This window comes from Oncorhynchus mykiss, chromosome 5 (genome assembly GCF_013265735.2).
Source record: "Oncorhynchus mykiss isolate Arlee chromosome 5, USDA_OmykA_1.1, whole genome shotgun sequence".
Taxonomy (NCBI): Eukaryota; Metazoa; Chordata; class Actinopteri; order Salmoniformes; family Salmonidae; genus Oncorhynchus; species Oncorhynchus mykiss.
The window spans coordinates 66,250,768-66,364,489 of NC_048569.1; the positions used below are offsets into that span (position 1 = coordinate 66,250,768).

Sequence of the window (113,722 nt, forward strand, 5' to 3'; positions counted from 1 at the left end):
CTGACACGCAAAGACAATTCAAGGAGAGGGGGTACAAAAATGGTCAGATTAATACTGCCATTGAGAAAACTCAATACAAATCGAGACATGATCTATTTCAAGGACAGTCTGGCAAAAATAAGCATTCTTGCGTTCTTAGGGTGCCGTCTTTCGGATGGGACGTTAAACGGGTGTCCTGACTCTGTGGTCACTAAAGATCCAATGGCATTTATTGTAAGAGTAGGGATGTTAACCCCAGTGTCCTGGCTAAATTCACAATCTGGCCCTCATACCATCATGGCCTTCTAATCATCCCCAGCACGACGCAACCTGGAGTGCCTGGATACAGCCCTTATCCGTGGTATATTGGCCATATACCACAAAACCCAGAGGTGCCTTATTGCTATTATAAACTGGTCCCAATGTAATCAGAGCAGTACAAATACGTTTTGTCATTCCCATGGTATATGGTCTGATTTAGTTGATTGGTTATCCACTGGTTATTCACTAGGTGCGGTGCATTCGGAAATGGATTAAATAAATAAAAATCCTCATCAATCTACACAATCTACCACATCAATCTACCCCATAATGACAAAGCAAAAACTGTTTTTTTTTTTTTTGCAGATTTATAACAAATAAAAAACAGAATTACCTTATTTACATAAGAATTCAGACCCTTTGCTATGAGACTCAAAATTGAGCTTAGATGCATCCTGTTTCCACTGATCATCCTTGAGATGTTTCTAAAAGTTGATTGGACTCCACCTGTGGTAAATTCAATTGATTGGACATGATTTGGAAAGGCACACACCTGTCTATATAAGGTCCCACATTTGACAGTGCATGTCAGAGCAAAAACCAAGCCATGAGGTTGAAGGAAATGTCTGTAGAGATCAGAGACAGGATTGTGTCGAGGCACAGATCTGGAGACAGGTACCAAAACATTCCTGCAGTATTGAAAGTCCCCAAGAACACAGTTACCTTCATCATTCTTAAATGGAAGAAGTTTGGAACCCCCAAGACTCTTCCTAGAGCTGGCCGCCCGGCCAAACTGAGCAATCAGGGTAGAAGGGCCTTGGTCAGGGAGGTGACCAAGAACCCGATGGTCACTCTGACAGAGCTCCATAGTTCCTCTGTGGAGATGGGAGAACCTTCCAGAAGGACAACCATCTCTGTAGCACTCCACCAATCAGGCCTTCATGGTAGACGGAAGCCACTTAGTAAAAGAGGTGCCTTTTACTGTCATGGGAGACTAGTCAAGACTGGGAGACTAGTCAAGACTGGGAGACTAGTCAAGATCGAGGGAAAGATGAACGGAGCAAAGTACAGAGAGATCATGGATGAAAACCTGCTCCAGATCACTCAGGACCTCAGACTGGGGCGAAGGTTCACATTCCAACAGGACAATGACCCTAAGCAGACAACCAAGACAACGCAGGAGGGGTTTTGGGTCTCTGAATGTCCTTGAGTGACCCAGCCAGAGCCCGGACTTGAACGCGGTCGAACATCTCTGGAGAGACCTGAAAATAGCTGTGCAGCGACACTCCCCATCCAACCTGACAGAGCTTGAGAGGATCTGCAGAGAAGAATGGGAGAAACCCCAAATACAGGTGTGCCAAGCTTGTAGCGTCATACCCAAGAAGACTCCAGGCTGTAATCACTGCCAAAGGTGCTTCAACAAAGTACTGAGTAAAAGGTCTGAATACTAATGTAAATGTGGATTTAAAAATATATATATATAAATCTGCAAAATCTTTAAAAAAAATGTTTTTGCTTTGTCCTTAGATTAATGAGGGGGGGAAACTATTTAATCCATTTTAGAATAAGGCTGTAATGTAACAACATGTGGAAATAGTCGAGGGGTCTGAATAATTTCTGAATACAACTGTATACACTTTTCTACTATGCATATTCAACACTTCATATTGTCAAGACATGTTTTTATACAACATAATTGGTCAAAGATGGAACCACCTGCTGCATGCTTCAGTAACTGTTCCAAAAACTACTGCAAACTGCATCCACACATTGAACATTGTAATGGATTAGCATTTCCATTCTTAACATGTAAAGCTCCCAGTTTCAGTCAGTGCTCACCTGCTGGACCAGTCCTCCCAGCTGAAGAAGAATCTGCTGCACCCTCTCCTGACAACACATCATTCATAGCCATAATGAAGACAGCATTCTTCAAGGGTTACGAGACTTTGAAAAACAAGGGTGCATTCCAGGGTTCATTGTTGATAGCTAAACATGATATAAGAATGTTGGATTAGCATTAGCCTTCAAGCATTCAGTTTCATTTAGTTACACATTGCGTCAAGGAGACCAAAAACAGTATATCAATCATTTCTGTATCTATAATAATTGTCTTTATTATGACCACTGCCACATGACAAAAATATAAATTCTCTGTTAATTTGTTAACTTCAAGGTGAAGTTATTTTACAATCCATAAACTAGTTTTGTAACGAATTCAACATAGCATAACTATTATTTGTAATTACAAGTTTATAACAAAATAACCATGTATATTATCATACATCAGTCAAGCGTTTATGCTCAGTGCACATTGACTTGCAAGAATTGAAGACAAGGAAATGGTGCAGTGGCGCCTCCCAGTGGTTGTATAAAGCAGCAATCATAAGTAGAAACAATATCAAAGCAGCCTCCACACCCCAGGTTCGGTAAAAAGCTGAGGGATCAGGCTGGGGAAATGTAATCACAAAAATTCATAGACAGAGCTATGGGTGCAAGGAATGACCATCCAAGATAGAAAAATGATAATTTGAACCATGTTTTGAGGCTGTATAGTGTTTGTTTACATTTTCTTTGTTTACAAACATTTATAAGTTATATTTTTCAGGACTCAATGGTGGCATATCATTAATGTATTAGTCAACAAAATGGATGTAGAAACTGTTGATTGCCCCTTTAAAGGTAGTATTTACTCAAAGACAAAATCAGAATTTCTGGGATGCTTTTTATTCTACACTTGAGGGCATTACATTTGTTACACGGGTTATCACAAAGCAATTTTTTAAATAATATGCATAAAATCATTGCGTCCTATTTTGAGTTAGCACCTCAAAGCTGTCCTCTTTTGTGAAACTGGAAAAAGAAAGTCACGGTTCTCTGTTTCAGCTAGCTTTCCAACATGCATCTTATTCTGTACTCATATTGTTGTGCAGATATTATAAAGAACTGGTGATGATTCTATTGATACGCTTATAAATCAGATATCTCTTGTAATTACTGTTAGGCTTATATGCAATTCACCATTGCTTTACAGTGGATAGTCATGTCTGTTGTATACATTGTTTGTTGGGCCACAGGACAGGCAGTAATCAGATCTTCTCCACATAGTTCCCAGGGAAGAGTCCTTCCTTGCCACAAAACCTGCCTCTCCACCAGCCTGATGCATCTGCAGGGGAACACAGAGATATGGACAGCTGTGGACTCCATACACAGTACAGTCTTAGAACTCATCCAATACAGGTCTGAGCATGAATTGATGCTGTGAGCTTATTTGGGATCAGCACTTAAAGCATAACAGCCCTGGTGTTGTAGTGCCAAGCATCCAACAAGTTCTCTAGTCTCTTCTGCCTCTTTCTTCTCACCCTTTTCCGTTGTTGAGATGGACACAGTTTCTTAACAAATAGAGAATTGAGTACTATTCTATTCCTTCCCTACGTGTTCCTCACCTTCATTGAGCAGGTCGATGATATCATTGGTGTCGAAGCTGAGCTCGTCTGTGTCCTGGCCAGCATACTGGTACAGCGCCCGGCAACGCGGGCCGGTGGGGCGTGGCTGGGCCTTGGGCCGGCTGGATGGGGCCGGGGGTGGCCGCTGGCTGCTGATACTCCTCTTCCTCTGCATTCTGGAGAGGGGGGGGGGGTGAGAGAGAGAGATGAGAGAGAGGGAGATAGTATATGTTGTGAATACCCACTGTGTGCTCAGTTTATTCAGCTCACCCAGACACGCCCTGGTCAGGCACGTTGAGGAAGTCCAGGTTCCCCTGCTGAGTCTGAGCCGAGCCTCGTCTTGTATTCAGGGAGCCCAGTTTGGGGAGGGCGGCGCTGGGGGGCCGGTTCTGTTTCTGGGGGATGGAGTAGGTTTGCTCTGGCTGCTGGGGCGGTTGAGCACCTCTACCTCTGGGTGCACCATTCTGGTGCCCTAGTCAAAGAAGAGGAACACAGATACCATCAAAACACAAGTATACCATTGTATACCATTCATACACTAAGACCTCTAAGATCTCAACATAATTATCACAGTGGTGGTACACAGTTCACAGTAAGCACTGCAAGTCCATGTTCATGAAGTGAGGCCTGCCAATGACGTAGGAACATATCTGGACCAAATAATGAGTTTACCTCTGCTAGGAGGCTGACTCCTGCCCCCTCCATGGTTCTGTGGAGATCCCTTCTTGGTGGGTTCTGACAAAATAAACATGTAGAGTTTTAAACTATGACATATTAGGATTAACAGGTTATATTATATACTTTACACTGTATTGAGTCAGACTTAGTATTATATACATTATCTACTATATCTATGTCTCTTTTCCACTTCGGTATGTGATTTTTTCTGTTCCTGACACTCACTGGAGGTCTTTGGCAGGCCATCTCCCACGTTGATGGTGAGGGTCTTTCCAGCTGGTTTGATCTCTGCCAGGTCTCCCTGTCCCCTCTGGAACACCACAACACGGGTGCCCCCTCCACCCCAGCCCTCCTTCTTCACCCGGAATTCCAGTCTGTAGAGAGCCACAACAGTGGACATGAATGATATGATCCTTTTTACCAGATGCTTTCATCCAAAGTTAACTCGATCAACTAAACTATGGAGACCACACATAGAGAGTCATATATCAAGGCTGTTCCTATCCAGTATGTGTGTAGTCATACCTGTCGTTGAAGGAGAGAGACAGCTTGTTCTTGGTCACCTCTTCATAGCGCTTACAGAGCAGGCTGAGGAACTCAGTCTTGAAGTTGGACTCTAGCAGACTGTCATACTGAGCCTCATGCACGATGAAGAAATCATCCTGTCTCATACTACAAAGAGAGGGAGAAAGGCAGAAATGGAAAGGTTTGAGGGATTGCCGTTGAGAGAAGACAAGAAGTGTCACACACAGTAGGCCGATATAGCAAAGTTCTTTTTTTTTTACATATCCTGTGTGATCAGTTCCTGTTTATTAATGACAACACTGACCACAAAAGTTCCCAATGGTACTGCCTGGAAATACATCATACTGGACTGTTATATGCTATTCTAAGTCGAGCAGGGAGAAAACCCCTTTACCTGAGAGAGACAGAGTGGATGCTCTCAAACTCCAGCTTCCTCTTTAACACCTCTTTTATCTGTCCCTTCTCTGGCCCCTTCTTCACCTTCTCTCTGCCTATCAGGTAGATGCCCTTGGGAGACAGAATCAGGTCCCTCTTGATGGACTGGAGAGAGAAAATGGGAGGGGGAGAGAAAGAATAAGAGTGAGAATGAGTGTGTGTAAATGGAAGATGGAAGAAGTTAACCCCATGTTGTGTTGTTAACCCCGGCATTGGCTCTCTTTTCCTCACCGCTCTGTAGGGGAGGGACAGGTAGACTCACATTGAACCTGCGGTCAAACTTGTTGACAGAGTCTGCAAAGTCGACTCGCTCCCTCTTGGCCAGGAACTGTCTGAGCTCAGGCCTCTGCTCCAGGCCCAGATAATCTCCTACAAAGTTCCTGTTGATGCTGTTCCTCCTCCGCTCCTTAGAGTTGTACAGGATGTCCGAGGCTGCGGATAACATGCGAGAGAGCGGAGTACATGGTCATTTTAAGTAAGAACCTTCAAGGACATATTCATTGCTGTATATTCATTTTCTGTATTTACATTGATTTATGTATATTCATATTTCTTCCTTGTTTCATCCCCACACACCCCTCTAGGATCATTGACACACTTACCCTCCTCCCTCATCTGTTCATATTTCCTCCTGGCGATATACCTTCTCCAGGCTTTCTGGATGGTCCTGGCGAACATGTCGAATTTCCTCTCCCGCATCTCTTCCAATAGGAAGAGCTAGGAGAGACGGAGGGGAGAGGGAATGCTTTGATCAAAGAAACCCTTTTACAGCATATTGATGAATACCTCACACCTTTTTTGTAATACATTTCATATATTCATTTAAACCGGGAAGACCCATTGAGATAAAAGAAATAACACTTTTCTCAGGGAGACCTATGTGGGCCCCTACCGACTCTGGGGCCTTGACAAAGACCTTGGAGCGCCCCATCTGGTACTGATCTGTGTCCATGTTGACAGAGCGGAGGAGATGCAGGACCCCCTGCTGCTCTCCCCCCCGCCAGCACGGCCACGTCTCTGCCGTCAGGATGGCATACCTGTAGGCCACACACAGAGGGTCAGGCACTGGGGGGGGGGACATACACTACAACCCCCCCCCCCACACACACACACACACACTGAGAAGAGGACACAAAGCAGACACTGAAGGACACCCAGCAGACACTGAAGGACACACACCTAAGAGTAAGTAAGACTCACCTCTGTAGGAACTTATTGAAGACTCTGCGGTAGGCGTAGCCGGCTCGACGTACACGGATGTTCTCCCGCAGCCCAAGGTACTCCACCTGGTGCTTGGCCCTAAACTCACACACATAGTTTCATCATCCCCTTTATTCTGATGTTCCATTTCTAATGTTCCAAACTATGCCGTCACAACTTCCTGCTGAATTCTCTGAATGTTCTGCTATTGGATATTTGGTGTCTGTTGGGGGGGTGTAATAGAGACAAACCGGCTCTCCTCCCAGTCCTTGGGTCTCTTAGTCTCGTTGGGTTTGATACATCGGATATAGTGGGGGGTGCACTTCATCAACGTGTTCACCAGATCATTGGCTTGTTTCTGCAGAGAGAACATAAGAAATGGATATACCACCATGTAGCTACTAATAATCTCAAACCTATGGGTGTACTGTTCCAGTCAGCCACTGAACCACAGTGCTGGCAGTAGAGTTGGGACTGTTACCTTGATCTTAGAGCTAGCAGTAGTGGGCCTGCTCTTCTTGTCCGTGTTGAGGTTTTCAGGGAAGAGGCTGCGGATGAAGTCACTGTGGGAACAAGATGGAGGACCACATTTCCCACATTATTTTCAAGCCTTGGTTGTTTTGAGACACGTGTCTGTTAAGGTAAAGATAGAGGCATACGTACTGTTCACTGCTCTGCATGAGTTCAATGAGGTCAGTAAAAAGCACGTCCCGGTTTCTCTCACAGAAGCCATTTATTTCGTAGGAGACCTGAGGTGACATGAGACATCATGTGTAAATATCAACATTCACACCGACCTTCACACTTCCTTCACCCACATGTCTACCTAACCCTAACCCTAACCCTAACCCTAACCCTAACCCATTGGTGGAACATTCCTTTCTACCTCAGCCTAGAAGTGTCTACATCTATGTGTTTTGAGCGTGAGAAGACTTGTCCTCTCCTGGTACCCACCTTGCCTGCATAGTGGTGGATGACAAAGCCAGAGTTCCAGCTGTTGAAGTGTTCGTGAGTGCCCACCGCCGCCGAGAGCTTCTGGAGCAGGGTGCCATCTGCCCCCTCACCCTTGGCATGCATGGTGGCACACACATCGTCCAGCACACTCATGATGCCTGGCGGGTTCTGGAGGGGATTGTTAGACATTTAGCGTGGTAGCCACAAGCAGAATAAAGACATTTGTGGAAATTCCATTGAGATATTGTCATTTTGGGCTCACCAACTTATTCTCGATGAGGTCACACACAACCTTGTTGTTGAAATACTCAATTGGTGTCCACTTGATGCCTTCCTGAACATACTCTTCCTGTGAGAAACACAGAGAGATAGACAATGCCAATATAATTTTCACAACATCCAAGACACCTCGTAAAGAAAATGAAGAGTGTTGATGTTTGAGAGTGGTTTGTACCTGTTCAGCCTTCAGTGTCAGCTCAATAAATATCTGCTGTAGCTTCTCATTGACAAAGTTGATGCAGAACTGCTCAAACCCATTCCTCTGTCAGAAAGCACACATCCAGATTGAAGACAATGTTATCACACAGCTATGTCTGATCTTGTTATCCCATCAGAGATCAGAGATGTACATGTCTATGTATTTAATATACCATTCACCTGAAATATCTCAAAGCCATATATGTCAAGTACTCCTATACTGTATTCTTCATGAGGTTTCTGTATGGCTTTGTTTATTGCCTGGTAATAGGAGAGGAAGAGAGAGGAGAGTTCATTAGTATGAAATGGACGTGTCACCATTACTGTATTTGTGTCTGTGTGTGTATCGTTGCAGTGTATAGTAAACTCAGCAAAAAAATAAACGTCCCATTTTCAGGACACTGTCTTCCAAAGATAATTCGTAAAAATCCAAATAACTTCACAGATCTTCACCGATCTTCATTGTAAAGGGTTTACAATTACAGTTCATAAACAATTAATGAACAACCACCTGTGGAACTGTCGTTAAGACACAACTAACAGACGGTAGGCAATTAAGGTCTACTGACTCTGATAAACACCAAAAGAAAGATGCCCAGGGTCCCTGCTCATTTGCGTGAACGTGCCTTAGGTATGCTGCAAGGAGGCATGAGGACTGCAGATGTGGCCAGGGCAATAAATTGCAATGTCCGTACTGTGAACGCTGAAGACAGCGCTACAGGGAGACAGGATAGACAGCTGATTGTCCTCGCAGTGGCAGACCACGTGTAACAACACCTGCACAGGATCAGTACATCCGAACATCACACCCGCGGGACAGGTACAGGATGGCAACAACAACTGCCTTAGTTACACCAGGAACACACAATCCCTCCATCAGTGCTCAGACTGTCCGCAATAGGCTGAGGGAGGCTGGACTGAGGGCATGTAAGCCTATTGTAAAGGCAGGTCCTCACCAGACATCATCGGCAACAACGTTGCCTATGGGCACAAACCCACCGTCGCTGAACCAGACAAGACAGCAAAAAGTGCTCTTCACTGACGAGTCGTGGTTTTGTCTCACCAGGGGTGATGGTCAGATTCACACTTATTGTCGAAGGAATGAGCGTTACACCGAGGCCTGTACTCTGGAGCGGGATCGATTTGGAGATGGAGGGTCCGTCATGGTCTGGGGCGGTGTGTCACAGCATCATCGGATTGAGCTGGTTGTCATTGCAGGCAATTTCAACGCTGTGCGTTACAGGGAAGACATCCTCCTCCCTCATGTGGTACCCTTCCTGCAGGCTCATCCTGACATGACCCTCCAGCATGACAATGCCACCAACCATACTGCTTGTTCTTTGCGTGATTTCCTGAAGGACAGGAATGTCAGTGTTCTGCCATGGCCAGCAAAGAGCCTGGATCTCAATCCCATTGAGCACGTCTGGGACCTGTTGAATCGGAAAGTGAGGGCTAGGGCCATTCCCCCCAGAAATGTCCGGGAACTTGCAGGTGCCTTGTCGGAAGAGTCGGGTAACATCTCACAGCAAGAACGGGCAAATCTGGTGCAGTCCATGAGGAGGAGATGCACTGCAGTACTTAATGCAGCTGGTGGCCACACCAGATACTGACTGTTACTTTTGACTTTGACCCCTCTGTTCAGGGACACATTATTCCATCTGTTAGTCACATGTTTGTGGAACTTGTTCAGTTTATGTCTCAGTTGTTGAATCTTGTTATGTTCACACAAATATTTACACATGTTAAGTTTGCTGAAAATAAACACAGTTGACAGTGAGGGGACGTTTATTTGTTTGCTGAGTTTAGTTGTCCCTGACCTCCACCAGGTAGTCAAAGAGTCGTGTGTAGAGGGCTTTAGCCAGGGCGTCTCGGGTATAGGTGGCTTGTTCTTGATTGAGTGTCACATCGATGGACTCAGACTTTCCACCCCACTTTGAGTCCATCTTTCTGCTGGTCAGTTTGTCTTGCAGACGCGTTGGGTCAACGCCCAGTAGATAGGCAGGAAAGGCAAGCACTGGGAGGGAGGAAAAACATACAGAACAAACAGAACACCTGAGCAAAATACATGAATTTCTGCTTTCATTATGGCAAAAGTGTGTTTTGGTGTCTATCCCTGTCTAATATTTTTTCACCTTATGGGGACAGTTGCATTGATGCTTACTTGTGCATGTGGGGCTCTGTGTGCATGTGTTCATGTGAACTCTGTGTGCATGTGTTCATGTGGAGCCCTGTGTGCATGTGTTCATGTGGAGATCTGTGTGCATGTGTTCATGTGAAGCTCTGTGTGCATGTGTTCATGTGGAGCTCTGTGTGCATGTGTTCATGTGGAGCTCTGTGTGCATGTGTTCATGTGGAGCTCTGTGTGCATGTGTTCATGTGGAGCTCTGTGTGCATGTGTTCATGTGGAGCTCTGTGTGCATGTGTTCATGTGGAGCTCTGTGTGCATGTGTTCATGTGGAGCTCTGTGTGCATGTGTTCATGTGGAGCTCTGTGTGCATGTGTTCATGTGGAGCTCTGTGTGCATGTGTTCATGTGAAGCTCTGTGTGCATGAGTTCATGTGGAGCTCTGTGTGCATGTGTTCATGTGGAGCTCTGTGTGCATGTGTTCATGTGAAGCTCTGTGTGCATGAGTTCATGTGGAGCTCTGTGTGCATGTGTTCATGTGGAGCTCTGTGTGCATGTGTTCATGTGGAGCTCTGTTCATGTGGAGCTCTGTGTGCATGTGTTCATGTGGAGCTCTGTGTGCATGTGTTCATGTGGAGCTCTGTGTGCATGTGTTCATGTGGAGCTCTGTCTGCATGTGTTCATGTGGAGCTCTGTGTGCATGTGTTCATGTGGAGCTCTGTGTGCATGTGTTCATGTGCATGTGTGTGTATTAGGCATGTTTGTCTTCTCCCACTCACAGTCAGTGCTCTCCACCTGCCCATAGTTGCCTGCCTCTATGAAGCTGATGTTTCCAAGGTGCAGGATTCCTGTTATGATCTGCAGCCCCTGAGCCTGGTAGGCCTCTGGGATCCCAATCACATTCATGGCTTCCTGTGGACAAAACTCAACACTGATGTCTATGGTCCTGTACAGAGCGCCATTACTGCTGGCCCTGACAACACACTAGGACTGGGAATACACAATAGAACAGTATATTTAACTAATATAAGCCTGTATTATGAATATAAATATGAGTGTCAATTTGTTCCCAGTGCTTCTGTGATGTCTCAATAAAGAAAAAAAATGTGTACTCTGTTTTAAGCCCTGATGGCGGAAGGTACCATTGTCTCCTGAAAGTCCTTGCTGTCGTTGGTTCCGTCCACTTTGTATGTCCCAGACTGGTTCAGGTAGTAGTAGTAGTCTGGAGTCATGATGCCCAGGGCTTCTTTCTGCTGGGGGTTGGCTCCTTCTATTAGCTAAATACAACAGTTCAGACAAAACACAACTGAAAGTTATAGCACATGAATTACATATCAACAATTCACATACAATTATGAAACCCTACAGAACCGTTAAATCTGTGCTGTCGGGTGAGAAAGTCAAACACATTGTCATTGTGGGTTGTTAAGTTACTGCTGGCCTAGCTCGGGGCCTGACTGACCTGGTAGTAGACGTGGAAGTTCCTCTCGTTCTCATTCTGGCTCACCACCCTCGACTTCTCAAGAAGGAAGTTGGAGATTTTACCACCGTCCGGCTCTCCTCCTCTGCTAAACTGGATCTCAAAGTACTTACCCTGTTAGATCAGAACACACACAAAAACCTATCACTCAAATTAGACATGGTTCATTATTCTGACTTTGTGGGCAGGTAGCCTAGTGGTTAAGAGCGTTGGGCCAGTAACCGAAAGAGCGCTGGTATCGAAGCCCTGAACGGACTAGGTGAAAAATCTGTCGATGTTCCCTTGATCAGGGCACTATACCCTAATTGCTCCTGTAAGTAGCTCTGGATAAGAGCGTCTGCTAAATGACTCGTATTTAAATGGGAATGGGTATGTGGCCCTATGCATTGGTAGAATGGAATTATCAGAGCAGTGACACGAGATGTACTACTGCTCTGTACCACAAGATGTACCACAAAATAATATATTTACATTACCACACAGCTGTTGACCCCACTCAGGATTTCACCTCAGCTCAGTCTTCTCAAGCTCTTTCATCTCATTGTGTTGTTCTTCTATAATAGAGGCCTACAGTACATACAGCTGGGCACCTCAGAGGCAGGAAACCCCAGAGGTGACATGCACTCAGCCACAAAGCCTGCACTGTTGCATGTGGATGTGGTTAGGAGTTGAGGCTAACATCTCAGGATCTCAGCAGTAGGGAAAGGGGAGAGAGTGAAAGGTGGCTGTTGCATACTGCTGCTGTGGGTATATAGTCTGCAGAATTCAGATCACCTCTGGTAGAGCACAGGAAAAACAACAGCATCTGTGCACAGTGTATTGTCTATAAGAATAGTTAGCACAGAACTAACAGAAATGATCAGTTTACAGTATCAGTCTTACTTTATTAGCCCACACACAGTGTCTAGAGAGGAGGAGAAAGATGAAGGGAGGCTGATTGCTGTACATATCACTCACAAAGCGACTGGAGTTGTTGTTGCGGACAGTCTTGGCATTGCCGAAGGCCTCTAATAGAGGATTGGACTGGAGGATGATGTCCTTCACATGCTGAGAGACACATACAGAGAAACATCACAATACAGCACATCAGTTTCCTTCACCGGCATTAGTAATGGTAATGCTAATAGTAGTAATAGTAATGCTAATAGTAGTAATAGTAATGGTAATAGAAGTAATAGTAATGGTAATGGTAATAGTAGTAATAGTAATGCTAATGGTAGTAGTAGTAATAGTAATAACAGAAGGTAATACCTGCACTTTATCACCTCCTCCTGATACTTTGGAGATGTAACCCATAATGTATTTTGCAGCCACAGTCTTCCCAGCTCCACTCTCCCCACTGGCACAACACACACAAAACATACAGCCATATTAATGATAACCCTCTAATTTACACTGTATCAAAAAACCTTTTTGGGAAACTTGTTGTGAAGGTGATATTTGGCTGCACATGAGTTTCTGTTTCTTTTATACTAAACAAAAATATAAACACAACATGTAAAGTGTTGGTCCCATGTTTCATGACCTGAACTAAAATATCCCAGAAATGTTCCATACGCATATAAAGCTTATTTCTTTCAAATTCTGTGCACAAATGTGTTTATATCCCTGTTTGTGAGCATTTCTCCTTTGCCAAGATAATCCATCCACCTGACAGTTGTGGAATATCAAGAAGCTAATTAAACAGCATGATCATTACACAGGTGCACCTTGTGCTGGGGACAATAAAAGGCCACTCTATAATGTGCAGTTTTGTCACACAACACAATGCCACAGATGTCTCAAGTTTTGAAGGAGCGTGCTTTGGCATGCTGACTACAGGAATGTCCACCAGAGCTGTTGCCGGAGAATTTAATGTTAATTTCTCTATCATAAGCCGCCTCCAACGTTGTTTTACAGAATTTGGCAGTATGTCCCACTGTTTAACGTATACTGTTTACAGGAAACTCACTCTACATCCTTAGATGAAGTTGAGTGGGAAAAGGAACGGGGTGGTGAAATAAATTTCTGTCACGGACAAAAGAATTCAAAGGGTGTGATGATATTAATTAACAAAAATTTTGAATATGAAAATGGACGAAAAAAAGATTTGGCTCATTAATTTATATGGTCCAAATCAGGATGATCCACAGTTCTTCGAAAATATTTATACCAATTTATTGAACTTTTGATCTAATCATTATGGTAGGAGACTATAACACAGTGTTAAGTACCTCAATGGACCGTAAAGGTAATCACTCTACAAACTATCCTCACAGTGCCCTTAAGGAAATCACAAATATTATGGACACATTAAAAATAGTGGATATTTGGAGGCTAAAAAACCCCGACCTAGTGAGACATACATGGAGGAGAATTAATCAAGCTAGTCGTCTGCAATGTCTCATTAAAGATCTAGATAACTTTTCTGTACTCTTTGGACTAAAACCTAATTATGATAAGTGTACAATATTACATATTGGAAGCGGGTGGCAGCGGGAGGAGGCAGGGAAATGGTCTGTCTGCCCAATATAAAGGATCTAAACTGGCAGAGGCAGGTGGCAGCGGGAGGAGGTAGGGAAATGGTCTGTCTGCCCAATATAAAGGATCTAAACTGGCAGAGGCAGGTGGCAGCAGGAGGAGGTAGGGAAATGGTCTGTCTGCCCAATATAAAGGATCTAAACTGGCAGAGGCAGGTGGCAGCGGGAGGAGGTAGGGAAATGGTCTGTCTGCCCAATATAAAGGATCTAAACTGGCAGAGGCAGGTGGCAGCGGGAGGAGGTAGGGAAATGGTCTGTCTGCCCAATATAAAGGATCTAAACTGGCAGAGGCAGGTGGCAGCGGGAGGAGGTAGGGAAATGGTCTGTCTGCCCAATATAAAGGATCTAAACTGGCAGAGGCAGGTGGCAGCGGGAGGAGGTAGGGAAATGGTCTGTCTGCCCAATATAAAGGATCTAAACTGGCAGAGGCAGGTGGCAGCGGGAGGAGGTAGGGAAATGGTCTGTCTGCCCAATATAAAGGATCTAAACTGGCAGAGGCAGGTGGCAGCGGGAGGAGGTAGGGAAATGGTCTGTCTGCCCAATATAAAGGATCTAAACTGGCAGAGGCAGGTGGCAGCGGGAGGAGGTAGGGAAATGGTCTGTCTGCCCAATATAAAGGATTTAAACTGGCAGAGGCAGGTGGCAGCGGGAGGAGGTAGGGAAATGGTCTGTCTGCCCAATATAAAGGATCAAAACTGGAGGAGGCAGGTGGCAGCGGGAGGAGGTAGGGAAATGGTCTGTCCAATATAAAGGTTCAAAACTGGAGGAGGCAGGTGGCAGCGGGAGGAGGTAGGGAAATGGTCTGTCCAATATAAAGGTTCAAAACTGGAGGAGGAATAAAAATAGCATAATTAGGAAAGTATACCAGTTTCATTTGAGGACCAGGATGTTGACAACTGTGCCATACAGATTGCAAAATAGTTGGGAAGAGATTTTTGATGTACTGATTCCATGGTACAGGGAGTATGAGTTGATATATAAAACAACGCAAGATTCAAGACTTCATGCTTTTCAGCTAAAATTATTATATAGAATTCTTCCCACCAACAAAATGTTGAATATTTGGGGCATAAAATCATCGAAGCTCTGCAGATTTTGTTGTGAGGATACAGAATCAATAGACCATTTATTTTGGTATTGCCTTCAGGTAGCCTGTTTCTGGTCTCAGGTTCAGGAATGGCTGAAAATGCATAGCATTGATCTAAAATTGGCCCTAGAAATAGTACTGTTGGGAGATCTAGAGAGACCGGGTCAGTCAATTACTAATACACCAATACTCTTAGTAAAAGTATTTATTTTCATCTCGCAATCTGTGGATTCTATTCGATTAGATAGATTGAAATTGTACATTAAACATCACAGTATAGTTGAAAGATATGAGTTGCATAGAAACCAGAAGTGGGTGGCCAGCAGAGATAGATGGGATGGGCTGAGGGAAGCTGAGGGTTGGGATTGCTGTGTGAGAGATAGAATGATGGTAAAAGATAAAAGTAAAACAAATTAATAAAATAAGTCAAAATAAAACATAATAAAAAGTACATTTGAATGACACTAAGTGGCAGTGTTTTTACAACTAATGCCGGTTTGCATGAGGCTGATGCTGTGTGGGTGTTTGTACACATGCATATACACACACTTATTCAAATGAACACCTACAAGAACACACACATACATGTAATAGTGCCAGACATGCACACAAACATATACAGTTGGCATTGCTGTTATGATTTCAGTTGTCCTTGATGTCCTTTGTTTTAAATGTATTATTATTTCACATTTTGTTGCATTGTTGTTTGCTGTTTTCTTCTGTCTTTTCCTTTTTTCTCTTTAGTTCATTCTCTTGGTTGTTGGTGCTTGGGGGGTTCTTGGGGGTGGGGAATGGAATTAATTGTAATTTTTATTTTGTTTTTTCTTCCTGGGGGGGACTGTGGGAAGAGTCTCGAATGGTTGAGGAACAGTTATTGGGGAACTGTGGAGGGATCGGGTTCGTTTTTTAACCTGGTGGTAGATCGGTCAACATGCCCTTGAGCAGGGCATTGACGCTGGATGCTTCTGTGTGTCGCTCTGAATGGGAGTCTGTTGGATGACTGGTATGATGTAGAGCGGCTTCACTGCAAGTAGTGTTTCGAATATTCAATAAATACAAATAAAAAATAAAAATAAATAATAATAAAGTATGTCCCACTGGCCTCATAACCAACGACCACGTGTAACCATGTCAGCCCGGGACCTCCACATCAGGCTTCTTCACCTGCTGAATAGTCTGAGATCAGCCACCCGGACAGCTGACGAAACTGTGGGTTTGCACAACCAAAGAATTTCTGCACAAACGGTCAGAAACCATCTCAGGGAAGTTTATTTGTGTGCTCGTCATCCTCACCAGGGTCTTTGCCTGACTTCAATTGGCAAATGCTCACCACGGATAGCCACTGTCACACTGAAGAAGTGTGTAGGTATGTATGGTGTCATGTGGGCGAGCGATTTGCTGATGTCAACGTTGTGAACAGAGAGCCCCATGGTGAAGGTGGGGTTATGGTATGGGCAGGCATACGCTACAGACAACAAACACAATTACATTTTATCAATGGCAATTTGAATACACAGAGATACCGTGACGAGATCCTGAGGCCCATTGTTGTGTCATTCATCCGCCGCCATCACCTCATGTTTCACCATGATAGTGCACAGCCCCATGTCTCAATGATCTACACAATTCCTGGAAGCTGAAAATGTCCCAGTTCTTCCATGGCTTGCATACTCACCAGACATGTCACCCATTGAAAATGTTTGGGATGCTCTGGATCGACGTGTGGGACAACATTCCACAGGCCACAATCAACAGCCTGATCAACTCTATGCGAAGGAGATGTGTCGCGCTGCATGAGACAAATAGTGGTTTTCTGATCCATGCCCCTACTTTCTTTTTTTAAAGGTATCTGTGAACAACAGATGCATATCTGTATTCCCAGTCATGTGAAGTCCATTGATCAGGGCCTAATGAATTTATTTTGATTGACTGATTTCCTTATATGAACTGTAACTGAGTAAAATCTTTTAAATTGTTGCATGTTGCATTTATATTTCTGTTCAGTGTAGTTAGAAAGGAAATGACACACTGATTGAGCTTTGGTTCTTTGTTAGTTCTGAGAAAAGTAGTGAGAGTAAATGTTTTTGGGTAGAATGACGCACATGAGAAGGCCTAAGGTGCGTTAGAGAGAGGCACAGAGATGAACTAGGACTACATACTGCCTGCCAGCAGAAAGAGATAGCAGTTATGACACTGGTATAATAACACACCTGATAATAACACACTGGTTCTCCTGATCAATCATCATGTTCCTGTACATGTTATCAGTCAGGGCGTAGATGTGGGGAGGGTTTTCATACTGGGCCTTTACATGGAGAAAGATGGACATAAAAACGAGAGAGAGAGAGAGAGAGAGAGAGAGAGAGAGAGAGAGAGAGAGAGAGAGAGAGAGAGAGAGAGAGAGGGGGGGGGGGGGGGGGGGGGGAGTTTAATATACAACTATGAAGGTAAACAAGGAAGTGAATGGGAACACAGTATAAAGACCAAAGTATGTGTTGAACAATAGGATGGTTTACTCACAGCCCCTTGGTAGAGTTCAATTTCCCGGTCAGTGAAGTAGGGCATCTGTTTGAAAGGGTTCACTGATATCAACACAGAGCCAATATAGGTCTGCACATGACGGTTAAGGGTGTTTCTGGTGAAATCACAGAATATGATATTGAAACAATCACAGCGAAATTGTTGATTATGTAAACTTTTCAAAAAGATAAATATCCCAAACCATACATTAGTTTCATCCGGACTGGATTACACACACACATATAATGCTTTTTTTCACACAAAGAATGAATTAAGTCCCGAATGTGCAGTAAAATATGTGCTAAAAACACGGAAGTGTGCTGTTGAGTCACAAAGTGGATCCAAAAGAGGAACAGTGCAGTCCTATTATTGCATACATTCATGTGTGTCTGCGCATGTGAAGAAGTTGAGTGAGTACATATGTGTGGTAGGGGGATGAGGCAAGGATGGTATGTATGTTTGTTATTGTGTTGTTGCTACTGTATGAGTGCAAACATCAGCTGTGCTCACGAATGATATAGAATGGAAGAACCTAATGCTATGGGCCAGTGGAATGACCTCAATGACCTCAATTCTCAAACGGTTTAAAAGCCATTTGTAACAGTTTTTTGTTTGTGTGTATGTGTGTATGTGTGTATGTGTGTATGCCTATAAATACATCCGTCTGAAAGTGTGTGAGGGGGCAGGTCTGCTCTATTTCTTCTGAAGAGACATTTGTGAGAAGTGATGAAGGTCCCTAACAGACAATGAAACAGGATACGAAGATGTAGTCATCCATGTATCTCTTCTTCAGGTTCTCCACGATGGCGTCTTCGCTGATCTTGGACAGTAGCACCATGTCGTCCACACCACTCTGCTTGACATTCTGACTCTGCCAGTGATACTTACTGCCCTGCAGGAGAGAATGGTCAGGGTTAGGGAATGCACACCCTTTGTATGTGTAATTGAGGCAGAGAGAAAAGCAGAGGTAGATCTATAGATGACCTAGTTCATACTGAATGTGAGCTACAGAACATTCTGAGTGGGAATCTACAAACAGGAGGGGTATAGAAAACCAGAGGAAGTATGGGCCAACTGTATTTGGAAGGCATGTGCACCAGCAGACAACAGAGAGAAGTTTCTCAGCAGCAGGGTCTCTCTGTGTGTAACTGTGTCATTAAGAATGTGACTAACTGTGGTTATCAGTACAGGAAGCTGAGGACAGTTACCAGGCAACGCTCTGTAGATGAGGTGAGCATATGCCAATTTGGCCATCTCTGTGAAGTACTGTTTCCCACTCTGATCTACGACAGTGATAACCAGTAGTTGTGGTATCTATTGAATATGCTTCCTATAGGAGTCTGTGGAATGGGAGGGGACTCAGTTTAAAGTATACCATTGGACCACAGATAGAGCAATGAGACAGATATTTCACAGGATGTATAAATGTGAAGCATCTGGTTCGCGTTTCCACTCACTCCCAAATATGGTGATGAGAGGAAGCCCAGTGGAAGGCAGTGGGAGAAGATGGAGCGAGATGGATTCTGGCCAACATTCTGCTAATTTTCTCATTGATAAAACATTTGATCTCGATACAGTTTTCTGTTTCCAAAACTAGAATCTGTTACGAACAGAGTAGGCTAAGTTTTGTAGGCTTTACCCGTTGCCAAAGTTTCAAACAACTGCATTGTTTAGAAGGAGTGCAAGGGCGAATTGAGTTATTGCACACACGCGCTTCACAGAGTAGGCGTTCCCTAAAATAAATATGCAAATACTTGCTAGAACACACCAATAGGCTGTCACTAGCTCTTGCTTATGCTGCCCACTAGGATGTATTTGCTCCCACTGGAACTGACGTCCTGTGGTCTATCTGGGGTTAGTTATACAAATCTGTGATTGGGCCTTCTTTGGTGATTTCTTTACCCAAAATGAACGTGGTGCATTTTAAAGTAACTGCCAAAAATAAGACCCTCTTTTCATTTTCTGCTCCCCTCCCATTCCTATGCCTTCAATATGATGATGACGTCCACCACATCGTGCAGAGAGTTTCCTGACTTCCCTATCACCACATAAAGAGATGAGTTGAACCCGGTTTGGCCAACGATGTTGTATGATATGATCTTAGCCTTGTTTGGGTTCCCAACGCTGTTTTGTTTTGTTTTGATGTGGATCCTGAAAATAGGTCTAACATGATTACTGTGGTCTGAGTCCCAACTCTCTCAACCTTCTAGTGATAGAGGAGAAGGTTCTAATACGAATGTATATTCCAACCCCAGTGAGTCAGTCAACTCTCTGGCCAATCAATCAATGATATTCAATTACAAATAAGCTACCATGAACATTAGATAGTGTAAGAAAACAAGCAGTACTTCAGTCCTTGAAGGCCGGTATTGCATCTCTGTTGTAAAGAATGATACCCACTTTTCATGTGAACAACCTGAGTAAGGCTGTTTGTTTGTCACACCTTTCAGACCACAATCCATACGTATTCTGCTCAGCACTCAGCACTACTCAGCACTACTGTGAGTGAGTCAGCCTGTTGTAGAAAAAAGTTGTGACAATGCATCCAAAATCAATCTATCAATGAAAATAGTCTTATTGTAAGCTTACTCAACTATCTTAGAAAATCTTTTGTGTGTTTGCGCATCCAGCAAGAGGCCGGATCTGTGCTTGGGAGTCTGTGTGGGGAGGAAGTATTGTGTTAGAAACTACAGGCCCCTCTGTCTCTCTGTCAGGGCTGCTGCACTTCCCTTCTCACGGCTCACCACTACATCTTGTGAAACCCTGTCCACTTTTCAACCCGTCACTGCTGCTCTTCCATTCCAGACAATACTACAGAACTTCTTTAAACAGTTCACCCTCACATTTACATTTGAATCCAGAGCGACTTGCTGTTAGTGCATTCATTTTAAGATACAGTGCCTTGCAAAAGTATTCGGCCCCCTTGAACTTTGCGACCTTTTGCCACATTTCAGGCTTCAAACATAAAGATATAAAACTGTATTTTTTTGTGAAGAATCAACAAGAAGTGGGACACAATCATGAAGTGGAACGACATTTATTGGATATTTCAAACTTTTTTAACAAATCAAAAACTGAAAAATTGGGCGTGCAAAATTATTCAGCCCCCTTAAATTAATACTTTGTAGCGCCACCTTTTGCTGCGATTACAGCTGTAAGTCGCTTGGGGTATGTCTCTATCAGTTTTGCACATCGAGAGACTGACATTTTTTCCCATTCCTCCTTGCAAAACAGCTCGAGCTCAGTGAGGTTGGATGGAGAGCATTTGTGAACAGCAGTTTTCAGTTCTTGCCACAGATTCTCGATTGGATTCAGGTCTGGACTTTGACTTGGCCATTCTAACACCTGGATATGTTTATTTTTGAACCATTCCATTGTAGATTTTGCTTTATGTTTTGGATCATTGTCTTGTTGGAAGACAAATCTCCGTCCCAGTCTCAGGTCTTTTGCAGACTCCATCAGATTTTCTTCCAGAATGGTCCTGTATTTGGCTCCATCTATCTTCCCATCAATTTTAACCATCTTCCCTGTCCCTGCTGAAGAAAAACAGGCCCAAACCATGATGCTGCCACCACCATGTTTGACAGTGGGGATGGTGTGTTCAGCTGTGTTGCTTTTACGCCAAACATAACATTTTGCATTGTTGCCAAAAATATCAATTTTGGTTTCATCTGGTTTCCTTCTTCCACATGTTTGGTGTGTCTCCCAGGTGGCTTGTGGCAAACTTTAACAACACTTTTTATGGATATCTTTAAGAAATGTCTTTCTTCTTGCCACTCTTCCATAAAGGCCAGATTTGTGCAATATACGACTGATTGTTGTCCTATGGACAGAGTCTCCCACCTCAGCTGTAGATCTCTGCAGTTCATCCAGAGTGATCATGGGCCTCTTGGCTGCATCTCTGATCAGTCTTCTCCTTGTATGAGCTGAAAGTTTAGAGGGACGGCCAGGTCTTGGTAGATTTGCAGTGGTCTGATACTCCTTCCATTTCAATATTATCGCTTGCACAGTGCTCTTTGGGATGTTTAAAGCTTGGGAAATCTTTTTGTATCCAAATCCGGCTTTAAACTTCTTCACAACAGTATCTCGGACCTGCCTGGTGTGTTCCTTGTTCTTCATGATGCTCTCTGCGCTTTTAACGGAACTCTGAGACTATCACAGTGCAGGTGCATTTATACGGAGACTTGATTACACACAGGTGGATTGTATTTATCATCATTAGTCATTTTGGTCAACATTGGATCATTCAGAGATCCTCACTGAACTTCTGGAGAGAGTTTGCTGCACTGAAAGTAAAGGGGCTGAATAATTTTGCATGCCCAATTTTTCAGTTTTTGATTTGTTAAAAAAGTTTGAAATATCCAATAAATGTCATTCCACTTCATGATTGTGTCCCACTTGTTGTTGATTCTTCACAAAAAAATACAGTTTTATATCTTTATGTTTGAAGCCTGAAATGTGGCAAAAGGTCGCAAAGTTCAAGGGGGCCGAATACTTTCGCAAGGCACTGTAGCTACAGTGCCTTGCGAAAGTATTCACCCCCTTGGCGATTTTCCTATTTTGTTGCATTACAACCTGTAAATTAAACTGATTTTTATTTGGATTTCATGTAATGGGCAGACACAAAATAGTCCAAATTGGGGAAGTGAAGTTACTTGTTTAAAAAAATGTAAAAGAAAAACAAACAGAAAAGTGGTGTGTACATATGTATTCACCCCATTTGCTATGAAGCCCCTAAATATGATCTGGTGCAACCAATTACCTTCAGAAGTCACATAATTAGTTAAATAAAGTCCACCTGTGTGCAATCTAAGTGTCACATGATCTGTCACATGATCTCAGTATATATGAATATATATTTATGAACATTTGAACATCTTGGCCATGTTCTGTTATAATCTCCAACCGGCACAGCCAGAAGAGGACTGGCCACCCCTCATAATCTGGTTCCTCTCTAGGTTTCTTCCTAGGTTTTGGCCTTTCTAGGGAGTTTTTCCTAGCCACCGTGCTTCTACACCTGTATTGCTTGCTGTTTGGGGTTTAAGGCTGGGTTTCTGTACAGCACTTTGAGATATCAGCTGATGTAAGAAGGGCTATATAAATACATTTGATTTGATTTGATTTGATATATACACCTGTTCTGAAAGGCCCCAGAGTCTGCAACACCATTAAGCAAGGGGCACCACCAAGCAAGTGGCACCATGAAGACCAAGGAGCTCTCCAAACAGGTCAGGGACAAAGTTGTGGAGAAGTACAGATCAGGGTTGGGTTATAAAAAAATATCAGAAACTTTGAACATCCCACGGTGCAACATTAATTCCCTTATTAAATAATTGAAAGAATATGGCACCACAACAAACCTGCCAAGAAAGGGCCACCCACCAAAACTCACAGACCAGGCAAGGAGGGCATTAATCAGAGAGGCAACAAAGAGACCAAAGATAACCCTGAAGGAGCTGCAAAGCTCCACACCAGAGATTTGAGTAACTGTCCATAGGACCACTTTAAGCCGTACACTCCACAGAGCCTGGCTTTATGAAAGAGTGTCCAGAGAAAAATAAGCAAACATGTTTGGTGTTTGCCAAAAGGCATGTGGGAGACTCCCCAAATATATGGAATTAGTCAGATGAGACTAAAATTGAGCTTTTTGGCCATCAAGGAAAACGCTATGTCTGGTGCAAACCCAACACCTCTCATCACCCTGAGAACAGCATCCCCACAGTGAAGCATGGTGGTGGCAGCATCATGTTGTGGCAATGTTTTTAATCGGCAGGGACTGGGAAACTAGTCAGAACTGAAGGAATGATGGATGGTGCTAAATACAGGGAAATTCCTGAGGGAAACCTGTTTCAGGCTTCCAGAGATGTGAGACTGGGACAGAGGTTCACCTTCCAGCAAGACAATGACCCTAAGCATACTGCTAAAGCAACACTCGAGTGGTTTAAGGGGATACATTTAAATGTCTTGGAATGGCCTAGTCAAAGCCCAGACCTCAGTATAATTGAGAATCTGTGGTAGGACTTAAAGATTGCTGTACACCAGCGGAACCCATCCAACTTGAAGGAGCTGGAGCAGTTTTCCCTTGAAGAATGGGCAAAAATCCCAGTGGCTAGATGTGCCAAGCTTATAGAGGTATACCCCAAGAGACTTGTTGTTATTTCTTGTTTGTTTCACAATAAAACATATTTTGCATCTTCAAAGTGGTAGGCATGTTGTGTAAATAAAATTATACAAACCCCTCAAAAATCTATTTTAATTCCAGGTTGTAAGGCAACAAAATAGGAAAAATGCCAAGGGGGGTGAATACTTTCGTAAGCCACTGTAGGTGAGACAACAACATATCACATATCGTAGTACATTTTTCCTCAATAAAGAAGTTGTCAGCAAACTCAGTGCTAGTAGGAAAAGAAAGAGCCAGGGTTAGACCTTACCCAGCTCCTCAGGAACAATAGTCCCCTCTACTGCTGGTTTTCACATTTGATAGGACTCTTTTTAATGCTTTTGATCAGTATTGTCATACCTACATGCACTTTCTCTCTCATGTCTTGTTAACGTCATGAGAATACAATCTCTGGTTAGGAGAAAAACAGGTTGTAGCAGCAACAGATACGTTTTATTAACGACTCCATAGTGTACATCACATTCTTACACAAATGTGAGGACATAGGATTCAATCAATGCTTCTTTCCCTCTTGACTAGAAACACTCACCATAACCGGAGTGGATGCTAGCAGGGCTTGTCAGTCAAAAGAGGAAAGGACAGCATGTTCTCCATTTAAGGAGTTAGAGTCTCTACTACTTGATGTCCACTGCCTCCTGTTCTGCAGCACTTTGTTGTATGATTGTTGTTGACAAGAGTGATAGAACACAACAGTTATCCATTTTCCTTTCATCATCTGGACATAAAATGAACACACACTGAACATCACTGTGCTTCCCTGTTGGTTCTAAGTCAGCTGTTGCCAGGCTCCAGAGTGTGATAGGTGCCAGCATCCGGGCATAATGTGAGAGCCCACTGTACAGCTGAGTCAAGTGACCTCAACCTAACATATAAGGCCATGTTCTTCAGAAAGTCTGTGAGATAGAGGAGACCATCACAGGAGGCTGTTGAGGGGAGGATGGCTCATAAGGGCTCATAATAATGACTGGAATTAAATTAATGGAATGGTTTTAAACACAATGAAATCATTTGCTTGATGTGTCAAAGCTATTCCATGAATTCTATTCCAGACATTACTATGAACTCGTCCTCCCCAATTGAGGTGGCACCAGCTGCCTGTGCTCAGCATATACAGTAGATGGAGAGGATAGACGAGTCCTAGTGAGGAGAGTCTTCAATAGTCTAGGTATGTGTGTGGTGTGTTACCATCGTGCCGGCGGTGCGTGTGCCCCTCTTCTCCCACGGTCCTGGACCAGGTGTTCAAAGTCCAGACTGTGTGTGTCGGTAATCCCACACTAGCCCCTTCACAGCACGACCATCACAGTCAGGAAGTCTCCAGCACACACAGTCACACAGACAGAACAGCCACCGAGAAGACTTTAACATTCAAAGCGTTCAAACGTACTTCCTCATACTCCCACAGACCCAGAGCGAAACAAGAACTGCTCTGCCACAGACTTAAGAGGACACACACACATAGATACAGACACACACACACAGACACACAGGTACAGACACACACACACAGAGGCACACACACACACACTCATCCTATATCTATAGGTACCACTTCTACTCTGTTGCATTTTCAATTCTTCATTTAGCCATGGTCTAAATGTTTAGACCTAATTAACAGTCAATGTTGATACTGCTAGGGGCTGTTATATCATACATTGTTAAAGTCCATAACAAACTCAATCTTTGATACAGACAGTATTTTTATATCATGAATAACCCCTCTATAACATACCAATAATTTAACTGATGGCACTTCTGTGTTTAATTTCACTTTACATGACGCTTCAGTTGTTTACTAACTACTCCACCTAGACTGTGGTTAGTCTCTCATCTTTCAAATCTGAAAGGCTTGCAGTGAATGGCACTACACCCATAACGAACTTTAAAACGTTTAATTAAAGAGACATTTTAAAAAGGGGTTTTACATGACATGTTCACCTCTGATTTAGACACTGTCTCCTGTATTCCTGACCCTGAGTTGGCTCTAGAACATGTATCCTCCATGTTAATTCCTCTAGCATATTAACATGCCCATTTTAAACAATACAGCATCAAAGATAGATCTAACTCTTGGTTTTCTTCTGTACTATCTGAGCCCATTTAGATGAGAAATCAGGCCTTGGCCAAGGCAAGAAAAACTGACTCTGCAGTGGACAGTGGTCTGCTAGTACTTCTAAATTTTGGACAACAGTAAATGCACTGATGCATGCAAATTCCTCTTCTTCCCTGCCTTAGGAAGTTCTGTCTGACTCTGGCATCAAACTGAGGAGAAAGTGATAAGTGATGCTTTTAATAAACATTTTACTTCGGCAAGCTTTTTATTTGAAAGAAACTGTGGCTTAATTGACCCTGGTCAGTCAATCGACTGCTCTTCCCTCTGTTCGCCTCTAGCTGAATCGACGGTTAATTGTCAACTTCTAGTGAATCTTTGTTTTCATTTCAACAATTTACTATCTGTGGTGCTAGATGGCTTGCTAAAGATTGATGTAAAAAAAAATCCAATGGGGCTGATATGCTTTTGTCACATTCTGACCTTAGTTCCTTTGTTATGTCTTTGTTTTAGTATGGTCAGGGCGTGAGTCGGGTGGGTTGTCTATGTTCCGTTTTCTATGTTGTGTTTTGCGTTTGGCCTGGTATGGTTCTCAATCAGAGGCAAGTGTCGTTAGTTGTCTCTGATTGAGAAACATACTTAGGTAGCCTTTTCCAACTTGTGTTCCGTGGGTGTTTATTTTCTGTCTTTGTGTATGTCACCAGACAGGACTGTTTCGGTTCGTATCATTCTCGTTGTTATTTTTGTTTTAGCGTTCTGAGTTGAATGAATATCGTCATGAACACGTACCACGCTGCGCTTTGGTCCGATCCTTGCGACTCCTCGTCAGAAGAAGAGGACGAGCGTTACAGCTTTTTCAATTTTTGCTGCAGCTCTCTGCCCCCCTGATTGCTGAATCATTAACCCATATTTTTTTACCTGATGATTATATCTGGTACTATCTCCAAGGTTTGGAAGGCGGCCCATTGTACTCCCCCTTCACAAAGCCGGTGACCCTTGTGACCTAAATAATTATAGCTCTATTTCTAAACTTTCTGCCTAGCTAAAATATTAGAATCCTTGATTAATTCTCAGCTAAGATCTTTCTTATCTTTGAAATGTATCCTAAATTTACATCAGTCAGGGTTTAGACCAGGTCACAGCACTAGCTCTGCTAGATCCCTAGCTATAAATTATGTGGTTAACTGTATGGATAAAAGACAACATTGTGCTGCCCTCTTCATTAACCTGCCAAAAGTTCTCGACTGTTCATCACGCAGAGAATTTCCTCAATTGGCCTAGACCAGGCTGCATGTATTACAAAAAAATGTATTGACCTGAAATTAGTATTGAATGCAGGTAGAACTAAGTACAGCGCATTCAGAAAGTATTAAGACCCCTTCACTTTTTCCACATTTTGTTACGTTACAGCCTCACTCAAATGTATTAAATTTAAAAAATCCTTGTCAATCTACACACAATACTCCATAATGACAAACCGAAAACAGTTTTTTTTTTTATAGAAATACAGAAATACCTTATTTACATAAGTATTCAGACCCTTTGCTATGAGCCTCGAAATTGAGATCAGGTGCATCCTGTTTCCATTGATCATCCTTGAGATGTTTCTACAACTTGATTGGAGTCCACCTGTGGTAAATTCAATTGATTGGACATGATTTGGAAAGGCACACACCTGTCTATATAAGGTCCCACAGTTGACAGTGCATGTCAGAGCAAAAATCAAGCCATGAGGTCGAAGGAATTGTTCGTAGAATGGCGCCGGAGAAGAAGGCAGACGTTTTACGTGTCCCCAACCAATTGTGTTTTTTTGTTTGTAACTTATTTTTTTACTTATTTTGTACATAATGTTGCCACTACCGTCTCGTATGACCAAAAATAACCTCTGGACATCAGGACTGTGATTACTCACCATGGACTGGCAGAATTTTTTTTTTCCTTTAACAAGTCTGATGAGCCCGACGCGAACGATATACTGCTTTCTCGGGAACAAGCCCAGATCCCCGTGATTTGCATGAAGAGGAGGCGGAGAAAAAGAGGCCAGAGGGTGGGTTGCCTTCTGAGAATTCGTAGGCGATCGAATAAACCCCCACTTCCTTCCACTCTGCTAGCAAACGTGCAATCTTTGGAGAATAAAATCAATGACCTATGCGCAAGATTAAACTACCAACGGGACAACTGTAATATCTTATGCTTCACGGAGTCGTGGCTGAACGACGACACCATTAACATACTGGTTATAAGCTGGTTATATGCTGTACCGGCATACTGGCAGGATAGAACAGTGGCGTCTGGTAAGACAAGGGGCGGAGGACTATGTATTTTTGTTAATAACAGCTGGTGCACGATATCTAAGGAAGTCTCGAGCTATTGCCCGCCTGAGGTAGATTATCTCATGATTAGCTGTAGACCACACTATCAACCTAGAGAGTTTTTATCTGTATTTTTCATAGCTGTTTACATACCACCACAGTCAGAGGCTGGCACTAAGACAGCATTGAATGAGCTGTTTTCCACCATAAGCAAACAAGAAAACGTTCACCTAGAGGTGGCGCTCCTAGTGGCCGGGGACTTTAATGCAGGGAAACTTAAATACATTTTACCACATTTCTATCAGCATGTTAAATGTGCAACCAGAGGGAAAAAACTCTGGACCACCTTTACTCCCCACACAGACACACATATGAAGCTCGCTCTCCATTTGGCAAATCTGACCATAATTCTATCTTCCTGATTCCTGCTTACAAGCAAAAATTAAAGCAGGAAGCACCAGTGACTAGATCAATAAAAAAAAGTGGTCAGATGAAGCAGATGCTAAACTACAGGACTGTTTTCTAGCACAGAATGGAATATGTTTTGGGATTCCTCCGGTAGCATTGAGGAGTACACCACATCAGTCATTGGCTTCTCCACAGTGACAGTATGTACATACCCCTACCAGAAGCCATGGATTACAGGCAACATCCACACTGAGCTAAAGGGTAGAGCTGCCGCTTTCAAGGAGCGGGACTCTAACCCGGAAGCTTGTAAGAAATCCCGCTATGCCCTGTGATGAACCATCAAACAGGCAAAGCGTCAATACAGGACAAAGATCGAATCGTACTACACCGGCTCTGACGCTCGACGGATGTGTCAGGGCTTGCAAACCATTACAGACTACAAAGGGAAGCACAGCCGAGAGCTGCCCAGTGACAAGAGCCTACCAGACAAGCTAAACTACTTCTATAATCGCTTCGAGGCAAATAACACTGAAACATGCCTGAGAGCACCAGCTGTTCCGGAAGACTCTGTAATCACGCTCTCCACTGCCGATATGAGTAAGACCTTTAAACAGGTCAACATTCACAAGGATGAAGGGCCAGACGGATTACCAGGACGTGTACTGAGAGCTATGCGCTGACCAACAGGCAAGTGTCTTCACTGACATTTTCAACCTCTCCCTGTCCGAGTCTGTGATACCAACATGTTTTAAGCAGACCACCATAGTGCCTGTGCCCAAGAACACTAAGGTAACCTGCCTAAATGACTACCGACCCGTAGCACACGTCTGTAGCCATGAAGTGCTTTGAAAGGCTGGTCATGGCTCACATCAACAGCATTATCCCAGAAACCCTAGACCCACTCCAATTTGCATACCGCCCCAACAGATCCACAGATGACGCAATCTCTATTGCACTCCACACGGCCCTTTCCCACCTGGACAAAAGGAACACCTACGTGAGAATGCTATTCATTGACTACAGCTCAGCGTTCAACACCATAGTGCCCTCAAAGCTCATCAATAAGCTAAGGACTCTGGGACTAAACACCTCCCTCTGCAACTGGATCCTGGACTTCCTGATGGTCCGTCCTCAGGAGGTAAGGATATGTAACAACACATCCACCACGCTGATCCTCAACACAGGGGCATCTCAGGGGTGCATGCTCATTCCCCTCCTGTACTCCCTATTCACTCATGACTGCATGGCCAGGCAGACTCCAACACCCTCATTAAGTTTGCCGATGACACAACAGTAGGCCTGATCACCGACAACGATGAGACAGCCTATAGGGAGGTCAGAGACCATGACAAAATCCTATTCCCGCTCAGGAAACTAAAAATATACTAAAAATATACTTTGTTTAAAAAATGTTTGGTTACTACATGATTCCATGTGTTATTTCATAGTTTTGATGTCTTCACTATTATTCTATAATGTAGAAAATAGTAAAAATAAAGAAAAACCCTTGAATGAGTAGGTGTGCCCGAACTTTTGACTGGTACTGTACGCATTACCACAACCGTTCTCAGGGATGGCTAACTCTGGAAATTAATTTGGTCTCTCCTGAGTTAACTAAAAGCTGATTTACCTTTCTTGCACCTTACTTGTGGAACAAACTGTTCTTAAATTTGGTGCCTCTAAGCAAATTCAGAAAGCTGATTGAGGACCCTGTTACTGATGAATGTGTTTTTCATAACTGTTTTTCTTTCTGCTTGCGTTTTGTATGTATATTTTGATGTGTCTTCTCTGTCATTTAGGTAATTCAGTGCTCATCTGTAAAAGAGACCGTGGTCTCAGTATGACTCCTGATAAAAAAAACGTTGAATTAAACTAAGCTCTTCGGCTCTTCACTGACAAGTAGAGATTCACAGTGTTACTGCAAGTGCAGTGGGCCTCAGATCAGCACAGTTTAATCATGAGTATAGAGTATATTGCTGAGAGATGGGGCTCCTTGCCTTCAATAGCCTCCTCATTCTGGGTGAACATCAGCATACCCCAGAAGGCCCCAAGTTAAGCTCTGCTATGATGCAGGGCCTGAAACGTAACATGTCAGTGGTGAGGATGACTCATGCCAGGCCTCGGTAACCATCTGCAGATTTCCCCCAATCAGGAAGAGCCTAAAGCAGACATATCACAACCTCAGTGAGGAAACACTAGCGTCATTATTTTCCATGACATCTATGAGATACAGAAATAGATGGATGATCATTTGATGATCTAGCTTTCTGTCTGGGCCAGGGGTTTCCAGAGGGAGAGAGGCTAAAGCACACAATGCTCAATGCATTTATTAACAATGCACCATATTTATTCACTTTAATATGTTCATTTCAATGGTTGTACATGGGGAACGGGGGAATGTTTCTGTAGTAATTAAAACAGTACATATCTGTAACAATAAGCATCTGAAAACAAAACAATATTGTCCCTAATATTTGATAAAATGGTTTGCCTCTGAGGTCACACCATGACCATAGACAGATGGTTCAAAATAGAAAATGTAGCTTACATATTTAGACAGTCAAATAAGACAGTATGTTTTATTAAAACAGTATTGTTATGGTTTTTGTGAGATAGTAAAGTATCAGTCAGTGTGCTGACACCCAGTTTTATAAGAGACTGAATGTTTGGTAACTTATGTCTGTCCCATACTGAGTTACTGTAGGTAAGGAAATAAAGGGTTAACTTCTCCTCTTCTCACAAACTTATGTAGCACCTCAACAAAAGCACTTTATATTCACCAGAATGACAACAAATAATGACAATAATTAGCTAAGAAATAGCACCATTCCAAAGCACCATCAGGAGAGTAATAACAACCTAGTTACTCCAACAGAAACCAGAGCGGTCATATTGCAAGGGCTGGTTCTTGGTGTGAGCTCAGTAGATGGATGGATGTGGAAAAAGGCCTTCGCTGTACATGCAGCATATTAAAAACCGAAGTTAACTGGCTGACCATTAAAGGCGCAGCAGGGCCCTGCTATCAGACAGAAGGACCACTTAAGACCAGAGGACATGTGAGGGTCTCTGTTCCCATCTAATCGGTTGTTGGAAGTGTTTCACTCAGTGATGGACACTTTTTCACTCACTGTATACGTGACTAGTACAGAGAACCATGTACCATTTTTCACATTGATGAGGCCACGGTACATTTGCCTGTATCTAAATGTGTACAGTAAGGGCTACAGTATAAGAGATGTGTTGAGGTTAGCTGCTAGATGTGAACTGAACCGACCATTGACCAGCCCTTGCTGGGTCCCATGACAAGACAGTGGTGAGTAAACGGTTATGAGCATAGACCGGACCGTGGATGGAGAACCTTAGTATTCAGTAGAGTCGTCGAGACAAGTCCCAAATAACTAAACATACAGTATCCTTATGAGTAGCCATACTTTGTGCAAATCAAACCCTTTTCAAAAAGCATAATATTAATAAGAATTCATAAAGATTTAGTTCTGAGACAAAGCATTGACAAGATAACAAAGAAGACCACGTGAGTTGACACCAGCCACCAGATAACTAACATTAACATTTGGTAAGTGATAAAGTATCAGGTAAATTTCATTTGTACAGTGTAGATTGTGTACACATAGAGCAACGTCTGTAAATATACAAGTAAAGGTCCGTATGGACAGTGTCTCAGGGTAAGATTGGGCCACTTAATAAACAGCAGAGAAACGTAACTAAGCTGAACAGAGTACTTTGGCCAGTCCTGTGGCCAGCATGGCAATGGTAGTAGCACCAAACGCTAATAAGGATATAAGGACATAGAAACAGCGGTATCCCAGCAGCCCATCTGGTCTTCACAGCAATGCCCCCACAGCTGGTATCAGTTAGGGCAATTTCAGAGTGGGGGATAAAAGCACAGTTCTCTCTCTCACCCTCCCCTGATGTCAGAGAGGCTGCTCTGTGGTGCGATGGCTTGTCAGTCCCTCCCCCTGTGGAATGTTCAGCTCAGGCGGTCTGGTCTGGTCCCGCTGGGGATGACTCCGAGTATGGGTCTGGTTCTCACTCTGGATCAGGGGTCAATGTCCTTGGCAGGTCTTACAGCACATCTGTCTGAAGTAGGGGCGGCTGCAGAACTTAAACCTGAGCACTAGGGGGCAGTACGCCACTGTGTTCACATCTTTACACTCTGGAAGGGAAAAAAATATTAAAACATCTTAAATGGATATTAAGCTAGCAGGAAAATATAATGAGAAGGTCATTAATACAGAGTTGAACTTTGACCTTCAGGGTCACCCTCAGGGATGTCCATGGGTAGGCTGCTGAGGTCACATTTGCTCTTGCACTGCTGCATGGCTGCCGGGCGCAGGAGGTCTGGGCACTCATTGGACGGCTGGCCGGTGTGTACAAGACACTGCACAGAGCGCATCTCCTGACCCAGACCACAATTGGCTGAGCACTAACATAGAACGGATAGAGAGCGAGAGAGAGAGATAGAGAGAGACAGGTCACAAAACTATGAGGACATAGTAAAGACGGACAATAGAGCACTTTATAAATGTATTAGTAATTTCATTATTTTTTTATTTTTCTCCCCAATTTCACAGTATCCAATTGGTAGTTACAGTCTTGTCCCATCGCTGCAACTCCCGTACAGACCCGGAAGAGGTGAAGGTCGAGAGCCATGTGTCCCCCGAAACACAACCCAGCCAAGCCACACTGCTTCTTGACATAATGCCTGCTTAACCCAGCCACACCAACGTGTGTGATGGGACAAGTACATCCCAGCCGTCCAAACCCTCCCCTAACCCGGATGACACTGGGCCAATTGTGTGTCGCCCCATGGGTCTCCCGGTCGCGAACCAGGATCTCTAGTGGCACAGCTAGCACTGTGATGCAGTGCCTTAGACCACTGCGACACTCAGGAGGCCTACTATACAAATCTAAACAGGAAAGATTAACATTGATGTATTGAAGTGAAGAGGAAATACTAGACAATCAGTCAAGGACCTACATACACTAAATGACCAAAAGTATGTGGACACCTGCATTTCGAACATCTCATTCCAAAATCATGGGCATTAATATGGAGTCGGTCCCCCCTTTGCTGCTATATCAGCCTCCACTCACATAAGGCTTTCCACTAGATGTTGGAACATTGCGGCGGGGACTTGCTTCCATTCAGCCACAAGAGTGTTAGTGAGGTCGAGCACTGATGTTGGCAATTAGGCCTAGGTCACAGTCGGCGTTCCAATTCATCCAAAGGTGTTCAATGAGGTTGAGGTCAGGGCTCTGTGCAGGCCAGTCAAGTTCTACACCAATCTCAACAAACCATTTCCGTATGGATCTCACTTTGTGCACAGGGGCATTGTCATGCTGAAACAGGAAAGGGCCTTTCCCAAATCTGTTGCCACAAAGTTAGAAGCACAGAATCGTATAGAATGTCATTGTATGCTGTCGCATTAAGATTTCTCTTCCCTGGAACTAAGGGGCCTAGCTCGAACCATGAAAAACAGCCCCAGACCATTATTCCTCCTCCAAACATTAGTTGGCACTATTCATTCAGGCAGGTAGCATTCTCCTGGCATCCACCAAATCCAGATTAGTCCAGTCGGACTTACCAGATGGTGAAGCGTGATTCATCACTCCAGAGAACACGTTTCCACTGCTCCAGAGTCCAATAGTGGCAAGCTTTACACCACTTCAACCGACGTTTATCAATGCGCATGGTGATTTTAGGCTTGTGTGTGGCTGCTTGGCCATGGAAACCCGTTTCATGGAGCTCCCGACAATTATTGTGCTGACGTTGCTTTCAAAAGGAAGTTTGGAACTCAGAAGTGAGTGTTCCAACCGAGGACAGACAATTTTTATACGCTGTGCGCTTCAGCACTCGGTGGTCCCAATCTGTGAGCTTGTGTGGCCTACCACTTTGTGGCTGAGACGTTTTTGCTCATAGACGTTCCCACTTCACAATAACAGTACTTACAGTTGACCGGGCAGCTCTAGCAGGGAAGAAATATGACGAACTGACTTGTTGAAAAGGTAGCATCCTATGACGGCGCCACTTTGAATGTCACTGAGCTCTTCTGTAAGGCCACGCTACTGCCAATGTCTGTCTATGGAGATTGCATGGCTGTGAGCTCAATTTTATACACCTGTCAGGAACAGGTGTGGCTGAAATAGCCGAGTCCACAGTTATCTTTCTCTCTCGCTCAAACGTTAAAGCACCAGACAGAATACATTTCCTACTACAGTCGGTCCTACTACTGCGACATTCAAATGTTACATTTTTTTATCTGAAATGCAGCCATACACATCAACATCGTTGTTTTATATACAGTTGAAGTCTAAAGTTTACATACACTTAGGTCATGAAAACTCGTTTTTCAACCACTCCACAAAATTCTGTGTCATTTTTTCAACAATTGTTTACAGACAGATTATTTCACTTATAATTCACTGTATCACAATTCCAGTGGGTCAGAAGTTTACATACACTAAGTTGACTGTGCCTTTACACAGCTTGGAAAATTCCAGAAAATTATGTCATGGCTTTAGAAGCTTCCGATAGGCTAATTGACATCATTTGAGTCAATTGTGGATGCATTTCAAGGCCTACCTTCAGACTCAGTGCCTCTTTGCATGACATCATGGGAAAATCTAAAGAAATCAGCCAAGACCTCAGCAAAAAAATTGTAGACCTCCACAAGTCTGGTTTATCCTTGGGAGCAATTTCCAAGCACCTGAAGGTACCACGTTCATCTGTACAAACAATAGTATGCAAGTATAAACACCATGGGACCACGCAGCCATCATACCGCTCAGGAAGGAGACGCGTTCTGTCTCCTAGAGATTAGAGGTCGACCGATTATGATTTTTCAACGCCGATACCGATTATTGGATGACCAAAAAAGCAGATACCGATTAAAAATGCATTTGTAATAATGACAATTACAACAATACTGAATGGACACTTATTTTAACTTAATATAATACAATAAAATCTATTTAGCCTCAAATAAATAATGAAACATGTTCAATTTGGTTTAAATAATGCAAAAACAAAAAGTGTTGGAGAAGAAAGTAAAAGTGCAATATGTGCTATGTAAGAAAGCTAACGTTTAAGTTCCTTGCTCAGAACATGAGAACATATGAAAGCTGTTGGTTCCTTTTAACATGAGTCTTCAATATTCCCAGGTAAGAAGTTTTAGGTTGTAGTTATTATAGGAATTATAGGACTATTTCCCTCTATACCATTTGTATTTCAGTAACCTTTGACTATTAGATGTTCTTATAGGCACTTTAGTATTGCCAGTGTAACAGTATAGCTTCCGTCCCTCTCCTCGCTCCTCCCTGGGCTCGAACCAGGAACACAACGACAACAGCCACCCTCGAAGCAGCGTTACCCATGCAGAGCAAGGGAAACAACCACTCCAAGTTTCAGAGCGAGTGATGTTTGAAACGCTATTAGCGCGCACCCCGCTAACTAGCTAGCCATTTCACGTCGGTTACACCAGCCTCATCTCGGGAGTTGATATGCTTGAAATCATAAACAGCGCAATGCTTGATGCACAACGAAGAGCTGCTGGCAAAATGCACGAAAGTGCTGTTTGAATGAATGCTTACTAGCCTGCTGCTGCCTACCACCACTCAGTCAGATACTTGTACGCTTGTATGCTCAGTCAGATTATATGCAACGCAGGACACGCTAGATAATATCTAGTAATATCAACCATGTGTAGTTAACTGGTGATTATGATTGATTGTTTTTTATAAGATAAGTTTAATGCTAGCTAGCAACTTACTTTGGCTTACTGCATTCGCGTAACAGGCAGTCTCCTTGTGGAGTGCAACGAGAGGTAGTTGGTTATAGTGTTGGACTAGTTAACTGTAAGGTTGCAAGATTGGATCCCCGAGCTGACAAGGTGAAAATCTGTCCTTCTGCCCCTGAACGAGGCAGTTAACCCACTGTTCCTAGGCCGTCATTGAAAATAAGAATGTGTTCTTAACTGACTTGCCTAGTTAAATAAAGATTAAATAAAGGTGAAAAAATAATAATTCTAAATCGGCCAAATCGGTGTCCAAAAATACCGATTTCCGATTGTTATGAAAACTTGAAATCGGCCCCAATTAAATCGGACATTCTGATTAATTGGTCGACCTCTACTAGAGATAGACACTTGTGTGAAAAGTGCTGAATAAAATAATAAAAAAGACATAAGAAAAATAATTGTAGGCCTCCACAAGTGTGGTTCATCCTTGGGAGCAATTTCCAAACGCCTGAAGGTACCACGTTCATCTGTACGAACAATAGTACGCAAGAATAAACACTATGGGACCACGCATCCGTCATACCTCTCAGAAAGGAGACGCGTTCTGTCTCCTAGAAATGAACGTACTTTGGTGTGAAAAGTGCAAATCAATCCCAAAACAACAGCAAAGGACCTTGTGAAGATGCTGGAGGAAATAGGTACAAAAGTATCTATATCCACAGTAAAACGAGTCCTATATCGACATAACCTGATAGGCCACTCAGCAAGGAAGAAGCCATTGCTCCAAAACCGCCATAAAAAAGCCAGACTACGGTTTGCAACTAACTGCACATGGGGACAAAAGGTCGTACTTTTTGGAGAAATGTCCTCTGATCTGATGAAACAAAAATAGAACTGTTTGGCCATAATGACCATTATCTGAATAGGTCTATCGGACAATTTTCTTGGGTCACTATAACTATATCTATTTTGACAATTGGATTGGTCCCCTCTACCACACGGAACCCCACTAATCTACCGACGGAAACGCATGAGGTGGCTAAAAACAGACCATCCTCTGCTAGCTTGCTACCGATGGCCCGGCTAGCTGTCGGAATCGCTGTGACCCCAACCAACCTCACTACTCACTGGACCCTTATGATCACTCGTATAAGCATGCCTCTCCTCAATGTCAATATGCCTTGTCCATTGCTGTTCTGGTTGGTGTTTATTGGCTTATTTCACTGTAGAGCCTCTAGCCCTGCTCCTATACCTTATCCAACCTTTCAGTTCCACCACCCACACATGCGATGACATCACCTGGTTTCAATGATGTTTCTAGAGACAGTATCTCTCTCATCATCACTCATTGCCTAGGTTTACCTCCACTGTATTCACATCCTACCATATCTTTGTCTGTACATTATACCTTGAAGCTATTTTACCGCCCCCAGAAACCTCCTTTTACTCTCTGTTCCGGACGTCCTAGACGACCAATTCTCATAGCTTTTAGTCGTACCCTTATCCTACTCCTCCTCTGGTGGTATAGAGGTGAATCCAGGACCTGAAGTGCCTAGCTCCACTCCCATTCCCCAGGCACTCTTTTGATGACTTCTGTAACCGTAATAGCCTTGGCTTCATGCATGTTAACAATAGAAGCCTCCTCCCTAAGTTTGTTTTATTCACTGCTTTAGCACACTCTGCCAACCCTGATGTCCTAGCCGTGTCTGAATCCTGGCTTAGGAAGACCACCAAAAACTCTGAAATCTCCATCCCTAACTACAACATTTTCAGACAAGATAGAACGGCCAAAGGGGGCGGTGTTGCAATCTACTACAGAGATAGCCTGCAGAGTTCTGTCCTACTATCCAGGTCTGTACCCAAACAATTTGAACTACTACTTTTAAAAATCCAACTCTAAAAACACGCCTCTCACCGTTGCCACCTGTTATAGACCACCCTCTGCCCCAAGCTGTGCTCTGGACACCATATGTGAACTGATTGCCCCCCATCTATCTTCAGAGCTCGTGCTGCTAGGTGGCCTAAACTGGAACATGCTTAACACCCCAGCCATCCTACAATCTAAGCTTGATGCCCTCAATCTCACACAAATGATCAATGAACCTACCAGCTACCACCCCAAAGCCGTAAACACAGCACCCTCATAGATATCATCCTAACCAACTTGCCCTCTAAATAAACCTCTGCTGTTTTCAACCTAGATCTCAGCGATCACTGCCTCGTTGCCTGCATCCGTAATGGGTCAGCGGTCAAGCGACCTCCACTCATCACTGTCAAACGCTCCCTGAAACACTTCAGCGAGCAGGCCTTTCTAGTCGACCTGGCCCGGGTATTCTGGAAGGATATTGACCTCATTCCGTCAGTAGAGGATGCCTGGTTATTTTTTTAAATGCCTTCCTCACCATCTTAAATAAGCATGCCCCATTCAAGAAATTTAGAACCAGGATATAGCACTTGGTTCTCTCCAGACCTGACTACCCTTAACCAACACAAAAACATCCTATGGTGTTCTGCATTAGCATCGAACAGCCCCCGTGATATGCAACTTTTCAGGGAAGTTAGAAACCAATATACACAGGCAGTTAGAAAAGCCAAGGCTAGCTTTTTCAAGCAGAAATTTGCTTCCTGCAACAAACTCAAAAAAGTTCTGGGACACTGTAAAGTCCTTGGAGAATAAGAACACCTCCTCCCAGCTGCCCACTGCACTGAGGATAGGAAACTCTGTCACCACCGATAAATCCACTAAAATTGAGAATTTCAATAAGCATTTTTCTACGGCTGGCCATGCTTTCCACCTGGCTACCCCTACCCCAGTCAACAGCACTGTACCCCCCACAGCGGCTCGCCCAAGCCTTCCCCACTTCTCCTTCTCCCAAATCCAGTCAGCTGATGTTCTGAAAGAGCTGTAAAATCTGGACCCCTGTAAATCAGCCGAGCTAGACCATTTGGACCCTTTCTTTCTAAAATTATCTGCCGAAATTGTTGCAACCCTTATTACTAGCCTGTTTAACCTCTCCTTCGTGTTGTCTGAAATTCCCAAAGATTGGAAATCAGCTGCGGTCATCCCCCTCTTCAAAGGGGGAACAGTCTTGACCCACACTGCTACAGACCTATATCTTTCCTACCCTGCCTTTCTAAGGTCTTCGAAAGCCAAGTCAACAAACAGATTACCCACCATTTAGAATCCCACTGCACCTTCTCCGCTATGCAATCTGGTTTCAGAGCTGGTCATGGGTGCACCTCAGCCACGCTCAAGGTCCTAAACGATATCATAACCGGCATCGATAAGAGACATTACTGTGCTGCCATACTCATTGACCTGGCCAACGCTTTCGACTCTGTCAATCACCACATTCTTATTGGCAGACTCAACAGCCTTGGTTTCTCAAACGATTGCCTCCCCTGGTTCACCAACTACTTCTCTGATAGAGTTCAGTGTGTCAAATCAGAGGGCCTGTTGTCCGGGCCTCTTGCAGTCTCTATGGGGGTACCACAGGGTTCAATTCTTGCGCCGACTCTTCTCTGTATACGTCAATGATGTCGCTCTTGCTGCTGGTGAGTCTCTGATCCACCGCTATGCAGACGACACCATTCTGTATACTTCTGGCCCTTCTTTGGACACTGCGTTAACAACCCTCCAGACGAGCTTCAATGCCATACAACTCTCCTTCCGTGGCCTCCAACTGCTCTTAAATACAAGTAAAACTAAATGCATGCTCTTCAACCGATCACTGCCTGCATCTCCCCGCCCGTCCAGCATCACTACTCTGGACGGAATACGTGGACAATTACAAATACCTAGGTGTCTGGTTAGACTGTAAACTCTCCTTCCAGACTCACATCAAACATCTCCAATCCAAAGTTAAATCTAGAATTGGCTTCCTATATCGCAAACAAAGCATCCTTCACTCCAGCTGCCAAACATACCCTCGTAAAACTGACTATCTTACCGATCCTCGACTTTGGCGATGTCATTTACAAAATAGCCTCCAATACCCTACTCAATAAATTGGATGCAGTCTATCACAGTGCCATCCGTTTTGTCACCAAAGCCCCATATACTACCCACCACTGCGACCTGTACGTTCTCGTTGGCTGGCCCTTGCTTCATACTTGTCGCCAAACCCACTGGCTCCAGGTCATCTACAAGACCCTGCTAGGTAAAGTCCCCCTTATCTCAGTTCGCTGGTCACCATAGCAGCACCCACCTGTAACACGCGCTCCAGCAGGTATATCTCTCTGGTCACCCCCAAAACCAATTCTTCCTTTGGCCGCCTCTCCTTCCAGTTCTCTGCTGCCAATGACTGGAACAAACTACAAAAATCTCTGAAACTGGAAACACTTATCTCCCTCACTAGCTTTAAGCACCAGCTGTCAGAGCAGCTCACAGATTACTGCACCTGTACATAGCCCATCTAAAATTTAGCCCAAACTACTACCTTCCCCTACTGTATTTATTTATTTAGCTCCTTTGCACCCCATTATTTATATTTCTACTTTGCACATTCTTCCACTGCAAATCTACCATTCCAGTGTTTTACTAGCTATATTGTATTTACTTCGCCACCATGGCCTTTTTTTGCCTTTACCTCCCTTATCTCACCTCCTTTGCTCACATCGTATATAGACTTATTTTTCTACTGTATGTTTGTTTTACTCCATGTGTAACTCTGTTGTTGTATGTGTCGAACTGCTTTGCTTTATCTTGGACAGGTCGCAATTGTAAATGAGAACTTGTTCAACTTGCCTACCTGGTTAAATAAAGGTGAAATAAAAAAATAATAAAAAATTATGTTTGGAGGAAAAGTGGGAGGCTTGCAAGTCGAAGAACACCATCCCAACCGTGAAGCACGGGTGTGGCAGCATCATGTTGTGAAGGTGCTTTGCTGCAGGAGGGCCAGGGGGACATCAAAAAATAGATGGCATCATGGAGGAAAATTGTGGATATATTGAAGCAACATCTCAAGACATCAGTCAGGAAGTTAAAGCTTGGTCGCAAATGGGTCTTCCAAATGGACAATGACCCCAAGCATACTTCCAAAGTTGTGGCAAAATGGCTTAAGGACAACAAAGTCAAGGAATTGGAGTGGCCATCATAAAGCCATGACCTCAATCCTATAGAAAATGTGTTGGTAGAACTGAAAAAGCGTGTGCGAGCAAGAAAGCCTACATACCTGACTCAGTTACACTAGCTATGTCAGGAGGAATGGGCCAAAACTTCACCTAACTTATTGTGGGAAGCTTGTGGAAGGCTACCCGAAAAGTTTGACCCAAGTTAAACAATTTTAAAGGCAATGCTACCAAATACTAATTGAGTGTATGTAAACCTCTGACCCACTGGGAATGTGATGAAAGAAATAAAATCTGAAAGAAATCTCTACTATTATTCTGACATTTCACATTCTTAAAATAAAGTGGTGATCCTAAGACAGGGAATTTTTACTTGGATTAAATGTCAGGAATTGTGAAAAACTGAGTTTAAATGTATTTGGCTAAGGTGTATGTAAACTTCCGACTTCAACTGTAGCTTAATAACACAAGATAGATATTGGTCTCCGCTACGACATACAAGTGTTTCCGAAATGCAGCCTCAGGCTACACCTAAACTATAGCCTACTGTCGTCTAACAAAACTAATTTTGATTATTTTACTCCTGAGGCAAAACTGGTCAAATTAATATCCTACACCTGTAGGAGGTCTAGTTAAATGAGAGCATAGTTCAATACAGAGCAGAGCCCATGTTAACCCCAGCCTTACCTCTCCCCAGGGCCCTGTGACCCACAAGGGGGGTGGGCAGCGCTGCAGGTTACAGCGCACCCTGGTGGTGGGACGCCCATACTTGGGACACTGGGACTCTGGCAGTGTGCCTCCACTCTCCCCCCTCTTACACAGAAGGACACGGTGCCTGAACCCTGGACCACAGCTGGGATTACACTGGGGGAGAGAGAGGGATGAGAGTGAGAGAGATGAGGGAGAGATTATTCAAATCAGAGCTCCAGCCTCTATAGCCCCAGAGCACACCAGAGACCAGTACATAATCCAACCAGCAGGTGGCATTGGTTACACACAGAAATGTTGAATAGTTACAGAAAGTATCGAGGTAAGCAACTTCTCTCTATTTCAAGAAATCTCTAGATTCTGCTTGTTAGTTTAAAAAAAGTTAGATAGGCTTCTGGGGGTATTTTGGGTGTACCTCTGACCAGTTCAGGGCCATCCACTCTGGGGGGCAGGTGTGGTTGTTGCAGGGCTCAGTGAGGGGTGGTCCTGGGGGGGTACAGGCGCCGTCGTCCTGCACCTTCTCCTCTGTAGGAGAGATCTTCCTCTTACACAGCACCTCTCTGGTCCTCAGGCCCCCGTTACAGCTGCGACTGCACTCAGACCACTCCCCAGACCCCCAGCTGTGGGAGACACACAGACAGACAGGGAGGGCTTGTTCAGCAGGATCTCACACACATGTACATACACACATGATAGGTAAAAACTTATTCTGCGTATATAGTCATAAGGGCCCAATCAGAGGAGCTCCAAACACGCAGTGGGACAGATACATTGACACTCACCTTGGGGAGCATGGCTCAGAGTTGCAGCCTCGCTTCTTGTCTTTGGGTTTGCTCTTCTTGTCACAGAAGTGGTTGTAGACCACGGAGTGATCAGCTTGCTTCTTACACACGACCTGCTGGATCTGAGCACCTGACAGAGAGAAGGAGAGAAAAACACATTATAAAACAGCGACAACTCTTTTGATCATTCCTCTGATGCAGCTCACACTGTGTGGCTCAGTTGGTAGAACACGGTGCTTGCAACGCCAAGGTTGTGGGTTCAAATCCCAGTGGACCAGTATGAAAATGTATACCCTCTACTGGATAAGAGTGTGTGCTGAATGATGTAAAAGTGTAGAACTTGTACAAGCACTTTTCCTCTTGCTTGTTTTGCTGACATTAGGGTCAAGGAAATGTGCTTTTAAACAAAGTCAATGAGTTTATATCAAGCTAGTTACTTTGGATCATTTACCCGCAACAGAAAGAAAGCAAAAGAAAGTGTGTGTAACTTCAAAGTTGGCTTCAGCACGAACTCCTGCGGTTTCACCAACCCCACAGTACCTCTGTTCATAAACATTCCATTCCCATGTTTCCCCAGGGTCAGTGTTACGTTAGGAAAACTCTCAAAAACTATTTTATGTACCAGCATGTGTTTGTGTGTGTGAGAGAGGGAATATGAGAAAGCCGTGGAGAAAGTGAGGGTATGCACTGTGCATGTATGTGCCTGAGTGAGTCAGTGAGTTTACTAGAGCGGTCAATAGACTGTCTATATGGAGGACCCAGCCCTGCCCAGCAGATAAATGGATCATTAGTAAAACACAATGGGTGTGTCATGACGACCATGATGGTATTTTTAGCCTCAATAATATGAAATGAACATGGGATAAGAGATTGAACTGCATGAATAAAAGTCTCTGTGCATTTCTGAATCAAATAATATCAATCAAATCAATCAATGAGCAATGATAGAGCCAGAGAAGAGTACAGTACAGAGTTATAGAGCCAGTAGTGGTGGTACCCCCAGCGCAGAGTGCGGAGCAGCGGGACCAGGATGTGTAGTGCCAGGCGTATCCAGTCAGAGGGTCTCTGTTGACTGGAGGGTTGAAGCGGTAGTGGATCCCTGGGTTCTCGTCCCTCACCAGCACCTACACACACACACCAACACATACACACACGCATGTCACGTATGGTATTCCATAGAATAATTACCGTTACACACACAATAACACACACAGCTAGGCCAATACCATGACGATGAGGGTCATGTTGGTGGGCCCCAGGGCCTCCAGGGTCTCAGGCTCATCAGTGGGTCGGCGGTAGTGGAAGGTGGTCCCTGTGATGTCGAACCTACGAGGGGTGTCGATGGTCAGCTTCCCATTGATGAAGTACTGGTCCCCTTTACTCTTCAGCACTATAGCAGAGAAGGAACGAGAGGATGTCTGACTGCAAACGTGTTATATGTTCTAATAGTTCTAATAACAGCGATACTGATGTGCCGATGCACTTACATTTTCATTTCAGTTTGAGTGTGAATGCACACTATAGAATCCAGCATGACAGAATAACACATTGTGTGACACAGAAGAGACATGAACTCTCACCTAGGTAGTTGAGGGAGATGTTGAGCTCCTGAATATGAATGAAGGTAGATCCTTTGGGGATTCTGACCACCTCTTCATAACCTGGGATCACACACACACACACACACACACACAGACAGAGGAGAAAGGCAATGTGGAAGTTTTATTCACTGACATACTGGAGGGAGAATGATGTATAAATAGTGTTTTACTCTGTGGGACTTCAATGGAATAAACAGAGCCTTCGGATTCCAACCAAATTCCTGGGCAGCGTTCAGTAACCATGTTTGAAGCCAGGCTGTGCTGTCCAGCCAGCCACCACAGCCCTGTAAATAACTTCAGTCTCACAAAAAAAAATGTTTTTTAAATAATCCATTCCAATGGTGCGACCGCTGAGGAAAGAAGAGGCTTGACTTTTGACCCCTCTCTGGTGCAGCAGTCAGTGCAGTGAGTAAATTCAGTAACCCGGCTCTGTACTTGCGGTTCCTGGCAGCTGGAGAGGGAGAGGTTTTTCTGTTAACAATCAGGGGCCTATGTGGTAAAGAGAGCCAAAGAGCAATAAACCCCTGGCCCTCAACCCCTGAGTAACCCTCCACCACAACCAAAGTTACAGACTAGACAGACTAGACAGAATGAAAGAGAGAGAGGATAGACTCGACAGATGAAGAGAGGAGAAAAAGAGAGAACCTAGAAAGATAGATGAGAGAGAGAGCGTCTCAGACCTCAGATGGAACTAGTAAGGTTTCAGAGGCAGGGGAGAAAATGGCACCATCGTCACTCTTAGGTGTGAATCTCTAGATAGAACATGCTCAAAACACCAGCCCATCTGCTGTACTGCTTGGTTAGTGAATGACAACAAACACCATTTAAACCCTCCTGGAAGTGAGGATTGGTCTGCACCTCAGAGACTTAAAAAACCCTGTAGACATGACTGCTCTGTGGCTCGTAAATCAGCCAGGAACCAGAGTGTAGGCCCAGGCTAAGGCTGTTGCTGAGCCCAGGCTAAGGCTGTTGTTGAGTGTGGTCCCAGCCACCGAGCTGTGGCCACCCCAGGAGGGTGTGTTCACTCTGAGGGTTGCAGAAGGGATACCACTCCTGCAACCCACACCTAAAACTGCCTGCCACATGCCCCCAAACGGGCACAAGAGAAACCCCACACTCCTTCCTCCCCCGCAGCCTTCCTCCCCCACAGCCTTCCTCCCCCACAGCCTTCCTCCCCCACAGCCTTCCTCCCCCACAGCCTTCCTCGCCAGTGGAAAAGAAAGCCCAAGGTCTCCATATTGTGGTGGCAGAATTTGGAGTGAGCTGTTGTAACTTCACAAGGCATATGTTCAGTGTTGGACTGTGATGTTATGCCTTCCATAGACTCTTGGTATGTCTGCACCCTGACACAGGGCAACTGTTCTGGAACTGTTGCTGTGTTGAAAGAAATGTTGTGTAAACAATATGATAGTATGATCACCTCCCACCATATAAGGGTGGACATGTAAATATTTATTCATTTCAGGTCTTCCTTGTGAAATCAGAGGTGGATCTCCCCTGCAGCTGCTTGTATTAAATGGGTTTCTATAATATCATGAAATAGTCTCTGCCTTAATCTTTGGATGGGGTTTTCCACAACATTTGGTGCTGTGACCCGGATGAGAGCGACCTGACTTTTGATCCGTTTTGCTCGGCTTGGACTCTAGACTTCCCTCTGGCCACAACAAAAATAATTAAGAGACCTTATTTAAACATCTGAGGGATTTTCCAGCAGAGACTTCATGGTAAAAGATCTCGTCCTCCTCATCCACAAAATGTAGGAGTTCAATTTGGCAGAACTATTTTCCTATAATAATGAATCTCACCGGTGGTAGGTAGAACCTAAGGAAACTGGTTCAGGGATCTAAGGAAACTGGTTCAGGGATCTAAGGAAACTGGTTCAGGGATCTAAGGAAACTGGTTCAGGGATCTAAGGAAACTGGTTCAGGGATCTAAGGAAACTGGTTCAGGGATCTAAGGAAACTGGTTCAGGGATCTAAGGAAATTGATACAGAATTGTATTACAATCACATGTAGAACCTAAGGAAATGGGTTCAGAGGATCTAAGGAAACTTATCCATGGTTAATATTGATCAATAGTGGGTATTTGGAGTTTAACCGCACTTTAAAGTATTCTGAGTTTGACTATGCTTTAAAGCCCACATAATCACACGATAGCCTACAGAAAAAGTATTCGGAGTTTGACCGTACTTAAAAATAAACAATATTATTCAAGTGTTTGAGAAGGCATTAGGGTTAGTGCAGTATCATGTACCTGCAGGGTGACGTTAGGCATTATGGTTAGTGCAGTATCATGTACCTGCAGGGTGACGTTAGGCATTAGGGTTAGTGCAGTATCATGTACCTGCAGGGTGACGTTAGGCATTAGGGTTAGTGCAGTATCATGTACCTGCAGGGTGACGTTAGGCATTAGGGTTAGTGCAGTATCATGTACCTTCAGGGTGACGTTAGGCATTAGGGTTAGTGCAGTATCATGTACCTGCAGGGTGACGTTAGGCATTAGGGTTAGTGCAGTATCATGTACCTGCAGGGTGACGTTAGGCATTAGGGTTAGTGCAGTATCATGTACCTTCAGGGTGACGTTAGGCATTAGGGTTAGTGCAGTATCATGTACCTTCAGGGTGACGTTAGGCATTAGGGTTAGTGCAGTATCATGTACCTGCAGGGTGACGTTAGGCATTAGGGTTAGTGCAGTATCATGTACCTGCAGGGTGACGTTAGGCATTAGGGTTAGTGCAGTATCATGTACCTGCAGGGTGACGTTAGGCATTAGGGTTAGTGCAGTATCATGTACCTTCAGGGTGACGTTAGGCATTAGGGTTAGTGCAGTATCATGTACCTTCAGGGTGACGTTAGGCATTAGGGTTAGTGCAGTATCATGTACCTGCAGGGTGACGTTAGGCATTAGGGTTAGTGCAGTATCATGTACCTTCAGGGTGACGTTAGGCATTAGGGTTAGTGCAGTATCATGTACCTTCAGGGTGACGTTAGGCATTAGGGTTAGTGCAGTATCATGTACCTGCAGGGTGACGTTAGGCATTAGGGTTAGTGCAGTATCATGTACCTTCAGGGTGACGTTAGGCATTAGGGTTAGTGCAGTATCATGTACCTGCAGGGTGGCGTTAGGCATTAGGGTTAGTGCAGTATCATGTACCTGCAGGGTGACGTTAGGCATTAGGGTTAGTGCAGTATCATGTACCTTCAGGGTGACGTTAGGCATTAGGGTTAGTGCAGTATCATGTACCTGCAGGGTGACGTTAGGCATTAGGGTTAGTGCAGTATCATGTACCTTCAGGGTGACGTTAGGCATTAGGGTTAGTGCAGTATCATGTACCTTCAGGGTGACGTTAGGCATTAGGGTTAGTGCAGTATCATGTACCTGCAGGGTGACGTTAGGCATTAGGGTTAGTGCAGTATCATGTACCTTCAGGGTGACGTTAGGCATTAGGGTTAGTGCAGTATCATGTACCTGCAGGGTGACGTTAGGCATTAGGGTTAGTGCAGTATCATGTACCTGCAGGGTGACGTTAGGCATTAGGGTTAGTGCAGTATCATGTACCTTCAGGGTGACGTTAGGCATTAGGGTTAGTGCAGTATCATGTACCTGCAGGGTGATGTTACCCACTGCTCTCTAATAGGACCACAAGCCTTCCAACTGTCACTATGATGGAATCGAGACCTCTGGAGTGTCTATAGGCTGAGCCTACCACAATCCCTCGACAACGGCTTGGTTTTCTTGGAGATGGTGATGGCTAATTCTTGTGCCTGGCATCATCTGTAAGCCTGGCTGGGCTGTATCAGTTCCCCTGACATGTTTCCACAGAATTAATCACAGACCATTAATCAGGGCCAAAGTGTTTAGACTGAAATAGGTACTGAAATAAAAGGTCATTATGCACCTACAGGAGGGAGAGAGGGAGGGAAAGGGGTTGGCAGGGCAAGATATTCACCAGTAACTCTATATGATTAACTGGTACAGTATGCAGATCATGCAACTAGAAAGCTTGCATGTGAACAGATAATTATACATTACTTTCAAAATGTCTGAGGTCCACTAACTCACATTGCAAGGCAGTAGTCCAACACATATTTAGCTCATGTCAGAATCCAAATGCATGCACACATTGTTTGAATTTCCATAAAACTATTTGGTTGCATAATCCTTCGATGGATCTCTCGAACTTAACTAAATCTCATTCTCAGAAAGTTGCTGGAGCTCCCTGGTCCAAAACACAGGCCCTTTCTTCTTTGACATTTTATTTGTGTTTTTCAGTTTTATTCCCAAGTCTAATTGAGAGGTATGTGTTATTGGCCTGTTCTAGAAGTGGTGTTGGAGGGAGCAGAGAGTTTGAGGACAGAGAAACGCAGCAATCAGGGTCTTTTAAAGAGAGAGACGTGTCCTGTTGCCAAGTCTTGGAACAGAACAGTCCCCCCAGTGTCTGTCTGTTCACGCCTGCCCAGCCTGAGAGAGAGGCACACTACCACCCTAACTGTAGAGACCATCATTGTGCAGTAAGCATCAAAGAACAGGGTTAAGATTCCTTCCTAGCAGTATTGTGGTGAATAGACTTCTGTTCTGTATACTAAACTGTACCTCCTTCAGGCAAGGAGTCATTGAAGATGCCCTCTATGGCCTCACAGTTGCTCCCGTCACCCCCGCAGATACGGCAGCGGTCCTCCCGCACATCCGAGCCCAGGATCCGGTCACAGCCCACGTGCTGCTGGGAGACAAGGGCCATAGATCAGAGGGTGCAGGCAGAGGCACACAGACACAGACACTAGCCCCTATAGAGAGCAAAGCAGAACGCACACTGTCCTTTCAGCAACAGAAGTGAGGCTGATTGAAATGTTTCCCAGGTGCCTAATGAAAATACTGACACCACAGGATGTCAACAACACACCCTCTCTACCTACAGGAAACATTCCTAAGACACAACCTGTACTAAGCTGTGACATACACACGTACCCCACCAGACATGCCACCAGGGGTCTTTTCACAGTTGCCAAATCCAGAACAAATTGTACAGTATTATATAGAGCCATTATTGTATGGAACTACGTTCCATCTCATATTGCTCAAATGAACAGCAAACCTGGTTTTAAAAAAACAGATGAAGCAACACCTCATGGCACAATACCTCTCCCCTATTTGACCTAGAGAGTTTGTGTGTATGTATTCATATGTAGGCTGCGTGTGCCTTTTTTAAATTGATATAGTTTTGACCTTGAGCTGTTCAGGAAGAGTAGCTCCTGCTTCGGTAACAGCTAATGGGGATCCTAATAAAATACAAAAAAAGACCAAATAGCAACAGAAGGTTCAAGCCAACACAAATGTTGGTCTAAATTAACTCCTGCCCTGTACAGTAACTCTAACATGTGACTGGATGGATGGAGCAACCCTGGGGCACTTTAAACCCTGTTGACCCAGGCAAGTCTAGGTTCCATTAACTATCAATGTGGAAGCTATTTCCCCTTAGTAATAGCAGGACTTGTTCCAGGCCGGGCCCTGGCCCTTCAGTTCAGACTGGGCTCTGGGCCGTGTCCCCTGGTGAGCCTGGGCCAGGCCAGGCAGCCAGCCTGCTGCAGCCTGCGCATGTGTTTCCAAGCACACACACCTCTCTCTCCACTAACTCTCCCTCGCTCGCTTCAAATAAATCTCTTACTCTCTGGATCCTAACCACCATGAGGCTGCAAACAATACTTACATTTTTCTCCTCACTGTTTTCTCCTTTTTATATGCACCATAAATATAAGAGAGAGACAGGGGGATGGGACAGAACCTGGGAGATAGAAACTGAGAAATAATGAGAGAAGGAGAGTATGATAGGGAAAGAAACAGAGTTCTAGAAATCAAGAGATAAAGAGGGATGAGAAGGAAGAATGCCAGAATATGATAGACCCAGAGAGAAAGAGAGAGTGAATAAGAAACAGCGAGTGGGAGAGAGGGGCTGAAGTGAATATATTTAGCAGCCAGCCGTGCAGCCAGCTGAGCTGGAGGGTCACTGAGTTCCTGCTACACAGAACAGAACCAAGTAAGAGAGGAGAGGAGAATAGTTGATAAACAGGCTCCTCTCTCAGTCTGGACAAGCCCAGAGACTTCCACTCACACCCACTTCATGTGCCCAGGCCCTGAGACAACTCCAAACAAAGCCCAAGAGAGGAGAGAGGGATGGCCGTTCAATTGCCTAATGAAATCTAGCTCTGCTCCACATAGCTGCAGGAAACCACAAAACAACAATTCAGATGTTTTGTGGTTTGGTGTCATTCAGCAAGAGTATTTCATTTTTCCCTCCTCCCCTCCCAGTCCAAAGCCACTCTGCTTCTTGACAGGCTCTGAAGCCATCCAAAAACAACAGAATGGGGGAACAATCGGCATTGTTTGTGTGAGCAGTGAGCAACACCATCTGAAAGGCAATACTACTTTAAGAAGACAACCAAGAGGAGAGTTAAATGAGAGGAGAGGACAGAAAGGACGGAGCAGTCTCACCTTGCACTCTCCATTCACACAGACATCGAGAGAGTCGTCCCGACATGGGGTCCCGTCCACCACAGCCGGAGCACGCTCTGTGTAGAAGTTATATCCCTCCGCCAGGCAGTTCAGAGAGCAGGACTTCACTCCACCTGGACAACAGAGCAGCACAGAGAAGAGGAACATGAGACAATAGTTCAATACAAACACAAATAGATCCCGGATTAGATTCTGTAGCAAATTTGGGGTGGGGGGGGGGGGGGGTGGGGGGGGGGGTAACCTAGAAGTACTTAAACCCACAATCCTACATCTCTTGGTCTACACGTCTCTTGGTCTACACGTCTCTAGGTCTACACGTCAGCCATTATAGAAATAGGTCTTGACTAGATCGCTGGTGTTTTGGCAAGGATGTGACAATATCATCTTGTCAGTTAAGGCTGGGTTTACACAGGCAGAACAATTCTGATATTTTCCACTAATTGGTCTTTTGACCAATCAGATCAGCTCTTTTTCCAATAACAGGGCAAAAGATCAGAATTGGGCTGCCTGTGTAAACGCAGGCTAAGAGCTGTTGGTTTCATAAGTTGTTACGTAATACTCTTGGGTAAACAACAAATACCCAGACTTGACAATACCATCATGTCAGAGGTTTAGAAGAGCTGTGCATTGTTATTTTCATTCATTGTTTGTGATACTCTTGGGTAAACAACAATATACACTCACCGGACAGGTACACCACCACCCCGTTCACGAAAATGGATCGCTCCTACAGACAGTGAGTCACGTGGCTTGTTATATAAAGCAGACGGCCATCAAGGTATTTAGTTACTGTTCGATTGAACATTAGAATGGGCAAAACGAGTGACCTAAGCAACTTGTGCGTGGTATGATCGTCGTTGCCAGGCGTGTCGGATCCAGTATCTCAAAAACAGCCACCCTCCTAGGATTTTCACACACACACGACAGTGTCTATGATTTACCGAGAATGGTGTGACAAACAGAAAACATCCAGTCAGCGGCAGTCCTGTGGGCAAAAACAGCTTTTTGATGAGAGAGGTTGAAGGAGAATGGAAAGAATTGTGCAAGCGGGCCGCAAACAGGCAAATAACTACGCAGTACAAGGCACAGTACAACAATGGTGTGCAGAACGGCATCTCGGAAAGCACAACTCGTCTGTCCTTGTCACGGATGGTCTATTACAGCCGGACAACCACACCAGGTACCACTTCTATCAGCTAAAAACATTGAAGAAGTAGCTCCAGTGGACATGTGATCACCAACACTGCACAATTTAGGAGTGGAAAAACATTGCCTGGTCTGACAAATCCTTGTTCCTGTTGCGTCATGCTGATCGCAGAGTTAGGATTTGGCGTAAGAAGCATGAGTCCATGGACCCATCCTGCCTGTTGTCATCAGTACAGGCTGGTGGTGAGAGGAGCAACTGTGAAGGTCCTATCTAGGATCCCATAGATGGTTGGTGTTTTGGGAAGGACATGAAAATACCATCAGAAATAAGTCAGAGGTTATTGAGAGCTGTATGTTTCATTAGGTGTCAGGTAATACTTTTGGTAAACAACACATACAGTAACATGATTAAGAGCTAGATTGAGTTGACCAGAGAAGCAGCTGGTCCTCTATAGCAGGGGTGGGCAATTCCAGTCCTCGAGGGCCTGATTGGCGTCACAGTTTTGCCCCAGCTAACACACCTGACTCCAATAGTCACCTAATTATGATCTTCAGTTTAGAATGCAATTTCAAATCAAATCAAAGTTTATTTGTCACGTGCGCCGAATACAACAGGTGTAAACCTTACAGTGAAATGCTTACTTACAAGCCCTAACCAACAGTGCAAAAAAGGTATTAGGTGAACAATAGGTAAGTAAAGAAATAAAAACAGTAAAAAGACAGTGAAAAATAACAGTAGCGAGGCTACATACAGTAGTGAGGATATAACAGTAGCGAGGCTACATACAGTAGTGAGGATATAACAGTAGCGAGGCTACATACAGTAGTGAGGATATAACAGTAGCGAGGCTACATACAGTAGTGAGGCCACAACAGTAGCGAGGCTACATACAGTAGCGAGGCTACATACAGTAGCGAGGCTATATACAGTAGCGAGGCTATATACAGTAGCGAGGCTATATACAGTAGCGAGGCTATATACAGTAGCGAGGCTACATACAGTAGCGAGGCTATATACAGTAGCGAGGATATATACAGTAGCGAGGATAAATACAGTAGCGAGGATAAATACAGTAGCGAGGATAAATACAGTAGCGAGGATAAATACAGTAGCGAGGATAAATACAGTAGCGAGGATAAAAGAGTAGCGAGGCTACATACAGTAGCGAGGCTATAACAGTAGCGAGGCTATAACAGTAGCGAGGCTATATACAGTAGCGAGGGTATAACAGTAGTGAGGGTATAACAGTAGCGAGGGTATATCAGTAGCGAGGGTATATCAGTAGCGAGGGTATATCAGTAGCGAGGCTATATACAGTAGCGAGGGTATATACAGTAGCGAGGGTATATACAGTAGCGAGGCTAAATACAGTAGCGAGGATATAACAGTAGCGAGGATATAACAGTAGCGAGGATATAACAGTAGCGAGGATATAACAGTAGCGAGGATATAACAGTAGCGAGGGTATATACAGTAGCGAGGGTATTTACAGTAGCGAGGCTAAAACAGTAGCGAGGATATAACAGTAGCGAGGATATAACAGTAGCGAGGATATAACAGTAGCGAGGCTACATACAGTAGCGAGGATATAACAGTAGTGAGGCTATATACAGTAGCGAGGCTAAATACAGTAGCGAGGATATAACAGTAGCGAGGCTATAACAGTAGCGAGGCTACATACAGTAGCGAGGATATAACAGTAGCGAGGATATAACAGTAGCGAGGATATAACAGTAGCGAGGCTAAATACAGTAGCGAGGCTAAATACAGTAGCGAGGATATAACAGTAGCGAGGATATAACAGTAGCGAGGATATAACAGTAGCGAGGCTATATACAGTAGCGAGGCTATAACAGTAGCGAGGCTAAAACAGTAGCGAGGCTACATACAGTAGCGAGGATATAACAGTAGCGAGGCTATATACAGTAGCGAGGCTATATAGAGTAGCGAGGCTATATAGAGTAGCGAGGCTATATAGAGTAGCGAGGCTATATAGAGTAGCGAGGCTATAACAGTAGCGAGGCTATATAGAGTAGCGAGGCTATAACAGTAGCGAGGCTATATAGAGTAGCGAGGCTAAAACAGTAGCGAGGATAAAACAGTAGCGAGGATATAACAGTAGCGAGGATATAACAGTAGCGAGGCTATATAGAGTAGCGAGGCTAAAACAGTAGCGAGGCTAAAACAGTAGCGAGGATATAACAGTAGCGAGGATATAACAGTAGCGAGGCTACATACAGTAGCGAGGATATAACAGTAGTGAGGCTATATAGAGTAGCGAGGCTATAACAGTAGCGAGGCTATATAGAGTAGCGAGGCTATAACAGTAGCGAGGCTATATAGAGTAGCGAGGCTATAACAGTAGCGAGGGTATAACAGTAGCGAGGGTATATACAGTAGCGAGGGTACATACAGACACTGGTTAGTCAGGCTGATTGAGGTAGTGTTGTAACGGTTTTCGTCCTCCTCTTCTGAGGAGGAGTAGGAAGGATCGGACCAATATGCAGCGTGGTAAGTTTTCATCATTACTTTAATAAACTGAACACTAAATACAACAAGGAACAAAATGTAGATGTAGATATGGTTAAAGTGACTATGCATATATGATAAACAGAGAGTAGCAGTATCGTGTAGCCGTGGCGTAAAAGAGGGGTTGGTGGGCGGCTGGACACAATGCAGATAGCCCGGTTAGCCAATGTGCGGGGGCACTGGTTGGTCGGGACAATTGAGGTAGTATGTACATGAATGTATAGTTAAAGTGACTATGCATATATGATAAACAGAGAAGCAGAATTTGATTAATCAGCTGTGTTTGCTAGGGATGGAGAAAAGTGTGAGACCTGGAGGACTGGAGTTTCCCACCCCTGGTCTATAGGATCCCATCTGCAGCAGCAAGCAGAGACAACACCACCAGACTCAGCATTTTAAATGGCATACACTCTGACTCTCACACCATTTCATTGCTCAAACACATTTACGCATTGCGATTTTGAGCTGCACTGCTGCTGTGTCGAGTTTACAACATTACACAACGTTATCACAAACACGAAAACAAATCGCTTCCACTTCGCTCTTTATTAGCACTTTCAGCCGTGAGGCCTCTTGTTGGGTGAAGACAACACAATTACTCCAGCCATTCCCCTCCATTACTGAGAAAACCCCGGGCTGCTCTAATGTGTCTGCATGGTATTTTAATGGGATTTTGAGTTTTAGGTTCGACACAGTTAGTTTGTTCTCCCACAGCTGTAAGGACTCAGGTGCCAAAGACAGAGAGGAGAGTGGGGAGGTGGAGGGGCTATAGAGGGGAGAGAGCACAGTTTGGATTGCTAACATCAAGAGAACAAGCAGCTGATTGTGATTAAGTCCCCCCTTCACTCCCTCTATCCACACAGACACACAACCCTTTTGTCCCCTCTGCCCCCTCTTTGTCTGTGCCACCCCTCTACCACCTAAGGTCTGGGACTGATCAGGGCTGTGGGTTCTGAGGCTCTTGGTTTCGCTAACAGCACGGTGGGGTCAAACACTCACAACAACAAAAAGGAGAGGGCGCTAACAGCACGGTGGGGTCAAATGCTCACAACAACAAAAAGGAGAGGGCGCTAACAGCACGGTGGGGTCAAATGCTCACAACAACAAAAAGGAGAGGGCGCTAAGAGCACGGTGGGGTCAAACGCTCACAACAACAAAAAGGAGAGGGCGCTAACAGCACGGTGGGGTCAAATGCTCACAACAACAAAAAGGAGAGGGCGCTAACAGCACGGTGGGGTCAAATGCTCACAACAACAAAAAGGAGAGGGCGCTAACAGCACGGTGGGGTCAAATGCTCACAACAACAAAAAGGAGAGGGCGCTAAGAGCACGGTGGGGTCAAACGCTCACAACAACAAAAAGGAGAGGGCGCTAACAGCACGGTGGGGTCAAACACTCACAACAACAAAAAGGAGAGGGCGCTAACAGCACGGTGGGGTCAAACGCTCACAACAACAAAAAGGAGAGGGCGCTAACAGCACGGTGGGGTCAAACGCTCACAACAACAAAAAGGAGAGGGCGCTAACAGCACGGTGGGGTCAAATGCTCACAACAACAAAAAGGAGAGGGCGCTAACAGCACGGTGGGGTCAAACGCTCACAACAACAAAAAGGAGAGGGCGCTAACAGCACGGTGGGGTCAAATGCTCACAACAACAAAAAGGAGAGGGCGCTAACAGCACGGTGGGGTCAAACACTCACAACAACAAAAAGGAGAGGGCGCTAACAGCACGGTGGGGTCAAACGCTCACAACAACAAAAAGGAGAGGGCGCTAAGAGCACGGTGGGGTCAAACGCTCACAACAACAAAAAGGAGAGGGCGCTAACAGCACGGTGGGGTCAAACGCTCACAACAACAAAAAGGAGAGGGCGCTAACAGCACGGTGGGGTCAAACACTCACAACAACAAAAAGGAGAGGGCGCTAACAGAAACAGTGCAACTCTCAGCAAATTCCCTGGGAAACTGGAATGTGGAAATCCTGCAGACTTGCAGAAAAACGGACAGGGGGAGAGGAAAGAGAGGGAGAGAGGGGGGGGGGGGGGGGAGGGACAGAGGAAAGAGAGGGACGAGAGGAAAGAGAGGGACGAGAGGAAAGAGAGGGACGAGAGGAAAGAGAGGGACAGAGGAAAGAGAGGGAGAGAGAGAGAGGAAAGAGAGGAAAGAGAGGGACAGAGGAAATAGAGGAAAGAGGGAGAGAGAGAGAGGAAAGAGAGGAAAGAGAGGGGGGGAGGGTGTTATTTGTGCACTGACAGGTGCTCTCATTTATTCCATATTCCAGAGCATGCCAGCGACCACACTGAGCTCTCTTACTGGCTGACAAGGCCAATCAATGTCTCAGCACAGAAACGCCAGCACATCTGCACTATGGGCCGACCCAACACATAGCACAAACACGTACACAATGCAACACACATACATCACAACACAGCCATTGTCTCACTTTACTTACCACCACCCTTTAGTCAACACAGTTTCCATGCTTTATAACCTGGCCAGGCTCTGGTCATGTGAGAGTAGAAATAAGTGTTAATTGGGCAAAATTCAGGACCAGGCAGGCAGCACAGTGGAACCAGCTGACAAGTCAGGACCAGCAGTCAAGACAGTGGAACCAGCTGACAGTCAGGACCAGGTAGGCAGCACAGTGGAACCAGCTGACAAGTCAGGACCAGCAGGCAAGACAGTGGAACCAGCTGACAGTCAGGACCAGGTAGGCAGCACAGTGGAACCAGCTGACAAGTCAGGACCAGGTAGGCAGCACAGTGGAACCAGCTGACAAGTCAGGACCAGATAGGCAGCACCGTGGAACCAGCCGACAAGTCAGGACCAGTAGGCAGCACAGTGGAACCAGCCGACAGTCAGGACCAGCAGGCAGCACAGTGGAACCAGCTGACAGTCAGGACCAGGTAGGCAGCACAGTGGAACCAGCTGACAAGTCAGGACCAGCAGGCAAGACAGTGGAACCAGCTGACAGTCAGGACCAGGTAGGCAGCACAGTGGAACCAGCTGACAAGTCAGGACCAGCAGGCAAGACAGTGGAACCAGCTGACAGTCAGGACCAGGTAGGCAGCACAGTGGAACCAGCTGACAGTCAGGACCAGCAGGCAAGACAGTGGAACCAGCTGACAGTCAGGACCAGGTAGGCAGCAGTGGAACCAGCTGACAAGTCAGGACCAGGTAGGCAGCACAGTGGAACCAGCTGACAAGTCAGGACCAGATAGGCAGCACAGTGGAACCAGCCGACAAGTCAGGACCAGTAGGCAGCACAGTGGAACCAGCCGACAGTCAGGACCAGCAGGCAGCACAGTGGAACCAGCTGACAGTCAGGACCAGGTAGGCAGCACAGTGGAACCAGCTGACAAGTCAGGACCAGCAGGCAAGACAGTGGAACCAGCTGACAGTCAGGACCAGGTAGGCAGCACAGTGGAACCAGCTGACAAGTCAGAACCAGGCAGGCAGCACAGTGTAACCAGCTGACAGTCAGGACCAGGCAGGCAGCACAGTGGAACCAGCTGACAAGTCAGGACCAGCAGGCAAGACAGTAGAACCAGCTGACAAGTCAGGACCAGGTAGGCAGCACAGTGGAACCAGCTGACAGTCAGGACCAGCAGGCAAGACAGTGGAACCAGCTGACAAGTCAGGACCAGGTAGGCAGCACAGTGGAACCAGCTGACAGTCAGGACCAGCAGGCAAGACAGTGGAACCAGCTGACAGTCAGGACCAGGCAGGCAGCACAGTGGAACCAGCTGACAAGTCAGGACCAGGCAGGCAGCAGAGTGCCTTTCCACTGGCCTCCCATGAAGCCTCTCGCTTAGCCAGGGTGCTCTGGCATCACAGCCCACAACCCCCCTGTGAGCTGGGAGAGCAGCCCATAGTCTAACATATCACTTTATAGGCACATAGCACAAACACGTACACACAATGCAACACACATACATCACAACACAGCCATTGTCTCACTTTACTTACCACCACCCTTTAGTCAACACAGTTTCCATGCTTTATAACCTGGCCAGGCTCTGGTCATGTGAGAGTAGAAATAAGTGTTAATTATTTGGGCAAAATTCAGGACCAGGCAGGCAGCACAGTGGAACCAGCTGACAAGTCAGGACCAGCAGGCAAGACAGTGGAACCAGCTGACAAGTCAGGACCAGGTAGGCAGCACAGTGGAACCAGCTGACAAGTCAGGACCAGCAGGAAAGACAGTGGAACCAGCTGACAAGTCAGGACCAGGTAGGCAGCACAGTGGAACCAGCTGACAGTCAGGACCAGGTAGGCAGCACAGTGGAACCAGCTGACAGTCAGGACCAGGTAGGCAGCACAGTGGAACCAGCTGACAAGTCCAGACCAGGTAGGCAGCACAGTGGAACCAGCTGGCAGTCAGGACCAGGTAGGCAGCACAGTGGAACCAGCTGACAGTCAGGACCAGGTAGGCAGCACAGTGGAACCAGCTGACAAGTCAGGACCAGGTAGGCAGCACAGTGGAACCAGCTGGCAGTCAGGACCAGGTAGGCAGCACAGTGGAACCAGCTGGCAGTCAGGACCAGGCAGGCAGCACAGGGTAATCAGCTGGCAGTCAGGACCAGGCAGGCAGCACAGTGGAACCAGCTGGCAGTCAGGACCAGGCAGGCAGCACAGGGTAACCAGCTGACAGTCAGGACCAGGTAGGCAGCACAGGGTAACCAGCTGACAGTCAGGACCAGGCAGGCAGCACAGGGTAATCAGCTGGCAGTCAGGACCAGCAGGCAAGACAGTGGAACCAGCTGACAGTCAGGACCAGGCAGGCAGCACAGTGGAACCAGCTGACAAGTCAGGACCAGGCAGGCAGCAGAGTGCCTTTCCACTGGCCTCCCATGAAGCCTCTCGCTTAGCCAGGGTGCTCTGGCATCACAGCCCACAACCCCCCTGTGAGCTGGGAGAGCAGCCCATAGTCTAACATATCACTTTATAGGCTGTGACAAATCATCTAATACTGCCACGGCTGTGTACAAGCCAAGTATACCCATTTCCAGCTAGTTCCACTGTTTGAAAAGTTGTTGAAATCTCTTTTGGGCTCTGTTTGTGCTGGCACCGCTGAAACAGGTACAGTATGTGCTGCCTGTGAGGCTTGCGGATAACAAAGCTGTGGGATGATGGAAAACTCAAACTCCCATGGTACTGTGCTTTGGCAGGCTTGCCTCCAGTCTGAAGCTAAGCAGGTTTGTAGGCTGGATGGCTGACTGACTTGGGGGGCCTGCTGAAGGAAGGCAGCCTGCGAAAGTTGTTGGACCAAGCGCAACAATGTGGATGGCTTATGCCTCAGAAAAAAAATGTATGTGACTGCTAAAACGCTGCACGCTTTTTTTAATGAACTATCCTTGGCTGTCTGAGCCGAGCCCGATGGTCTGCTAGAGGTGTCCAACTACAGGACAGACGGAAAGAGAGAGGCAGCAGAGAGGAGAGAGGAAAGAGCAAGAGAGAGGGGGAAAGAAAGCAGAATAGAGGGAGAAATAGGGAGGAATGTAGAAAGAGAGTGAGTGAGTAGAGAGAAGGGGGCTGGGATGTGTGATATGGCCCTAACGCAGGGCAGACTGTGGCACAACTCGTATTTTAACAGCTGCAAGGGATTTCCATTGTAAAATCAGCTGACTTGATGAAAGGAGCACTTGTTGCCTGGAGTTGGAGAGGGCCCCTCTGTAAGCCATTATGTTATTGGACTGGTAGATTAAAAGCAGCTATGTCGTCGAAAGTATTTATCTTTCGCATCCAGAGCAGCGCTCATCAAGCACAGGAATTCTAGCCAGACAGGAGATTGTCTGCAGCTTTCCCCTCTCCTCGTCTCTCCCCTTCTCCTCTCTTCTTTTCAGCTCTCCCCTCTTCCCTTTCTGGGCCCACGGTCTGGCAGCACTCTCCCCTCTTCCCTTTCTGGGCCCACGGTCTGGCAGCACTCTCCTGCTCAGCTCTCCCCTCTTCCCTTTCTGGGCCCATGGTCTGGCAGCACTCTCCTGCTCAGCTCTCCCCTCTTCCCTTTCTGGGCCCACGGTCTGGCAGCACTCTCCTGCTCAGCTCTCCCCTCTTCCCTTTCTGGGCCCATGGTCTGGCAGCACTCTCCTGCTCAGCTCTCCCCATGTGCTGCTGCACTATTCACTCTCTGTGAACTCCCAGGCAGATGTGTCAGCTTTCTCCATATCTGCAGACTGTCTACAGACGTTTTCAACCTGAAATGACCACCGAGCAGACAGTGTAGTTACCTCTGTAATGATGTATCCCAGTCTGCTGTGGAGGAGGGTGGGACACACACTTACTGTACGCACCTCCTCTGTAGGGTTGCCAGGTGTAGAATTTCCCCCGGAAAGGAACGTTGTCGAAATCGGCGCACTGAATCTCCCGGAAATCCTGAGAGCCTGCAGGACACTCCTGATGACAGACACACAGAGGGGCAGTCAAATCTCAGGCCTCTCAACATCAGACATCCACTTTATCCCCTCCCCTGTCTCTTTTGCTCCCAGCAGTCATTTAAAGTAAGCCTCTACACTCCACCAAACACACACATCCACACACACACACACACTGAGGGAATTAGTTCTGGGCTGGGCAGGCTGCTGTTAATTAGGTCAGTCTGAGAGCTGTAGAGTTGGACCGGGCCAGGATGAGTATGGTGATGGTACTGTAGGCCTCTAAGAGGGAGCTACTTCTCCACTCTGCTCTGCTCCCCCACTCACATCAATATTGCACGATCTGAAGCGCTTCCTCTCTCCCAGACAATACTTTCCACCAATCGTTGGCCTGGAACCAGAAAAGCAGAGGCAAAACACATCTGAGTACAATTGAACAATAACTCCCCAATCACACTGGGCTCTATTCTCCTCCCGCCTGGCTAGCCTCGCTCTACCACCCTGCTTCAATCTCTGACAGTCTGTATTTTTATTACTCAGCTATCCAAGTCAATTAGACTAACTCCTCAGTAAAAACAGAAAAAAGTCAGTTTGCCACGGTCTATGTTGATATCCTTTAATACGGCTGTCATTGTTGCACGTGGGTGATTATAGTGGGATGTTAAAATTATTGGTGGTAGACTGGCATCTATCATCCTCCACAAACAAGTTAGGAAGAGCCAGCCAGACACAACCCAATGGCTTTACAGTTCTACAGTGGCTGTGAATTCACTGCCTACTGTCCGTCCTATGGCCAGAGTTGAGATCCACATCCCCATCCATCTGCAGCACCACTCACCTGGGGCTGTCACAGTGGCGGATGGAGGAGGACACTCCTCCCCCACAGGTACGGCTGCACTCCTCCCAGGGGGTCCAGAGACCCCACCCGCCGTCCACGCCCTCTGGCCGGGTCCCGTAGGCCACACACACCCTCTTATAGCACCACTGTAACACACAGAAGACTAATGAAATAAAAACCAAACACCACCCCCCCCTCATTTCTGCTGATCATGGAACATTCCAGTGCTTACCCCTTTCTCTATGGTATTGGTTTGACAGATGGTTCCTTCTGCAGCGGGTATGCTGCTGGTGATGCAGCGGTTGCTCTTGCTCATGCACCACAGCTCACTGCAGACTTCCTGCAGACACAGGGAGAGCTGTCAGAGTGTGTCCATTTCAGACCATATAGAGACAACAGGCCCTGATGAGCCCAGCCAAGAGGGCCCACTGACCCGGAGCAGACGGCACCAGTGGTTGGTTCAACTACTTCTGGGCTCTGTGGTGCTAATGTATTTAAGGCTTTTACAACGGTAATAACTTATGGCACTGTATTTTATTGTACTGACTGCATAGTATCAATGATAATGACACTATAAAGTACTATTTTGTGCCAGATGTCTGTTCACTCAGCTGTCGGGCCAATAAAATAGACCATCTAATAAAAAGATGTCATACAATAAAGATAGCACAAGACTTCTTCATAAACTCTTCAACATGGGGCCAAAAACCAATGGGACTGGTTAAAAAGAACATGTCAACTCTAGCTAGGAGACAAATAAATAGCAGTATATCCAGTGGCTACTCTGTCTGCCTTCATGCTGCACTGATCACAGTGGGCAGAGAGCCAGAGATATGCCAGAGAGGAGAGGAGAGCTGGCCTACAAACGGAGGAGAGGAGAAACGCATGTCTGCTCTGGAGTAGGGGAAGGCGGGAGAGGACATACGGTGCATGTGGTACTGATGGATCAGAAGATTTGGGTCAGTATAATTTCTACATGGTCATACACATAGTACTGAATGGATCTGTCCATTCTGTCCATTAAAATGACCATACAGCCTTATCAGGCGAGTTAGAAGAGGAAGGTGAGTAGGTACCCCGTATTTACACTGCCGAGACTTCACTCCGTACTGGAAGCGGCACTGCTCGTCTGCATCGTAGGCCTGGCCGGGGGCCGTGGTGGGGTACACAAACTCCTGCTTCGGTGGGACGTTGTTGAGGCATGAACCCATACCTGAGCTGTAGGGAAACAAACAGGAGACTAGAATGAAAACAGGCCCAACAAACATTGACCTCACCCACAATGTACTTAGCTAGTTAATCTATCCCACTGTCCACACAAACCCAGCAACTCCCTTTAATATCCTGTGTATTGGAGGTGAGTGTCAGACTCACTCCAGGAAGTTGGTGATGTAGTCTCGGCTGCAGGCGGACCAGACGAAGGGGTTGGTCTTCATGGTGATGTGTGCAGCCATCAGCTTGGCTGTCTCCTGACTGCGGGAGCCACAGGCGTTGCCCACTCCGTCGTGGTTCATCCCAAACCTGCAGGGAGACAGATGGTACTGCGTTGATATATCTCCTGGGTGACTGAGCATGAGTGCAAAAGTTATTGTGGGTATTGGTGATGTATCGAGTAAAAGGAAATGTTTTGCTCAAACATCCTCTCCCTGTTAAAATCATATTAACACCATGAGTGCGGAACTGGGCCTGTGCAGATTTTAACAGGCAGCAAAGTGTCTCTGTGCTCTGCTCTCTCTGTCTGACACAGACTTCCATATGCACTGTAAAAGACAAGGCCCACCGTCTAGACAGCCCCAGGGTACAAGCACCCCATCCAGTTCAAAGGTACCTGGACTAGCCATTAGGGGGGAGCACCAATGGGTTTGCCACCTGTGAAAATACCTCAGAGGCCTGTGTCCACACGTAGGTAAATGGCACACTCAATTACTTAGTGGACCTTCAAAAATGATACCAAGTCATGGCTTTTGAAAGTAAAATATCAGAGCAAATCTAACAGAATCCTCTTTCATGGCAGGGTATGAAGAGGTTTGGAAATGACAAGCATGTCTAGTGGAGCATGTCCGTTGTTACTCAGGCATACGCCTAGATAAATATGTATGCATGACTAAGTGAGGCAGATCGGCTGGTACGCCAGGCCAGCAAGTAAAACAAAGTGTATTGGAGGGAAGGCACAAAAGCCATGCCTACTGCCAGGCCCGGAGGTAGGCCCAGAATGATAAACGGTACCAGCCACACTCGTAACTTGTTCCACTTGTTATAAATATGACAAAAACAAAGCTATTAACAAGATGTGTATTGATGGAAATAACTCATAGTTATGTAGGTTCTCCCTCTGGTACAGCTCTAATCTAATAGCAAGCTCACACTGAGGCTGGGCCAGTTTAGCCCAGGTCAGCGCAGGGGTGGGGGGTATGGGTGAGAGGCTGGGCCAGTTTAGCCCAGGTCAGCGCAGGGGTGGGGGGAATGGGTGAGAGTCTGGGCCAGTTTAGCCCAGGTCAGCGCAGGGGTGGGGGGAATGGGTGAGAGGCTGGGCCAGTTTAGCCCAGGTCAGCGCAGGGGTGGGGGGTATGGGTGAGTTGGGTGAGAGGCTGGGCCAGTTTAGCCCAGGTCAGCGCAGGGGTGGGGGGAATGGGTGAGTTGGGTGAGAGGCTGGCCCAGTTTAGTCCAGGTCAGCGCAGGGGTGGGGGGAATGGGTGAGTTGGGTGAGAGGCAGGGGCAGAAGCCAGGATAGGGGCAGGGTTTCCTATGATGGGTCACAGGTAACACCAATGAAAGAGTGGTTTATTGAAACAGCCAAGGTCCATAAAGCAGAAGCTGAGCCTAAAGACCAAAGGGTTTGTCAAAGGTGATGAAGACTATAACTGTTACTGGGGCCCTGAATGTGTTCCTGGTCAGGGACAAGTCAGGGCCCCAGTGGTGAGGGACATTAGGGTGATATAGGTGACGTGGGTGAGCGTCTTACGTGTGTCCTATCTCGTGGGCGATGGTGAAAGCTGTGGCCAGCCCGATATCTTCGTTGATACTGCAGCTCCTCTCTGGCTCACACATCCCCCCCACTGGAGCTAGACCTGGGAAAGAGCGACACACAATACGGTCTCTAACATACATGTCAATTCCAATTCATGCATTCTGAAGCACATACAGGGGTGATACAAGTAAAAAATACATACATTTACATGCTTAACTAAAACCTACAATTCTGCATCTACATGTCATTTGAAGACTGTGCTAGTCAGTCATGCAGGTCAGTCATGCTGGTCAGTCATGCTGGTCAGTCATGCTGGTCAGTCATGCTGGTCAGTCATGCTGCAGCAGAGATATGGTAGGTAGGTACTTAATAGGGAGGGAGTGCAAAGTCCAAATGAGGGCAGTTTCCTGAGTCACATCCCCTCCCCTGGCATCGCTAGATTATATACAGTCTGACACTGAAGCCCAGTGCTTCCCAACAAGCAGCCTGTGTGTGTGCAGTGTGTGCCCAGGGTTAGCCCTCTCCTGGGCTGTGCGGGCAGGTTTAACCAAAGGTCCTACCTAGGGTTCCACATGGCTTGTTCTTGTAGATGCAGATGTCGTACCTGGGAACAGGAAGGAAAATAAACCGTTTACTAAAATGAATACTCTGGCAGTCGGTGCGTCCACACCCTGACACGCACTCACACTAAAACATACAGTGGGGAGAACAAGTATTTGAAAACCTGCAAAATCGGCAGTGTTTCCTAAGGTTTGCACACACTGCAGCATGGATTTTGGCCCACTCCTCCATACAGACCTTCTCCAGATCCTTCAGGTTTCCGGGCTGTCGCTGGGCAATACAGACTATAAGTTCCCTCCAAAGATTTTCTATTGGGTTCAGGTCTGGAGACTGGCTAGGCCACTCCAGGACCTTGAGATGCTTCTTACAGAGCCACTCCTTAGTTGCCCTGGCTGTGTGTTTCGGGTCGTCGTCATGCTGGAAGACCCAGCCACAACCGATCTTCAATGCTCTTACTGAGGGAAGGAGGTTGTTGGTCAAGATCTCGCGATACATGGCCCCATCCATCCTCCCCTCAATACGGTGCAGTCGTCCTGTCCCCTTTGCAGAAAAGCATCCCCAAAGAATGATGTTTCCACCTCCATACTTCATGGTTGGGATGGTGTTCTTGGGGTTGTACTCCTTCTTCCTCCAAACACAGCGAGTGGAGTTCAGACCAAAAAGCTCTATTTTTGTCTCATCAGACCACATGACCTACTCCCCTTCCTCCTCTGGATCATCCAGATGGTCATTGGCAAACTTCAGACGGGCCTGGACATGCACTGGCTTGAGCAGGGGGACCTTGCGTGCGCTGCAGGATTTTAATCCATGACCGCATAGTGTGTTACTAATTGTTTTCTTTGAGACTGTGGTCCCAGCTCTCTTCAGGTCATTGACCAGGTCCTGCCGTGTAGTTCTGGGCTGATCCCTCACCTTCCTCATGATCATTGATGCCCCACGAGGTGAGATCTTGCATGGAGCCCCAGACCGAGGGTGATTGACCGTCATCTTGAACTTAATTGCGCCAACAGTTGTTGCCCTCTCACCAAGCTGCTTGCCTATTGTCCTGTAGCCCATCCCATCCTTGTGCAGGTCTACAATTTTATTCCTGATGTTGGCCATTGTGGAGAGGTTGGAGTCTGTTTGATTGAGTGTGTGGACAGGTGTCTTTTATACAGGTAACGAGTTCAAACAGGTGCAGTTAATACAGGTAATGAGTGGAGAACAGGAGGGCTTCTTAAAGAAAACCTAACAGGTCTGTGAGAGCTGGAATTCTTTCTGGTTGGTAGGTGATCAAATACTTATGTCATGCAATAAAATGCAAATTAATTACTTTAAAATCATACAATGTGATTTTCTGGATTTTTGTTTTAGATTCCGTCTCTCATAGTTGAAGTGTACCTATGATAAAAGGAGGGAAACCTGCAAAATCGGCAGTGTATCAAATACCTGTTCTCCCCACTGTACATTCAGCAAAATGCACTCAAACATGTCATCACAAACACGAAGACTCTCACACATACACACTCTCCTCTCTCACTGTCGCTTTCTCCCTCCCCCCACTCTCTCTCTCTCTGGCACTAAGCCCTATGGACACATAGCAGACCTGATAAGTAACTGATACGGTCTGAACAATGGCAGGAAATAAAAGGACGGTCACTAAAAGGATGGTTACTTAATTTTCCATCCCTCTTTGATAAAAGTCTTCATATAAAGAACCTGTTCTCACAGACCAAACATCCCAAGATACTCCAAGCTACTAGGAACAGGGGCCCATGCATGGGCAGAGGAGTGTTTTTCAGTGAGTAGTGCTCTGTTGTATCTCTCTGCATGCAGTATTGTGTTTCCACTGCTGTTTCCCCCCTAAATAGAGTGCCTCACTAAACTGCACTTTGCTTCCTTGGCCCAGCTCTTGACTGTCAGATTCAAGGCAGCTGTGCTCTCTCTCTCTCTCTCTCTCTCTCTCTATTCCATCTCCAGATGCTCAGTTGAACATAACAGCCTAGGTTTTGTCACTCCAGGACCAGACACTAACGCACACTTGGCGAAAATGACAGGCCATGAGGCAAGGAAGGTGTCAGTGAACTTAGAGGCATCTCGAGGGCAGAATATTGAGTCAGTTCTTACTAAAACCGTAAATAAGGATTTGAGCACAATATATTTTGTTTGTCCAATAGACACAGTGGTGGATCATTAAGGAATTAGGCTAGAGAGGTTTCATTATGTGCATCGTTAACCTACACATTCAACACCCGTTCCGCCAATCACATTCTGTTAAAGGGACCCAAAGCACACACATCCCTGGGTCGCTACTCTTTTCAATTCACTGCAGCTCGTGACTGGAACGAGCTGCAACAAACTCTCAAACTGGACAATCTACTCATTCAAAGACTCATGAACACTTACTGACATTTGTGGCTGCTTTGTGTGATGTATTGTGGTCTCTACCTTCTTGCCCTTTGTGCTGTTGTCTGTGCCCAATAATGTTTGTACCCTGTTTTGTGCTGCTACCATGTTGTGCTGCTGCCATGTTGTTGTCATGTTGTGTTGCTGCCATGCAGTGTTGTCATGTGTTGCTGCCATGCTATGTTGTGGTCTTAGGTCTCTCTTTATGTAGCATTGTGTTGTCTCTTGTTGTGATGTGTGTTTTGTCCTATATTTTTATTGAATTTATTTTTAATCCCAGCCCCTGTCCCTGCAGGAGGCCTTTTGCATTTTGGTTGGCCATCATTGCGTATAAGAATTTGTTCCTAACTGACTTGCCTCGTTAAATACAAATGTAAAAAGTCAATTGACAATGCTAGAGGGTGCCTTTCAGTACTTAGATCAGTATTCTGTCTTGAGATCTGTGCACTTCTCTTCAAATTTTCACAACATTTTCCCATTGGCCTCAATTAATGCTTTACGCGAAAGTCAAGAGTTGTGAACACTGAATCACTAAGAATGTTCCGGTGCTGTAAGTGCTGACCTGGTGATGAGCACGGCAGTGTCGTGGTGAGCGATGCCGTTGTCTGGGATGGCGTTCCCATTGCCATTCCGGTTCTGGATGGATTTCTGCCACTTACAGAAGCTGTCCAGGGACTTCCCTGCATGGTGGTTGATCTCTAGAGTCGGCTGACAGAGACAGAGAGGGAATACTGAAATCAACATATTCAGGAACAGAGTACAGTGAAATAATCAAATTACAGTATGACCACTTTTACTATCTGCCACCACCTGACAATCATTTATAAGCCAGAGGGAGTAATGAGACAGACATTCCCCAGGTGGTACAATAATTAATTTCCCCTACATAAACAGAATTGATCAGTACAACCATAGCTGTGCAATGAGCCTAGTATTGGGCAGCCCAGCCCTCTGCCACGAGGCTATTGAACTGGACTGATGAGGACAGGAGCTTCTACTGCTTTGCTGTCCCTCTGCCATTAGCCGCCCTGGCAGGGGGAGGGAATACTCTCCTGGCTGCAGCTGAGTATGCTCGTAACACAGGAATGCACATGGTGATGACATAACTAGTAATTGTCATATCCCACAATCCATCTCTGGGCTCAGTGGGCTGGCTGGCCTGTTTTGTTTTCCAAGGGCAGTTTTCAGCTGGAAGTCTCTGCTCTGGGAGACAACTTTTGGTGTTACCCCAACTTCAACAGACCGAACGGCAAGAATAATACTAATACTACTGCTAATGATCATGACACTTGTTTATTTGTCAGATGACATACTGTATACTCGGGGCAAATGTCAGGGGCTTATTTGCAGCTATCTGGTATGAATCAAACAGGTTGTTAGCCCCTTAAACTCGTGGAAATGGCCCATATGAATAGGGCCAAAATGAAATGTTTCTTACAGAAGAAATATTAAAACCATATGCATGACCATGGTAGCAATTGGTGAAATTATCAGACCAAAAGGTGAGGACACAACAGTTCACCTGACAAGACTGAGTCCAAACATTACACTGTTGATTTTATGTGCATTTGACATTTACTGTACTTTTCACAGCATTTGTCAATAATGAAATCTTAAATACCCTGGATACATTCAGCAAACGTAATAAGAATTGAATATACAGTTTGTACTAGGTAAGAAAAAACAATTACAAGGGTTTGAGTGAGAGGTCTCACTGGTGTCTCCAAGTGGCCACACACCTCTCCAAACTGCACAGTTCCTAAGTCATTGCATTGCACTTTTATGGCTCAAGGAAAGAACCTTCCACTCTAAGGCTCTTTATTTGTAGCTCTCCTAGCTTTACTATTGAGGAACTGAAGCAAGAACACTTATAGATTTTTGTTTGGAACACAGACCTGCGTCCCCACCATCACACGATTACTGTTGTTTACACAATCCAAACATTTTCATTATACTATAAATCACAGTCTGGGTCAAGTGGGCATCATTTGAAAGCTTACCCTATTGTCAACATGGCTATCTGAGTAATAAAATGCAATCTTACAGTGTTAGGCTTTCAAAAGGCACTTTAGACAAGCAGATTGTAATTTTGGTGTGCATAGAAAGGAGTCAGGAGTTCATTCAGGTGCGTGTTCCACCTCAAACTTTCTTCACAATAGGACAAAACAAACTTTTATACAACGGCTGGGTCTAATGCTGAATGCTGATTGGTTAAATGCGCATTCCAGCCGGTGTCTATTCCACAAGTTACCACCACTATGACATTAAAATGCCTATTTACTCTGTTCCATCTGACTGCGCAATCCACTGTCTCATCAGCCCAGCCAGGCACTTTATAAACTTGATCTCCACTATAAAAAGCATCTAGACATTATCTCACATGTCTTTTAGAGTAACATTTAGTTTTCAACAACGGAGATTTGTAAAAACCTTGCAGTCTGTCTCTCCGACATTCGCAACATTGTTTCAATATTTAAATTCGATCTCCTCTCCCGTAGTAATGAACATGTAGGGGTCAGGGTTCGGGAAGAGACAGATAGGCAGGCAGCGTTTCTCAGCCAGTTGAAATCCTGAATCAGCTGGCATCATTTTTATTGGTTATATACAAAGAAATGTCAATTGAGAAAATGTACAATGAAACAAAGTGCAGCTAGTTTGCAGTCTTCCCAGCTTCAGTTTGAAAAGATGTTGTTAGATGTGTTGTTGGCTAGCTCCTCTGAACAACAGTATGACGAGAGAACACATTTTCTTTGCCAGGCGAAATCGTGCCTCATTACCTCATTGTTATGGATGTGTCAGCTTAAACAAATGCAGCTACTGTGGCAATGGAACGGTTTGCCAGCCCTCGACCTTGTCTCGGGGCTAACAACACCCGTACCAGCAGTTCCAAAAGAATATTTACTAAATAAACTAAAGTAAAAATATATATAAAATACATCTCTGTGAAGCGGAGAAATTGAGCTCTGATGTCATGTGTAGCATGTACAGCCATTGTCTTCCAATTAAGGCGCTAATCAATGACTAAATCTATCAATTTCAACCTGGGCATATACAGGATGACAGGGGCTGTCAACCGGAGCATATACGAGATGACAAGGGCTGTCAACCTGAGCATATACGGGATGACAGGGGCTGTCAACCTGAGCATATACGGGATGACAAGGGCTGTCAACCTGAGCATATACGGGATGACGTGGGCTGTCAACCGGAGCATAAACGGGATGACAAGGGCTGTCAACCTGAGCATATACGGGATGACGTGGGCTGTCAACCGGAGCATATACGGGATGACAAGGGCTGTCAACCTGAGCATATACGGGATGACAGGGTCTGTCAACCTGAGCATATACAGGATGACAGGGGCTGTCAACCGGAGCATATACAGGATGACAGGGGCTGTCAACCGGAGCATATACGGGATGACAAGGGCTGTCAACCTGAGCATATACGGGATGACAAGGGCTGTCAACCTGAGCATATACGGGATGACGTGGGCTGTCAACCGGAGCATATACGGGATGACAAGGGCTGTCAACCTGAGCATATACGGGATGACGTGGGCTGTCAACCGGAGCATATACGGGATGACAAGGGCTGTCAACCTGAGCATATACGGGATGACAGGGTCTGTCAACCTGAGCATATACAGGATGACAGGGGCTGTCAACCGGAGCATATACAGGATGACAGGGGCTGTCAACCGGAGCATATACGGGATGACAAGGGCTGTCAACCTGAGCATATACGGGATGACAGGGGCTGTCAACCTGAGCATATACGGGATGACAAGGACTGTCAACCGGAGCATATACGGGATGACAGGGGCTGTCAACCTGAGCATATACAGGATGACAGGGGCTGTCAACCTGAGCATATACGGGATGACAAGGGCTGTCAACCTGAGCATATACAGGATGACAGGGGCTGTCAACCGGAGCATATACGGGATGACAAGGGCTGTCAACCTGAGCATATACGGGATGACAAGGGCTGTCAACCTGAGCATATACAGGATGACAGGGGCTGTCAACCTGAGCATATACGGGATGACAAGGGCTGTCAACCTGAGCATATACAGGATGACAGGGGCTGTCAACCTGAGCATATACGGGATGACAGGGTCTGTCAACCTGAGCATATACGGGATGACGTGGGCTGTCAACCGGAGCATATACGGGATGACAGGGGGTGTCAACCTGAGCATATACGGGATGACAGGGGCTGTCAACCTGAGCATATACGGGATGACAGGTCCTGTCAACCTGAGCATATACGGGATGACGTGGGCTGTCAACCGGAGCATATACGGGATGACAGGGACTGTCAATCGGAGCATATACGGGATGACAGGGGCTGTCAACCTGAGCATATACGGGATGACAGGTGCTGTAAACCGGAGCAAATACGGGATGACAGGGTCTGTCAACCTGAGCATATACGGGATGACAGGGTCTGTCAACCTGAGCATATACGGGATGACAGGGACTGTCAACCTGAGCATATACGGGATGACAGAGCTGTCAACCTGAGCATATACGGGATGACAGGGTCTGTCAACCTGAGCATATACGGGATGACGTGGGCTGTCAACCGGAGCATATACGGGATGACAGGGGCTGTCAACCTGAACATATACGGGATGACAGGTGCTGTCAACCGGAGCATATACGGGATGACAGGGGCTGTCAACCTGAACATATACGGGATGACAGGTGCTGTCAACCGGAGCATATACGGGATGACAGGTGCTGTCAACCTGAACATATACGGGATGACAGGTGCTGTCAACCTGAACATATACGGGATGACAGGGGCTGTCAACCTGAGCATATACGGGATGACAGAGAAGGTGAGTTGGAAAGGTTATTAGACTGCCACAGTACCTTCACTGCAAACGCACTAGTAATACCCTTTCTAATGCCCTTTGAAGCTTATAATGTTCACATTAGGCCAGAGAGTGTAACCCTGTCCTGACCGCATGCCGTTAGCAGCACAGTGCCGTGGCCTGGCTGACCTGCTGGACTGGACAGGGATCAAGAACATGACGTGACATTCATGTCAACCACCAGGCAGCAGGTGGACAGAACACTAGACCACAGTGACGCCCGCCTGCACCGGCTTCATATTTAGCTTTTTATTTGCACTTTTCTAGGGCACTAATGTACGTCATAGCAACAGCCCGAGAGGTCACCAGCAACAACAAGTGCAGTCATGGCTGGGCCGCCTGGCAGGTCACTCTCTCTCCACCACCGCAAATGGCTCCACTTACAAGACATTTTCTGCTGGGAGCAGGGGAGGAAGGACACTTAAGCCAATAATTTGACACAAACAAGGAGCTCATAGATGCTGGCCTAGACAACAGGCTGGACTGAACTAGGAGTGAGATGCAGAGGGGAGGCAGGGTGGATGGATGCAGACCCCATTGAAAGGCAGAGGTTTCTCCGGGATGGGTCTAGAAGAGAATACCTGGTCCTCCATGAGCAGGATGAGACGGGTCACCACGATGTTCACTGCGTTCCCCAGGCTAGAATCCTGGAACAGTTTGGCAACCTGACCTCCAGGGAAACAAGAAAAGACCAGTCTTAAAAAGAGCTGACATCATTCATCACTACCACTTACAACCTAGAAACTTTAATTTCTTCTGTTTGGGATTTTGTGACAGGATGGATGCATCCTGGTGTGGAACAGTAAAATAAGGCCAACCATTTATGAGTGTGTGCTTAGCCATCTGATGGACAGGGTGTGAAGTGATACCCTGTGAAGCAATACTACTACACATTATGACCTCGACTACACTATCTGTAGAACCATTCAATAAAGTAACAACAATCCTAGACTCAATCCTAAACACAGACAAAGTGGACAGGACAAGTATTTTCCAGGTTTTCCACCCTGCCAGTTGTAGTGATCTGGCTCGATGTGAAACTTACAATATTCATGACAGCCAGGATGTACTGCTCGATGTCCCGGCGGCCGTGGTACCCCACCATCATCTTGTCGGCCACCACCAGTGTTTCTACGTAGCGCTCTCTGCTCACAGACCTCTTCAGAGGCAGCTGGCCTCGGCCGATGGGGTTGGGAGGTGTCTTCAGAGTCCTCTGCCACCAGGCCATACCTTTCCCTGGCTTCTCATCTGAAGAACAGTCATAAAGAGGGGTTAATGACATTGAGAGAAGAGAGGATACACCACCTGAGAAGAGTGACATTAATGTGCATGTATTAAAACCAGGTTATTATGTCCTGTAAACTGAGACTGCTGTACAGCCGATATCATAAACGACTGTTTGCTGATCTAATCGGTAACCCGTGAAACATGAGAGTTTGAAGGGGCATGTTGTACCCAGGACCCAGACAGCTCTACCTACCGATGACCCCACAGGATTGGTCCATGTACTGGTGGCGAAGAGATGACCTCTTGTAGACCACATGGGGGCGGCTCTCCCCCCTCGTGAGGTTTTCGGGCGGGGTCAGAGGCTCGATGATATACTCCTCACCCCCTGCCACGATCACCCCCTGCTGGAAAAGTCAGGGAAGCAGAGGTGAGCCAGGGGCCCTCTGAAGGCTGGTGGTGACAGGACAAAAATTGACATCTCTGGTAACTGTCAGGCCTATTACAGTAGCACACTGGAGGTCTCTGTCTGTCTACAGCCAGTCTCTAACATCTCACCTCCCCTCAATGGATACAGTACAGTACTTAACTATCCCTGGCCTGGGATGATAATCATATCAGTTTCTCATCAACCTGGGCCTAAACAAGCACAGGCCCTCACCTCTCCCAGACATGTCTGTAGGTCAGATACATAGGGAGAATGATCCTATCTGAGTCTTTCCACAGAGAGGAGACAGGGAGACACTTCCCCTGATTAGATATCTTGGCTGCAGCCTCTGAGGTCACAGTGAGTGTTTCCCCCCTGGCCCTCTCTAGTCGCTACAATAGCAGCACACTTTCACAGTGCACCTAATCCTGTAATGTGTTTAGTGATGCTCTCGTGGACACACAGCGGATTCCCTGCTGAATTAAGTTATGCTAGTCTGACCACAAGTAATTACGCGTAGGGCTTATTAACACTTTGTGAGCAGATTTAATCATTGGTTGCATTTAGCCCTGTTATTATGGGCCCAATTAGTTATTAGCTGTAAAGGGATCACAAGAATAGATTGATAAGAAGAATGCTTTCATGTGTCAAAAGGCAGATTGGAATTGTGTCATTTGACTGATTTTATTATTTCAAAAGGGTCTGCTGTGGGCGGAGGTGCTAGCTGGCTACTGGATGGTCTGGACGTCCAGCTGTGAACATGCCTTAGTGACATTATGAGTTGTGACCAGCAGGGGAAGTCTGGTGATAACAATGGGCTTTGGTAATCCCTTGTTTACACAAGTGCATTACTGCTCCAGAATAGCATGTGGTCCAGACAGGTGCCCTGGTCTAGTCCAGGATCCAGGGTCAGAGCTATCCTAGTACACAGAATCATAATGTTACACTCAGAGGGAGAGGATTCCTCTGGAGCTCCATTAGCCCTGGGTCCCCTGAGGCCAAGGACAGCAGAACATGACAACAGAGCAACAAGACAACAGGCCAATTAGTACAACAGGCCAATAGGACAATAGGCCAATAGGACAACAGGCCAGTGGTGCTAGCAGTACTAGATGGGTCAGGTTCTTACCAGGCCATTACAGTTGCTGAGAGCCACCTTGCTAGAGTGGGGCTGATCCTGCAGATGGCCTACATAGAGACACTGAAGGGCGTAAGGGTGGCTCCAGGCCAGACGCCCCCTCCTCCAGTACTCTACACGGAACTGACGGGACAGCAGGCCCCCCTGGAGGGTCAGGTTGAGGAGAAAGTTGGTTGTGGGGGTAGAGAGCTGGTAGTACAGCTGGGACAGGTCCTGTTGCTGGTCCTCAGCACTGCGGCGGCTCCGCCGGTGGTGGTTGGGGCTGTCTGCACCCCCATCCCCTGTGTCCAGGGTCTCGCCCTGCGGCCCCACGCGAACCGGGATGGCAATCTCATACTGGCCCAGGCTAGACAGGAACGTAGCTGTAGAGAGACAGAGAGAGGAGACAGAGCACAAACACTCAGTCAATGATATTTCAAATAAACTTTGGTAGAATATACAGTATGTGCATTATCATCACGGCTTAAAGCTTATGAGGACAGGCCTCAGTCAGTAGTGACTAGTGGGATTCTTGAGGACTTCTCAGTCCACGCTATTCCTCCCAAGGCTGTCTCCATAGCAACCCTGAAATCCTATACTTCCTATCTCTGGCTGCGGGCCCGGAGATTTATTGTCCAAACACGGTGCTCCAAACACTGCACTAACAGGGGAAAGGTCAACAGAAATTAGCCCAGTTTTCATCAAGGCCTTTTGCCTTGTTTTGTGGAAAAACAGCCCTCCCCACTGAGAGTAAACAGGCAGGGATTAGTGTCTGTACCGTGAGTCCGGACCCAGGCTCTCTGTTTATGTGGCCAGGCCAGCTTAAATAAACAGCAAGCACCATTAGAGGCCCCCTCCAAACCCCTCCTACCCCATTTCACATCCTTCAGCACATTCTGCAACAGTCAGTTATATGAGCTTTGAATTCCTCTACAACAACATTTCAGACAATTGCCCCACATAAAAAGTGGTATTTTCATGGTATTTTCACAGGGTCAAAAGTATCTGGCCCAGGAAAGCCTCCTGGAGGACTGGAGGGGACTCGGAGGGCAGCGGTCAGATAAAGTAGACCAGTCAAATATTTGGAAGGACTTAATGAGGCATATTTTCAAAAGTGTACTGTACCCCTACTCTCCTCTCCTCTATTGTTCTACAGCTATACAGCTGCTCCTCGTGCCCTCCCTGCTCTGTGCAATAGCTCTCTCTCTGCAGCGCAGCAGTAATCTGTCCAGCAACCTGATAAACCTGTCTAATTAATGAGTGAGGCAGCTAGTGGCCTGACTGGGCTTCACCACTGCTTCCATAAGGCTACCATTCTGCTGCCAGCCCCCTCCCAACGCACTGTGCCCACATGTACAGGGTACTTCAAAGGGGAAATATGGCTGGTACAATGGAAAATAGGGGAGCGAAGTTGGCTAACTACAGTATAAGTGTACAGTAGGTCCTAGTCTGGTCTGAAGGGTCGCGTGGCGTCTGATCCTCTCCCAGGTCCCCTACAACTGATGGAAAGCTGCTCCCAGCTCTCTAGCACCACAGGACGAACCACTTCTCTAATTCTTTTGATCTATTATCTAATCACTAGGATGTTGAGGAAACTATTATTCCTCACCAATAAACCCAACCGGTAACAGAGAGAGGCCCATAAAATAATAGAGGTCTGCAGAGTGTTCACCTTTTGTAAAATAAACTGTCATAAAGCACTACCCAGGGTTCAGTTTATTTTAGCTTTCAGAAGAAAATAACCTTAATTAGCCTTTTTTTTAAAAGAGAAGGAAATGAGAACAGTGGCCTTTTTACTGTAGCGTTCCCAGAGAGGAGCTTCTCTCTCTCATCCATGCCTGGCTGAAAAAGTCAATCTCTGCCTCCGTTACCATAGGGCCCTGTCAGCAGTTCCTCTGCTCATAACGCTGCTCTCAGCTCTGCCTGCCTGTCTTGCTCTCTCCCTGTCTCCCTGTCTGTCTGTCTCCCTTCCTGTCTCTCACCCTGTCTCGCTCCCTGTCGGCCTGTCTGTCTGTCTCCCTTCCTGTCTCCCTCCATGTCTTTCTCCCTGTCTCCCTGTCGGCCTGTCTGTCTGTCTCCCTCCATGTCTCTCTCCCTGTCTCCCTCTCTATCGCCATGTCTGTCTCCGTGTCTGTCTCCCAGTCTGTCTCCCACTATGTCTACCTTACTGTCTGTCTGTCTGTCTGTCTGTCTGTCTGTCTGTCTGTCTGTCTGTCTGTCTGTCTGTCTGTCTGTCTGTCTGTCTGTCTGTCTGTCTGTCTGTCTGTCTGTCTGTCTGTCTGTCTGTCTGTCTGTCTGTCTGTCTCCCACTATGTCTACCTTACTGTCTGTCTGTCTGCATGTCTGTCTGTCTGTCTATATGCCTGTCGGTCATGCCTCTGCCTGGGACAGTTGACTGGCTGAGTTATGAGGCCACGTTGCGGAGCCTCAGTCTCAGTCTGAGAGAAAGGTTATATATACACTCCATGCAATGGTTTAATAACACTAAACTAAATGACTTAATGCCACTACCACGATGGCTTACCTCATTATTCGCTTATTTCAAAGAAATAGGGAAATAAAAAGTTTTCCGAAAAAGCCCAACTCTCCAACTACGCCATGTCTACATATTTGTCCTCTCCTTCTTTTAAATAAACACAAAGCATAGCCAAATAAACTCTGCAGCTTGTCATGAAGTGCAGCAGCAAATATAGACAGATAGCCCCCCATTTTCAAATGTTCTGTTTTTGTTGAAAGGTTTTAATCTAGAATGACTGAAAGGGGTGACCATTCTCAGTTAGATAACAACTGACGCTTGACCAGAAGTCAATATCCATTGTAGGAGACTAGCATGTAGGAATCTAACAGTGGTGCTGAAATGTATAACACCAGACGTACTGTACTAAACAGCCTGCCCTGCATGAATTTCACAGCCTTAACAAATTAAGCATTGACCTACTTGTTGCATTTTCTAGTGAATACTTGTGACAAAAGATAACTCATAAAAATGATTACCGTCCATCATCAACGGAGCTGGTTTCAGTTTTGGGTTAGAAAGGTGTTCTTCTAGAGCGTGTTTAAACAGAGGAGATGAATGAATGGTCCTGTGGTGGTTTTCAAGGAAGCAGTGTAGCAAACTATTGGAAACAGATGACTTGCAGGGTGCAGAGGTTAAGCATAAGAAATGCACAATCAGTGCCTTGTTCTGTAATGGACACTCTGGGTATTTATGTCCGAGCCTAAAGGGGATTGGTCTAGCTGAGGAGAGGTGAGGGGGGCGCGTGGCTCTGCGTCTCTGGAGTTGATTTGTGAGAGCAGGGTTCAAGTTCAGCAGGGCTACTGCCCTGGAGAGTTGCTCAGCTCAGAGGAGGCCCTCAACACTGTATGGAAGAGTTCAATGAACAGGTCCGTTACCTCTGTTCAACTGTCTAAGTGACTGGAAATGTTGAACCACTTTCACAGTCCAGAAGAGGGGATAATACCAATTCCCCAATGAATATGACAGTAATAATAACATAATCATAGTGTGTATTCATGACAAACATTGACACAGTTAAACATTTCCATGTATGTCAAACAAAAGAGAAGAAAGTAGTCGGCTCACCGTGTGACTGGGTGAACTTTTCAGCAGTCTGACTTTCTGCGACCTCGGTGGCAACCATGACGATGATGACAACAATGCAGGCCAAGATCCTCCATACCGTTTCCATGGTTACTACAGCAAGCTTCAGTGCAGTCCCCAGGCCTCTGTCCCAACATGTCTTCTGCCCTCTGATGCCCCTCGTTCACCAGTGGGACGCAGCGAACTCACGGGCCATAGCAGCAGGATAGACCTCTAGAGACTGGACTGGAGCACTCTGGACACACAGCCTCTCTGCTTCTCTCTCTGGTAGGACCAAAGTCAAAGGAAGATGGAGAGACTGCCTCCGAGTATAGCGGAGTCTATAATGTACTGTGGCCTCCCTGTGGAAGAGAAACAGGTTAGTGTGAGGGGAGATTGGGGGAGGGAGAGAGAGAGCATGAGATCTCCCTGACCCAAATGGTCCCCATCTGACAACACAAACATATCTAGTCTGTAGTCAGTGACTCACGAACAGCCACCTCCCGCTGCGTCTTCAGTTGATCAATCACTCCAGGAAAACACTGGCTGACAATCAAGGGACCAGGGTAAGCAAGTCTCGACCTGGGTGCCCTGTGTCTCTTTTAGTCTTCTGCTCACAGGAAAGAGAAAGGAAGGCATTGATCTTTTAAAACGCTGTGCTTAGGCTGAGAGGAGCTGGAAGTGGGTGTTATGTCAGTGGCTGTGGGGGAAAATTACCCAATTTGAGACAAGCAGTGGGTTACTTCCACACTCACTGTTGGCCTCATGTGACCTGGCCACATCACAGGGAAGAGGCAGTCACACACAGCGAGAATAGGCCATTAGCCATAGATCAGGCTTTTTGGGGAGATTAAAAATAGCCTTTAAAAAAGCAACATTGGTTCTTATTACATCACAACACTAAAGATGTCCCATCCCCCATCACACGTTGAAGTGTACAGAGGAGTTAAAAGCCTGGATGATGAGTCCTATTTACAGTAACATTGTGACATTTGTTCCTAAGCCTTTTTGGCAATGTCATTGAGAGGCCCAAACTTAATCTTTGATAACCTTCCCTCAAGCTACACTGCCTACCCTGCTCCCTGCCTCTATCATTCTTTCAGTGTGTCTGGGTAGAGAACAGAGAAGAAGCCACACTGGCCCAGATGGCTGGCGATAAACCAACTGCAGGCAAAGGTAACCGGAAGCAGATGGGAAACGGTTTGGCGACGAAAGTGAGGAAACAAGTAGCCTCCTGACAAAACAAATATGAAAAAGGGAGTGCAAAGCTCAAGGGGCTGTAAGAGAGACAGAGAGAGAGAGATGGGATAGCCATTCTTAAATACTACGTGTGCGTGGAGAGAAGGAGAGAGAGAGAGAGAGAGAGAGAGATGGGATAGCCATTCTTAAATACTACGTGCGTGTGGAGAGAAGGAGAGAGCGAGAGAGAGATGGGATAGCCATTCTTAAATACTACGTGTGTGTGGAGAGAAGGAGAGAGCGAGAGAGAGATGGGATAGCCATTCTTAAATACTACGTGTGTGTGGAGAGAAGGAGAGAGCGAGAGAGAGATGGGATAGCCATTCTTAAATACTACGTGTGTGTGGAGAGAAGGAGAGAGAGAGAGAGAGAGAGAGAGAGAGAGAGAGAGAGAGAGAGAGGGAGAGAAGCAGAAATAAACAAGAATCTTTGCACCTTCTGAAAAAAATGTAAGCTTTCTCAGTGCCTGGATTAAGGTTCACCTCTCTGACTGCTTTCTGAGTTCTGTAGATCACTGCACATATCCAGCTCCAGAGACAGCCTGGCCTGAAGCTTTGCCATGTTGTGTACACCATATATTATATTCATTCATCTAGCTAATGAACAATGATTCATTTGTTCAAGCACAAGTAAGACACAACTGACCCGGCCCATTTGAAAATGAGCAGCTGAAGCTTTTCACACTTATAGTCTGCTCATAATCAGACAATGCTGACTACCATACAATCTACAGACGTAGCTGACATAGTGGGATAGAAGGACGCTTAATGTGCCTCTGGTTTCCCTGCAGTGTAGTGGTTCACAGTACAGTACCGTACAGAATGGGGTCCTAAAACAGTGAGGCGGCTTTGTGTTCCCACTTCCCTTAAATGTGGAGCAACTGTAAGCCCCTCTCCTCTCCATCTCCACAGCCCTCACACTTTTTGCCCTTTCCGCCCCCTTCCTCAAGGCTTTTTTCAGTCATTTCCTGCTTGGCCAAACTCTCCTATATTTTCATTACTTCTTGTTGGAGTCTCATTTTATTGTGGGGTTATTAGACTTGCAGCAAGATATCAAATGTTTTCATTAAAACTCTTCTTCATCTTGTTTACTTAAACAAAGCCCACATAATCAGCCCTCCTATCATTGCCTTTGTGTCTTTAAACAAAGCTGCTTAAAAGCTTTACTGACTGTCTTCAAGTTCTCTCTACACTCACTAAATCATTGTACACTCACTAAATCATTGTACATTCACTAAATCATTGTACACTCACTAAATCATTGTACACTCACTAAATCATTGTACACTCACTAAATCATTGTACATTCACTAAATCATTGTACACTCACTAAATCATTGCTCAATTAAGAAACATGACAAAAATCAGGTAATTTGTGAATTTGTACTATCTCTTGAAAGGGATTTTGTCATTTGTCTTTGTGGGTCTGTTTTGTAGCAGTTTTCCTTTGGGAAAAAAACTCAATGTGTTTGTCATTCGGCCAATACAACCATAATCCTGTAAGTACTGTTGGCATTTTATAATATACATGTAATATATTCAACTTAGCAGACGTTTTTATCATTTCCTTAGATGAGTACCTCTGATCATTTTGAATGCCTAATTGTGGCAATGGCGAGTTCAGAAATTGGAATGGGCTGTATACAGCTCAATTACAATGGGTCAGAGTGCTTTTTAAAAGCAAGACAAGGAGGTATTTGTGGACAACAGTAGAAGAGACATTAGACAGGGAGTTGTAAATTGCAATTTCAGGGTGGGCCAAAGTCATAATGTAGTCTGGACCATAAGCTTTTCAACATATCTACTGGATTGGAGAAGGCAGTGAAGAGTATGTTTTTGCAGACTATGTATAGTGACCCTGCCAGGAACTGTACAGACAGGCAGAATAGACCACACTAATCAAACCCATATGACTTGCTCAATGTAAAGGCTCTCTCTAGGAAATGCTGCTCCCCTGCTCAGCTCCTAACACCACCCTCTGTGTGCTCCTCTGAAGAAACCACTATGATTGTCTACTCTTCCTGTCACTCCTCTCTGATATTAGACTTACTCTTTCGATGTCTCATTTGTCATTCCTATTCGAGTAGGGGAGTGTGGCATCTTTATTGTACTGTAAACACGTCAACACTAAGTGAAAGATGGGAGCTCATGCAGCACATGGCCTAGATACTTGTTTCACCCTGACAGCAGTCACTACCTCAGAAGTGGTGTAGAAAAGCAAGCTCAATTGACATGACTCCCCCATGTTAAGCCTTGCACAAGAAACAACAGATGAGGTGATACAAATAATATGGAGAATAAAGGGAGGGATCTCAGTCTAAAACACTGTCCTGAAAAAAAAAAAAAAAAGTGGGAACATAAACAACTTGGCTTGTCAGACAGCCAAGGATGCGCACTCTGAAAATGAGCTTAAGTCGAAGACAATATTTTGTGAGAGCTGGCTTGGACTCGCTGAGTCAGCCAACAACTCTTAAGAGTGTACAAAAGAACATAGGCAGTTTAAGTCTTGAGTTTCACATTTCTCATACTACACACACCCAGAAGACAACAACAGACCACAGATTTGTCCATTTGCCTCAGCCAGTTGAGAGACCTAGGAACCTCACATGCTGATTAAACACTGCCCAGCCCTACCATGGTGAAAATATTGGATATGAAGGGAATTCACAATATGAACAAAACATCAATCATTTTAGTGACAGATTCTTACCATAAGTTTTTTTAATTAACCCAGCAATAGCAACATTTGAGTTTTGTTACAAAAGAGATCACTAGCCTAATCAGCAACAGGTCACTTCTGGGTCAGTGTCATAAATCTGTTTATTGCTTGAGGAAGAGGAAGTGGTGGGCACTGATCTGCAAGGGAAAAGTACAGTATGGACTACTGTACCAGATATACAGGAAACACCAACATTAAGTGTCTTAATAGGGCAATGGGCCACAAACCAGAACAGCTTCAATGCACCTTGGCATAGATTCTACAAGTGTCTGGAACTCTACTGGAGGGATGCGTCATTCTTCCATGAGAAATTCCATCATTGGTGTTTTGTTGATGGTGGTGGAAAACGCTGTCTCAGTCACTGATCCAGAATCTCCTATAAGTGTTAAATTGGGTTGAGGTCCAGTGACTGAGATGGCCGTGGGCATATGGTTGACATTGTTTTCATGCTCATCAAACCATTCAGTGACCACTCGTGCCCTGTGAGAGCATAGTCATGGTAGCCAAAATAATGGCCTGCCCAGCATTTTTATACATGACCCTAAGCATGATGTTAATTGCTTAATTAACTCAGGAATATGTTACATCACTGTGTTCTCCGTGCAATGCAACTCCTTCAAGGTACTTTTTAGTAAAAATATTTGTTTGATGTGTGTGTGTGAGAGAGAGAGAGAGAGAGAGAGAGAGAGAGAGAGAGAGAGAGAGAGAGAGAGAGAGAGAGAGAGAGGGAGAGAGAGAGATCACCCAATCACACAAATATTATTCAAACACTGAGAGTGCAGTGGTCCTGAAGACTCCCCTTCTGCCTATTCATTGCCCAACTTTTGCTGGAGCAATGCTTTCTCCCCACCCGGCAGAAACCCTCAGAACTATGTGGATTAACTGCTGCTGCTGCTGCCTGGAATCAACCAAGCAAGATCCCTCATCGCCCACATGGGTTCAGCTTTATAAATAAATAACGGTCCTCACTTCACTTAACTGAATCTAACAAATGGGGGAAAATGTCTGGATCCTTGACAGTTTCTTCATTATAACCTCAATGCAATTAAACAAGGAAATATCCCCCAATAATATTGTTAATTCAAAAGATTTTACTTTACTGAGAAATCAACACCATGACAAAATGCCACGTTCTGACTACCTGATAATTCCATGCAAATGTTCGAGTTGTGCAAAATTACTTTAAATAGCTGGAAAATCGATATGTAAGACTTCGAATGAAGTCGTCAACCATTTTTACGGAATCGACTGTAATCTCATAACATAGACAAAAGTGAACACTAGGTTTATGAAATGTGAGTTTAAAAGAAGTTTCAAATTAGGGTCCAGTACCTTTTCCTTCTCCCTGTCCAAGTTCACTATGGTCACCTTTCAGGGTTTCTGGTGTCTTTCTCTTGGTTTACTTCAAGACGTGTCAGTTCCCTTGAAAAGTTATGTCTGTATTGAGCGGATGATCGTACAGTGAGTGGACCTCTCTTGCTCCCAGGGTCTCACTGCCACAGATACGCGCTGGATGCCTGCGCGCTCGCTCTCACTGTACTAAACCAGGAAGTAAAAATGGTAATGGCCGCGTCTGTACACTACGCACAGAGGAGCTACACCAAAGATTTTTGCCGATACCGTGCTTCAGAAAACGAAGGGCCCCAAGAAGGGGATGTTTTAAAACACAACTGTAACCAAAATTCTGCAATAACATATGCATACATTAATTTTATTCTTCATGGTCGACTTATTTTATAATATACTAGTTCAATTAAAACATTTAGGCTACATGCTTTCTTTGAAAGAAATGCGACTTCCCTAATAGTAATAGCCTAATAACGCAGTTTACAGCTGTCTCTTAGATTGGACTCTAATCAAAATAAACGTTCTATAACAGTGACCATGTTATTTTTTGGGGATGCCCAATTGATTCGGAGTTTGGAAATGAAAAAGTTTGTAAAACCTAAATAGTATTTCAAATATGCATAGCTAGCATACTGTTGAAGTCAGAAGTTTACATACACCTTAGCCAAATATATTTAAACTCAGTTTTATCACAATTCCTGACATGTAATCCTAGTAAAAATTCCCTGTCTTAGGTCAGCTGGGATCACCACTTTATTTTAAGAATGTGAAATGTCAGAATAATAGTAGAGAGAATGATTTATTTGAGCTTTTATTTATTTCATTCCCAGTGGGACAGAGGTTTACATACACTCAATTAGTATTTGGTAGCATTGCCTTTAAATTGTTTAACTTGGGTCAAACGTTTTGGGTAGCCTTCCACAAGCTACCCACAATAAGTTGGGTGAATTTTGCCCATTCCTCCTGACAGAGCTGGTGTAACTGAGTCAGGTTTGTAGGCCTCCTTGCTCACGCACGCTTTTTCAGTTCTGCCCACAAATGTTCTATGGGATTGAGGTCAGGGCTTTGTGATGGCCACTCCAATACCCTGACTTTGTTGTCCTTAAGCCATTTTGCCACAACTTTGGAAGTATGCTTGGGGTCATTGTCCATTTGGAAGACCCATTTGCGACCAAGCTTTAACTTCCTGACTGATGTCTAGAGATGTTGCTTCAATATATCCACATAATTTTCCTACTTCATGATGCCATCTATTTTGTGAAGTGCACCAGTCCCTCCTGCAGCAAAGCACCCCCACAACATGATGCTGCCACCCCCGTGCTTCACGGTTGGGATGGTGTTCTTCGGCTTGCAAGCCTCCCCTTTTTCCTCCTATCATAACGATGGTCATTATAGCCAAACAGTTCTATTTTTGTTTCATCCGACAAGAGGACATTTCTCCAAAAACTACGATCTTTGTCCCCATGTGCAGTTCAAAACGTAGTCTGGCTTTTTATGGCGGTTTTGGAACAGTGGCTTCTTCCTTACTGAGTGGCCTTTCCTGTTTATGTCAATATAGTTTACTGTGGATATAGATACTTTTGTACCTGTTTCCTCCAGCATCTTCACAAGGTCCTTTGCTGTTGTTCTGGGATTGATTTGCACTTTTCGCACCAAAGTACGTTCATCTCTAGGAGACAGAACGCGTCTCCTTCCTGAGCGGTATGACCGCTGCGTGGTCCCATGGTGTTTATACCTGCATAATATTGTTTGTACAGATGAACGTGGTACCTTCAGGCATTTGGAAATTGCTCCCAAAGATGAACCAGACTTGTGGAGGTCCACAATTTTCTGAGATTTCTCTTGATTTTCCCATGATGTCAAGCAAAGAGGCACTGAGTTTGAATGTAGGCCTTGAAATAGATCCACAGGTACACCTCCAATTGACTCAAATTATGTCAATTAGCCTATCAGAAGCTTCTAAAGCCATTACATCATTTTCTGGAATTTTCCAAGCTGTTTAAAGGCACAGTCAACTTAGTGTATGCAAACCTCTGACCCACTGGAATTGTGATAGTGAATTACAAGTGAAATAATCTGTCTGTAAACAATTGTTGGAAGAATTACTTGTGTCATGCACAAAGTAGATGTCCTAACCGACTTGCCAAAACTATAGTTTGTTAACAAGAAATTTGTGGAGTGGTTGAAAAACAAGTTTTAATGACTCCAACCTAAGTGTATGTAAACTTCCGACTTCAACTGTATGCGTCTGAAAGTGGGCTTTGTGAAATAGGTGGGTGTATGGAAATCTATAACAGCTAATTGGGCAGATTGGTTGCCACTCAAGACCGTTTTAGAAGTGGCTGCTTGCTGCTTCCTTGTAGCATTTTACCTAACCCTAACTAACCCTTTTCCTAACCTTAACTGCATTGTCCTAACCTGCTAGGTTAGTTCTCCTAACCTGCCATGTTAATTATCTTAACCGGCTATGCTAACCTGCTACGTTAGTCCTAACCTCATTTTGAATGCCCTGACTTCTGCAGAGGCCGTATCACTATAAATGCTGCACAGCCAATGCAGACAACGGATTGACCATGCAGCGCCTTTAAGATGTTAAGCAGTACTCCCTAAAAACACCCCACTTCGATACAGCTATGACTTTTCGTAGCAGGTTAAGCATATGGTTAGGGTTAGCGAAAATGTTCTCCTAACCTTCTAGGAAAAGACACTTGTATCGAAGTGGCCTGTTTTTAGGGAGTCCTGATGTTAAAGCAGCATGTCCTATTAATTTGAAAGATAAAAAATAAATAGGTATTTTAATCAGAGTATTAATTGATCATGACCTTACCCGATTAAGATAATCAGAGTAAGGCATTTACATTACTAATACCATACATGTAAACCCTGAATGTGGTTGAAACACACTGCCTAGGTTAGGCTGCCTAATGTTGGCCTGGTGGGGATATTCTTATTCTTCAGATTAGATGCTGTCTGGTGGTGATAGTTGCTGTAGGTGCTAATATGGCCTAATAGTAACAAATAAAATAACATTTTATTTTTCCCATGCTTCATAAACAACAGGTGTAGATTAACAGTGAAATGCTGATTTACGGGCCCTTCCCAGCAACACAGAGAGAAATAATAGAAAAGTAAAACACGTAATAATCTATACCTGGTGTACCAGCACAGAGTCGATATGCAGGGGTACGAGGTAATTGAGGTAGAAATGTACATATAACTATAAATAAAGTGATAATGAACAGTAGCATCAGCGTATGTGATGAGTCAAAAAGTTAGTCCAAAGAGGGTTAATGCAGATAGTCCGGGTAGCAATTTGGTTAACTATTTAACTAACTATTTAGCAGTCTTGTAAAGGGCCGTATGCATTACCCTTTGTAGCGCCTCGCGGTCAGATGCCAAGCAGTTATCATACCAAAGCCGGGACGCAGCAAGTCAAGAGGCTCTCAATAGTGCAGCTGTAGAACCTTTTGAGGATCTGAGGTCCATGACAAATCTTTTCAGCCTCCTGAGAGGGAAGAGGCATTGTCGTGCCCTGTTTATGACTGTGTTGGTTTGTTTGGACCATGATAGATTCATGTGGACACCGAGGAACCCGCTCCACTACAGCCCTGTTGATGTGAATGGGGACATGCTCGGCCCTCCGTTTCCTGTAATCCACTATCAGCTCCGATGTCTTGCTGATGTTGAAGGAGAGGTTGTTGTCCTGGCACCGTACTGCAAGGTCTCTGACCTCCTCCCTATAGGCTGTCTCATCGTCGTAGGTGATCAGGCTTACCACCGTTGTGTCGTCGGCACGCAGTCGTGGGTGAAGAGGGAGTACAGGAGGGGCTTAAGCATGCACCCCTGAGGGGCCCCTGTGTCGATGATCAGCGTGGTGGGTGGCCCATCAAGAAGTACAGGAACAAGTTGAAGAGGGAGGGAGGTGTTCAGTCCCAGGGTCCTTAGCTTAGTGATTAGCTAGCTTGGAGGGCACTATGGTGTTGAAAGCTGAGCTGTAGTAAATTAGCAGCATTCTCACATAAGTGTTTGTCTTGTCCAGGTGGGAAAGGGCCATGAGGGGTACAATAGAACTTGCGTCATCTTTGGATCTGTTAGGGAGGTATGTGAATTGGAGTGGGCTGTCTCATTGGTACTGTAGTAAGATGGCACCGACAGATTTGGCAGTTCTGCTTCTAGCTCCTAAGCAACTTTGCAGTATTTATTTTGTTGTTGTATAATTTCTTACATTATTAGTCCAGAACATTTTTCGTGTTTTACACACAGCAGGAAATAATTTTGGGATATCAGAGCGGCACAAGCATTTCGCTACACCCTCAATAACATCTGCTAAATATGTATATGTGACCAATTCAATCTTATTTTATTTGGTGTGAGCCATGACCAGCCTTTCAAAGCATTTCATGGCTACAGTTGTGAGTGTTACGGGGCGATAGTCATTTCGACAAGTTACCTTGGCATTCTTGGGCACAGGGACTATGGTGGTCTGCTTGAAACACGTAGGTATTACAGATTGGGTCAGGGTGTCGCACCCTGATCTGTTTTACCTGTCTTTGTTTATTGTCTCCAACCCCTCCAGGTGTCGCCCATCTTCCCTGTTTCCAGTTCGTCTTGTCTGTCACGTTTACCAGCATTTTGTCCTGTCAGCTCCTGTCTTTTCCCAGCCTCTCTTTTTTTCGCCCTCCTGGTTTTTGACCCTTGCCCGTCCTGACCCTAAACCTCCCGCCTGACCACTCTGCCTGCCCCTGACCCTGAGCCTGCCTACTGTCCGGTACCTCTGCCACTATCTGGATTTCCGACCTCTGCCTGACCTGACACTGAGCCCGCCTGCCGCCCTGTACCTTTGCCTCTGTTTGTGCAATAAACATTGTTACTTCGACACGGTCTGGACTTGGGTCTTACCTGATTCCTGATACAGGGAGAGGTTGCCAGCTGGTCAGCGCATGCTATGAGTATGTGTTCTTGTAATCCGTCTGGCCCTGCGGCCTTGTGAATGTTAACCTGTTTAAAGGTCTTACTGACATTGTCTATAGGGAGTGTGATCACACAGTCATCCGGAACAGATGATGCTCTCATGCATGGTTCAGTGTTGCTTTAATCGAAGCGAGCATAGAAGACATTTAGTAGACAACTGTAGTAGTAACAGCAACTTGCCAGTGTTATTATCCTACTTAATTCCTTTGCATGTCTCCTATGCATATTACACATGCACTTGACTTGTTATTAGTGGTAGTAGTTAGGTCTACCTGAATAGTTAATCCAGACCGCCCTCTGTAGGTGATTTTGAGGGCATGCACTAGCCCTGTTCTGACATGTGGCCTCCAACAAAGAGATATCTGAAATGGAATGCTGTTCCATGTAACCATTAAAACCTCCACCATAGCCTCGCTGCTGGAGGGCCGTGGTCGACAGTTGGATACAGAAAACTGGGTCAGCTGTGTCAGATGGTTGTAAATATTGAAATGGTGCTATTTTTTTATTTCTGCCTTTTCATGAAACAAAAGGTAGTATAGTAGAAAGGGTTTCATGTAGCTGAGGTGAGGAAGTAGCTTAGTGAAGATTCCAGGGCTGTATCAATCAACCCACATAGTTTTCCTGAACCCCCACTCGTGCCCTCACTCAGCAGTGCTGATGCATATTCTCTGTCACCTATACAGATTGACAGACTCAGCAGCTCTCTGTCTCTGAGGCCAATCTACTAAGATCTCTGACTTCTTTCCTCAGTTCCAGTGAAATAGTGTATGGTGAGTCCATCTCATTTAAAAAAACAGTTCTGTCTTTTTATTCACTTATTTTCAGTTGAGGAATTAGGATGAATCTCTTTTAACCAAATCAAGGATTTTGTTTCGGCTGTATTTTGGAGATGGAAAAAAGATCAAGTTGAAAGTCTATTACTTGAATGTACTTTGAAGTATACAATACAATATTTTAGACTGCATTTATATCAATAATATATGTAAAAATGTTCCTTTTCTATGACTTGTTTCCTTATAACCAGTGTCTTAAACAGATTTAAAACTGTTAATATGTTTCTATTAGAAGAGTTTGTGCTGTAACACAGGCAATATGGGTTCACCACAGTGCGCAAAGACATTCTAGCTGTGGCTTCAAAAGTAGAGATTATATTTATAAATAGTTGCTTTCATTGTGTATATGAATAGAAAACCAAAAGGGGGTAGGATTTTCAAGTAGACACACCCGTGGTTCATGTGTGTCGTTACTGCTTGTAATTTTCTTTTGAATTATACTGTAGATTATATTTTGAGACTTGCTGGCACTTGTAATCAGACAAATATGACAAAATAGGTTACTGTGCTTTGTATGAAAATAAGGGGCTGTATTTTTACGACGTTTTAAACAGACTCATTCTCAACTAGACGACAGACTAACCTTCATACTTCTTTGAAATATTCTGAACATAATGCAGTCCAGTAATGGGTTCTATAAGAATCTATAAGAAACAACTTGATTGGCCTGTTGGGATAGAGCCCTGGTTTAAACCTTACTGGCCAAACTGTGCCTTGACGATGTGTGGCTGACTTGGGCAATTTCATTCTATATATTGGCTAACTCATTACAGAGGTGCCACAACCCAGATCACTAAGACTGATGTGTTGTCGTTCCAGGGAGAATTAGAGAGTTAGGGGTCACAAAATACTTGATTACCCTCTTGGGTTTGGTCTTAAGCTCGACTGGCTAAATATGGCTGGGTGAGGGGAAATTGTCAGCTACCCAGCAAGTCAAGCATTTTGCAAGCTGCATGAAACAATAGCAGAACAAGAAATTAAAAAAGCTTGATTTGAAATCAGCAATAGTCTTCTACGTTTACGAAAAATATGCGCATTAAGTCCCTTATTGATTTTCCATTGAAGTAAGCAATTTCTAAATATTATTTGTTTTCTAGGTAGCAGTCTCAGCCACATACTTTAAATTAACTACTTATTAGAGTCTTCCACCATTTTAATGTATGTTTGTTTGTAGGCCTATTTGTGGTTGTTTCTGCAAACACTGTAGGTGTTCTTAAGCAACATTGTGTGGTCTCTTTGTTCTCTAAAGGCCTACACCACTATATAAAAAACAACATTGCCGCATTGAACACATTTATATTTAGTAGTAGCCAAAGCGATCCCTAAAAATAGCTAGGTATTGTGTATCTAATGATTTAGGAATGTTTTTGTTAGCATAACTTACAGAACAGATCATGTTTCTGATATAACGTTTCTTTTCAATCATCTTCTGAACACTCTAATGGCAAAACATGATGGGCTATTATTTATATGACTATGATTACATATGAAATACATGGCAAATATGTATTATTGTTACAGATCATGGCCATGTGCCAACGACTGAATTTTGCAAAGCTGAGTTTACTTCTTATAGTTGATTATTGTAATAGCTAAACCAAGGGCCCTCTATCGTTTTATCGTTTGTGGTACAGTGGACAAAGCATTTCTATTGTAGAGCTCACAGTCACAAGTACTTGCATGGGAAAAGTTGTGCGTCAGAACACAGTTCTGCTATCTCTCCGCTCTTTAAATCTATGGCCTTCAGCCTGCCGAGAGGACCTGGGACTCCTCTAAGGGTCGGCCGGTTCAACCGTCCAACCTGCTGGTACTGTATGCCCTATATTGGCTCAGCTGTAAACCCCAACCAACCTCCGGGCAAAGCACTACTGAGAATGCAGGGTCTACCAGGGGAGAATATAGGCCTACAGCTGGTTTTGATGTGAGTTTAATGTCTTGTGGGAAAAAAGTAATTTTGTTGGAATGTAACGTTTGAATATTAACAGCATGGGTAATGTTTGTAGAAGTGTATTGGAAAAAGTGCTGATGCAGTTCAATATCCACCACACTGTCAGTCTCTGTTTTGTAAAGTAACATCTGGGTTGCTCTATATATTGTTAGTGAAATTTGTCTTGGTTGGTTTGTTTTCCTTATGAAGCAGTATAACATTCAAAAATAGTTTTATTAAGCAATAAGGTCTGAGGAGGTGTGGTATATGGCCAACGTACCACGGCTAAGGGCTGTTCATGTCTGTATATTGGCTATTTCTAAAAGAGATTACAAACTAGGTGGTTCGAGCCCTGAATGCTAATTGGCTGAAAGCCGTGGCATATCAGATCGTATACCATGGGTATGACAAAATGTTTGTGATATACTGTATGGCTAATATACCACGGTCAAGGGCTGTGTATCCAGGCACTCCGTGTTGCGTTGTACATAAGAACAGCTCTTAGCCGTGGTATATTGGCCATAAACCACACCCCCTCGGGCCTTATTGCTTTAATATATAGAGTATTCCCTTATCAGAAGTTTATCTCCATTTAGGTTTTCTGTTCTGGACTGGAAGGAAAGAAACATCAGGGAAGAGAATTGGGGTGGTCAAAAGCAAACAGCATATTTATGCTCCGATTACTGAGCTAGTGGTGAGACATTTATGGTTTTGTCTATGTGTTCACTCATAAATTCAGGGAACTAGAAAAGAAAATGTGGACATTTCCTCGTCAACAAGTCTCTTGTTGACAATACATCTTCTTCTCTGACAGATTGGTTTTTATGCTCAACATCTTTCCATTTGCATGGGAACTGACTTTCATGGCTATTCTCAAGTGGTTGAATCACAACACAGTTTTAAAAGCATAACACAAACATAGACACACATAGACAAAGATGACCCAGTCTTTACCTTCGCCCTCCTTTTGACATATCTCACCTCATAGAATCCTTTCACAAAGCACAGGACTTCATCTCTAAAGCAATACATCAAATATTGGCCATGGGCCATAAGTTTGCACTTTTTTACAAGAAAAATGGGAATGAAGAGTTCCCATAAGGAGCTGCTAGTACATTGTGTATCATGTAATAAACTGAAGTTTGATTTTAGCAGTTGATTCAAACTACAAACCAAACCAAGGAAAACCACCCTGACCTATGACTCACACCAGCAGTTGACATTTTTGATTTGCTAAAGCTTCCATTTTCCAAAATGAGGCTGTCAATTTAAACGGAAAAGAGGAAGTTATATGAAAACCGCAAATAGATAACTCAGTACATCACTATGCTAACTGATTCAACTGTTTATTTTGCCTGCCAGACTTCTTTTATTTCTGCTTCTGTGCGTGAATATCATGTCATCTTGATAGTTGTCTGGTGTGCGTTTAAAAAGTTATGATACTCATCTGTGTCTTACCCACCAACAGGCATTTTCCACTTGTTATCAAATAAAGCTACCTCACAGCAGAGCAGACACCAGCTGCTTTGATGGTAATTGCACAGACTGCAGTCTACACTTCTTTTAAATTCTCCTGATAGTCAGAATAAAGCACAAATTAGTTTAAACAAATACTGATGGGGGATACAACGGAAATATTTTGTTTTTGTATTTTCATGTGTCTATAAAGGACATTTGTTTTCATAATCTTCATTGAAATGTGCAGCAGTGTGTTGAACAGCTCAGGGAAAATGTGAGAAAGAGCAGCACCTGTTCAACGTAAGAGTGAGAAACTGAAGACTTGGAGAAGGAGGATGGGGGCGGGTGCATTTCCTGTTGTGGCTGTGCTTAACACCAGTCTGTGCCGGTGTAGAGAAACACGCATAGCCTACTATTTCTCTCACTTACTGCACCCAGAACAGCCCAACCACACAAATACCCCAGATACTCCTCTGGATCCCTGAGATGGAGTTTCTGATGAAGACTGTAGACTGTCATCAACAACCTCAATTAGAGAAAAACTACGATCTGGAAAACATACTGTAGTTAGCATTACTTATGGTCATTTGAATATTGTGAAAATAATAATGCATTATTATTTCCATTCTCTCTCTGTATAGATCTTTAATCAGGAGCTTCCAGACATCTCCAACCCTTCCAACTGAGGAGTCTTCCCTCGTACTTCCTGAGGAGACTCAGACATGGCGACAGACCCTGCGACAGAACTGCCATTCTTCTACGGCAGCATCAGTCGCTCGGAGGCTGAGGAGCACCTGAAGCTGGCAGGCATGGCAGACGGGCTGTTCTTGCTGCGCCAGTGTCTGCGGAGCCTGGGTGGCTACGTGATCTCCCTGATATGGGACCTGGACTTCCACCACTACTCTGTGGAGAAACAACTCAATGGCACCTACTGTATTGCGGGTGGCAAGCCCCACTGTGGGCCAGCGGAGCTCTGTGAGTTCTACAGTAAGGACTCAGATGGCCTGGTGTGCAACCTGAAGAAGCCCTGTCTGCGCTCACCAGACAACCCCATTAGAGCAGGCGTATTTGATAACCTGAGGGACAACATGCTGAGGGAGTATGTACGACAGACATGGAACCTGGAGGTGAGGGTTGGCTGAAGAATAGGCAGCAGGGTCACACCAACAGCATCTCTGATGCCCTGTAGAACCTTGGCACGAGTAGGATAACTGATGTTAGTCTGCTGGCCCTGCTGGCCCTGTGTAGGCTCAGGTTGACTAACTGTCTGTCTGTGTTCAGGGGGAGGCCATGGAGCAGGCCATCATCAGCCAGGCCCCACAGCTGGAGAAGCTGATCGCCACCACTGCCCATGAGAGGATGCCCTGGTACCACGGCAAGATCCCTCGCCAGGAGGGGGAGAGGCGACTCTATTCCAGGGCACAGCCAGACGGAAAGTTCCTGTGAGTCATTTAATATATTTTAGTTCAATTCCATCCAAAAGTCCCTGTCGTGGTAATTCTTACACAGGGACATTCAAAGTCAATCTTAAATTAGTCATTATTTACAATCAGCGCACTGGAGAGGTTCCAACAAACTTGATGCACCATAGGGAACGTCTGTCAGGAGCTCTAACGGGGCAGTCCCATTAGTTCCCTTATACACAAACATATATATTAGTTCCCTTATATACAAATATAACAATTTACATCACATCCCAAAACACTCACAACAATGATTATAATGTTTTTTTCTCATCAGAGTCAGAGACAGGGAAGAGTCCGGCACCTTTGCCCTTTCTTTGGTGTACGGAAAAACGGCCTACCATTACCAGATCCTACATGACAAATCAGGGAAGTACTCCATGCCAGAGGGAACCAAATTTGACACTGTGTGGCAGGTAGACTCTTCTGTCTTCTTCAACAAATTGGTTCAAATTTATTATGTCTGCTACCTCATGTTAAAGTTAACCCCACTCTCCCTCCCTTCTACACTGCAGCTGGTTGAGTATCTTAAGATGAAGCCTGATGGGCTAGTGACAGTTCTGAGGGAACCATGTGTGAACCGCAACAATGCCAAACGTAATGAACCAACATTTTGTTCTCAAGTGAATCAAAATCATCACATTCTTCTTCTCCTTTCACAAAATGTGTCCCCTGTGCAATTTAATTAATTGTCTTATTTTTCAAATCCATTTTCAGAGACTCCGGTTGTGCCCTCAGGGGTGAGTGTCAAGAACATTTTATAATTTATCCATGGTAGATACAGTACTTTCCAAATTCATTCACACAGATCTACTGAATACAGTACATTTCTTTCAGAGGTTGTCCAGAACAAATAGATACACACCGCCACCTGGAGGTAGGTCACTAACATTACAACAGACACCCATGGCCTTTCCACCAAAATCCACATCAAAAAATTATTGAACGTGTCTTTATGTCATTTACCTGTGGTTTGGCCCTTTCTTACAGTACCTCTGGGGGGCTCCACGGAAGTCAACACTTCGCCCCCCACAGACCGTCAGATGCTGCCCATGGACTGCAGTGAATTTGTCAACCCTTACCATGACCCCAATGACCTGAAGAAGTTCTTCATCAATAGGGAGCAGCTGATGATTGACGAGGTGGAGCTCGGCTCAGGCAACTTTGGCTGTGTCAAGAAAGGAGTTTTCAAGACAAATAAGTGAGGGGGGGTGGGGGGTGCTGCTTCTTGGATGAATGAAAACAAAACATCAGAACCTGAGTTTAGAACCAATAACCTCATGCCTAGAGCCACTTATAACAACTGGTAACTACGTTTAATGTCACAGAGGTGTATAATTATTTTTATTGAGAAAGTGAGCTGATCAGGAAAAACTCTGAACACTAGTTAGAGGCTAACATTTAGAACAACATGGGGCCCGATTGATAACATATCACAAATGATTGTGAGCTTCCAGGGGCCACACGGATGTGGCCATCAAGGTGCTGAAGAGTGAGAATGAGAAGCTGGTGAAAGATGAGATGATGAGGGAGGCGGAGATCATGCACCAACTGAGTAACCCTTACATCGTCCGCATGCTGGGGCTCTGCCAGGCTGAGTGCCTGATGCTGGTGATGGAGATGGCTTCTGCTGGGCCACTCAACAAGTTCCTCTCCACCAATAAGTAAGGGCAATGATTTCACACGTGTAGTACAGTATATCATAAGGCATGTTTTTCTCTTAATAGTGACATTGATCATAGAGAGTTATGGAAATGCAATTGATGATAGCCCTGCTATTACTCAAACAGTGATGATGAGCTCAGCAAAGTGAAGCTAAATACCATGAGAATTGAGTTTATTTGAGTTCCCTTTCTGTCTCTCTACCTCTCAGGGATAAGGTCACAGTGGAGAACATTGTGGGGCTGATGCACCAGGTGTCTATGGGAATGAAGTACCTGGAGGAGAAGAACTTTGTGCACAGAGACCTGGCAGCTCGCAACGTCCTGCTGGTCAACCAACAGTTCGCCAAGATCAGTGACTTTGGCCTGTCCAAGGCTTTGGGTGCTGATGACAACTATTACAAGGTAGAAGTCTCTTGCATGTGTCATGTGCTATAATGTTAAGTTGCTCTGTTGTATATAGTTAAATGATGCAGTTCTTCATATGTACATTATTAATGTGGTATGGTAAGCATGTGTGTGCGTGGGTACATAGGCACGCACTGCAGGAAAATGGCCGCTGAAGTGGTATGCTCCAGAATGCATGAATTTCCACAAATTCTCCAGCAAGAGTGATGTCTGGAGCTTCGGTGTCACCATGTGGGAAGCCTTTTCTTTTGGAGGGAAACCATACAAGGTACTATCTGTACAGCAGCAGCAAGATCTATACACAACAAACATTTAAAGATGTATACTGCTGCCTAGTGGTTAGAGAGTTGGGCCAGTTACCGAAAGGTTGCTAGATCAAATCCCCGAGCTAACAAGGTAAAAATCTGTTGTTCTGCCCCTGAACAGGGCAGTTAACCCACTGTTCCTAGCCTGTCATTGTAAATAAGAATTTGTTCTTAACTGACTTGCCTAGTTAAATAAAGGTTCAATAATAACAGCCTCCAACAACAGAGCTGTTGAGATGATCTTCATCTGTCTTTTTACCACATGTGATCAGAAAATGAAAGGTCCTGAGGTGATCAGTTTCATTGCCAGTGGGAGCCGCATGGAATGTCCATCTGGATGTCCAGATAAAATGTATGCTCTGATGAAGGACTGCTGGACATACAAGTAAGTGAGAAACCAGAGACCTATTCATTTTCACACCACATGCTACTAGACCACACTGCTGCCCAAAGGAGATCCATCAAGTCTAAAGTGTCTGATCTTTCTCTTCTCAGACACGAGGACCGGCCAGGCTTTGTGAAGGTGGAGGAGCGCATGCGAGGCTTTTATTACTCTATATCCAACAAAACTCTGCCTGAGGGGACCACAGACGCTGCTGAGCCTCTCAAATAGTCCAGGGACAAGATACACTCTGTCCCCGCACCACACAATGCATTCTTTGAGACAGACAATGAGCCTCTTATGAACTGGGAACAAGCTGACGGCTTCAGAAACAGGCAGCAACAGTAAACAGCTAAACAAGCCTTATTGACGCAAATGTGAGTCTGTAATGAAAGTAATTCATATTACAACAGCCTTTTTTATTAGCTCAGGACTGCATCATTTGTTGGTTTGAATGTTTTGGAAGAAACTAAAAAAAAATGGTACATGTTAGAATTGTAAAACTGCATATTGAAAGTGTAATTCCCTGAGAATATAATTAGGTCTAGTGTGAATTCTGTTTCTATTTATGTGCTTTAGCTCTCTATACATTTGTTAACACGTCATGATGAATAAAACATGTCACAGAATATGGTGTATGTATATCAAGTAATTGAAGAAATTACTTTTTAATAAATTATGAAAAAGACTTTAAGATCAGAAATATGGGATTAATTTCGTTTTTGAGTTGTGAAATTGTCTACATTTTCACAATATCTGTTACCAAGTTTGTCACTTCCACGAGAGATTGACATTTTCACAACACTTTAAAATCGAAAACTATGAGGAAACGATTAAACCCATAGCTATATCATCGACACAACAGTCTTGCTTAGATTAATATGATGTCAAACAATTCACTTTGTTTGAATTATCAAAATACTTATCATATATCATTAGGCATATCATTAGGCTACCATTAGGCTACCAGCCTAATGATAGAGTTGTGCACGCCTCATTGAGGTGCGCCACTCTGTCCTCGGGCGGTGTACAGTGACGTCTGATCAAAGGAAGTTGGGGTTTTTTTTGGTAGGGAGGGGCTTATTTTTGTTTCCTAATAAAGTATAGACTTAGCGCTGTGAGTCGTATTCTTATACATTAATCATAATGTAGCTTTTGTTATACATTTGAAAACGATTAGCAAAGTTTATTTTATTCAAGGGAACATCGCTAAAGAAGGCTCAGTAAAGCGGAACAAGTAAGTGGTGTCGCTAAGTTCGGGGAAAGTGGTTGGGAGACGAATTTCGTCACCGTCAGCTCGGTAGCAATTTACTCCGTTATGTTTACGTGAAATGTAATAATGATCAATATTTTGATGAGAAGGTTATGCTTAGCTTTATTATGCGAAAAGCAACAAGTGCGATTGATGTCCTTTTTTTCACGTCATGAATAAACTTCGTAGCCTCGTCACGCGCCCTCATCGTTCACGAAACCAACATTAGCATCAGCGCGCAGGCTACCGCAATGCTACATCATGTACTAACTAGCTAGATTTAAGTTTTTCACTTTTGCCTTCGACCACTTTATACTTCTGATGTCAGCTGTCTAGATATAGGCCTATAAGTAACTTCAATATATGAAATGGCCTTATTGTCTGAGGTCACTTCATAAAATCGTGCAAGGTTGTCCATGCTGACTCGCTTGGCTGAACCAGGCCGTAAAGTAAATGTGACAAATGGGAAATGACTCGTTGCAACATTGTAACCACATTCTAATTAAAAACCTCACTCTCTGCAACATGGTAACTATCTAGTCTACTCTGTAACAACACTCACTTTTGTAACATTGTAACTGGTTGGTGTTATTCTTCTCTAAATTGATGTAGACAGACTTCCATGAACCTACTACTCTTATGACAGCAGTCATGGAAGTGTATTTTTATGGTTTGGTAGTTAAATATGGTTAAATAGTTTGATTATGTGATTATTAATCAGTGCTTAAACATGATTTATGAATAGTTTTTTAATTAGTTAATTGGAGCTCAGAAATGGACAGAGACACCACAAATGCTTACAGTATTATTCATTCATACCAAACAGAACTAATGGTGATGCAGATTGTTTTAACAAAGTATCCGTCAACAATTTGGACACACCTACTCCTTCAAGGTTTTTTACATTTTTTAAAAGTATTTTCTACATTGTAGAATAATAGTGAAGACATCAAAACTATGAAATGACACACATGGAATGATGTAGTAACCAAAAAAGTGTTACACAAATCAAACTATTTAATATTTGAGATTCTTCAAAGTAGCCACCCTTTGCCTTGATAATGGCTCTTGGCATTCTCTCAACCTGCTTCATGAGGTAGTCACCTGGAATGCATTTCAATTAACAGGTGTGCCTTGTTCAAAGTTAATGCCCTGGAGGGTAGGAGCGTTGGGCCAGTAACCGAAAGGTTGCTGGATCGAATCCCCGAGCTGACAAGGTAAAAAAAATTGTTGTTCTGCCCCTGAACAAGGCAGTTAATACACTGCCGAAGCCATGGATGTCACACCTCTCTGATTCAGAGGGTTTGGGTTAAATGCGGTAGACACAACTGACTAGGTATCCCCCTTTCCCAGTCCGGAAAATTGTAAGAACTTTGAAAGTACCTTCAAGTGCAGTCGCACTTGAACTGGCTCTCATGAGGACCGCCACAGGAAAGGAAGACCTCTGCTGCAGAGGATAAGTTCATTAGAGTTACCAGCCTCTGAAATTGCAGCCCAAATAAATGCTTCAGAGTTCAAGTAACAGACATCTCAACATCAACTGTTCAGAGGAGACTGCATGAATCAGGCCTTCATGGTCGAATTGCTGGAAAGAAACCACTACTACAGAACACCAATAATAAGAGGCTTGCTTTGGTCAAGGAACAAGCAATGGACATTAGACCGGTAGAAATCTGTCCTTTTGGTCTGAGTCCAAATTTGACATTTTGGTTCCAATCGGCGTGTCATTGTGAGATGCAGAGTAGGTGAACGGATGATCTCCACATGTGTGGTTCCCACTGTGAAGCTTGGAGGAGGTGGTGTGATGGCTTGGGGGTGCTTTGCTGGTGACACTATTTAGAATTCAAGGCACACTTAACCAGCATGGCTACAACTGCATTCTGCACCGATACGCCATCCCATCTGGTTTGGGCTTAGTGGGACTATCATTTGTTTTTCAACAGGACAATGACCCAACATACCTCCAGGCTGTGTAAGGGCTATTTGGCCAAGAAGGAGAGTGATTGAGTGCTGCATCAGATGACCTGGCCTCCACAATCACCCAACCTCAACCCAATTGAGATGGTTTGGGATGAGTTGGACCGCAGAGTGAAGGAAAAGCAGCCAACAAGTGCTCCGCATATGTGGGAACTCCAAGACTGTTGGAAAATCATTCCAGGTGAAGCTGGTTGAGAGAATGCCAAGAGTGTGCAAAGTTGTCATCGAGGCAAAGGGTGGCTACTTTGAAGATTTCTCAAACTATAGTTTGATTTGTTTATTACTTTTGTGGTTACTACATGATTCCATATTTGTTATTTCATAGTTTTGATGTCTTAACTATTATTCTACAATGTAGAAAATGTTTTTTTTTTTAAAGAAACCCTTTAAATGAGTAGGTGTGTCCAAACTTTTGACTGGCACTGTAATGTAAGAAATAAATTGTGGGCCTTGTTGGCATAGTTGTGGTTAGAGCTTTGGACTAGTAACCGGAAGGCTGCGAGTTCAAATCCCCGAGCTGACAAGGTACAAATCTGTCGTCCTGCCCCTGAACAGGCAGTTAACCCACTGTTCCTAGGCCGTCATTGAAAATAAGAATTTGTTCTTAACTGACTTGCCTGGTTAAATAAAGGTAAAATAAATAGCCACACCAGATGGAATACTGCTGAATTTGACAATATGGCATCTATGTGAATCTGACACTGTCAATTATTCTTTCTACCCCTCTCAGATTTGACCCTTCAACAGTCTCAGGACTAACATCATCTGTGAGAAAAATAAAACCAGTGTGTAACAGCTCCACTGTTGTTGATTTCTCCTCCATCTAACCAGTACATAATTATTTAAGACATAAACAAACTGCCACATGCAACAATGTCCATGGCCCTGAAGCAAGTCTTCAACAAGGACAGGACATTCCGGCCGAAGCGTAAGTTTGAGCCCGGGACACAGCGCTTCGAGCTGCACAAGAAGGCCCAGGCGTCTCTGAATGCAGGCCTGGACCTGAAGCAGGCGGTAGCACTGCCCCATGGAGAGGACCTGAATGACTGGGTAGCCGTGCACGTGGTGGACTTCTTCAACCGCATCAACCTCATCTACGGCACCATCAGCGACTCCTGCACCGACCAGACCTGCCCTGTAATGTCTGGAGGGCCCAAGTACGAGTACCGCTGGCAGGATGAGCACAAGTACAAGAAGCCCACAGCCGTTCCAGCCCCAAAGTACATGAGCCTGCTGATGGACTGGATTGAGGTACAGATCAACAACGAACACATCTTCCCCACCAACGTCGGTATGTACAAATAATGATAACTAGGTACATGGGCTGGGATCAGCATTGTGATAAATGGGTTTAATGTTTTGGCAGAGTTACAAAAGAGAATCTTGATAGGCTGAATTCCTTGAGTTTGCTTTGTCATTACTAAGTGCAACAGCAGTATTTGTTCATCTACAAAGAGCCAGAAATTCTTAACCTTCCATTCTTCACATCCTCCCACCACACAACTTGGTATCTGACTAGCTGTAGAAACAGCCAAGCAATAGCATTAGAAATTGGTCACAGAATCCACAGTAGGGTATAAATAGGCATGGCATGTGCACATGTCCCTGGAATTGCATTGTTAAAATGCAATTAGAATAGCGTAAATGGATGGACTTCGTCTATTGCAGACCTGCCAACATGCACGCATTTTGCGTACCAACTACGCAATTCTCTGTCCATGTAAGCAGGTACGAGATCCGAGTTAAAAGTACGCAGAAATTAATAGGGCCTGTATTTTTTTAAATGTAATTTTAATAAAATATATCTACTGAGAAAATCTAACATCTCAATTCTCGAGCTGCAACACACAGACATGTACGGAGTTTGTGTCAACGGACATGGAGATTAATACCTCATTATTCGACGTAGCTACACCGTGTCTGTCCCTCCTGTTTGTTGTGATACTGAGTTTGCCGACTGTCAGCTGTACGTAAACACAGGACAAATCCATTTTCGACTCCGTGTGTTGTGGAAAGGTAAACACTAATTGTTTCAAGCTAACCTTAGCGAAAATAAAATGAGCATTCAGTGCCAGCAGTTCACACGCATTTGCTAGCGCTATAAATAAAATTTAAATACGAAAAATAACTGGTCGCATTTGTGCGATTAGTTGTATTTTCCACGTAACAGTACGAGGATCACCCAACCTGATATATTGTAATTGTAATTATGTTCCACGTCACAAAAAGCATTACACAAGTATAATACAAAATAAATCTAAACATATATATTGGCATTAAATGGAGTCGGGAGTTTAGAAGACTGCGCGAAGAAGGATTGAGTGTCCGGTTTTAGCTATAGAGGCAATGCTTCTAAAATGCCTTTGCACTAGATTTGAGATTTTATCAACTTCGAAAAGGATGTATGCGCTGCAAAGAAATAAAATAGGCACCTTTTACATAGGCTGAAACACCGGACTCTACTAGCGAACGGCGTTCAGATTCCCTTTGCGGTAGCCTACTTAAGCTTTGTGTAGCTAGTTTGCGTTCTGTGTCGATGCGATCATTTATTTTTGTGTTTTCAAAATGATTTTGCTTTTAGTGTTGATTAGGAACCATGTCTAAAAAAAGCATCAGACTCACAAACAGCGTGTGCTATGGGAAGTAAACTCAAATTTGCAGGTACTCTAAAAAGTTGGACAGGGTTGGCAGGTCTGCTATTGGATGGATGAAGGAAAATATGAATAATCTGTCCTGTGGTCATTTAAAGGCTCACATATCTCCAAGTGATACAAGCATGATCCTGTGATGCACAAAAAGTTGAGAATGAATCTGACAAGTAGACTGATTCAAACACACATGGTTGAGAGCATGACTGCTTTTGTTTACTTTACATGTTTCAGGAGGACATGTCTTCATTTTTTTGTCATCTTTTGTTTTGTTTTTGAAGGTACTCCCTTCCCCAAGACCTTCATGCAGGTAGCTAAGAAGATTTTGTCTCGCTTGTTCCGTGTGTTCGTCCACGTCTACATCCACCACTTTGATCGTGTGAGCCAGATGGGTGCAGAGGCCCACGTCAATACCTGTTACAAGCACTTCTACTACTTCGTAACAGAGTTCAACCTCACAGACCATAAGGAGCTTGAGCCACTGGTGAGTGAGGAAAAAATAATTGAATTGTCTATCTTGTTGGTATGTGAGCTGATAAAACAATTGCACACGCTTATAAAGGCAAGGATACCTTTTAATTTCCATATAATTTCTTTGACATTACATGGCTTTTGTGTAAAGGAAGCTGCCTTTAGTTATGTCTGTTTTGCACCCTAGAATTGTGATCTTTACGAGCACATTTTTGTGCTTTTGCTATAATAATATTGCTAAACTACAACTCCTGTCTCCTACAGAAAGAGATGACATCACAGATGTGCCACTAAGGGAGCGCCACTGACCACTTGACACATTCCCCCTTGAAGACTAGTTCCGTCCATGTAGAAGAATGAAACAGGAAACGTAAACCAAATCTAAAAGAGTCTTTATTTTTATAAACAAGTACTGTAATCTATTTTAACCATGTAGGTCTTTTTAACCAGGAACCTTGTAAGGCATTCTGTTCCTTTTAATGTTTTGAGCATTTTATCAGAGCACAGTATTAAGAGATCTTTCTTTTTTAATTTGAAGCTGAATCATTCCTGTCATTTAGTTCTCATATCTTAAAATAATATATGTATGTTTGTACATATCTAAGATTGTAGTATGTGGTGACATTAAAGATACTCATTCTATGTTCCTACTCTAAACTCAGTGTCTTATGTTTAATTATAGAATGGGTAGTTTGGATCCTGGATGATGATTGGATGAGCAGCATTTGAAGCCTTGTTGTATTACCATTGTTATTTTTCCAGAATATACACTCAAACTAATATATTGTTTGTTAATTAAATCTATGGCATTGTTTTGTAAAAGCAATAAAATAACTGAGAACAAAGCATGTAGAGCGAGACCAACTAACATAATAAACCAGTCGTGCAGGTCTTAAGTTGGTCCACAAGGTGGCATAAAGACCACAAAAATATGGCTGGTGTAAGGGTTGTGGAGTTAATATGTAGCTGGAAGCCCATTCAGTTTAATATACAGTGCCTTGCGAAAGTATTCGGGCCCCCTTGAACTTTGCGACCTTTTGCCACATTTCAGGCTTCAAACATAAAGATATAAAACTATTTTTTTGTGAAGAATCAACAACAAGTGGGACACAATCATGAAGTGGAACGACATTTATTGGATATTTCAAACTTTTTTAACAAATCAAAAACTGAAAAATTGGGCGTGCAAAATTATTCAGCCCCCTTAAGTTAATACTTTGTAGCGCCACCTTTTGCTGCGATTACAGCTGTAAGTCGCTTGGGGTATGTCTCTTATCAGTTTTGCACATCGAGAGACTGAATTTTTTTTCCCATTCCTCCTTGCAAAACAGCTCGAGCTCAGTGAGGTTGGATGGAGAGCATTTGTGAACAGCAGTTTTCAGTTCTTTCCACAGATTCTCGATTGGATTCAGGTCTGGACTTTGACTTGGCCATTCTAACACCTGGATATGTTTATTTTTGAACCATTCCATTGTAGATTTTGCTTTATGTTTTGGATCATTGTCTTGTTGGAAGACAAATCTCCGTCCCAGTCTCAGGTCTTTTGCAGACTCCATCAGGTTTTCTTCCAGAATGGTCCTGTATTTGGCTCCATCCATCTTCCCATCAATTTTAACCATCTTCCCTGTCCCTGCTGAAGAAAAGCAGGCCCAAACCATGATGCTGCCACCACCATGTTTGACAGTGGGGATGGTGTGTTCAGCTGTGTTGCTTTTACGCCAAACATAACGTTTTGCATTGTTGCCAAAAAGTTCAATTTTGGTTTCATCTGACCAGAGCACCTTCTTCCACATGTTTGGTGTGTCTCCCAGGTGGCTTGTGGCAAACTTTAAACAACACTTTTTATGGATATCTTTAAGAAATGTCTTTCTTCTTGCCACTCTTCCATAAAGGCCAGATTTGTGCAATATACGACTGATTGTTGTCCTATGGACAGAGTCTCCCACCTCAGCTGTAGATCTCTGCAGTTCATCCAGAGTGATCATGGGCCTCTTGGCTGCATCTCTGATCAGTCTTCTCCTTGTATGAGCTGAAAGTTTAGAGGGACGGCCAGGTCTTGGTAGATTTGCAGTGGTCTGATACTCCTTCCATTTCAATATTATCGCTTGCACAGTGCTCCTTGGGATGTTTAAAGCTTGGGAAATCTTTTTGTATCCAAATCCGGCTTTAAACTTCTTTACAACAGTATCTCGGACCTGCCTGGTGTGTTCCTTGTTCTTCATGATGCTCTCTGCGCTTTTAACGGACCTCTGAGACTATCACAGTGCAGGTGCATTTATACGGAGACTTGATTACACACAGGTGGATTGTATTTATCATCATTAGTCATTTAGGTCAACATTGGATCATTCAGAGATCCTCACTGAACTTCTGGAGAGAGTTTGCTGCACTGAAAGTAAAGGGGCTGAATAATTTTGCACGCCCAATTTTTCAGTTTTTGATTTGTTAAAAAAGTTTGAAATATCCAATAAATGTCGTTCCACTTCATGATTGTGTCCCACTTGTTGTTGATTCTTCACATGTGGCAAAAGGTCGCTAAGTTCAAGGGGGCCGAATACTTTCGCAAGGCACTGTATGCCATTAACCTCATCCTAGACTTATAGATCCATTGAAGGGGATACGTAGAGCTTGTGACATGATTCAGGGTAATTATCTGATTTAAAACGGTTATGCAAGAAACAGTATGGAGTGAAGGAAGACAGCAACTTTGTTGTAAATGTTTTCTTCTGTCCTCCATAATTGCTCAAACTAAGAAGGAACACTACTTGGCCTTTGCCAGATAGGCTTGAGCACAGTGGTCTGGGGTGGATTAACAGGCCATGATATTTCATAATGAACAGTATTATGTCACAGCCAGGGAGAGTTAAAGGCAAGAATGATTTTCATTCATAACCTGTCCTATTCCTTGTCGATGGGGACAACGTATCAACGTAACCATGACCTGAACCCACTTGACTTGAGCTAAATGAATCCAAGGACATCACATGGAATTCACTTTCTTGGATGAGTAGGCTCCTCAAAGGCAGGTCGATCGGTTGTCAATCTGGTCTCAGAGCATTTTGTATTCTGTATGTAAATCCGAGACTCTCCATTTAGTATGATATGTTCTGTTTCGTGTGATTACGTAAGACCAGGGGTGGAAAAAGTACCCAATATTCATACTTGAGTAAAAGTAAAGATACCTTAATAAAAAATTACCTAAGTGAAAGTCACCCAGTAAAATCCTACTTGAGTGAAAGTCTAAAAGTATTTGGTTTTAAATATATTTAAGTATCAAAAGTAAATGTAATTGCTAATATATATATATATATATAAGTATCAAAAGTAAAAGTAGAAATTATTTCAAATTCCTTTTATTAAGCAAATCAGATGGCGCCAAACCACAATTTTCTTTTTAAATACAGCTCGCCAACACAGACAAAGTATTTTTGTGTTTAGTGAGTCTGCTAGACTTGTCAGTTTGGGGATTTGAACTTGCAACCTTTCAGTTACTAGTCCAACACTAACCACTAGGCTACCCTGCAAGTTCTCTTTAAGTATGTAAATTAGACCATTTTCCTGTCCTGCTAAGCATTCAAAATGTAACAAGTACTTTTGGGTGTCAGGGAAATTGTATGGAGTAGTAAGTACATTATTTTCTTTAGGAATGTAGTGGAGTAAAAGTTGTAAAAAATAAATAAAAGTAAAGTACAGATACCTAAAAAAATATAGCGACTTAAGTAGTACTTTAAAGTATTTTTACTTAAGTAATTTACACCACTGCATAAGATAGATGGTTACTTAGTAGGGAGTTGGTCAGGATGGGTGGGCGTATAATGTGAATGTCTAGCAACCCAAAGGTTGTGCGTTCAGATCTTATTGCTGCCAACTTGATCATTTTAGCTAATTACCAACTTTTCAATGACTTAAATGTTAGCTAACCCTTCCCCTAGCCTTAACCCGTTTAACCTAACTTTAACCCTAACACCTAGCCTAGCTAACATTAGCCATCTAGCTAGATTTTGTAACATATCATACGGTTTGCAAATTCTTAACATATAATACAAATTGTAATTCATAACATACAGTATCATACAAAATGGGTGATTGGCAACCACAAATTAATACATACCATATGAAATGTAACACATCATACTAAATGCAATGTCTTGGATTTACGTCCAGAATAATACAAAATGCTCTGAGACCAGGTTGCAAAACCTGGAAACCACCTTTAATTCAGGCTGTCGTGCCAAGAGTACCCACTGGCCATGTTACAGGAGTACATGACCTCTAGCTGTGAGGGGAAGAGGATTATTTCTATCTGCCCTCGGTCAACAATATTACATAGCAGGTTCTAATCAAAATTCTCTCTGCATCTGCTTGACTATGTAGTCTCAGTGCCAACTCACAAGAGTAATTTCCCCTCATTCTTCCCTACAGCCACCATGTGACTGGTCTCCCTGCGTGAGCTACGTGTGAGACCGAACGGAGATGATTTGACTCATCTCAACCTGCTTGTTTTTTTTTGTGTGAAATGTTTTAGACCAGACTGGACTCCACTCGACATTTGGAGAATTGGCATGAAAAGGCGGAGTTTCAACTGGATCAGGGCGGGATCAAATTAAAGAATTTCCGTAGCACCAATCAAACGTGAATTTACTCAACTCTGTCTGAGTTGTTGCAATGACAATGTGCTTCTGCTGTTTTTAATGCAAATGTCATTGTTAACACGGTGGATTATGTGACTCGGCAAATATTAGGCTGTGAGTGCACACCCTAACGGTTTCATGACTTGCAAGTCAGTTTGCCTCATGTATGGTCCTCCTGTATTATCTCGCAGACTGAGTGTCATTTCAAATGGTCTTATTTCAATTAGAATTAAGTTCTAATTGAAATAGGATCATATTCCTGTTACATAGTAGGATATTTCAATAAAACATGTGCTTGGGATGTCTGTAATATTTAGGACTTTAGGACTAATGAAATATTCTCAAATGTACACAGAAAGGGATCAAAAGTGTCAATTTGGGTTAAAGTAGAATTTGGTAGTGACAGTATACAGTACTTTATTGTGTATGTATAAATATGTCATACTATTTCATTAAAAACAGCTGACAACGTCACGAAAACCATGCGCATGCTTCAATGGGGCAAAAGTCCTTGTGTTGTTGTGATTCTAGATGGCCGGATAACTAGCAACAATGACAAGAAGTTTCATGTGTGGAATCGTGGGTGACTCGTTTCAGCTAGTTCTATCTTGTTCTTTATACCATGTCTTGTTTTAAGGTGTTTTGACTGATGTCACTTCTATGCTAATATGTCTCATATTCGCTAACTAACCAACAACTGTCAGGATATATTTGTGAGACAAGTGCTAATCATTGTGCAAATGTATTTACAGTATGTTTTCAATAGCCTAAAATCGAAGACAAAATATGGTTTACGTTGACAACAATACCCAGTCTGTTTTTCCCATAGTTGCGAATGAGTCGCTTTTGTTGCTAAACAACCATCCCATCGATCTATGCTACTCATTAAATAATTTCCTTCACAATTTGTGGTTCTACTTAAATTTGAAGCCCCAAAATATATATGTTTACTAGATAAGTACAAGGATAGGTACCATATAACTACAGTGTAGGAACATATTATTAGGCCAACATAGTAATTACTAAAGTTGCCTGACATGTAAGATAACACATATATAACATGTACCTGAATACCATGCAAATACAGTTTTAGGGACAACGCAGGGAATTCTTTCAGTTAAGGTTGTCTGTTGGTTGAGCGGTTGGTCTGGACTAGTCCGACATTTAAGTGAGATCTTCAAATAATATACAAAATTCCAAACACTGCAGTCCTAAAGTGAACTGAATATATATTAATTTCACAGCACATTTGAGCAATTGTTCATGTCCTTAGTGGGAATATCTTGGAGAGAGTATTGGGTGGGATGTATCATGTGTGGTCTCTGGAACCTATAGCTTAGTGATATGTGTACTTTTGGTGCTATTATGTCTTTATCCTAAAGTGTCATTGGGACTTGTAAAGGTGCTATTTGGATAACATGTATTGCTATAATAGTATTTTATTTTGCTTGAAAGTTGTAGTGTTTCCTTTCCTTTAAAGGTGGCCATGTTTTCAAATGTTCTGGGAACCTCATTCTAAGAAAAAGTGTGTGTAAATCTTCACCATGTGACGTTGATCGCTGACTCCTTGGAAAAACCCAGCAGCCAAGATGAAACAGAAGAGGACTGCTAACTGCAGCACACTCATCTCTCTTGTGCAGAGTAATAAGCATGTGTGCACACATTCACACACCTACGATACATACACACGTATTTGTATACCTCACAGACACACGTGACGTGCATAACTGGAGATGTTGACCCCCCTGAACAAAACATTTTGAGGGGGGGGGGTTTAATTCCTCTACAGTACTTAGTGTAGTTGTAGGCCTAATGTATGTACATACTTGTTAATACTTACTGTAAGTATGTTGTTTAAATCAATTAACCTGTTATGAATGTTGTCTTGAGCTACTACACATAAAAATTCCAGCTATTCTTTTACTTTTCCTGTTGAAAATATTCCAAGTATAAATACAGTAATGTACACACATTTAATGGGGGAAAAATTCAAGGATTTGGCCATTCAAGAAGTTTGCAGAGGTTGGTAGTTAATGTATTGTGCACGTTCTGATGCATGTCAGTCATACATCACTCAGGTGGTTGCTACACACTGGTGGTGAATGAGTAACTCATACTTATGACTGTAGCACACAAAAGTGCTGTATAAATGCAATCCATTATTGTTATCATCCTCTCAGCCACACCTCCTGATCTCAGCCAATCCGTGAGCAGGCAGAAATATCCCCTCTCTGAAAGACTACCCCCTGGGATGTTGTTATTGGAATGAGGTTGCCACTTGAAGCCTTTTACTATGCCCCTGCTACTGTTACCCCATAGTGCCCCTCCACAGCCCCATGGTTTGTTTTCCAACCTAACCTTGAATTGCATCATGTGGTCCTGGCCCTACTGAGTAGCAGCCAATCCCTTTACATAATGTTTGCTGCAGTTTAAGGCCCAAGTATATGGGCCAAAATCCACTGAGGGCCCGGGGAGAGGGAAGGAGAGAGAACACAGTCACAAGATGTTCCTGTTCTTATAAACAAGTCCTACAAGGAAAATAGCACATACAGTAGCAAGTGTTTCATGGCCACATAGTAACAATAGGCAAACAACAGAAAGAACATGGTCTACAGGTTTGGGTCATGGCAATAATTCAACATATTTTGCACAACCATTAAATAAACAGATCAATTATTTTGGGTGTGGCATAGGCTACAGTGCCTTCAGAAAGTATTCACACCCCTTTACCTTTTCCACATTTTATTGTCTTATAGCCTGAATTTAAAATTGATTTTGTGTCACTGATCTACACACAATACCCCATCATGTAAAAGTGGAATTTGAAATGTCTTGGGTCAATAAGTATTCAACCCCTTTGTTATGGCGTCCCTAAATACATTCAGGAGTAAAAATGTGCTTAATAAATCACATAATAAGTTGCAAGGACTCATTCTGTGTTCAATAAAAGTGGTTAAAATATGTTTTTATGAATACCCCAACTCTGTAGCCCACGCATACAATTATCTGTAAGGTCCCTCCATCGAGTAGTGAATTTCAAGCACAGATTCCGCCACAAAGACCAGGGAAGTTTTTTAGTGACTTGTAAAAAAGGGTACCGATTGGTAGATGTGTAAAAAAAAAAAAAAAAAAAAAGCAGCCGCTGAATATCCCTTTGAGCATGGTGAAGTTATTAATTAAACAAATGGAATACAGTTAAGCACAGGCAAAATCCTAGAGGAAAACCTGGTTCAGTCTCCTTTCCAACAGACACTGGGAGACAGATTCACCTTTCAATAGGACAACAACCTAAAACACAAGGCCAAATCTACACAAATCTACAATATTTTGCTTACCAAAATGACATTGCATGTTCCTGAATGGCCTAATTACAGTGTTGACTTAAGTCAGCTTGAAGATCTATGGCAAGACTTGGCAAATCTATGGAAAATGGCTTTCTAACAATGATCAACAACCAACTTGACAGAGCTTGAAGAATAAAACCAAAAAATGATGGGCAAATATTGTACAATCCAGGTGTGCAAAGTTCTTAGAGACTTAACTAAAAAGACACAGATGTAATCGCTGTAACTTCTAAAATGCATTGTCTCAGGGGGTTGAATACTTAACTAGTTGTATTTTTCATACATTTTAATACATTTGAGAAATGTTCTTCCCCTTTGACATTATAGAGTATTTTGTGTAGATTGTTGACCAAAGATGATACTTAAATCAATTTGAATCCCACTGTAACACAACAAAATGCGGAAAAGTCAGTGGGTATGAATACTTTCTGAAGGCACTGCATGTAATGAGTGACTTTATAGAACTTGCTAAAGCTCGTTCTTAAACATTGTGAGAAAGCAATCCATTGCACATGATCAAAATAAATGGGGTGCCTCTTTTACTCATTATGTCAATGTTGCTTAGGCCTAACGGGAAGATACAGTAGCTAAATGTATTGTATACTGCTGCATAAATTATGTCATATGTATATGTATACTAATATAAATACAGATATGTATACTGTAGCAAAGAAAGTAATACTAAGTGTATGTTGTGTAGTAAGCTGTTAGTAGCCCATGTCCCTCACCCTAAGAATTTGGTCTATTTTCCCCTCTTAATTTCACCTACTGTTCTGACTTAGTGATGCACATGTAGCCTATAACCTGTTTTAGAGAAATGTAATCATTGAATATTGTAAGAGCTTTCATTGTTTGCTTATATGCCCCCTTAATTTATCCTACGGTTCTGACTTGGTGTACAGGGAGAACACTGTAAGAACGGCCCATGTTCTGAATTCTGTCGCTGTCTATGTCAGTGCGGAACAAATAGTTATATTGACTAAGTCCGTCTTAGCCCGCACATTAATGTCTTAATCGAAATTATAGATTGCCACTTATCCGCTTGTCGTCCCTTTATACCATAGTTTGTACATCTCAGTTGTCAGTAGAAACCACATTTGTTTAATCAAGTCAGCCATATCAGCTATGTTTTTTTAAAAGGCAGTAAATGAGGCTGAATGAACTGTTTCACTGCCAGACAAGGCTCCGCTGATAGCCAGGCGTAGCAGTGGTAAGGTTTTGGCACTGCTGTTGGGACTCTGCTGTTGGGACAGGTTTATGTAGGCCTTAACAGTTTGTGTGCACCGTTTGTCACCGTTATAGTGCAATTAATGTATTGTTTCGTGTTGTGTAGTGGTGGCATGCATCCCAAATGTTTGTTTTTTTGTTTACCTCAGCAAGATTTACATGCTAAAATTGCCACTGGATCAAGGGTCCTATACTACTAATATTTTACTGTGCTCCTCGATTCTCCATCAATGAATAGCCCTGTATATGACATGTATGTTGCACTAAACTAGTGTGTGTGCGTGTGTGTGCATTCACATAAACTGAGTATACCAAACATTAGGAGTACCTTCCTAATACTGAGTTACCCCCCCCCCCCCCCCCCCCCCCCCCC

The 113,722-nt window shown here is 44.3% G+C and overlaps 4 protein-coding genes across 11 annotated transcripts; 2 read left to right on the top strand and 2 right to left on the bottom strand.

The window, feature by feature from the left end:
* Window positions 1-2,942: 2,942 nt before the first annotated feature.
* myo1f (myosin IF) lies at window positions 2,943-32,688 on the bottom strand. 4 transcript variants are annotated; one of them, XM_036978119.1, is made up of 28 exons: window positions 32,551-32,688; window positions 18,443-18,574; window positions 17,683-17,772; window positions 17,373-17,467; window positions 12,808-12,895; window positions 12,514-12,603; window positions 11,539-11,670; window positions 11,219-11,353; window positions 10,856-10,988; window positions 9,770-9,966; window positions 8,133-8,213; window positions 7,930-8,016; window positions 7,738-7,824; window positions 7,476-7,643; window positions 7,185-7,270; window positions 7,003-7,084; window positions 6,773-6,879; window positions 6,522-6,620; window positions 6,214-6,358; window positions 5,924-6,038; window positions 5,584-5,753; window positions 5,281-5,426; window positions 4,887-5,033; window positions 4,587-4,735; window positions 4,356-4,418; window positions 3,954-4,155; window positions 3,684-3,859; window positions 2,943-3,403 (listed from the first exon to the last, which is right to left on the bottom strand). In XM_036978119.1, the coding sequence occupies exons 2-28, from the start codon at window positions 18,518-18,520 to the stop codon at window positions 3,327-3,329; spliced, it is 3,225 nt and encodes a 1,074-aa protein (XP_036834014.1). In that variant the 5' UTR covers window positions 18,521-18,574; window positions 32,551-32,688; the 3' UTR covers window positions 2,943-3,326. The 4 variants fall into 4 exon arrangements, with proteins under 4 accessions (XP_036834014.1, XP_036834012.1, XP_036834013.1 ...); XM_036978117.1 differs by lacking the exon at window positions 32,551-32,688 and adding an exon at window positions 25,049-25,233; XM_036978118.1 differs by lacking the exon at window positions 32,551-32,688 and adding an exon at window positions 24,393-25,023.
* Window positions 30,960-84,578, bottom strand: adamts10 (ADAM metallopeptidase with thrombospondin type 1 motif, 10). 3 transcript variants are annotated; one of them, XM_036978115.1, is made up of 25 exons: window positions 84,377-84,578; window positions 79,091-79,449; window positions 75,520-75,890; window positions 74,220-74,370; window positions 73,785-73,987; window positions 73,321-73,404; window positions 68,417-68,562; window positions 65,469-65,512; window positions 64,903-65,008; window positions 63,315-63,461; window positions 63,017-63,158; window positions 62,173-62,280; window positions 61,941-62,086; window positions 61,430-61,493; window positions 61,022-61,124; window positions 51,036-51,169; window positions 49,143-49,266; window positions 44,528-44,608; window positions 44,174-44,337; window positions 43,945-44,071; window positions 42,948-43,077; window positions 42,581-42,785; window positions 42,145-42,321; window positions 32,900-33,074; window positions 30,960-32,804 (listed from the first exon to the last, which is right to left on the bottom strand). In XM_036978115.1, the coding sequence occupies exons 2-25, from the start codon at window positions 79,194-79,196 to the stop codon at window positions 32,695-32,697; spliced, it is 3,348 nt and encodes a 1,115-aa protein (XP_036834010.1). In that variant the 5' UTR covers window positions 79,197-79,449; window positions 84,377-84,578; the 3' UTR covers window positions 30,960-32,694. The 3 variants fall into 3 exon arrangements, with proteins under 3 accessions (XP_036834010.1, XP_036834009.1, XP_036834011.1); XM_036978114.1 differs by having other exon boundaries at window positions 61,013-61,124; XM_036978116.1 differs by lacking the exons at window positions 79,091-79,449; window positions 84,377-84,578 and adding an exon at window positions 78,502-78,642 and having other exon boundaries at window positions 61,013-61,124.
* Window positions 84,579-89,813: 5,235 nt separating this feature from the next.
* On the top strand, window positions 89,814-98,468 carry LOC110524376 (tyrosine-protein kinase ZAP-70). Of its 2 annotated transcripts, XM_021603962.2 has the most exons (14): window positions 89,814-90,132; window positions 93,591-93,654; window positions 94,222-94,707; window positions 94,862-95,022; window positions 95,321-95,459; window positions 95,559-95,640; window positions 95,761-95,783; window positions 95,881-95,920; window positions 96,034-96,244; window positions 96,501-96,707; window positions 96,917-97,109; window positions 97,240-97,380; window positions 97,690-97,802; window positions 97,913-98,468. In XM_021603962.2, exons 3-14 carry the CDS (start codon window positions 94,303-94,305, stop codon window positions 98,028-98,030), a joined length of 1,833 nt encoding a protein of 610 aa, XP_021459637.2. In that variant the 5' UTR covers window positions 89,814-90,132; window positions 93,591-93,654; window positions 94,222-94,302; the 3' UTR covers window positions 98,031-98,468. The 2 variants fall into 2 exon arrangements, with proteins under 2 accessions (XP_021459637.2, XP_021459638.2); XM_021603963.2 differs by lacking the exon at window positions 93,591-93,654.
* Window positions 98,469-98,805: 337 nt separating this feature from the next.
* mob3a (MOB kinase activator 3A) lies at window positions 98,806-104,806 on the top strand. Of its 2 annotated transcripts, none has more exons than XM_021603964.2 (4): window positions 98,806-99,036; window positions 101,759-102,319; window positions 103,958-104,160; window positions 104,412-104,806. In XM_021603964.2, the coding sequence occupies exons 2-4, from the start codon at window positions 101,902-101,904 to the stop codon at window positions 104,439-104,441; spliced, it is 651 nt and encodes a 216-aa protein (XP_021459639.1). In that variant the 5' UTR covers window positions 98,806-99,036; window positions 101,759-101,901; the 3' UTR covers window positions 104,442-104,806. The 2 variants fall into 2 exon arrangements, with proteins under 2 accessions (XP_021459639.1, XP_021459640.1); XM_021603965.2 differs by lacking the exon at window positions 98,806-99,036 and adding an exon at window positions 99,560-99,579.
* The last annotated feature ends 8,916 nt before the right edge of the window (window positions 104,807-113,722 follow it).

Bases quoted from the DNA above. Each gene is read 5' to 3' on its own strand.
- myo1f (XM_036978117.1), bottom strand. The intron at 11,354-11,538 runs GTCAGTCAGGCC...TGTTGTATTTAG, and splicing joins ACTTCCACGTCTACTACCAG to CTAATAGAAGGAGCCAACCC. The intron at 7,271-7,475 runs GTGGGTACCAGG...ATGTCACCTCAG, and splicing joins TCCACCACTATGCAGGCAAG to GTCTCCTACGAAATAAATGG.
- adamts10 (XM_036978114.1), bottom strand. From the start codon at position 79,196: ATGGAAACGGTATGGAGGATCTTGGCCTGCATTGTTGTCATCATCGTC. The intron at 75,891-79,090 runs GTGAGCCGACTA...GTCTCTCTACAG, and splicing joins AAAGTTCACCCAGTCACACG to CTACGTTCCTGTCTAGCCTG. The intron at 68,563-73,320 runs GTATTCTCTTCT...TGTCTCTGTCAG, and splicing joins TCCTGCTCATGGAGGACCAG to CCGACTCTAGAGATCAACCA.
- LOC110524376 (XM_021603962.2), top strand. From the start codon at position 94,303: ATGGCGACAGACCCTGCGACAGAACTGCCATTCTTCTACGGCAGCATC. The intron at 95,784-95,880 runs GTGAGTGTCAAG...CATTTCTTTCAG, and splicing joins CTCCGGTTGTGCCCTCAGGG to AGGTTGTCCAGAACAAATAG. The intron at 95,921-96,033 runs GTAGGTCACTAA...CCTTTCTTACAG, and splicing joins ATACACACCGCCACCTGGAG to TACCTCTGGGGGGCTCCACG.
- mob3a (XM_021603964.2), top strand. From the start codon at position 101,902: ATGTCCATGGCCCTGAAGCAAGTCTTCAACAAGGACAGGACATTCCGG. The intron at 102,320-103,957 runs GTATGTACAAAT...TTGTTTTTGAAG, and splicing joins CATCTTCCCCACCAACGTCG to GTACTCCCTTCCCCAAGACC. The intron at 104,161-104,411 runs GTGAGTGAGGAA...TGTCTCCTACAG, and splicing joins ATAAGGAGCTTGAGCCACTG to AAAGAGATGACATCACAGAT.